Below are 144,179 nucleotides of genomic sequence, written 5' to 3' on the forward strand. Positions count from 1 at the left end.
GGACAGTATACTGTATATACACTCACCTAAAGAATTATTAGGAACACCATACTAATACGGTGTTGGACCCCCTTTTGCCTTCAGAACTGCCTTCATTCTACGTGGCATTGATTCCACAAGGTGCTGATAGCATTCTTTAGAAATGTTGGCCCATATTGATAGGATAGCATCTTGCAGTTGATGGAGATTTGAGGGATGCACATCCAGGGCACGAAGCTCCCGTTCCACCACATCCCAAAGATGCTCTATTGGGTTGAGATCTGGTGACTGTGGGGCCATTTTAGTACAGTGAACTCATTGTCATGTTCAAGAAACCAATGTGAAATGATTGGAGCTTTGTGACATGGTGCATTATCCTGCTGGAAGTAGCCATCAGAGGATGGATACATGTTCTCATTCTGTTTACCCCAAATTCGGACTCTACCATTTGAATGTCTCAACAGAAATCGAGACTCATCAGACCAGGCAACATTTTTCCAGTCTTCAACAGTCCAATTTTGGTGAGCTTGTGCAAATTGTAGCCTCTTTTTCCTATTTGTAGTGGAGATGAGTGGTACCCGGTGGGGTCTTCTGCGGTTGTAGCCCATCCGCCTCAAGGTTGTGCGTGTTGTGGCTTCACAAATGCTTTGCTGCATACCTCGGTTGTAACGAGTGGTTATTTCAGTCAACGTTGCTCTTCTATCAGCTTGAATCAGTCGGCCCATTCTCCTCTGACCTCTAGCATCCACAAGGCATTTTTGCCCACAGGACTGCCGCATACTGGATGTTTTTCCCTTTTCACACCATTCTTTGTAAACCTTAGAAATGGTTGTGCGTGAAAATCCCAGTAACTGAGCAGATTGTGAAATAATCAGACCGGCCCGTCTGGCACCAACAACCATGCCACGCTCAAAATTGCTTAAATCACCTTTCTTTCCCATTCTGACATTCAGTTTAGAGTTCAGGAGATTGTCTTGACCAGGAGCACCCCCCTAAATGCATCGAAGCAACTGCCATGTGATTGGTTGACTAGATAATTGCATTAATGAGAAATAGAACAGGTGTCCCTAATAATTCTTTAGGTGAGTGTATATCTACACACACACATATATATATACACACACACACACACACACACTACAGAGGACAGTATACTGTAAATATATACTACAAAGGACAGTATACTGTATATATATATCTACTACAGAGGGCAGTATCCTGTATGTACAGTATATACTACAGAGGACAGTATACTGTATATATATACAGTACAGACCAAAAGTTTGGACACACCTTCTCATTCAAAGAGTTTTCTTTATTTTCATGACTATGAAGGCATCAAAACTATGAATTAACACATGTGGAATTATATACATAACAAACAAGTGTGAAACAACTGAAAATATGTCATATTCTAGGTTCTTCAAAGTAGCCACCTTTTGCTTTGATTACTGCTTTGCACACTCTTGGCATTCTCTTGATGAGCTTCAAGAGGTAGTCCCCTAAAATGGTTTTCACTTCACAGGTGTGCCCTGTCAGGTTTAATAAGTGGGATTTCTTGCCTTATAAATGGGGTTGGGACAATCAGTTGCGTTGAGGAGAAGTCAGGTGGATACACAGCTGATAGTCCTACTGAATAGACTGTTAGCTGCTTTTTTCTTGCCATAATACAAATTCTAAGTAAAGAAAAACGAGTGGCCATCATTACTTTAAGAAATGAAGGTCAGTCAGTCAGCCGAAAAATTGGGAAAACTTTGAAAGTAAGGGCTATTTGACCATGAAGGAGAGTGATGGGGTGCTGCGCCAGATGACCTGGCCTCCACAGTCACCGGACCTGAACCCAATCGAGATGGTTTGGGGTGAGCTGGACCGCAGAGTGAAGGCAAAAGGGCCAACAAGTGCTAAGCATCTCTGGGAACTCCTTCAAGACTGTTGGAAGACCATTTCAGGGGATTACCACTTGAAGCTCATCAAGAGAATGCCAAGAGTGTGCAAAGCAGTAATCAAAGCAAAAGGTGGCTACTTTGAAGAACCTAGAATATGACATATTTTCAGTTGTTTCACACTTGTTTGTTATGTATATAATTCCACATGTGTTAATTCATAGTTTTGATGCCTTCATAGTCAGGAAAATAAAGAAAACGCTTTGAATGAGAAGGTGTGTCCAAACTTTTGGTCTGTACTGTATATACTACAGAGGACAGTATACGGCTGCAGATGGATCTGGATAGATTGGAGGCTTGGGCAGAGAAGTGGCAGATTAGGTTTAACATTGACAAATGTAAGGTTATGCACATGGGAAGGAATAATGCAAGTCACCCGTACATACTAAATGGTAAAACACTGGGTAACACTGACAATAAGATAATGGGTTGCATCAAAAGGGGCATAGATGCCCGTGATAAGAACATAGTCCTGCCACTTTACACATCACTAGTCAGACCACACATGGAGGACTGTGTACAGTTCTGGGCTCCTGTGAACAAGGCAGAAATAGCAGAGCTGGAGAGGGTTCAGAGGAGGGCAACTAAAGTAATAACTGGAATGGGTGAACTACAGTACCTGAAAGATTATCAAAATTAGGGTTATTCACTTCAGAAAAAAGACGACTGAGGGGAGATTTAATAACTATGCATAAATATATCAGGGGTCAGTACAGAGATCTCTCCCATCATCTATTTATCCCCAGGACTGTGACTGTGACGAGGGGACATCCTCTGCGTCTGGAGGAAAGAAGATTTGTACACAAACATAGAAGAGGATTCTTTACGATAAGAGCAGTGAGACTATGGAGCTCTCTGCCCGAGGAGGTGGTGATGGTGGAGTACAATAAAGGAGTTCAAGAGGGGCCTGGATGTATTTCTGGAGTGTAATAATATTACAGGCTATAGCTACTAGAGAGGGGTCGTTGATCCAGGAAGTTATTCTGATTGATTGGAGTCGGGAAAGAATTTTTTTCCCTAAAGTGGGGAAAATTGGCTATTTTTGCCTCCCTTTGGATCAACTTGCAGGATAACAGGGTGAACTGGATGGACGGAGGGATTTTTTCAGCCTTATATACTATGTTACTATGTTACTATACACAGAGCTTGTTAAGAGCTCATTTGCATCCCTTTCCTCCCAGAATTCCAGAGGGGCATGTATGGCCTATAAGTCTCCACATGCTGATTAAGGCTACTTTCACACTAGCGTTCGGGGCTCCGCTTGTAAGTTCCGTTTGAAGGCTCTCACAAGCGGCCCCGAACGGATCCGTCCAGCCCTAATGCATTCTGAGTGGATGCGGATCCGCTCAGAATGCATCAGTCTGGCGGCGTTCAGCCTCCGCTCCGCCCAGCAGGCGGACACCTGAACGCAGCTTGCAGCGTTCGGGTGTCCGCCTGGCCGTGCGGAGTCAAACGGATCCGTCCAGACTTACAATGTAAGTCAATGGGGACGGATCCGTTTGAAGATGACACAGTTATGGCTCAATTTTCAAACGGATCCGTCCCCCATTGACTTTCAATGTAAAGTCAAAACGGATCCGTTTGCATTATCACGAACAAAAAAAAACAAAAAAAAATTTTTCTTTTTTTTTGTTCATGGTTATGCAAACGGGTCCGTTCTGAACGGATGCAAGCGTTTGCATTATAGGAGCGGATCCGTCTGTGCAGACACCAGACGGATCCGCTCCTAACGCAAGTGTGAAAGTAGCCTAAGGCGTTCTCTCCTTAAGGAGAGATAGTACCCCCCTATACACAGTCAAGACACAGTGTAGCACAAGGTCTGGAAGAAGAACAGGGAGCGGTAAGTACAGCTAGTGCTACACTCACTGCTCTCTGCACCTACTGTACTGCATACCAATGAGAGTTTCCATAATGGAAGACCTTGTTAGTATTTGCTTTATAAGACACAATGCCTTTTTTTTCTTACTTTTGGGGGGAAAAGTGTCCTATAAATAGGGTACAATAATGACATTCAAATTTGGCATCACAATCCTGCTTAGGTTCCTATTTTGCTAAGCAACGTAGTATTATAGTAGTTATATTCTTATACATAGGAGCAGTATTATAGTAGTTATATACTTGTACATAGGAGGCAGTATTATAGTAGTTATATTCCTGTACATAGGAGCAGTATTATAGTAGTTATATTCTTATACATAGGAGCAGTATTATAGTAGTTATATTCTTGTACATAGGAGGCAGTATTATAGTAGTTATATTCTTGTACATAGGAGCAGTATTATAGTAGTTATATTCTTGTACCTAGGAGCAGTATTATAGTAGTTATATTCTTGTACATAGGAGGCAGTATTATAGTAGTTATATTCTTGTACATAGGATGCAGTATTATAGTAGTTATATTCTTGTACATAGGAGGCAGTATTATAGTAGTTATATTCTTGTACATAGGAGCAGTATTATAGTAGTTATATTCTTGTACATAGGAGGCAGTATTATAGTAGTTATATTCTTGTACATAGGATGCAGTATTATAGTAGTTATATTCTTGTACATAGGAGGCAGTATTATAGTAGTTATATTCTTGTACATAGGAGACAGTATTATAGTAGTTATATTCTTGTACATAGGAGGCAGTATTATAGTAGTTATATTCTTGTCCATAGGAGCAGTATTATAGTAGTTATATTCCTGTACATAGGAGGCAGTATTATAGTAGTTATATTCTTGTAGGTAGGAGCAGTATTATAGTAGTTATATTCTTGTACATAGGAGCAGTATTATAGTAGTTATATTCTTTGTCAATTGTCTTTTTATTGAAACGCATATCAAAAGAGATGTTTACATACATTGATGCACAAATCAGAGTTATTACAGACAAGTCTAAAGCGTACTTTGACAGTATAGTGCATAGTATACATATGACATATATAAAGTGCATGTCTTCAGAGCAAGGTCATCTAGAACCAACTAATTGACATTTGGTGTGTGACCTGATGTAGGTAGATCAAACAAACATATAAAAAGGGGGGGGGGAGGATGGGGGACGGGGGGGGGGGGGGGGGTGTCCTTAGAACTGGACAGATACGGTCTGAGGCTGTTAAGATAACCTTTGATGATTCCAAAGGGAGGAAGAAGGTTTAGCACCCTCTATTCTCACTAATGTGTCGTTCCTATCTGGGGGGACATTTTCAAAGTTGTTTGTCTGTTGAAAATTGTTTAAGATGTTGGTGTACCATTCGCATATCTATATGTAATCCATGGGGCCCATAGCTTTTTGTGCTTCTCATGTGCCCTAAGTTCCCAGCCCGCTAGCTCTTCCATACGATGAACGTGATCTAGTTTGCTTAACCACTGAGAGGTGGTGGGGGGTTCTTTACTCAGCCACTTTTGGGGGATAAGTAGACGGGCAGCTTGAATCAAGTGTATAACAAGTTTGTTCCTTGATGGCGATAGTTCTTTTGTTGGAAGCCATAAAAGAACCAACTCTGGGGTTAATGTCAGGTTAGTGTTTAGAATTTCATTAATGGTCCGAGAGACGTCATCCCAGTATCCTCTTATTTTAGAACAGGACCAAAAAATGTGTAGAAGAGTGCCACTCTCTTCCCCACACCTCCAACACCTGTCGTGATCACTCAGACCACTAAGAAATAGTTGTTTAGGGGTGAGGTACCACTGTGTGAGGACCTTATATGAGTGCTCTTGGATCTTCACGCAGCGGGAGAAGCCATGCGAGTGTGCGTGCATACGGAGAATATCTGTCTCCGAAAAGGTAACCTTAAGGTCATTAGCCCAGGTGTGGACATATTGTGGAGTAATGCGACGTTGTGGTGAGATCAAGGCCAAATATATAGTGGATATCAATTTGCGTTGAGGGGAAGGGGGGGTTGCTAATTTTTCCAACCATGTCGGGGTCATTACACATGACTTCTGAGTAGTTAGTTGTTTCCCAGCAGATTTTATAGTTATTAGGTCTAGAAAGTTAAATGTACTCCAGGCTAAGCTAAGGGGATGTTGATCCGGTAAAGTGCCGTTTACCTTTCCTATAAAGTCAGCTGTGGAGAAATCTCTTAATCTGTGCCAAATCTGCGAGACCTGAGATCCTGGAGGCTGAATCGAGTGTGGTATGAGATCTGCTGGCATTATACTAGGGGGGTTCTGTAGGAGCCCATGTGTCTTGTTGAGCTGTTTAATGACCAGGCTAGTGCCCTTTAAGAGGACATGTGAATGGAGTGATGCATTTGCCTGACCCCATAGTGCTGCTTTCTGTGGTTGGGTGAGCTGCATTAGTTCCAGTTCCGTGCCCAATGTGCGGTAGACAGGGGAATAAAGCTGCAACCACCTCCTCAGGTGTATGGCCCTGTAATATGTCTGGACATCCGGCAGTGCTATACCTCCATGACCACGCCCCAGTATCAGCCTCTGGTGAGGAGCCCTAGCCTTCTTGCCGCCCCATAGGTAAGTCATAAAAAGCCTGCGAATCCTTGTAAAATATGAGTTAGGTAAAAATATTGGCAACATCTGTAGTACGTACATAATTTTTGGGAGGACAAACGCTTTTAGTATATTCTTCCTTCCCATCCAAGAGGAATAAGGGAGGCGTAGCGATTGGAGCAGGTTTTGGACCTCTGATATTAGGGGAGTATAATTAAGCCGGAATAAATCTTCCGTGCAGGCGGAAATCTTAACTCCTAGGTAGGAAACACAGGAGGACTGCCATTTAAATGGTGTATTTGATTTCAAAATGGCTATGGAGCTCGCCGGAGCATTAACGTTTAAAGCTTCTGACTTGGTATAATTCATTTTGTAGTTTGATAGCCTACCATACTCTTCAAACAGTGTCAAAAGATGCGGGAAGGCCTCGACCGGGTTAGAAACCATGATCAGTAGATCGTCAGCATATGCCACGTTAATGTATTCTATGGCGTCATTTTCTGTTTTCACACCACGTATATTTACATGGTCTCTAATGGCCTGAAGAAGGGTCTCCATGACCAATATATATAAGGCAGGAGATAGGGGGCAGCCCTGACGTGTCCCGTTGCGAATAGGGAAGGATGGGGACAATGTGCCATTGACCCTGATTCTAGCACTCGGATCCTTGTACAACGACATGACTGCCTCCTGAAATCTCGTCGGGATTCCAAACCTCAGTAGAGTCCTCCTCATAAAGTCCCAGCTCACCCGGTCGAAGGCCTTCTCCGCATCCACACTGAGCAGCGCCAAGGGGAGGTTTTTCTTTTTGGCCCACTGTATTGCTGTGATTAACCTACAGGAATTATGATTCCCTTCCCTCCCTGGAACAAAGCCAGATTGGTCAGGGTGGATAAGTTTAGGAAGTAGATTTCCCAGACGTGTCGCCAGAAGTTTGGCCCATATTTTTATATCTACGTTAAGTAACGAGATTGGCCTAAAACTACCGCAGAGAAGGGGATCTTTCCCCGGTTTGGGGAGGATGGTTACCGTGGCCTCCAGTGATTGTTTATGAAGGGTTTCACCATTTAGGAGTGCATTGCACCACGTTACCAGGTGGGGTATTAATATATCTGAGAATTTTTTATAATAGCCCACTGGAAAGCCATCTGGGCCAGGACTTTTACCCATGGGCATAGAGGCTAGTAACTTTTTCACTTCTAGTTCGGTGACTGGCTCTAATAATGTGTCACTTTCTTGGGAGGTTATCTGGGGTAGATTGAGGCCTTTCAAAAACAAGTCTGTTGCTTCTGGTATTGATGGATCTGGGTGATTAGGGTCTGACAGGCCGTATAGTTGCTTATAGAATTTTTGAAATTCTTCTGCAATGTCAGCTGTTTTATGCAGCATATTTCCAGTACTGGATTTGATATTGGGTATGAACATGGACTCTTTCCTTTGTTTAATAAGGGAGGACGTCAGTTTAGAACCTTTATCCCCGTGTGAGTAGTGTTTAAATTGGGCATATTGATAAGCCTTTGCGTTTTGAATGTTTAAATGGTCTTTTAGTTGTGATCTTAGCTGGGTCAGTTCAGTCTGGACTTTTATTGCTCTAGACCGTTTATGGACCGCTTCTTTATCTGCTATCTGAACCAAGAGATCGTGTAGGATCTTTTGTTTCTCTTTTTTAACCCTACTACCTAAGGCTATTAACTCTCCCCGGATAACCACCTTGTGCGTCTCCCACAGTGTCGTCTGGGGCATACCTGGTGTCGCATTATCTATAAAGAAGTCCTTTAGTTTCTGCTCCAGGATTGAGGTATCTGCTTGTCTATCTAGCAGCGTCTCGTTTAAGCGCCACTGTCTAACTGAGGCAGGCAAGCTGGAAAATCTGAGGGCAGCAGAGACTGGGGCGTGGTCAGAGACGGACACAACACCTATGTCAGCCGAGTCCACCATATCCACGGCATTGCTTGACAGTAGGATATAGTCTAATCTTTTATATGATTTGTGTGGGGCCGAGAAGAAGGTGAAGTCCCTAGTATCTGGGTGGGCTAGTCGCCAGACGTCCAGCAGATTCATGTCTGATATGTACCTATTGATGCACCCCAGTGCTGATTGGGTCAATTGGGAGGAGCCGTCAGAAGAATCAATCAAAGGATTCAGTGTGACATTGAGGTCTCCCCCAATCAATCTAATCCCCTCTGCAAACAGATCTAGTTTACTTAGTGTGATCTTGATCCATTGTTTCTGGCCACGGTTAGGGCTGTACAAACTAGCGAGTGTGACTTTTTGTGTACCTATGAGGCCTTTCACGAAAATGAAGCGGCCCTCAGGGTCCGTCAGGGTAGATATCAATGTAAATGGTACTTTTCTAGAAATTGCAATACCCACTCCTCTTTTTGCTTTCTCAAAGGCACTGAAATACCAGTGTTGGAAGTATGGGTTCTGAATTTTAGGTACATTTGTTTCTCTAAAATGCAGCTCCTGAAAGAAGCAAATATCTGTATTGTTCTTTTTTAGCAGACGGATGACCTGAGAGCGCTTTTGTGGGGTGTTAAAGCCCCTTACATTATACGTTGTACATTTAATTGACGACATCATTGAGAAAATGGGGTGACTTTGGAGCCGGAGAACTCCAGTTATTCACATCGACCGTATCTAGGGAGTGAACAAGTAACATCACAACTAAAGTTTCTGTCAACATGACAAGTATAACAGTGCAATGGCTCCCATGCCAGCAACACCGCAGCAGGTCACTTAGCTGCAGTGAAGCGGGCATGAACAGCCATTTAATCAGGCACATGTACCAGGTCTGTGCCAAGATAACCCTGGTAGGTAGGGGGGGTACACAGTGGAACCATATCTTCATAATGGTGTCCACATTGCGCCACCTGCTGAACTGGTGCGGGATAGCACCTTACATATTATGGTCTAGGTTGAATGCAGTAAAATAACATTGCAAAGCAGAATGTCTGCTCTGCAGATTACAACAAGAACGGGAACAATTCAGGACTCATGACAGACAGGTATACTTGCAGACTTAAGATGTGATATAATCAAGTAAGAACCTGTCCCTCTATGATGTCTGTGGAGAACTTCATCTGAGGTAAGATAACTCCTCTGTATAGTCTCTAGGACTTCAAGTGTCTCTAGATCTGTGCTGGTTCCTCTTCTTCTGTGGAGCTTTAAGCCATCCTGAGGCCTCTGGGAGATCTGGCAGCTGTGTTCCCATCTCAGCAGACGGCAGCCATGATGGTACATCTAGTGGATCTGTTTGCAGCAGCTCCCAGGCCGCCTGGAGATCTTGTGGCAGGCGAATGGTGCAGCGCTTCCCATCTACAGCAAATGTGAGGCCGAAGGGGAATAGCCATTTATATGGCACCTTGTGATGGCGCAGATGGTCAGTGAGGGGCCGCAGCGCCCTCCTTTTATTCAATGTGGAGGATGCCAGGTCCTGGTAGATAGAGATTTTAGCCCCCTCATATATGATCTCCTTCATATTTCTGGCAGCTTGCATTAGGGCAGCGGTGTCCACATACCTCAGGAGACCGCATACCACGTCTCTGGGGTTCTCTCTCTCTTTTGGCTTCGGCCTGAGCGCTCTATGGATTCTTTCTATTTGAATCTCGGCCGCTCTGGAGCTTCCCAGGAGCAGGGAGAAGATGGCGCCGGCAGCTTCTGGTAAGCCTTCATGTGGGGTGCTTTCAGGCAGGCCGCGGATCCGGAGGTTTTTCCTCCTATTCCGATTCTCCTGGTCTTCTATGAGGGAGTATGCAGTGTCCAGTGAGGCTGCCAGAGCCATGGTGTGATTGCTTGCAGCTCTGATGTAATTCGAGATGGACGCCTGGTTACTTTCCAGTGTTTCCACCCTCGTGCCGATATGCTTCAGGTCAGCTTTAATCTCCTGCAGATCCTGAATCACTGGGGCCAGGGCTGCTGATAGAGCTTGCTGCAGGAACTGCCTGGATATCGGGGCAGCACTTTGTGATGTGGGGCCTGCTGTGTGCTCTGCAGCAGCTTCATCTTCTCCCTCCGAATCCCTGCCCCAGACATCTAGTTCCGGCAGCACCATCTTAGGACCGGCCGGCACAGGAGCTGTAGTTTTCTTGTTGAGATATTTATCCATATCTGAGGCACCGCGCTCCGGTTTGCTGACTTCAGGTTTCTCTCTGGGTATATATCTACCGACTTTTCCCATTCTTGAGCAAATTAGACCGCTGAATTTACCAGTTAGCAGAGTGGTAAGGAGGAGAGCTCTCCTACATGTGTCCTGCTAGGTCTGCAGTCAGGCTCCGCCATAGTAGTTATATTCTTGTACATAGGAGCAGTATTATAGTAGTTATATTCTTGTACATAGGAGCAGTATTATAGTAGTTATATTCTTGTACATAGGAGCAGTATTATAGTAGTTATATTCTTGTACATAGGATGCAGTATTATAGTAGTTATATCCATTGACATAGGAGGCAGTATTATAGTAGTTATATCATTGTATATAGGAGCAGTATTATAGTAGTTATATTCTTGTACATAGGAGGCAGTATTATAGTAGTTATATTCTTGTACATAGGAGCAGTATTATAGTAGTTATATTCTTGTACATAGAAGCAGTATTATAGTAGTTATATTCTTGTACATAGGAGCAGTATTATAGTAGTTATATTCTTGTACATAGGAGCAGTATTATAGTAGTTATATTCTTGTACATAGGAGCAGTATTATAGTAGTTATATTCTTGTACATAGGAGCAGTATTATAGTAGTTATATTCTTGTACATAGGAGGAGTATTATTGTAGTTATATTCTTGTACATAGGAGGCAGTTTTATAGTAGTTATATTCTTGTACATAGGAGGCAGTATTATAGTAGTTATATTCTTGTACATAGGAGCAGTATTATAGTAGTTATATTCTTGTACATAGGAGCAGTATTATAGTAGTTATATTCTTGTACATAGGAGCAGTATTATAGTAGTTATATTCTTGTACATAGGAGCAGTATTATAGTAGTTATATTCTTGTACATAGGATGCAGTATTATAGTAGTTATATCCATTGACATAGGAGGCAGTATTATAGTAGTTATATCATTGTATATAGGAGCAGTATTATAGTAGTTATATTCTTGTACATAGGAGGCAGTATTATAGTAGTTATATTCTTGTACATAGGAGCAGTATTATAGTAGTTATATTCTTGTACATAGAAGCAGTATTATAGTAGTTATATTCTTGTACATAGGAGCAGTATTATAGTAGTTATATTCTTGTACATAGGAGCAGTATTATAGTAGTTATATTCTTGTACATAGGAGCAGTATTATAGTAGTTATATTCTTGTACATAGGAGCAGTATTATAGTAGTTATATTCTTGTACATAGGAGGAGTATTATTGTAGTTATATTCTTGTACATAGGAGGCAGTTTTATAGTAGTTATATTCTTGTACATAGGAGGCAGTATTATAGTAGTTATATTCTTGTACATAGGAGCAGTATTATAGTAGTTATATTCTTGTACATAGGAGCAGTATTATAGTAGTTATATTCTTGTACATAGGAGCAGTATTATAGTAGTTATATTCTTGTACATAGGAGCAGTATTATAGTAGTTATATTCTTGTACATAGGATGCAGTATTATAGTAGTTATATCCATTGACATAGGAGGCAGTATTATAGTAGTTATATCATTGTATATAGGAGCAGTATTATAGTAGTTATATTCTTGTACATAGGAGGCAGTATTATAGTAGTTATATTCTTGTACATAGGAGCAGTATTATAGTAGTTATATTCTTGTACATAGAAGCAGTATTATAGTAGTTATATTCTTGTACATAGGAGCAGTATTATAGTAGTTATATTCTTGTACATAGGAGCAGTATTATAGTAGTTATATTCTTGTACATAGGAGCAGTATTATAGTAGTTATATTCTTGTACATAGGAGCAGTATTATAGTAGTTATATTCTTGTACATAGGAGGAGTATTATTGTAGTTATATTCTTGTACATAGGAGGCAGTTTTATAGTAGTTATATTCTTGTACATAGGAGGCAGTATTATAGTAGTTATATTCTTGTACATAGGAGCAGTATTATAGTAGTTATATTCTTGTACATAGGAGCAGTATTATAGTAGTTATATTCTTGTACATTGGAGCAGTATTATAGTAGTTATATTCTTGTACATAGTAGTATTATAGTAGTTATATTCTTGTACATAGGAGCAGTATTATAGTAGTTATATTCTTGTACATAGGAGCAGTATTATAGTAGTTATATTCTTGTACGTAGGAGGCAGTATTATAGTAGTTATATTCTTGTACATAGGAGCAGTATTATAGTAGTTATATTCTTGTACACAGAGGGCAGTATTATATTATTTTATACAGAAGTATGATAGTAGTTATAATCTAGTACATAAAATGTATTATTGATAGTCAGTAATAGTTGTTACATTTATTACAATCTTTTTATAACATTTTTATCTGAGTTATTATATTATGATTCCTGGCACCACTGGCACACATTGCAGTACATTCTGGCCTTGTACCATCCTATTTTTTGCCATAGATGTTATCCTGCAGGTTCAGCTATAGTTTCTGATATCCCGCTTTCCCTTGTGTACAATAAATCAGTATTATTGAAAAGTTCTCAAGTCCAGAGAGGATAAACAGTGTTTCAGCCATTATTATATAAGTGTGCCGCAAATCTCGGCAAAGAGCTCACAGTCGGGTTCGCAGCCAATATAAACAAATAGAATGAGATTGTTCATACCTAGGAAGTTTTCCTGCAGCCCCCGCTGTGAGAGGCGACCTCAGCTTACACAACTCACTCCACAATGGAGTTCGAAAAAAGTCAATTATAGCTCTTATTTTTCACTACAGGACAGAAAACAAAGCAGATCAGGCGATAAATAAACATAACTGAACTGATAAGGTGCAAGACCCACAGTGCAGCAGCCGGGCATCGTGCCAGGCCCGACCACATGTTACTGTTACACAGATTTCATGTAATAACTGAGAACACCTCTCAAAAATATAGAAAATATTCACACGTGTAATATCACCACAGCCCCTTTACTGCCGGAGCGCCACATGTGGCTGTATTCGGTACTGCAGCTAAGCCCTATTGACATGAATGGGCTGTACTGCAGAACCTGACACAAATGCCCAACCCGCGGCCCTCCAGCTGTTGTAAAACTACAACTCCCAGTATGCCTGGAGAGCCTTCAGCTATTAGGGCATGCTGGGCCAGCGCTGAACTCAATCCTGCTTGCTCCCACTGCTAATTTCTAGAAGTCGGACCCTGCAACCAAGGGTGATGTTCCTTTTTGAGAGGGATCTTAAAGCAGTATTCCCATCTCAGATATTTAAAGGGGTTATTCTGTCTCCACATTTATGGTATATCGATAGGATAGGTTATAAATGTCTGACAGATACAGGTCCAACCTCAAGAATGGGAACCCAACGTGAATGGAGAGTAAGGAGTCCATGCTCAGTGCTGTGTTGAGAACATTGGTTCCTTTATCTCTATCGATTAGATAGATGACGCCTCCGATCACAGAATGGATAGAGAGGTAGAACCTGTCATTTCATTTTCAATATTGTGTAGTGTCGAGGATGATAAACATTTTTGTAATATACTTTATTACAAAAAGTTTCTTTGCACTAGAAAACAGAGTGTTAACAGTCTCCTCTAACTGAGAGTTACTGAGGGGAGTCCATCGTCAGTCTTCAGCGTTCTACTGAGCGCTGAAGACGACTGTGGGCAGATTTACTACCACAATTTAGCAAGGTGGCGTAAACCTGGACTGGGCAGTTTTTGTTTTGGTACATGGACAGAGTTTTTGGTGCATGGACAGAATTCTAGCAGAAATCTGGAGCAGGATTTAGGATACTCCAAATTTATAAAGCTTCATGGACCAGAACAGCAAATGTGTCTAATATTAAGATTGTGATTTGTATTCTTAGACACCATTAGTAAATCTGCCCCTGTGTGAAACAAGTCAGATAGGCAGGGCAGTGACAGGTAGGGCACATGAACGTAGTCAGGGGCTGGGGTAGGGATAAGAGGCAGGATGGAAGCCTCTGTACATTACTCACAGGAGTCTTCAGCGCTCAGTAGAACTGAAGACAGACTCCCCTCAGCGGTGCTCGGGTACAGAGCTGCTAAGGAGACTCTTTACACTGTTTTCTAGTAGAAAGAAACATCTTTCCCTAATAAACTATATTACAAAAATGTTTAAAGGAAATCCGTCACCACATCAAACCAGCCGACATGGGAGATGTGCGCTCGTCAGCGGAATCAAATGCTGTTGGTCCCATATCGATCGGTGGCTGCAAAGTGGAGAAATCAAGGTTTTTAAAATATGTACATTAGGCGCTCAGTCACTTCTGGTCCGTGCCGCCACCACATTCCACCATGTGATCAGCACAGGCGCAGTACAGTACGGATCATGAAAGCACGGGTTCTGCACTGCGTATGTGGCGGCGATCTTCTCTACTGTACTCCACCAATCACATAGTGGGAATGCGTAGGCGCAAGACTTGGGGGGGGGCCAGGTGTGATTACATCTTCAGTGCTCGGCCCTGCCAGTGAAAGTGGTGGGGGTGCGGATTAGAAGCGACTGACCCCTGATGAAGCTGCACGACATTTAGGGCAGCACTGGATGGGAGGTCCCCTGGATATTAATCCTTTTCACAGGTCACTTATCCTTATATGCACCGGCCATTTATCTTGCACATGCGACGTTATATTCTTAATTACTTTTTTTACTTCTTACAATCACGTTGTTGCTTTATCTTTATTATTTTTGAATCTATCCTGGACCTCCTCTCATTGGTCTCAGTGGAGACTTCCTCTACCTTTATGAAGTCTACAATAGCTTTTTGTGGCGTTTTTAATGTAGATCCAATAAAGTTGGTATTTATCTTATCTCTTGTTCTTTTGCGTGCACTTTGACTATGATACTTTGGCTAGCACCCTGTCTTTTGTTGTATTGCTTATGTTGGTGCCCATCATATTGTCCTAATCGCCTCTGGGTGCCACAGCCACCAACCTTGTTGCACCAAGGGCTAATTTGCATATTCTCCACGTCGCGGCCACCAATTCTAAGGCCTCTTTCACACTTGCGTTGTCCGGATCCGGCGTGCACTCCACTTGCCGGAGGTTCCCGCCGGATCCGTAACACCGCAAGTGAACTGAAAGCATTTGAAGACGGATCCGTCTTCAAAATGCGTTCAGTGTTACTATGGCAGCCAGGACGCTATTAAAGTCCTGGCTGCCATAGTAGTAGTGGGGAGCGGTATACTTACCGTCCGTGCGGCTCCCGGGGCGCTCCAGAATGACGTCAGAGCGCCCCATGCGCATGGATGACGTGATCCATGTGATCACATGATCCATGCGCTTGGGGCGCCCTGACGTCACTCTGGAGCGCCCCGGGAGCCGCACGGACGGTAAGTATACTGCTCCCCCGCTCCCCGCTACACTTTACCATGGCAAACAGGACTTTAGCGTCCTGGCAGCCATGGTAACCATTCAGAAAAAGCTAAACGTCGGATTCGGTAATGCGCCGAAACGACGTTTAGCTTAAGGCCGGATCTGGATCAATGCCTTTCAATGGGCATTAATTCCGGATCCGGCCTTGCGGGAAGTGTTCAGGATTTTTGGCCGGAGCAAAAAGCGCAGCATGCTGCGGTATTTTCTCCAGCCCAAAAACGTTCCGGTCCGGAACTGAAGACATCCTGGTGCATCCTGAACGGATTTCTCCGATAAAACTGATCAGGATTCTTCCGGCATAGAGCCCCGACGACGGAACTCTATGCCGGAAGACAAGAACGCAGGTGTGAAAGAGCCCTTACACGGTTTCTTTATTTGTGTTACATTTTGCAGCCCTCGTTCTGTGGAATAAATAACTTGTTACATTTAATGATTATGTTGACAAATTTATATCAGTTTTTATGTTTTACTACTTTTGAACAATTAATACTAAGACAAAAAAAATTACGTTCTGCCATATTCCGAGAGCAATAACATTTTCACTTTTCCCACATACAAAGCTGTCCTCACTCAGGAGCCTTTGCTTCCTCTGCGCGTCCGGTTTCCATGCTGCACGAGCGCAGGACCCCGCCTGATTCTTGAGGTAATCTTGCCTCCCTGCCGCTGACCATAGTTTACTCCTTTGGACTTGCTACTACGGCAATGCTGCTTCAACTCTGCCCCTTTACTGCACATGCCCAGCCCAGCCCAGCACAACACTACTACTATAGGCGGGCTTCAGCTCTGCAAGCCCACATTGCACAACACTACTTCTGCTCTGCAGAATGCTGCTCCGGATCAACTCTCTCTCTAGATCTACTAGGTCTTCTTCGTCTCTGCTGCACCAGCGCCACCTGTCTGCGCAGCTCTGCTCACCCAGACGTGAGCCTTAGTGGATCCACCTCAGGTGAGACATAACACAAAATTTCTAGTTATGTTTTACCAGTTTTGTACAAAAAAATATGTGCTTTCTTTTATTTTCTGTGGATCAAATTTTCCAGATCTGACAGAAATCTGGGACATGTGGAGGATGATCGCAGCCGGAGACTGCAGACCACAAACCACCGAGATGTGTAAAGCCTGTAAACTCAATGATATCTCCCCATTGCCTCCCACTGGCCCATTTCCTGACATGTTTCCCTTGATGGCCATGAGTTATTCCTAATATCCCCCTTATCTAAGGGGTTAAACGGCCAGGATCGGAGCTAGTTCCAATCTGGACCTTTGCAGTCTGAAGCCGGCTCCTGCTGTCAATGGGGTGGCCCCGGCTGCTGTGCTTGATCCAGCCCCACCACGTAACGGTACATCGAGGTGCAGGAAGTTAGTCATCACCGCGACCTAGTTAAGTCACGGTGCGTGAGGGGTTAATTCTGCTTTACCATGTTTTTCCTGTGTCGATTCCGGTGGGATATTATCCAGTATAGAAGTGTCTAAAGTCTACTGTGAAAATGATGCACGGCTGCTTTCTTCCCTGTCCACAGGTTGTACACGGCATCATTCGCTTCCAAGCTGCAATACCGGACACGGCCTTTGGCCAGGAGTGGTGCTGTTTCTGGAGATAAACGGCCATGTTTTTCTAGTCCCGGACAACGACTCGAGTGACTGACACAATAAAAGCACCTTTTTCATCACATATCAAAAATTTTATTTAAAAAAAAAGTCAATTGCAGTTTTTCGACACAAACACAACAAACCGTTCCATGATAAATGAATACATTAAATACCGCGCTATAAATGTCCTCCACCGTAACGCGGAGGAGAACAGCTTCGTCTGAGCGCCGCCCAGTCTCCTTACCCCTAAGACTGATGCCAGTTATGCCTTGGTCCAAGTAATCGGAGACGTGCTGGTTGCTAGGGACTCGCTGCCTGACAACCACTCTAAGTGTTCAGTATCCATAGCAACAGGACTGTCAGACAGACAGGTGCAAGGAACTGGTATGGATGGGGGTTGGACCTTGTCCTTGAAAAGTAGAATATGGAGACTGTTGGTCAAGAGATCTGTACGATCACCAGTAGGGGGCAGGAAATTCATTTTGATCTAAGCCGCTTAATGGGTATGTAAACTTTTGCAACCATTTTAATTGCACCTAAATGCATCACAAATTTAAAATAAATAAAAAAAATTAAAAAAAATTCAAGTCTTCATTTAAAAAAAAAAATCCTAGGTTTTGTGTCTACAGCTGCTCCGCAGACCTATGCGTCTCCATGGTTACAAACCTATCCTGTAAAGTCTGACTCTTCTACTGTCTGTGGGTTATCAAGTAGAAGGGGCTGAGGATCAGACTGCACACAGGGAGTTGTCTGTAACCATGGCAACTCATAAGAGCTGGATACACAAAACGGCAAGAGATTATTCGTTCAAAACTCTCTGTAAAGCTGCATTATTTTTTTTATTTTAAATACATTAGGCCAATGAAAAACAGATGCAAATGTATACACGCCCTTAAGTTTTTTTTTTTAAACCTACTTCTGGTTGACCTCAGTGCGGTTTTGTTCTTCTGCACCTACAATGTCAGATTCTTGTAAAAATGGGTGAGGAGTCAAGTTGGAGATGATGAAATGTAATATCGGCTCCTGAAGGGGCTTGTGTTTTACAATCCTTCTTATGTGCATAATACAGCGTTTTCAAAAAGTATTCATACCCCTTGAACTTTTCCACAAACTTAAATGTATTTTATTGGGATTTTATGTGATCGACCAACACAAAGCACAAGTATGTCTGGAGTGGAAAGAAAATGATACATGGTTTTCTACATTTTTAATAAATACAAATCTGAAACGTGCGTTGTGCATTTGTATTCGGCCCCCTGAACTCTGACACCCCTAAATAACATCCAATGTGACCCATTGCCTTTAGAAGTCACCTAATGAGCCCTCCTGTGTGTAATGTACTCTCAGTCTAACTCCAGCTGTTCTGTGAAGGCCTCAGATGTTTGTTAGAGAACATTAGTGATCAAACAGCATCATGCAAACCAAGGAACACACCAGACAGGTCAGGGATAAAGTTGTAAAGAAGTGTAAAGCAGGATTAGGTTATAAAAAAAAAAAATATCCCATGCTCTGAACATCTCAAGGAGCAATGTTCAATACATCTTCTAAAAATGGAAGGAGTATGGCACAACTGCAAACCTACCAAGACATGGCAGTACATCTAAACTGACAGCCCAGGCAAGGAGAGCACTGATTAGAGAAGCAGCCAAGAGGCTCATGGTCACACTGGAGGAGCTGCAGAGATCAACAGCTCAGGTGGGAGAATCTGTCCAGAGGAAAACTATTAGTCGTCTACTACACAAATCTGGCCTTTATGGAAGAGTGACAAGAAGACTGGAAGAGTGACAAGAAGTTTGCAGTTTGCCACAAGCCACGTAGGGGACACAGCAAACGTGTGGACGAAGGGGCTCTGATCAGATGAGACCAAAGGTGAACCTTTTGGCCTAAATGCAAAATGTTGCAGAAAACTAACCCTGCACATCGACCTGAACACATCACCCCCTATGTGACACATGGTGGTGGCAGCATCATGATGGGGGGAGGCTTTTCTTCAGCTGAGACAGGGAAGTTGGTCAGAGGTGATGGGAAGATGGATGGAGCTAAATACAGGGCAACCCTGGAGGAAAACCTGGTAGAGGCTGCAAAAGACTTGAGACTGGGGCGGAGGTTCTCCTTCCAGCAGGACAACGACCCTCAACATCCAGTCAGAGCTCCAATGGAAGGGTTTAGATCGAAGTATCTTCATGTGTTAGAACGGCCCAGTCACAGTCCAGACCTAAATCCCATTGAGAATCTGTGGAAAGACTTGAGAATTGCTGCTCACAGACGCTCTCCGTCCAATCTGACTGCACATCTAGAGGCTGAAATTTGTGCCCATTCTTTTTTGCAGAAGAGCTCGCGCTCAAAGCTGTAGAGACGCCCCCCAAAAGACTGCAGCTGTAGGTGGTCCTACAAAGGGCTGAATACAAATGCACGACACACTGTCCAGATATTTATTAAACATTTTCTTCTCGCTTCTCACAGACTTGTGCTTTGTGTTGGTCGATCACATAAAATCCCAATAAAATACATTTCAATGTGTGGAGACAACGTGAAAAAATATTGGAAAAGTTCAAAGGGTATGAATACATTTTCAAGACAACTTGGGGATAATTTGGTGTTATAAACACTTTCCAAGTCACACCTGCAATGTATAACGTATAGATGAAGCAGGGTTGAGTTTGTCAGATGTTGCAGAGGTCAGGGGTCAACGCGTGCAGTAGTATCTATCCTCGTCTCTGCTTTTACACAGGACTGCAGGTTAACCTTCTGAATTATTTTAAGTTCTCAAGAAGCACAGGCAGCCCCAAGGAGCTGAAGACAAAGTCAGCTCTGCTACATCGGTAGACGCTTTCCAATATCCTGACCTTTTCTCTACAGATGGTCACAGGCCCTGACTATTATCTGGGGGTGTTTTACAGCCTCACGGACTCGCGCCTTTACTTGCAAGACAATCGCCAAGCGCGTCAGCGTCCCCTGAGGAAAGGCCACGCGAGCGTCTGCTTGGCCCCGGGAGTCATCTCATGGTGTAGCGGACGATGCAGATTTATAGGATGGGGTCTGTGCCATTCCAGTCCACAACTGCGCCCCTCCACCTGCAAGAGAGATCAGTACACGAATTATAATCCACTGTATTCATGCGGGTTTGCTCCATTGGTTTCGTTTTGTGGTTCTTGTTTTTCTCTATTCACACCCAGAGCTGCTAATTTGAAAATAGAACCGGTTACCCCTGGAGACAGACAGCGGTTTAGCTCCTCCCTGTTGTCAGACACGTGACCTAACAGCCGAATTGCAACTTTGTAACTGATGTCTGTGCTCCCACAATGCACTGCTCTCTGGTTTCAAGAAAGCAGCCGAACTGTGGATTTAGCTTTGGATGTGAATGGAGAAGAAAGAGAAGCAGAAGAAAAGAGAATTTACAGAGTGAGCGAACTTTATATAACGGTGGGATGGTCTTTACATACAGCATTAAAGAGGTGATCGGTGGACTGCAATACTGGGGGCCATGACTCTCCAGAAAGTGCTGCCTCCCCTTCCTTGTTTACCAGGCACAGCGCCGTACTATTGGTAGTGGCCGTGCCCAGTACTGCAGCTCAGTCCTATACCAGTGAATGGAACAGAGTTACAATACCAGGCATCACCACTACTAAAAGTGTGGCACTGCTCCTGGTAAACCACGAAAGGGAGGCAACACTGGTGACCCCTTCAGTCAGATCACCATGGGGGGGGGGGGGGGGGGGGGGGATGGGGAAGTTGTCAGATGCCCACGACCCGATATTTATAGCCTAACCCTACAGAAGGGATTTTATAGTCCCAGAAAACCCCATGCACACAAACTTATTTTTTGTCCGTGTCAGTTTTTTTTTTGCATCCCGTATGCGGAATCATTCACTTCAATGGGGCCACACAAAACGTAAACGACTGTGCATTCCATTTCCGTGCGTCCGCATAGCTGTTCCGTAAAAAAATAGAACATGTCCTATTATCGTCAGCATTACGGACAAGGACAGGACTGTTCTGTTAGGGTCTGGCCGTTCCACATAATGCACACGGGCGGTATCCGTGTTTTGCGGATTTGCGGACCTGCAAAACATCTAACAGTCGTATATATGGAGAACTACGTTTTAAGAGAAGAGGATTCCTTTAGCTAAATGGGAAAAAACAAAAGACAAGTTCCCCATTATATGGAGTTACACGTATGTCCCTCAGAAAAGGAAATACTACTCCCCAAAAGTGCGGTTACGCTGAGCCTTGTAGTTCTCTGGACTGAGAGGCTACCGGACTGACATGACTAATAGGGAGCAGGCGGCTGCAGGGAACACATGGCTGGCTCATCTGGGTGGGAGTGCACAGCGTCTGCGGAGCCCCCGATCACCTGGATGTCCTCAGCTATAGGCTGCTCTTCTGACCTCGACTTTACATGGAGGCCAAGTAGGCGATGGACGGTTAACATGGGAAAAGTGGAAATCTCCAGATCTTTCTACATCCATCCGCCGCACCCAACTGGCGACTCTCCACACCGACTCCTTCCAGTTACTCACGTGTAATGGTCCAGTCATCAGAGACGGGAGGAAATAGCTGCAGATTTAGGAACATGGCAGCATCGTATCTTCACTGCTGCAGCTTCCGGAGCCAGATCCCCATTAGATGTGCCCCAGGTAGGTACATCAGTACCAATGAACCTACCTAACCTGTCCGCTTAAAGGGGTATTCCCAATTCAGACATAGTAATAGATTCAGGTACCGCCCTCTAAGACCCACACCTAGGTGAAGGACAGGGGTCCCCCTTCAGTCAGAAGCTGGGCCCCTACTGATCTATTAAAGATGTCCTCAGAATGGGCCACCGCATCTGGGTGGAGGATGAATGGAGAGGGGTTTCCACAAACCCCATAGCAGTAAATGGAGAGAGTCACATGCAGGGACTGGCGGCCACCTAGAGAGTAAGGGAACCCTGTTCTCCACCAATGCCGGTCCCAGAGTTCGGAATACCCCTTTAAAGGGGTGTGTATACATTTGCTGTATTGCACCTAATATTTGAAAATAATGCAACTTTTTGCAAATAGTTTTGATTAAAAATCTCCTAGCATTTTGTGCATACGACTGCTAAAAAAGAACTATCTGTCATACAAGAAAGGTCATATGTAGGTTATGAAGTATAGGAAGCAAAAGGGATCAGACTACACAGAGTTTGTAGTCTGTAACCATGGAGACACATAGCTCTGCACAATGATTCACAACATGGCTTCATTTTATGATGCACTGGAAGAGAGGACTGCCCGCGGCCTTGTAGACCTGCATCTGGAATGGCTCTAACGTGGAAGTCCTGTGCATCCTTGACAGCTGGAGCTAAATTTAGTCTTTCGGGAATGAACCCATTGTTTTGTCTGCACCCCTCATTACACTTCATGACTTGTGTTTCCATGGTAAACGTTAACCTTTTAAGTCTTACTTAACCCTTTAAATTAGTAGCCACGACTGCGCACTATTACAGCACGGTGATGGCGCACGCTCAGGAGCTTGGCCCACCACACCACTTGCAGGTGCCAGCTGTATTACACTGCCGGCATCCTGCTCTCAGTCCCAGGATCTCTCACCCCACTGGCCCCCCCAAGAGGTGACTGTAGGGTGCTGAGGGGTTCCTAACAATGACCCCTAGGCCTGCCATGTACGAATGACTCTTTGGCCTAACAATCTCAATCTTAATTCTTAGAGAAACTAATATAATACAGTGTGATGCATAAGCACTGTCATGCATTATATCAGAGGTCAGGCTCACAGATTGAAGTCCTCAACTGGGAGGGAGCAAAAAAAAAAAAAGTAAACAAAGTTAAAAAAAAAAAAATATATATATATATATTTTTTTTAAATCACAAACCTTTTGCTTACGAACTTGTTTTATTTTGGAAAATAAAAATAAAAATATATAAGTGGTTTTATCCCGTCCATAACGACCCGCAATTAAAATTATCTTTTTTTGTCCAGAAAGGTGAACAGCCTTAAAAATAAAAATAACATTTTTGTTCATTTTACCTCCCGGAAAAGGTAAATAAAACTGTTCAAAATGAGTGGATGTATATATCTGAATGCAGTAATCTATGAGCTCCCTCTAGTGGTGGCTGTATATATCTGTATGTAGTAATCTCCTGAGCTCCCTCTAGTGGTGGCTGTATATATCTGTATGTAGTAATCTCCTGAGCTCCCTCAAGTGGTGGCTGTATATATCTGTATGTAGTAATCTCCTGAGCTCCCTCTAGTGGTGGCTGTATATATCTGTATGTAGTAATCTCCTGAGCTCCCTCTAGTGGTGGCTGTATATATCTGTATGCAGTAATCTCCTGAGCTCCCTCTAGTGGTGGCTGTATATATCTGTATGTAGTAATCTCCTGAACTCCCTCTAGTGCTGGCTGTATATATCTGTATGCAGTAATCTGCTGAGCTCCCTCTAGTGCTGGCTGTATATATCTGTATGTAGTAATCTCCTGAGCTCCCTCTAGTGGTGGCTGTATATATCTGTATGTAGTAATCTCCTGAGCTCCCTCTAGTGGTGGCTGTATATATCTGTATGTAGTAATCTCCTGAACTCCCTCTAGTGCTGGCTGTATATATCTGTATGCAGTAATCTCCTGAGCTCCCTCTAGTGGTGGATGTATATATATGTATGTAGTAATCTCCTAAACTCCCTCTAGTGGTGGCTGTATATATCTGAATGCAGTAATCTCCTGAGCTCCCTCTAGTGGTGGCTGTATATATCTGTATGTAGTAATCCCCTGAGCTCCCTCTAGTGGTGGATGTATATATCTGTATGTAGTAATCTCCTGAGCTCCCTCTAGTGGTGGCTGTATATATCTGTTTGTAGTAATCTCCTGCGCTCCCTCTAGTGGTGGCTGTATATATCTGTATGCAGTAATCTGCTGAGCTCCTTCTAGTGGTGGCTGTATATATCTGTTTGTAGTAATCTCCTGCGCTCCCTCTAGTGGTGGCTGTATATATCTGTATGCAGTAATCTGCTGAGCTCCCTCTAGTGGTGGCTGTATATATCTGTATGCAGTAATCTCCTGAGCTCCCTCTAGTGGTGGCTGTATATATCTGTTTGTAGTAATCTCCTGCGCTCCCTCTAGTGGTGGCTGTATATATCTGTATGCAGTAATCTCCTGAGCTCCCTCTAGTGGTGGCTGTATATATCTGTATGTAGTAATCTCCTGAGCTCCCTCTAGTGGTGGCTGTATATATCTATATGCAGTAATCTCCTGAGCTCCCTCTAGTGGTGGCTGTATATATCTGTATGTAGTAATCTCCTGAGCTCCCTCTAGTGGTGACTGTATATATCTGTATGTAGTAATCTCCTGAGCTCCCTCTAGTGGTGACTGTATATATCTGTATGTAGTAATCTCCTGAGCTCCCTCTAGTGGTGACTGTATATATCTGTATGTAGTAATCTCCTGAGCTCCTTCTAGTGCTGGCTGTATATATCTGTATGCAGTAATCTCCGTAGCTCCCTCTAGTGGTGGCTGTATATATCTGAATGCAGTAATCTCCTGAGCTCCCTCTAGTGCTGGCTGTATATATCTGTATGTAGTAATCTCCTGAGCTCCCTCTAGTGGTGGCTGTATATATCTGTATGTAGTAATCTCCTGAACTCCCTCTAGTGGTGGCTGTATATATCTGTATGTAGTAATCTCCTGAGCTCCCTCTAGTGGTGGCTGTATATATCTGTATGTAGTAATCTCCGTAGCTCCCCCTAGTGGTGGCTGTATATATCTGTATGCAGTAATCTCCTGAGCTCCCTCTAGTGGTAGCTGTATATATCTGTATGCAGTAATCTCCTGAGCTCCCTCTAGTGGTGGATGTATATATCTGTATGTAGTAATCTCCTGAGCTCCCTCTAGTGGTGGCTGTATATATCTGAATGCAGTAATCTCCTGAGCTCCCTCTAGTGGTGGCTGTATATATCTGTTTGTAGTAATCTCCTGCGCTCCCTCTAGTGGTGGCTGTATATATCTGTATGTAGTAATCTCCTGAGCTCCCTCTAGTGGTGGATGTATATATCTGTATGTAGTAATCTCCTGAGCTCCCTCTAGTGGTGGCTGTATATATCTGTATGTAGTAATTTCATGAGCTCTCTCTAGTGGTGGATGTATATATATATATATATGTATGTATGTAGTAATCTCCTAAACTCCCTCTAGTGGTGACTGTATATATCTGTATGTAGTAATCTCCTGAGCTCCCTCTAGTGGTGGCTGTATATATCTGTATGTAGTAATCTATGAGCTCCCTCTAGTGGTGACTGTATATATCTGTATGCAGTAAGTTCATGAGCTCTCTCTAGTGGTGGATGTATATAGTAATCTCCTGAGCTCCCCCTAGCAGTGGCTGTATATATCTGTATGTAGTAATCTCCTAAACTCCCTCTAGTGGTGACTGTATATATCTGTATGTAGTAATCTCCTGAGCTCCCTCTAGTGGTGACTGTATATATCTGTATGTAGTAATCTCCTGAGCTCCCTCTAGTGGTGGCTGTATATATCTGTATATAGTAATCTCCTGAGCTCCCTCTAGTGGTGGCTGTATATATCTGTATGTAGTAATCTCCTGAGCTCCCTCTAGTGGTGGATGTATATATCTGTATGTAGTAATCTCCTGAGCTCCCTCTAGTGGTGGATGTATATTTATGTATGTAGTAATCTCCTAAACTCCCTCTAGTGGTGACTGTATATATCTGTATGCATTAATTTCATGAGCTCCCTCTAGTGGTGGATGTATATATCTGTATGTAGTAATCTCCTGAGCTCCCTCTAGTGGTGGCTGCATATATCTATATGTAGTAATTTCATGAGCTCCCTCTAGTGGTGGCTGTATATATCTGTATGTAGTAATCTCCTGAGCTCCCTCTAGTGCTGGCTGTATATATCTGTATGTAGTAATCTCCTGAGCTCCCTCTAGTGGTGGCTGCATATATCTGTATGTAGTAATCTCCTGAGCTCCCTCTAGTGGTGGCTGCATATATCTGTATGCAGTAATCACCTGAGCTCCCTCTAGTGAGTGGTGGCTGTATATATCTGTATGTAGTAATCTCCTTAATGCCCTCTAGTGGTGGCTGTATCTATCTGTATGTAGTAATCTCCTGAGCTCCGGCTAGTGGTGGATGTATATATCTGTATGTAGTAATTTCATGAGCTCCCTCTAGTGGTGGCTGTATATAATAATCTCCTGAGCTCCCTCTAGTGGTGGCTGTATATAATAATCTCCTGAGCTCCCTCTAGCGGTGGCTGTATGTAGTAATCTCCTGAGCTCCGGCTAGTGGTGGCTGTATATATCTGTATGTAGTAATCTGCTGAGCTCCCTCTAGTGGTGGCTGTATGTAGTAATCTCCTGAGCTCCCTCTAGTGGTGGCTGTATATATCTGCATGTAGTAATCTCCTGAGCTCCCTCTAGTGCTGGCTGTATATATCTGTATGTAGTAATCTCCTGAGCTCCCTCTAGTGGTGGATGTATATATCTGTATGTAGTAATCTGCTGAGCTCCCTCTAGTGGTGGCTGTATGTAGTAATCTCCTGAGCTCCCTCTAGTGGTGGCTGTATATATCTGCATGTAGTAATCTCCTGAGCTCCCTCTAGTGCTGGCTGTATATATCTGTATATAGTAATCTCCTAAGCTCCCTCTAGTGGTGGCTGTATATAACTGTATGCAGTAATCTCCTGAGCTCCCTCTAGTGGTGGCTGTATATAACTGTATGCAGTAATCTCCTAAGCTCCCTCTAGTGGTGGCTGTATATATCCATATGTAGTAATCTCCTGAGCCTCCTCTTGTGGTGGCTGTATATATCTGTATGCAGTAATTTAAAGAGTTCCCTCTAGTGGTGGATGTATATATCTGTATGTAGTAATCTCCTGAGCTCCGGCTAGGGGTGGATGTATATATCTGTATGTAGTAATTTCATGAGCTCCCTCTAGTGGTGGCTGTATATAATAATCTCCTGAGCTCCCTCTAGTGGTGGCTGTATATAATAATCTCCTGAGCTCCCTCTAGCGGTGGCTGTATGTAGTAATCTCCTGAGCTCCCTCTAGTGGTGGCTGTATATATCTGTAAGTAGTAATCTCCTGAGCTCCCTCTAGTGGTGGCTGTATATATCTGTATGTAGTAATCTCCTGAGCTCCCTCTAGTGGTGGCTGTATGCAGTAATCTCCTGAGCCTCTTGTGGTGGCTGCAGGCCTTTATTACCCACACATGAAGTGCTATTGGGGACACCTTGGGGGCACTGTTGTGAGAAGCAGTAAAAGGCACTCTGGTGAAATGGGGCACAATGGTGATAAGGAAAATGGAGGCACAAAGGTAAAAGGCCAGATGGTGGCTCTCTAATTATGAGAACAGCACTTACTTGGTTCTGATACAATATTCGAGGGGTGGAATGAGATCGTTGTCTTTATCTTCTATGTAGGTACCAGATGTGTCTGAAAAGAACAAGAAAATAACCAGATTTAAGGATTATAATCCTTAGATATAACACGGAGGGGAAACGGTCTGTTAAATTCTAGTAGTGCCCAAGGCTGAGGACTAGAGGAGTAAATCTACCAAATGCAGCCCTATGGTGTTTACATACTTCACATTTCAGCAGTCAGACTGCCAGGGACAGGGAGGATTAATGGCAGCTGGAGCCGCAGAGCCGCAGACACAGCCAGAGGAGAGGAAAAATACTGCGCCTCAAGATATTAGTCTTGGCAGCTTTTATAACTTGCTTCACTACACCCCCAGCATGCCAGGGGCAACCATGCACTACAACAGGTTAAATAGAGCCCAGGTCTGTAAGGGTCACCAGCCAGCAGCTAACACTAAAACAAGGATGTGCAAGGGCAGAAGAGGACAACTCCAGATATACAGGACGACTGGGCACAAACCGGATCTGCTGCCAACATCACAGTGTCCAAAAATCTAATACAGACACAGGATAATACAGTCCAGGCATAGTAATACCCAGACCCAATCTTCTACATAGGAGCAGTATTATAGCAGTTATGTCCCTGTATATAGAGGGCAGTATTATAGTAGTTATATTCTTGTACATAGGAGGAGTATTATAGTAGTTATATTCTTGTACATAGGAGCAGTATTATAGTAGTTATATTCTTGTACATAGGGGCAGTATTATAGTAGTTATATTCTTGTACATAGGAGCAGTATTATAGTAGTTATATTCTTGTACATAGGAGCAGTATTATAGTAGTTATATTCCTGTACATAGGAGGTAGTATTATAGTAGTTATATTCTTGTACATAGGAGCAGTATTATAGTAGTTATATTCTTGTACATAGGAGCAGTATTATAGTAGTTATATTCTTGTACATAGGAGCAGTATTATAGTAGTTATATTCTTGTACATAGGAGCAGTATTATAGTAGTTATATTCTTGTACATAGGAGCAGTATTATAGTAGTTATATTCTTGTACATAGGAACAGTATTATAGTAGTTATATTCTTGTACATAGGAGCAGTATTATAGTAGTTATATTCTTGTACATAGGAGCAGTATTATAGTAGTTATATTCTTGTACATAGGAGCAGTATTATAGTAGTTATATTCTTGTACATAGGAGGTAGTATTATAGCAGTTATATTCTTGTACATAGGAGGCAGTATTATAGTAGTTATATTCTTGTACATAGGAGGCAGTATTATAGTAGTTATATTCTTGTACATAGGAGCAGTATTATAGTAGTTATATTCTTGTATATAGGAGCAGTATTATAGTAGTTATATTCTTGTACATAGGAGGCAGTATTATAGTAGTTATATTCTTGTACATAAGAGCAGTATTATAGTAGTTATATTCTTGTACATAGGAGGCAGTATTATAGTAGTTATATTCTTGTACATAAGAGCAGTATTATAGTAGTTATATTCTTGTACATAGGAGGCAGTATTATAGTAGTTATATTCTTGTACATAGGAGCAGTATTATAGTAGTTATATTCTTGTACATAGGAGAAGTATTATAGTAGTTATATTCTTGTACATAGGAGCAGTATTATAGTAGAAATATTCTTGTACATAGGAGGTAGTATTATAGTAGTTATATTCTTGTACATAGGAGCAGTATTATAGTAGTTATATTCTTGTACATAGGAGAAGTATTATAGTAGTTATATTCTTGTACATAGGAGCAGTATTATAGTAGTTATATTCTTGTACATAGGAGCAGTATTATAGTAGTTATATTCTTGTACATAGGAGAAGTATTATAGTAGTTATATTCTTGTACATAGGAGAAGTATTATAGTAGTTATATTCTTGTACATAGGAGCAGTATTATAGTAGAAATATTCTTGTACATAGGAGGTAGTATTATAGTAGTTATATTCTTGTACATAGAAGCAGTATTATAGTAGTTATATTCTTGTACATAGGAGCAGTAGTATAGTAGTTATATTCTTGTACATAGGAGAAGTAGTATAGTAGTTATATTCTTGTACATAGGAGAAGTATTATAGTAGTTATATTCTTGTACATAGGAGCAGTATTATAGTAGTTATATTCTTGTACATAGGAGAAGTATTATAGTAGTTATATTCTTGTACATAGGAGCAGTATTATAGTAGAAATATTCTTGTACATAGGAGGTAGTATTATAGTAGTTATATTCTTGTACATAGGAGCAGTATTATAGTAGTTATATTCTTGTACATAGGAGAAGTATTATAGTAGTTATATTCTTGTACATAGGAGCAGTATTATAGTAGTTATATTCTTGTACATAGGAGCAGTATAATAGTAGTTATATTCTTGTACATAGGAGCAGTATTATAGTAGTTATATTCTTGTACATAGGAGCAGTATTATAGTAGTTATATTCTTGTACATAGGAGCAGTATTATAGTAGTTATATTCTTATACATAGGAGCAGTATTATAGTACTTATATTCTTGTACATAGGAGGCAGTATTATAGTAGTTATATTCTTGTACATAGGAGCAGTATTATAGCAGTTATATTCTTGTACATAGGAGCAGTATTATAGCAGTTATATTCTTGTACATAGGAACAGTATTATAGTAGTTATATTCCTGTACATTAGGAGCAGTATTATAGTAGTTATATTCTTGTACATAGGAGCAGTATTATAGTAGTTATATCCTTGTACATAGGAGGCAGTATTATAGTAGTTATATTCTTCTACATAGAAGCAGTATTATAGTAGTTATATTCTTGTACATAGGAGCAGTATTATAGTAGTTATATTCCTGTACATTAGGAGCAGTATTATAGTAGTTATATTCTTGTACATAGGAGGCAGTATTATAGTAGTTATATTCTTGTACATAGGAGGCAGTATTATAGTAGTTATATTCTTGTACATAGGAGGCAGTATTATAGTAGTTATATTCTTGTACATAGGAGCAGTATTATAGTAGTTATATTCCTGTACATTAGGAGCAGTATTATAGTAGTTATATTCTTGTACATAGGAGCAGTATTATAGTAGTTATATTCTTGTACATAGGAGCAGTATTATAGTAGTTATACTCTTGTACATAGGAGCAGTATTATAGTAGTTATATTCCTGTACATAGGAGCAGTATTATAGTAGTTATATTATTGTACATAGGAGCAGTATTATAGTAGTTCTATTCTTGTATATGGCGGCAGTATAGACTATATTCCCATCCAAAAGAGGTAGTGTTATTATAGTACTGAACTCTATGAAGAAGAATATAACTACTAATAAAATTGTATGCCGCTGCGCCAGTTTTTTTCCGTTAGGTGTCCATTTGGCTTTTTCATGATGGGAACCTGTACAATGCTGCACAATTTTATCCAGTTAAAATGAATGAAAAAATGATGTTTTTATAATAATAGGGAAAAGACCTGGATCTGTTACAGGTTCAGAGACTTGCAGGCCAGGACTAGTGTGAACACAGTAACATCAATTTAAAAATTATCTTTAGATAAAGATAAGGAAACAATATAAACATTTAGTAGAGGAGATACTGAGAAGAAGATAAACCTGACTCCAGACTGCAGGGGTGTAGCCCGATAATGGCTGGGCTCAAGATCAACTATTTTACACTGCGCTTCAATCCTCCAACCTCCATTAGGCTGGGTACACATCTGCGATTTTGTCTCCGGCGGAGGAACAGACGGCCAGAGTTTACCGTGTCCGGCACAACCGGATACCACCAAAACACTGCCGGATCCCCATTCACTGTAACAGGATCCGGTGGCGATTAGGCCGTTATCCGGCGTATGTGTCGGCTTTCAGACGGACAAAAAATTATGCATGTAGCATTTTTTGTCCGGCCGAGAACCAGAATGTACGCCGAATTCCAGCAGTCTGCTCCCTCGACGAAACAGACTGCCGGATTAAAGAAGCAGATGCCTGACTTAGGCTAAAAAGACAACTTGCAGCAGAGTCACTTGTTCCTGTATGTGAATAGTATAGGTGCATGAATAATACCGTGTAATACAGTACAACCATACCAGGAAAAAGAAGAAAACAGGACGGCCAGTGTTCAGTATAGTAACAGGGGAGCATAGTACAGCATGGCTAGTGGTCAGTATAGTAACAGGGGAGCATAGTACAGCATGGCTAGTGTTCAGTATATTAACAGGGGAGCATAGTACAGCATGGCTAGTGTTCAGTATAGTAACAGGAGAGAATAGTACAGCATGGCTAGTGTTCAGTATAGTAACAGGGGAGCATAGTACAGCATGGCTAGTGTTCAGTATAGTAACAGGAGAGAATAGTACAGCATGGCTAGTGTTCAGTATAGTAATAGGGGAGCATAGTACAGCATGGCTAGTGTTCAGTATAGTAATAGGGGAGCATAGTACAGCATGGCTAGTGTTCAGTATAGTAATAGGGGAGCATAGTACAGCATGGCTAGTGGTCAGTATAGTAACAGGAGAGAATAGTACAGCATGGCTAGTGTTCAGTATAGTAATAGGGGAGCATAGTACAGCATGGCTAGTGTTCAGTATAGTAATAGGGGAGCATAGTACAGCATGGCTAGTGTTCAGTATAGTAACAGGGGAGCATAGTACAGCATGGCTAGTGGTCAGTATAGTAACAGGGGAGCATAGTACAGCATGGCTAGTGTCCAGTATAGTAATAGGGGAGCATAGTACAGCATGGCTAGTGTTCAGTATAGTAACAGGGGAGCATAGTACAGCATGGCTAGTGTTCAGTATAGTAACAGGGGAGCATAGTACAGCATGGCTAGTGTTCAGTATAGTATCAGGGGAGCATAGTACAGCATGGCTAGTGGTCAGTATAGTAACAGGGGAGCATAGTACAGCATGGCTAGTGTTCAGTATAGTAACAGGGGAGCATAGTACAGCATGGCTAGTGTTCAGTATAGTAATAGGGGAGCATAGTACAGCATGGCTAGTGGTCAGTATAGTAACAGGGGAGCATAGTACAGCATGGCTAGTGTCCAGTATAGTAATAGGGGAGCATAGTACAGCATGGCTAGTGTTCAGTATAGTATCAGGGGAGCATAGTACAGCATGGCTAGTGGTCAGTATAGTAACAGGGGAGCATAGTACAGCATGGCTAGTGTTCAGTATAGTAATAGGGGAGCATAGTACAGCATGGCTAGTGTTCAGTATAGTAACAGGGGAGCATAGTACAGCATGGCTAGTGTTCAGTATAGTATCAGGGGAGCATAGTACAGCATGGCTAGTGGTCAGTATAGTAACAGGGGAGCATAGTACAGCATGGCTAGTGTTCAGTATAGTAACAGGGGAGCATAGTACAGCATGGCTAGTGTTCAGTATAGTAATAGGGGAGCATAGTACAGCATGGCTAGTGGTCAGTATAGTAACAGGGGAGCATAGTACAGCATGGCTAGTGTCCAGTATAGTAATAGGGGAGCATAGTACAGCATGGCTAGTGTTCAGTATAGTAACAGGGGAGCATAGTACAGCATGGCTAGTGTTCAGTATAGTAACAGGGGAGCATAGTACAGCATGGCTAGTGTTCAGTATAGTAACAGGGGAGCATAGTACAGCAAGGCTAGTGTTCAGTATAGTAACAGGGGAGCATAGTACAGCATGGCTAGTGTTCAGTATAGTAATAGGGGAGCATAGTACAGCATGGCTAGTGTCCATTATAGTAATAGGGGAGCATAGTACAGCATGGCTAGTGTCCAGTATAGTAATAGGGGAGCATAGTACAGCATGGCTAGTGTTCAGTATAGTAACAGGGGAGCATAGTACAGCATGGCTAGTGGTCAGTATAGTAACAGGGGAGCATAGTACAGCATGGCTAGTGGTCAGTATAGTAACAGGGGAGCATAGTACAGCATGGCTAGTGGTCAGTATAGTAACAGGGGAGCATAGTACAGCATGGCTAGTGGTCAGTATAGTAATAGGGGAGCATAGTACAGCATGGCTAGTGTTCAGTATAGTAACAGGGGAGCATAGTACAGCATGGCTAGTGTTCAGTATAGTAACAGGGGAGCATAGTACAGCATGGCTAGTGGTCAGTATAGTAACAGGGGAGCATAGTACAGCATGGCTAGTGGTCAGTATAGTAATAGGGGAGCATAGTACAGCATGGCTAGTGGTCAGTATAGTAACAGGGGAGCATAGTACAGCATGGCTAGTGGTCAGTATAGTAACAGGGGAGCATAGTACAGCATGGCTAGTGTTCAGTATAGTAACAGGGGAGCATAGTACAGCATGGCTAGTGGTCAGTATAGTAACAGGGGAGCATAGTACAGCATGGCTAGTGGTCAGTATAGTAACAGGGGAGCATAGTACAGCATGGCTAGTGGTCAGTATAGTAATAGGGGAGCATAGTACAGCATGGCTAGTGGTCAGTATAGTAACAGGGGAGCATAGTACAGCATGGCTAGTGGTCAGTATAGTAACAGGGGAGCATAGTACAGCATGGCTAGTGTTCAGTATAGTAATAGGGGAGCATAGTACAGCATGGCTAGTGTTCAGTATAGTAACAGGGGAGCATAGTACAGCATGGCTAGTGTTCAGTATAGTAATAGGGGAGCATAGTACAGCATGGCTAGTGGTCAGTATAGTAATAGGGGAGCATAGTACAGCATGGCTAGTGTTCAGTATAGTAATAGGGGAGCATAGTACAGCATGGCTAGTGGTCAGTATAGTAACAGGGGAGCATAGTACAGCATGGCTAGTGTTCAGTATAGTAACAGGGGAGCATAGTACAGCATGGCCAGTGTTCAGTATAGTAACAGGACAGAATAGTACAGCATGGCTAGTGTTCAGTATAGTAACAGGGGAGCATAGTACAGCATGGCTAGTGTCCAGTATAGTAACAGGGGAGCATAGTACAGCATGGCTAGTGGTCAGTATAGTAACAGGGGAGCATAGTACAGCATGGCTAGTGGTCAGTATAGTAACAGGGGAGCATAGTACAGCATGGCTAGTGGTCAGTATAGTAACAGGGGAGCATAGTACAGCATGGCTAGTGGTCAGTATAGTAACAGGGGAGCATAGTACAGCATGGCTAGTGTTCAGTATAGTAACAGGGGAGCATAGTACAGCATGGCTAGTGTTCACAGAGAGAGATAACAGGTGAATAAAGCCCATGCAATGTGCCGAACGGCGAGACGTACATCTAGAATCCACCTTCTCCCTTGTGTGAGACGGGTTAAATGCCAGTACATAAATACTCTGGGCACATCCTCCACCCCGGGACGGAGCGCGGTGTAAACATCGCAGGAGATAAGATAAGAGGAAAAGTACAAGAACCTATTAAAAGCGAAAACAATTAAAGAATACCGTACGTCATGTGTCTGGCGACGTGCCCGCCGCACATATTACACCCATCCATCAAGGCAATGGCAGGAGCGGAGTGCGCCGAGCCCGGCCTCACCCTGCGCTGGGGGACACAGAGCAGAGGGTGGCGTACAGGCGGGTGACAGCGGGCACAGCACCCATGGTCAACCCACAGTTGCTCCTAACCATCATTTATGGCACATCTTGTGGACTGGCAGAACCCTTTTATTTAGTGATGCATTATGTGAACAGAACTAGTGTTTGCAATCACTGACAGCAAACAGAGATCTTGGAAACTGGGAAGGAATGGAAACCTGGAGGGGGAGATTTATCAAAACCGATGCAAAGAGAGCCTGGCTTAGTTGCCCATAGCAACCAATGAGATTCCACCGTTCATTTTTCAAAACTCCTTTGGAAAATGAAAGGCTCGATCTGATTGGTTGTTGTGGGCACCTAATCCAGTTTTAGGTTTTTTTTGCACCAGTTTTGATGAATCTCCCCCTGGAGCCTATGAGAAGGCTACAGAAGGAGGCCTGTCCAAGATCAAGGGCTGCTTTATTCCAGAAACGGGCGCCACGCTTGTCCATAAGGTTGTATCTGGTATTGCAGCTCAGCTCCATTGAACTGAACGAGGCGGGCAGACATGGCCCTGATTTTCTGGAGAAAAGCAGCATGTTTTTCTAATCCTGTACAATCCCTTTAAGGATCAGACCCGTCACTTGAGGTCAGGCGCTAATTGCAGTAAAATCACAGGATTCCCCACAATTAACCGTTTAGACACCAACTATGGTGACGGCGTCTGTAAATAATCACATGAATAGAGAGCACATGGCAGGACGGGATGTTCTGTACACTATACTGACATCCCGCGGTCACGTGACCACTCACGAGAACCGGCCGCGCTTACCGACGGTGAGGCGAATCTCCTCCTGCTGATTGGCCAGCCCGTCGTAACAGAAAAGGTCGAATCTTCGCTCGGCTTTCCAGTCGCTCGTCAACTCTTTTTTCAAGCAGAACAGGACGCTGAAGTGACTTTCGCTGCAGACCACCCAGATGGGATACTTGGGGGTCTTCAGGTAAGAGCCCACCTGCAAGAGAGAGAGTGGAGGCGTTTAATTCACAGCAGCACACCTCGTTTGTTACTTTGTGTCAGCGCCGGAGTCTGGAGTCCAGAGGATTGTCAACAATGGATACAATGTAACAAAGCCTCAAAAGTGAGACGTGTGCAGTCAGAAGCAGCCAATCAGGTTTCCATTTACTGACAGCAAGCAGAAAAAAAAAAAGTCATTGTAAACACAAACATATGAGGCCCTCCTGTCTTCTGACTCCTTATGTCCGAATATGGCACATGGAAAAGGGGCTTTCAAAAAAGGACATTTAAAGGGGTTGTCCAGAATTTAAAAAACAGAACAGCGCCAGCCACGTCTACAGGTTGTGTGTGGTATTGCTGCACCCTACCGCATTCGGGCTGCATTCTCACTTTGCGGTTAAATCAAAGGTTTTTGCTGAATTGTGACAATACTGCAATGTGTGAACACCCCCCCCCCCCCCCCCCAACATGACCATGAATCTCTAAGGGATGCAGCAGAGTCGGGCGACGTCGCTGTGCCGTTTTCTGTACAGTCATGTGATCAAACCACATGACCAGAGCATTCAGGTGGTGCAGATCATGAAGGGGGCTCCAGTGGAGGAGAAGAGATGGACCGGGCGATGCTGGATCGGTGGTTGTTTATAAGGAAACGGCTCAAAATGCAATTCCCTAACATACTTCTAAGATCATGGGTGTTCTGAGGATAGCGACGAGGGAAGACCATTTCTGGGTGTTGCATCCAATGCCACGGACAGAGAAGAGGCTGCCTAGGGAGTGTGGAGGTAATGGACTCCACGTGACCTCTGAGGAGTCCTGTGGTATCTGGCAGCAGACCCTGGCCTCCGTGGATCCCACAGATGACGATCAGATTGAGATCTGGGAATTCAGAGACAAGTCATCACCCGGATCTCTGTCATGAACCACATTGTGGAGCAGTTTTGCGGTGTAGCCCCGGCATTATCCTGCTGAGAGAGGGCACTGCCATTAGGGGGCACCACTGCCATGAAAGGGGGACTTGTCTGTACAGTGGTTGGGTAGGTGGTACATGTCACATCCACAAGGTTTCCAGCGGAACATTGCCCAGAGCTTTACACTGCCTCCACCGCCTTGTCTTCTTCCCATAGTGCACCTGGTGCCATCTCTTCCCCAGGTAAGTGACGTGCACACAGCTGCCCACATCAGGTAACCTGATTCATTAGACTAGGATATGTTCTTCCCATTGTCCACCTGGTGCTATCTCTGTCCCCAGGTACGTGGTGCACATATCCACATGATGTAACACAATTCATCAGACCAGGCAGTCTTCTTCCCATAGTGCACCTGGTGCCATCTCTTCCCCAGGTAAGTGACGTGCACACAGCTGTCCACATCAGGTAACCTGATTCATTAGACTAGGATATGTTCTTCTCATTGTGCACCTGTTGCCATCTCTTTCTCAGGTAAGTGACACACACACACACCAGGCTGTCCATGTTATGTAACCTGATTCATCAGACTAGTCTGCCCTCTCCCCATAGTGCATCTGGTGCCATCTCTTCCCCAGGTAGGAGATGCACATACATCTGGCCATTCACATGATGTAATGTGATCCCTCAGACCAGGCTGCCTTCTTCCCATAGGGCACCTGGTGCCATCTCTTCCCCAGGTAGGAGATGCACATACACCCTTTCGTCCACATCATGTAACATGATTCATCAGACGAGTGTGCCCTCTTCCCATACGGCACCTGGTGCCATCTCTTCCCTAGGTAGGAGATGCACATACACCCTTTCGTCCACATCATGTAACATGATTCATCAGACGAGTGTGCCCTCTTCCCATACGGCACCTGGTGCCATCTCTTCCCCATGTAAGTGATGCACATACACCCTTTCGTCCACATCATGTAACATGATTCATCAGACTAGTGTGCCCTCTTCCCATAGTGCATCTGGTGCCATCTCTTCCCCAGGTAGGAGATGCACATACATCCGGCCACCCTATCAGACGAGTGTGCCCTCTTCCCATAGGGCACCTGGTGCCATCTCTTCCCTAGGTAGGAGATGCACATACATCCTGTCGTCCACATCATGTAACATGATTCATCAGACCAGGCTGCCCTCTTCCCATAGGGCACCTGGTGCCATCTCTTCCCTAGGTAGGAGATGCACATACATCCTGTCGTCCACATCATGTAACATGATTCATCAGACGAGTGTGCCCTCTTCCCATAGGGCACCTGGTGCCATCTCTTCCCCAGGTAGGAGATGCACATACATCCGGCCATCCTATCAGACGAGTGTGCCCTCTTCCCATACGGCACCTGGTGCCATCTCTTTCTCGGGTAAGTGACACACACGCACCAGGCTGTCCACGTGATGTAACCTCATTCATCAGCCGCCTTCACTACTCCATTTCTCTCAAAGTCTCTCATTTGCCCATTTTTTCCAACTTCAGGAACGGACTGTCCACTTGCTGCCCGATATCATCCCCCCCCCTTCCCGACAGGAGCCCTCGTCCGAGATAATGTTATTCCCTTCCCCTGCCAGTGGTTTTAATGGTCCGGTGGATGGGTGTTCATGATGCGTTTGCCATTTAAGCAGTTGTCTACAAGTTCTGGATCCGATTATATAAATGAAATAAATATAATTCTCGGATGTAAGTGGCGGTTTCGCCAAACATCCAGGTTGTCGTACATGTAGATCAGAAGAATTTTCCGCCGTGTATTAGAAAATAACCCTGCGCTGGTATGAGCCGGGTAAATCCCTCTCCTTCTCCTCTAAGCTCGCGGAGGCTTTGATAGGGGCGGCAGATGTTTTAGACATATTGCTTTTGTTCTAGGCGTACATTCCTGCATTGGCCAGAATTTCCTTTCGGAGGATTTCAGATACCGCTCTGCGACCTCCGGGCTCGTAGGGGGGGGGGGTCAATCCTAGTTTACCGGATCTGAACGAGGACATTTTATCCGATGTGACCTGTCAATGTGAGGGGATGGGGGCCATATGAGCTGCTCCTGACGGACAGGAGATGGTGGGACACCTAAACGTAGATGAAAATCCTAAACCTGCAAACTCTCAAGTACCATATTGAGTCCTGGTGCCCCTTTATGACAGAGGGACTCTCTGCACAGACGTCGGCAGCCATCATCTGGAAGAGAACTGGGCAGAAGGAGGAACCTAGCGGACACCTCCTGAGTGATAATGAGGTCTGTCAGGCTCCGTCTTGGTGTCCGTCAGTTTGGTGGACTGCAGTGCTATTCTTCCATCCAACAGAGGCACCAATGAAAGTGCGATCAGGGTGAGGCACAGTGCTCTTAACTATTCCACCATTTTACATCTGCATAGACCAGGCATGCTCAACCTGCGGCCCTCCAGCTGTTGCAAAACTACAACTCCCAGCATGCCCGAACAGCCTACAGCAGGGCATTGTGGGAGTTGTAGTTTTACAACAGCTGGAGGGCCGCAGGTTGAGCATGCCTGGCATAGACGCTTAGATCATAACATTCTGTCATCCTTCAGCCACCACTAGGGGGAGCTCACTGCATACAGATGTCTACAGCTCCCTATAATGAGCTCCCTCTAGTGGTGGCTTCATAAAGCCAGAATTTTATTGTACACTTCTGAGTGTTCCCCCGGAGAAGCACCGATGGTGGATACTATGGCTGCGATTACACCTAAACCTGCACTGAGACATTGCATCCAAGCATCCAGAGAAACGATTTCTGCCGCTTATATACCTCACACACTGGGTACATCTGTAACAAACCCTCAGCCGTGAGACGTATTTGTTCTGTGCAGGTTTACAGCCTCTGCCTATAACCAAGAAAGTTCCCATTCACTGAGGACAAGCAGAGATCTTGAAAACACTGAACATTATATTGCACATTTTTTTATAGTTCAGGATTTTGGAGCAACATACGGGGAAAGAGATCTTTTGCTCTTGGCCGCTTCTTAAAAAAGTCATCAAATATGAATTTGGAGCCTGGCGCGCAGCCTTGAACGGACCTCGCCCCGCCGGAAAATAACCCCGGGGTGCTTCCTTATAGCTCCTCTGCCACTGCATCGATGTGTGACCCAGGAGGATGGTCCTCCGCTGCCGTCTAGAGTGGAAACCATAACGCTGCAATACTGAAGCTGTTCAAGTTACACTCTTCACACAGCTGAGGGGAAAAAAAACAAATTCAAGGGGCCATTAAAAACCTCTGGGGGACTTGACACATCCTCATGTGGGGGCTCTGTACAAGGTGCTGCTGACCCTGCAGCTCTGCCCGAGACCCCCGGCGATGTCAAGTAGAGGAGGCGGCACAGCCACTGGGCATTATCTACAGAAGAGGTAATAAACCTCGGGGACGAGGTTTTTTTTGGCGGCCCCATAGAAAATGAATGGAGGGTGGCAGCGCATGCACAGTGCACCCTCCACCACCTTGCGGGGCTCCGTTCTCGATATAGGTGTGGGTGCCAGCGGTGGGACCCGCACCTATAAGACGATGGGGGCACATCCTAGCGATATGCCCCACTGTCTGTGATGAGACAACCCCTTTAAAGGCTATAAGATAATACAAGCTCACCACTCGCCTCCCCTACTCCCCGTGGATCCAGCGCAGTCGCCCTGATGCTCCTCCACTGCTCATTGCTTACAGTGACTGCACATTGAGCCCGCAGCCAATCAGTGGCCTCACCGCCAGGTTCCACTGAGGGCGCCGCTTGTCATCACTAACAGGGGCAGGGGACCACCAGAGAACCTGCGCTGGATCGGTGAAGAACGAAAGAGGCGTCGTTTTCATTTTAGAACTGTGCAGATTTCTTTTTTTCCAAAAACTGGAGAACGCCTTTAATATTAACTGCAGAGCTGTGTTATACAGACCTTGTACAGCACTGCTCCTGGACTACTACATGGAAGGAGCGGTTATTGGAGCACTGTATGGTGGCATTAAAGGAGCACTGTATGGTGGCATTACTGGAGCACTGTATGGTGGCATTACTGGAGCACTGTATGGTGGCATTACTGGAGCACTGTATGGTGGCATTACTGGAGCACTGTATGGTGGCATTAAAGGAGCACTGTATGGTGGCATTACTGGAGCACTGTATGGTGGCATTACTGGAGCACTGTATGGTGGCATTACTGGAGCACTGTATGGTGGCGTTACTGGAGCACTGTATGGTGGCGTTACTGGAGCACTGTATGGTGGCATTACTGGAGCACTCTATGGTAGTGTTATTGGAATACTGTATGGTGGGGTTATAAGAGCACTTTATGGTGGTGGTATTGAGCACTTATAGCAGTAAATTCTTCACTCTGCAAGTATCATGTGAGCACTGCATGGTGGTATTATTGGAGCACTGCATGGTGGTATTATTGGAGCACTGTGTAGTGGTATTATTGGAGCACTGCATGACCATATTATTTGAGAATTATAGTAGGGTATTATTTCATAACTATATGGCGACGTTGTTAATACACTGTATGTGGGTACTAACTGAGTACTGTATAGTGGTATTATTTGAGCACTCGATGGTGGTATTATTTGAGTACGGTGACAATATTTGAGCACTGCATTATCATTATACTAGTACTGTATGGTGGTATTTCAGCACTGTAATGTGGTATTATTTGACCATTTTCATAGTGTATGGTGGTGGCACTGTATAGCGCTTTTCTTTATGTAACTGTATGGAAGGATTACTTTACACTGCACAGGGTGTTACCCCACATGATTCCGGCCTTGATAACAATACAATTAGAAAATAGGGAAATCCAGCTCAGCCGCTTTAAACTCCAGGTAATCCACCCTTCGTGCCCGGAGATGTACAGTACAGACCAAAAGTTTGGACACACCATCTCATTCAAAGAGTTTTCTTTATTTTCATGACTATGAAGGCATCAAAACTATGAATTAACACATGTGGAATTATATACATAACAAACAAGTGTGAAACAACTGAAAATATGTCATATTCTAGGTTCTTCAAAGTAGCCACCTTTTGCTTTGATTACTGCTTTGCACACTCTTGGCATTCTCTTGATGAGCTTCAAGAGGTAGTCCCTTGAAATGGTCTTCACTTCACAGGTGTGCCCTGTCAGGTTTAATAAGTGGCATTTCTTGCCTTATAAATGGGGTTGGGACCATCAGTGGCGTTGAGGAGAAGTCAGGTGGATACACAGCTGATAGTCCTACTGAATAGACTGTTAGAATTTGTATTATGGCAAGAAAAAAGCAGCTAAGTAAAGAAAAACGAGTGGCCATCATTACTTTAAGAAATGAAGGTCAGTCAGTCAGCCGAAAAATTGGGAAAACATTGAAAGTAAGGGCTATTTGACCATGAAGGAGAGTGATGGGGTGCTGCGCCAGATGACCTGGCCTCCACAGTCACCGGACCTGAACCCAATCGAGATGGTTTGGGGTGAGCTGGACCGCAGAGTGAAGGCAAAAGGGCCAACAAGTGCTAAGCATCTCTGGGAACTCCTTTAAGACTGTTGGAAGACCATTTCAGGGGACTACCTCTTGAAGCTCATCAAGAGAATGCCAAGAGTGTGCAAAGCAGTAATCAAAGCAAAAGGTGGCTACTTTGAAGAACCTAGAATATGACATATTTTCAGTTGTTTCACACTTGTTTGTTATGTATATAATTCCACATGTGTTAATTCATAGTTTTGATGCCTTCATAGTCATGAAAATAAAGAAAACTCTTTGAATGAGAAGGTGTGTCCAAACTTTTGGTCTGTACTGTAGGTGAGACCTCAGTAATGGTAAAGATGAAAGAATTCCAGCCCCTGTGATCTTCGAGTGACGATTTCTTTATTCCAGCAGCTGATAATAAAGGTCACGAGTAAGAAACGCGTCGACTGTAACCGGATGTGTGAAGATTTTGTCATCAAAGTTTTATCATCCACTGCTGGAATAAAGAAATGGTCACTCAGAGATCAACAATACAATTACTGTCACCAATCAGAAGCTCCATCAGGGCAAGGTGCCACCGACTGCAGATCATGATGTGACTGGCGAGGGGCGGGCAGCGATCAGGGCGGAGGGCGCTGTGCTCCTGCCCTCAGGTATTATCTGCACTGTGAGAGTCTTATTAGAAGGCAGTGAACTGCTGTGACCCCAATAACAGCTTCTCACAGTCCGAGGAGCCAACGTTTCTCTTCCTCCCTGCATTGTGTTTGTGTAGCGCGGCCATCGGATAATGGTAAATTGTTCTCCGGGTCCAGTAAAGGTCTCGCTCCCGATCTGCTCGATTCAGCCCCATTATAATAATCAGGGAGCAGAGGGAAGAATGCCGGGAATGCCGGCCGATTGTACAAGTATTCCACGAAGCCTCGCTGCATCTGAATAGAACAATGATGCGTTTCTATAAAGCCGATGAGCTCAGCCCGATCCTGCGCCGACACCTAGGACCGTCACATAACGCTCCCGCCCTACCGCCAGCTTCACGGTGCACACACCAAACCACCATCTGTCCTGTGTCCTCATGGCCTTCTTTTCTGCCCTTTCCCTTTACTTTTACCAGTGCGGATAACTGGAAACCATCAGCAAGTAGGCCCCGGTGCTGCTGACTGATCTCATCAACGTGAACGTTTCTGTTCAAAGACTCCAAGCAGAGATCGGAAAAACATTAAAAAAGCTTGGCTTTGGACAATTCCTTCAACCCATTATGGCCTCAATCCCATTTTTCTGTTTTTCACGGACGAAGTGCTATACGCATTTTCCACAGACAGCACGTGTACTGGTTTTCAGTGGAAAAATCACGGAGACATACTCCATTGAAGTCTATGGGTCCGTGAAAAACCACCGACAACATGGAAGGCACCGGTGACTGACCATTAGCAGGAAATGCTCTCAGCTGAGCGGTGTCCGTGGACACACAGACCAAACAAGCATTCTCCACGGATGAAACACGGACAGATTTTCCGAGGGCATCAAACGGACACGAAAATGTGAATGAGGCCCAAAGATCGAGCCAGTTTCCTCCTCCTTGATTTCCAGCAGCCAGGAGGTCCCATTTTTCCATCAGCGTAGCCGTATACGGACTTGTTTTTGCAGAATGAGTTGAATTTTTTTTAATAGCGCCGTGTAACTTCAGTCACACAAGGCGCAGTGTCTTGTGAGGCCCACCGAGCCGAACGTCGCGATACCTTTCACTTAGCGATCTGTAGATTCATTCAGGAGAAAAAGTGCTTTGCAAATGAGCAGTTAAGTGCACCGAGGGCGGGCCCAAATCACAAGGTGCACCCTGGCCCCTCCTGCTTCCTCTTCTAAGCCCCTCCCTCTCCTTAAAGATTGACAGGGTCAGAGAAGACTTTGGGGGTCATTTACTATCAGATATACGCCAGTTTACTGGTGTATATCTGGCGCATATCTGCCGCCTGTCTAAATCGACACCGGCGTCCTCGCTGCCTAAAACAAGCATAGAAAATGGTGATTGAAACAGGCCTGCCGCGTTCAGCAAGCAGAGGATTGTCTGGATACAAGTGTACCAGACCCTCAGCTGGGAGAAGAATAAGGTCAGAACAGAATTTAGATGTAAACAAGAGTTTTTTCATTCACTGACAGGAAGCAGAGTTCCTGAAACGACTGCAAGGCTTGTCTTTGGAGAACACCGTAAACCCCGGGAAGCACCCTTTATTTGCCAGGAAGGAGGAACGCACAAAGGCACTGCTGGCAGCTGTACGCGGCCCCGATGCCCACTGGGGACACTTACCTGACACACATTGTAGTGTTCAAAGAGAGACAGCAGCCCGATGTCACTGCGGCAGGGGATCCCTCTCAGGAGCGTCACGTGCCCGTCGCCGGAGTCCAGCTCCATCACGTCATTGAAGACATTAGACACGGCTCTGCCGCCCAATATAAGGTTCACCAGCTCCTGTGAAGGACAGCAACACATCGACAGGTCACTGCCCCGCCCACTCGAGGGTGACAACCTCTATGTCACCCACTGCAGCTCCCACACGGCTTTCATCGGCAGGAGAACATTTTAGATCAGATATTAGGCAGAAGAAGACGACTCAACGATGGATTAAGAGGAAAAGGCCAAACCTGCCATTCATGGTCAAAAATAACCCCCCCAGCAGCACAGAGGATTTGCAGCATTTTCCTAGCATACACCATGAGGTCTATTCGGCTAATCCTTCTACATACTTGTCACCTCTAGGGAAAAATGTGTACATAATTGTATACAGCTCCTATTGACCTGCATCTGTCAGCAGTTCTGTCCCTATGACACCGGCTGACCTGTTACATGTGGGGGGGGAGATGATGAGAATGGTAGGTGCCCTTTAAATCCTAATTTCCTTTACGTCCTACTGCGCGCCCTCATAATCGGGATAAATAAAGGCCCCCTCCCTGTCTGGCTGATTTAATCTGTACACTATGACAGTCTTGTGATTGTCTTCTACCTCGTGGTGCGGTGGGGAAGGGGGGGCTGTTTATTCTGATTCGTGATGGAGTGAGGGGACCGCACGGTATGGCAGCCTCGGGCGTGACGCTACAATAAACCCCTTCTACCTTATCACAGTCAGGCAGCCATTGGTTATGAAATTCTGCGTGACGTGCAAATCTTAGTTATCCTTTCATTTGGGACACACAGGGTCAATGCCGGCACAGAAAGACGCCGGCGAAGAATAAGATGGCAGACGTTGCGCAATTTGTATCCGCTATCACAGTGTAGCAACTAGTGGCTCAACAATATAGGCGTCAGACTCCTCCAGCTTGTGTGCGTTTGTCCTTGTGATTAGTGTTGAGCAAACTTGTGTTTTAAGTTCGGCGTCCAAAGTTCGGGTTCGGGCTATCGCAGAATCCTGTTATGGATTCCAACTTCCGTTATGATCCGTGGTAGCGGAATCCATAACGGGATTCTTCAATAGCCCGAACCCGAACTTTTGACGCAGAACTTAAAACACAAGTTCGTTCAACACTACTTGTGATATTTATTTTCCCCCCCGGAGCCATATGACCTCTAATCTCCACAAGGGGGCGCCAGATTTAGTTAATGGCATTTGGAAATGATGCATCATGGGAGCTAATACGTATAGGTTAAATACATTTTGCAGGCCTGGTGATTACATGGCCTGGGGGGTATTTAAGGTAACAATGAGCGATGCAGTATTAAGGCTTTTTCCTTCCTGGGGTGAAGGGGTTAATCACGCACACACATGTTGACCCTGAGAAACAGATTTGTCATGGCGGACAAGTGTGCAGGGAAACAAGCGTCCTGCCAAAGTTCTTTTGTTTGCACTGGGTGGACTGTGGAGGTTTCACAATTGTTCAATGATAATGTAAATGACATGTGATATTAACACCCTGCCAAACCCCATAGCACAGAGGCAGCGCAGCACGTTACACAGAGCATACAGCTGCGAAGTATCGCGATGTTCTGCAGCAGCTGAGGTACTGACGCCGCCTCTGGAATGTATATGGGATGCTCTCCGTCACTTACCTGGGTGCAGTAGGCGTGAGCACCAATTAGGCAGTTTGTTGGGACGTCAAAATCTTTCTGAACCCTGTGAAGAGAGGAGAAAAACCAGTGAGATGCTGCAGTACACAGAACAGGAACCAGTGAGATGCTGCAGTACACAGAACAGGAACCAGTGAGATGCTGCAGTACACAGAACAGGAACCAGTGAGATGCTGCAGTACACAGATCAGGAACCAGTGAGGTGCTGCAGTACACAGAACAGGAACCAGTGAGATGCTGCAGTACACAGAACAGGAACCAGTGAGATGCTGCAGTACACAGAACAGGAACCAGTGAGATGCTGCAGTACACAGATCAGAAACCAGTGAGATGCTGCTGTACACAGAACAGGAACCAGTGAGATGCTGCAGTACACAGAACAGGAACCAGTGCGATGCTGCAGTACACAGAACAGGAACCAGTGAGATGCTGCAGTACACAGAACAGGAACCAGTGAGATGCTGCAGTACACAGATCAGAAACCAGTAAGATGCTGCAGTACACAGAACAGGAACCAGTGAGATGCTGCAGTACACAGATCAGAAAACAGTGAGATGCTGCAGTACACAGATCAGAAACCAGTGAGATGCTGCAGTACACAGAACAGAAACCAGTGAGATGCTGCAGTACACAGAACAGAAACCAGTGCGATGCTGCAGTACACAGAACAGAAACCAGTGAGATGCTGCAGTACACAGAACAGGAACCAGTGAGATGCTGCAGTACACAGATCAGAAACCAGTGAGATGCTGCAGTACACAGATCAGAAACCAGTGAGATGCTGCAGTACACAGAACAGGAACCAGTGAGATGCTGCAGTACACAGAACAGGAACCAGTGAGATGCTGCAGTACACAGATCAGAAACCAGTAAGATGCTGCAGTACACAGAACAGGAACCAGTGAGATGCTGCAGTACACAGAACAGGAACCAGTGAGATGCTGCAGTACACAGAACAGGAACCAGTGAGATGCTGCAGTACACAGATCAGAAACCAGTAAGATGCTGCAGTACACAGAACAGGAACCAGTGAGATGCTGCAGTACACAGAACAGGAACCAGTGAGGTGCTGCAGTACACAGATCAGAAAACAGTGAGATGCTGCAGTACACAGATCAGAAACCAGTGAGATGCTGCAGTACACAGAACAGAAACCAGTGAGATGCTGCAGTACACAGAACAGAAACCAGTGAGATGCTGCAGTACACAGATCAGAAACCAGTGAGGTGCTGCAGTACACAGAACAGAAACCAGTGAGATGCTGCAGTACACAGAACAGAAACCAGTGAGATGCTGCAGTACACAGAACAGAAACCAGTGAGATGCTGCAGTACACAGAACAGGAACCAGTGAGATGCTGCAGTACACAGAACAGGAACCAGTAAGATGCTGCAGTACACAGAACAGAAACCAGTGAGATGCTGCAGTACACAGATCAGAAACCAGTGAGATGCTGCAGTACACAGAACAGGAACCAGTGAGATGCTGCAGTACACAGAACAGGAACCAGTGAGATGCTGCAGTACACAGATCAGAAACCAGTGAGATGCTGCAGTACACAGATCAGAAACCAGTGAGGTGCTGCAGTACACAGAGCAGGAACCAGTGAGATGCTGCAGTACACAGATCAGAAACCAGTGAGATGCTGCAGTACACAGATCAGAAACCAGTGAGATGCTGCAGTACACAGAACAGGAACCAGTGTGGTGCTGCAGTACACAGATCAGAAACCAGTGAGATGCTGCAGTACACAGAACAGGAACCAGTGAGATGCTGCAGTACACAGATCAGAAACCAGTGAGATGCTGCAGTACACAGATCAGAAACCAGTGAGATGCTGCAGTACACAGAACAGAAACCAGTGAGATGCTGCAGTACACAGAACAGAAACCAGTGAGATGCTGCAGTACACAGAACAGAAACCAGTGAGATGCTGCAGTACACAGAACAGAAACCAGTGAGATGCTGCAGTACACAGAACAGAAACCAGTGAGATGCTGCAGTACACAGAACAGAAACCAGTGAGATGCTGCAGTACACAGAACAGGAACCAGTGAGATGCTGCAGTACACAGAACAGGAACCAGTAAGATGCTGCAGTACACAGAACAGAAACCAGTGAGATGCTGCAGTACACAGATCAGAAACCAGTGAGATGCTGCAGTACACAGAACAGGACCAGTGTGATGCTGCAGTACACAGATCAGAAAACAGTTAGATGCTGCAGTACACAGATCAGAAACCAGTGAGATGCTGCAGTACACAGAACAGAAACCAGTGAGATGCTGCAGTACACAGATCAGAAACCAGTGAGATGCTGCAGTACACAGAACAGAAACCAGTGAGATGCTGCAGTACACAGAACAGAAACCAGTGAGATGCTGCAGTACACAGATCAGAAACCAGTGAGATGCTGCAGTACACAGAACAGAAACCAGTGAGATGCTGCAGTACACAGAACAGGAACCAGTAAGATGCTGCAGTACACAGAACAGAAACCAGTGAGATGCTGCAGTACACAGATCAGAAACCAGTGAGATGCTGCAGTACACAGATCAGAAACCAGTGAGGTGCTGCAGTACACAGAGCAGGAACCAGTGAGATGCTGCAGTACACAGATCAGAAACCAGTGAGATGCTGCAGTACACAGAACAGAAACCAGTGAGATGCTGCAGTACACAGAACAGGAACCAGTGTGGTGCTGCAGTACACAGATCAGAAACCAGTGAGATGCTGCAGTACACAGAACAGGAACCAGTGAGATGCTGCAGTACACAGAACAGGAACCAGTGAGATGCTGCAGTACACAGAACAGGAACCAGTGAGATGCTGCAGTACACAGATCAGAAACCAGTGAGATGCTGCAGTACACAGAACAGAAACCAGTGCGATGCTGCAGTACACAGATCAGAAACCAGTGAGATGCTGCAGTACACAGATCAGAAACCAGTGAGATGCTGCAGTACACAGAACAGGAACCAGTGCGGTGCTGCAGTACACAGATCAGAAACCAGTGCGATGCTGCAGTACACAGAACAGAAACCAGTGCGATGCTGCAGTACACAGAACAGAAACCAGTGCGATGCTGCAGTACACAGAACATAAACCAGTGAGATGCTGCAGTACACAGAACAGAAACCAGTGAGATGCTGCAGTACACAGAACAGGAACCAGTGAGATGCTGCAGTACACAGATCAGAAACCAGTGAGATGCTGCAGTACACAGAACAGGAACCAGTGAGATGCTGCAGTACACAGAACAGGAACCAGTGCGATGCTGCAGTACACAGAACAGGACCAGTGAGATGCTGCAGTACACAGAACAGGACCAGTGCGATGCTGCAGTACACAGAACAGGAACCAGTGAGATGCTGCAGTACACAGAACAGGAACCAGTGCGATGCTGCAGTACACAGAACAGGAACCAGTGAGATGCTGCAGTACACAGAACAGGAACCAGTGCGATGCTGCAGTACACAGAACAGGACCAGTGAGATGCTGCAGTACACAGAACAGGAACCAGTGAGATGCTGCAGTACACAGAACAGGAACCAGTGCGATGCTGCAGTACACAGAACAGGAACCAGTGAGATGCTGCAGTACACACAACAGGAACCAGTGCGATGCTGCAGTACACAGAACAGGAACCAGTGAGATGCTGCAGTACACAGAACAGGAACCAGTGCGATGCTGCAGTACACAGAACAGGAACCAGTGAGATGCTGCAGTACACAGAACAGGAACCAGTGCGATGCTGCAGTACACAGAACAGGAACCAGTGCGATGCTGCAGTACACAGAACAGGAACCAGTGAGATGCTGCAGTACACAGAACAGGAACCAGTGAGATGCTGCAGTACACAGAACAGGACCAGTGAGGTGCTGCAGTACACAGAACAGGAACCAGTGCGATGCTGCAGTACACAGAACAGGACCAGTGAGATGCTGCAGTACACAGAACAGGACCAGTGCGATGCTGCATGCTCTAATATTGCTGTCGATTTAGTAGGATTTTTCCTTAGAAGTATGGGGAAGCTGTGAAGGATTAAATATTTGCGGACATCCGACTTTTCTAGATTTCTTAATGGTAACTATTCCTAAAAGGCTGAGAAAGCTGCCTGACAACCTCTCTGAGAACACAATGATGGCCATATTGGTTGTCACTCAACTTTCCCATAAACTAATAAAACCAAGAAGCCTCTTGACCGGATAGACTGGCGATCTGGCGATTCCCGCCATCTTACCCGCTGACGACTGCGGCTCGGCGTACAAGGCTACGTCTATTTCCACTGACCCTGGCCTCGCTAATGGGGCCCCACAATCATTTCCCCTTTAAGGCAGCGGGCAGTAAGATAAATCAGACCCGTCACACAGATTAATATCTGCCTGATCTGCGCCTGTGACAAAAGGAGGATGTCCTAATGATATGTTTAGCTGTAAACAACCTGGGAACGGAGCGTCAGGCATCTGCCTATTAGATCACCCGCCATAGAGGAAACTGCAATCAGGAGAGTTCATGAGTTTACGCAGACAAAACAACGCCCGCGCCCCACTCTGATGTTAGGAGCCCCCCCGAAATGTATGTGCTCTCCATGTCCCCTATGTGTCCCCCTCCCCATACAAGTACTACTTGGCATCTGCGGCTGCACCGGGGCCTGCAGACCGTAGTTTACAGCTTTTTTCTGGCATGAATTATTATAATTCTGTTCCAGTCTGATACATTGTTGCACATTGCTATATTACTGCATTAGACCCAGCGCAGGACTCCAGTGACCGGAGGTGGTGAACAGCAGCATTCACTGCATCTTCACTGCAGATTATGAGGCCAAACATCTACTAAGAACAAATGTAACCCCTGGTGGAGTGTGAACACGGCACCAGCAGAAGGAGCCGGACCAGCGCAACTGGGGAAGACTGGACGTCACCATCAGACCCAGGACTTTATATTTCCAGTCATCTGTGGAGATATCAGGACTAATCACTATGTTAGGGGTCACTCAGACGGCCATATGCGGATCCGTTTTTTTGCGGACAGTTCAGCATGTCCGCAAAAAAAAAACTGATTGCATGACGTTTTTTTGCTGCTCCATAGACTTCAATAGGGCCATGTCCTGATAAGTAATGTAATGTATGTACACAGTGACTGCACCAGCAGAATAGTGAGTGCAGCTCTGGAGTAGGATATCAGTAATATACACTGCTCAAAAAAATAAAGGGAACACTTAAACAACACAATGTAACTCCAAGTCAATCACACGTCTGTGAAATCAAATTGTCCACTTAGGAAGCAACACTGAGTGACAATCAATTTCACATGCTGTTGTGCAAATGGGATAGACAACAGGTGGAAATTATAGGCAATTAGCAAGACACCCCCAATAAAGGAGTGGTTCTGCAGGTGGTGACCCCCAGACCACTTCTCAGTTCCTATGCTTCCTGGCTGATGTTTTGGTCACTTTTGAATGCTGGCGGTGCTTTCACTCTAGTGGTAGCATGAGACGGAGTCTACAACCCACACAAGTGGCTCAGGTAGTGCAGCTTATCCAGGATGGCACATCAATGCGAGCTGTGGCAAGAAGGTTTGCTGTGTCTGTCAGCGTAGTGTCCAGAGCATGGAGGCGCTACCAAGAGACAGGCCAGTACATCAGGAGACGTGGAGGAGGCCGTAGGAGGGCAACAACCCAGCAGCAGGACTGCTACCTCCGCCTTTGTGCAAGGAGGAACAGGAGGAGCACTGCCAGAGACCTGCAAAATGATCTCCAGCAGGACACAAATGTGCATGTGTCTGCTCAAACGGTCAGAAACAGACTCCATGAGGGTGATATGAGGGCCCGACGTCCACAGGTGGGGGTTGTGCTTACAGCCCAACACCGTGCAGGACGTTTGGCATTTGCCAGAGAACACCAAGATTGGCAAATTCGCCACTGGCACCCTGTGCTCTTCACAGATGAAAGCAGGTTCACACTGAGCACATGTGACAGACGTGACAGAGTCTTGAGACACCGTGGAGAACGTTCTGCTGCCTGCAACATCCTCCAGCATGACCGGTTTGGCATTGGGTCAGTAATGGTGTGGGGTGGCATTTCTTTGGAGGGCCACACAGCCCTCCATGTGCTCGCCAGAGGTAGCCTGACTGCCATTAGGTACCGAGATGAGATCCTCAGACCCCTTGAGACCATATGCCGGTGCGGTTGGCCCTGGGTTCCTCCTAATGCAAGACAATGCTAGACCTCATGTGGCTGGAGTGTGTCAGCAGTTCCTGCAAGACGAAGGCATTGATGCTATGGACTGGCCCGTCCGTTCCCCAGACCTGAATCCAATTGAGCACATCTGGGACATCATGTCTCGCTCTATCCACCAACGTCACGTTGCACCACAGACTGTCCAGGAGTTGGCAGATGCTTTAGTCCAGGTCTGGGAGGAGATCCCTCAGGAGACCGTCCGCCACCTCATCAGGAGCATGCACAGGCGTTGTAGGGAGGTCATACAGGCACGTGGAGGCCACACACACTACTGAGCCTCATTTTGACTTGTTTTAGGACATTACATCAAAGTTGGATCAGCCTGTAGTGTGTTTTTCCACTTTAATTTTGAGTGTGACTCCAAATCCAGACCTCCATGGGCTGAAAAATTTGATTTCCATTTTTTTATTTTTGTGTGATTTTGTTGTCAGCACATTCAACTATGTAAAGAACAAAGTATTTCAGAAGAATATTTCATTAACTCAGATCTAGGATGTGTTATTTTTGTGTTCCCTTTATTTTTTTGAGCAGTGTAGGAAAGCTTGATTTTCTATTGGCCCTGGAGGGGCAGTGTAACTCCAGGAGTCAGGGTTCCACAGCTGATTTCCACTTTGTGCGGCTGAGCAGTAACTGATATCAGCTACTTTCCCATCGTCCGCAGGATTGCAGTGGGATCTTAAAAGTCAATTGTGAAAGCCTAATACTGCTGATTAGATGCTGGCAGGCGAAGCGATAAACAGCCGAGACCTCCCTGACAAGTGGAAAAATGATAAATCCAGGCAAAATCCAAATGTCCTGCCCTGACTTTTCATGTGATGCCAGAAGTATGTCAGTTATGTAAACTCTTCCCGCCGCACAATAGTCGTACCAGAAACTCCCCGGGTACATAGTTCTGCACAGGTCAAACACTCCTGCGTAGGATCGGGGTTATCTGCTACACTGAGGCCCAACAGACCAGGTATCCGCACATCCGGAGGCCCCATGGCTGATCTGTAGGTACAGGGGCATGCCCATGCCGAGGGATGCCATATGGCTAGGGTATGCCACCACTTCATGCTTGCGGGGGTGTGACCTCTGATTTAGTGAAGTGTCCCCTTCACCATTTTCGCTCATGTAGGAAATTGCAGTGCGGCTGAGGGGGTCGGGGGCGCCACTGTGCAGGAGGAACAGTGCTATAGCCCCTTAACTGTCAGAACTGGACCCCCACAATCGCAAAGTGCCATCACTTTATATAGTAGGAGTACTTCTTTAAAGAGCTGCTCCCATTTTATAAATCTTCTACATTTTACAATGGAAAGTGAACGGATTCCTTACATCCAAAGCGGAAAACCCGTACACACCTAATACTTCTCACAGCTGAGGGTTTGCTACAACTGACTTCAACCAGTCTGATCTTAATTTTACCAGACCCGACACATGGTAGCAAACCCTCAGGACAGGAGAGCGATACCTGCAGCTCACAGAGAATTGTGAATGCAGCTCTGGAAGTGACTGGAGTATAAAACATTAGATCAGTAGCAGATGAGTAATGCTGACTCGTACCAGAATGAATCAACACTAAATGTAGATGAAATCTAGATTTAAGAAGAAGTATAGAAGCGCGTACAGTACCTGTATACATTATATATACTCACAGTTCAACTGCTCTGGAGAAGACGACGGAGACGGTGAACAAGATGCATCCGAAGGGACCGCGCTCAAACTGGAAAAGGGAAGGTATGAACACAGTCGCATTAAAGGGGTGGGTCACACGGGACAATAGTGCCGTATCTATAGGATATTCCAGCAATCTCAGATAGGCCACCTCTCCATTCTACTCTATGGGACTGCTGGACATACACCAGCCGTTGCTCGCCTATTTTCAGAACCCCCATAGAAGTGAATGACGAGCACACTGCACATGCACGGCCACCTCGCCGGGACTGCTGAACATAGGCGAGCAGTTGCTCAGCTATTTTCAGAACTCCCATAAAAGTGAAAAGCAAGCACACTGCGCATGCGCAGCCACCTCTCCATTCACCTCTATGGACATAGACGAGCCAGCGCTCAGCTATTTTCAGAACTCCCATAGAAGTGAATGGTCAGCACACTGCGCATGCGCGGCCACCTCTCCATTCACCTCTATGGACATAGACGAGCCAGCGCTCAGCTATTTTCAGAACTCCCATCAAAGTGATTGGTCAGCACACTGCGCATGCGCGGCCACCTCTCAATTCACCTCTATCGGACTGCTGGACATAGACAAGCCGGCGCTCGGCTATTTTCAGAACTCCCATAGAAGTGAATGGAGGATGGCCACGCTTGTGTAGTTTGCTCTCGTTCACTTTGGGGTCCCCTTTCTAGAGACATGTGCAGGGCCCACAGGTCGGACTCGTCTGTCTGACATTAGTGGCAAGATAAAACAATCCATTTAAAGGGATCTTTCATGAGCACAACTCATCCCTTGTCCTATGGAGGGTTCCCCATCATTTGCGTTCCCTCTCTATGAGGCAAAGAGCCGCTATGTAACTAGGCAGAACTATATGTCTCCATAGTAACAGACTACAAACAAAACCTGCAGTCCTGCAGGTTTGTTGGCAGCCATTCTTTGCAACCCCCATATAGATGCATGCATGGCTCGGCCGAGTATACATGTGTTGTCAGTGCCGAGAGGGAAAAAGTTATTGCCAGGTATCTCTAGCAGCAACTTCTCTTCTGCAGGAACCATGGATGAGGCATACTGAAATAAAACCAGTCCGATCTACTTTGTTACCTGCTCACACATCTGCCCTTGAGCCGGACACCCCCCTATACATAAGGACTGATGCACACGACCGTTGTTGTGGTCCGCATCCGAGCCGCATTTTTTGCAGCTCGGGTGCGGACCCATTCACTTCAATGGGTCCACAAAAGATGCGGACAGCTCTCCGTGTGCTGTCCGCATCCGTTGCTCCGTTCCGTGGCCCCGCAAAAAAATATAGCATGTCCTATTCTTGTCCGTTTTGCGGACAAGAATGTGCATTTCTACAACGGGCCGCCCGTTCCGCAAATTGCGGGAAGGCACACGGGCAGCTTCCGTTTTTTGCGGATCCGCGGTTTGCGGACCGCAAAAAACGGAACGGTCGTGTGCATGAGGCCTTATAGGTAATCAGACGTTCCTGCAGAAATCACTCCGGCGTGTATGGGCACTAACACATGAACACACGACATGGGGTTAGTTTCTAGACTGTAACCACAGAGACCCATTCATCTGCACGGGCGCTGTATACGCTATTACAGGCATCTTCAAACTGCGGCCCTCCAGCTGTTGTAAAACTACAACTCCCACAATGCCCTGCTGTAGGCTGATACCTGTAGGCTGTTTGTGCATGCTGGGAGTTGTAGTTTTGCAACAGCTGGAGGGCCGCAGTTTGAGGATTGGTTCAATGCGAATTGAAACTATTTGCAAAAAATGTTTAATTTTTTTTTTTGCACAAAACCTTTAAAAACCTCTCAAATAAATCCTCCCACCCTGCGGTGCTATGAGCTGCTCATTCCTGAGTGGTCGGCAGTCTCCTATGGAGCGGCACAGATACGGAGAAGGCTCTCGGCTATTAGCGGCTGGAGACTAGAATGGCGGCATTAACATACATTGATACAGAATCTGCTTTCCTCCTCACATTCACGCCGCACTCTCCGGTGACCCGTGGACCAAGTCACTTCTGATTAATTCTATTTCATTTACGGGACGCTAATTGCCTGACACAGTGTAACGCGGCGCAGGTCTTCACCTGATTAATGTTCTGCTGCAGGAAGGTCACCAGGTCTTCGGATTTTCTGAATCTGTACAGGATGAGCTGGAAGGTGATAAGAATTCCCATTAGTACAGGGCGCACACGGCGGCGAGCTCACCGACCCCTCCAGTCCGCACAGACCAGGAATGAATGGGATCATGGCTCTCGTTTAGTAAGTGCGCCACAGTTATGAGATCTGCATTGGCTCCTCTGCGCGCTGATCACATTGATCTGTGTGAACAGGGAGGAAAGAGGAGGACCGCATAATAGTATCACAACACGACATGACCAGAGAGTACCGCCACCTGCACACAGTGAGGATTACATGCGCTGTTTACGCGTGGATTTTCGTGCAGAAAAACTGCTGCGCAATAAAGTAACACCAGTACTCCGAAATGGGATTAGACAAATCTAAACTACACTTAGCTTTTTGCTTCTGTGCAGATACTGACCCGTCGTGTGGATATTGAAATCTGCAGCATGTTAAAGGGGTTGTCCGGGTTCAGCCCCCCTGAGGCTAGCATTGGAGAATCTCATGCTCCGATGCTCTCCGCTGCCCTGCGCTGGATCGCGCAGGCGCACGGGCTCTTTTGTTTGCAATCACACACTGCCGGGCAGAAGCTTTCGGCTGGCAGTGTGTTCGGTGACGTCACCGGCTCTGATGGGCTGGCTTTAGTGCTGCCCTAGCCGTTTTACTGGCTAGGGCAGCGCTAAATCCTGCCCATCAGTGCCGGTGACGTCACCGGGCTTCCAAGCAGCCCCATGGAGAGCCCGGTACGTCACCGGATCTCTAAAAAATTCCTTTGCCCTGCGCGATTTAGCGCAGGGCAAAGGAGAGCATCGGAGCATGAACTGCTCCCATGCTCAAGTCAGGGGGGCTGCCTGGGTTAAAATGGAGGTATGTCCGGGTTCAGCTCTGGGACCCGCACCTATCAGACAATGGGGACTTATCCTTGCAAACTGCCCCCATTGTCTCAGATGGGAATACCCCTTTAAAGAGGACCTTTTATGGATCCAGACATTATGAAATAAGTAGAGGGTTGTGTAGGGCATAATTCATGGATGTAATATCGCTTACTAGTGTGTCTGTCCGGCGCTCCGTTCCCCCGCTGTGGCCCCCGTTCACTTTGCCCGCCTGATATGCCCGACTGTAGTGCGGTCAAATCGCAGCGGAGAGCGTCACAGTGAGGGAGAAACATGGCCGCCTCCTCCTCCCTGTACCGATGCTATTCATTAGCGTATCAGGCAAGCAAAGTGAACGGGGGCCACAGCGGGGGAACGGAGAAGACACGCTAGTAAGCGATATTACATCTATGAATTATGCCCTACACAACCCCCTACTTATTTCATAATGTCTGGACCCATGAAAGGTCCTCTTTAAGTTTGAGCAGAAGACATGCTGATCAATCCTGAATGGGAACCATGGGCGGCCATGCTGTCTCCCTGTTATCTCGCCTCTCCCTCACATTAGGTGTCTGATGCCAACAACCTAACCCCCAGGCTACCTGTCCATCCACACCTTGGGGCAGCCTCTGGCAGCAATTTATCAACTGTCTTCCTCATGGTTTTCACATATTCACCATCATCACTGCACACTGAACGCTGCAGGATCTAATCAATGACATTGTAGGTATCCCTCTAAATTCCTGCGAGACTTAGACTGCCCCGTCCTAATAGATTATCTCAGACAGTGAACAACGTTAGAGGAGCAATAGTGTAACCTCACTGCATCTACATCCAACCTCACTGCATCTACATCCAAATAGTAGTGTAACCTCACTGCATCTACATCCAATTAGTGTAACCTCACTGCATCTACATCCAATTAGTGTAACCTCACTGCATCCACATCCAACCTCACTGCATCTACATCCAAATAGTGTAACCTCACTGCATCTACATCCAATTACTGTAACATCACTGCATCTACAAATAGTGTAACATCACTGCATCTACATCCAATTAGTGTAACCTCACTGCATCTACATCCAATTACTGTAACCTCACTGCATCTACATCCAATTACTGTAACCTCACTGCATCTACATCCAATTAGTGTAACCTCACTGCATCTACATCCAATTACTGTAACCTCACTGCATCTACATCCAATTAGTGTAACCTCACTGCATCTACATCCAAATAGTGTAACCTCACTGCATCTACAAATAGTGTAACCTCACTGCATCTACATCCAATTAGTGTAACCTCACTGCATCTACATCCAATTAGTGTAACCTCACTGCATCTACATCCAATTAGTGTAACCTCACTGCATCTACATCCAAATAGTGTAACCTCACTGCATCTACATCCAATTAGTGTAACTTCACTGCATCTACATCCAATTACTGTAACCTCACTGCATCTACATCCAATTAGTGTAACCTCACTGCATCTACATCCAATTACTGTAACCTCACTGCATCTACATCCAATTAGTGTAACCTCACTGCATCTACATCCAATTAGTGTAACCTCACTGCATCTACATCCAATTAGTGTAACCTCACTGCATCTACATCCAAATAGTGTAACCTCACTGCATCTACATCCAATTAGTGTAACTTCACTGCATCTACATCCAATTACTGTAACCTCACTGCATCTACATCCAATTAGTGTAACCTCACTGCATCTACATCCAATTACTGTAACCTCACTGCATCTACATCCAATTAGTGTAACCTCACTGCATCTACATCCAAATAGTGTAACCTCACTGCATCTACATCCAATTACTGTAACCTCACTGCATCTACAAATAGTGTAACCTCACTGCATCTACATCCAATTAGTGTAACCTCACTGCATCTACATCCAAATAGTGTAACCTCACTGCATCTACATCCAATTAGTGTAACCTCACTGCATCTACATCCAATTACTGTAACCTCACTGCATCTACATCCAATTAGTGTAACCTCACTGCATCTACATCCAATTAGTGTAACCTCACTGCATCTACATCCAATTAGTGTAACCTCACTGCATCTACATCCAAATAGTGTAACCTCACTGCATCTACATCCAATTAGTGTAACTTCACTGCATCTACATCCAATTACTGTAACCTCACTGCATCTACATCCAATTAGTGTAACTTCACTGCATCTACATCCAATTACTGTAACCTCACTGCATCTACATCCAATTAGTGTAACCTCACTGCATCTACATCCAATTACTGTAACCTCACTGCATCTACATCCAATTAGTGTAACCTCACTGCATCTACATCCAAATAGTGTAACCTCACTGCATCTACATCCAATTACTGTAACCTCACTGCATCTACAAATAGTGTAACCTCACTGCATCTACATCCAATTAGTGTAACCTCACTGCATCTACATCCAAATAGTGTAACCTCACTGCATCTACATCCAAATAGTGTAACCTCACTGCATCTACATCCAAATAGTGTAACCTCACTGCATCTACATCCAATTAGTGTAACCTCACTGCATCCATATCCAACCTCACTGCATCTACATCCAATTACTGTAACCTCCACTGCATCTACATCCAATTAGTGTAACCTCACTGCATCTACATCCAATTAGTGTAACCTCACTGCATCTACATCCAATTAGTGTAACCTCACTGCATCTACATCCAATTAGTGTAACCTCACTGCATCTACATCCAATTAGTGTAACCTCACTGCATCTACATCCAATTAGTGTAACCTCACTGCATCTACATCCAATTAGTGTAACCTCACTGCATCTACATCCAAATAGTGTAACCTCACTGCATCTACATCCAATTAGTGTAACTTCACTGCATCTACATCCAATTACTGTAACCTCACTGCATCTACATCCAATTAGTGTAACCTCACTGCATCTACATCCAATTACTGTAACCTCACTGCATCTACATCCAATTACTGTAACCTCACTGCATCTACATCCAATTAGTGTAACCTCACTGCATCTACATCCAAATAGTGTAACCTCACTGCATCTACATCCAATTACTGTAACCTCACTGCATCTACAAATAGTGTAACCTCACTGCATCTACATCCAATTAGTGTAACCTCACTGCATCTACATCCAATTAGTGTAACCTCACTGCATCTACATCCAAATAGTGTAACCTCACTGCATCTACATCCAAATAGTGTAACCTCACTGCATCTACATCCAATTAGTGTAACCTCACTGCATCCATATCCAACCTCACTGCATCTACATCCAATTACTGTAACCTCCACTGCATCTACATCCAATTACTGTAACCTCACTGCATCTACATCCAATTAGTGTAACCTCACTGCATCTACATCCAATTAGTGTAACCTCACTGCATCTACATCCAATTAGTGTAACCTCACTGCATCTACATCCAATTAGTGTAACCTCACTGCATCTACATACAAATAGTGTAACCTCACTGCATCTACATACAAATAGTGTAACCTCACTGCATCTACATCCAATTACTGTAACCTCCACTGCATCTACATCCAAATAGTGTAACCTCACTGCATCTACAAATAGTGTAACCTCCACTGCATCTACAAATAGTGTAACCTCCACTGCATCTACATCCAATTACTGTAACCTCACTGCATCTACATCCAATTACTGTAACCTCACTGCATCTACATCCAATTACTGTAACCTCACTGCATCTACATCCAATTACTGTAACCTCACTGCATCTAGGTTTCACCTTATCTTACCCCAGATGGTCATTCATGCCTTTTCTATACCAGAATATTGTTATGACCTCCGAAGGTGATTTTTTAGTCCATGGAGCAGTTATTCATATTTTACGGATAAAGCCAATATTGTGCAGAATGTACCCACGATGTTGCAGCATTATTTTCTACTATTGGCATATACTGTGCGGTTTACATATTCATCGCCCCCCAGCGTTGTGTAGTGACCGAGGCTCTGCCTCCATAGGATGTGTTATCCTTCTGACTAGCAGATCCCGACACTGGAGGTGTCAGCGGCCTGACTGATGACGTGCTCCAGATGTACTGCATACCGTATAGACTTACACTTTCTAGGATTCCATCGGCTTTATATCTTCCAGCTGGACTGAACTGCTGCCTCCCAGACGACCTGCAAGGTGTAAACAGGACAGAGACTTCTAAGAACAGTCCTCTAATCCAGCATCCAATAATCTAGATCATCTCCTGCACAGATTTACCCAACACTGTGATGGAAACCTGAAGGAACCCATTATAGTCCATGAGGTCCATCGGGTGCTGTGTCTGATATTCCTATGATGGAGGGGACATAAATCCGACCAGAGACTTAGTGGAGTAAGTGGAGAAGGGGGACTTAGAGCAACAGCCAAAATGGTGTCAACTCCAAATGCTGCTGCATACCCCTGGACGGAGGGTAATTTCTATTAAAGAAGAAGTAAAAAAATTTGCAGAATAGAATGGGCGGCCCATTATAGAAATACCTATTCTTGTCCGACAAGTATAGGACATGCCCTATATTTTTTGCACAAGCCACGGAACGGATGCAAACAGCACATGAAGGGCTGTTCGTATATTTTGCGGCTCCATTGGAATAAATGGGTCCGCGCCCATTCTGCAAAATTGCGGAACGGATGCGGACCCATTCATATACGGTAGCGTGAATGAGCCCTTTCACAGACACTATGGTTTGCAATAGTTGGGTTCACCTTCAGCATCAAGGAGATTTCATGCACATCCATAAAGGCGACACACACCTTCGGCGGAAATTTTTATTTAGGATTGTGTTTTGGCTAAAAATCATATTTTCAATTGGCCTTTATTAAAAATATTGAGCCACTCTGTCAAAAAGGGTTAACAGTTTTTCTTAATGTGTGACTGGTCCTCTCACTTTGTGCCGGTCATCTAATAAACCTCATCTCTAAACTACTGAAGGGTCATAAACACTGAGCAATAATGAATGTTTAGGAGTTCAGAGAGCAGAGATAAGGAGTCCGTCAGCTCCTGGTCTGTCGGACAAGACAGAAAACCCACAGACAGCATCTCAGCTCTGTACAGAAAAAAGGATTTCATATTTTTAATAGAGACCAATTGAAAACATGATTTTTAGCTCAAAATAAGTGCAATGCAATAAAAAAATAAAATTGCCCCCAAAGGTGTCCATAGCCTTTAAGGAAGTGTCTGTCTTTTTCTGCTCTCATGAAAGATAAGACTGATCTAAATCTGTCTCATCATATACTTACAATGTGACGACCGCCTCCTTTCCATCTCCCGCCCGCCACAAGACATCGGCGAGGGCCTTATAGAGACAGCTAGTCCTGAGAGCGTCCGAAGGCTGCAGAGGCCGGCTGAAAGGAGAGACATGATAAAAATCATAATGGGTTAGTTCGTGCCTTGTACCAACTTCCTCCACTTGCCGAAGTGAGACAAAACCTTTGAGGATATTGGCTGGATGTTTGGGGTTGTTGTCCTGCTACAGAATACATTTGGAGCCATTTAGGAGCCTCCGTCATGGCTGTATTTCTCAGCGCTGACTAAATCCCCAACACCGTTTGCTGAAACCTTAGTGCAGAAGATGAAAGTCACATCAGGGTAACTTCTCTTTGAAATTCAGAAGAAGTCTTAAGAAAATCCCACGCAGCACTAAATGTTTGTGATATAATGGGGGACAGTTATCAATGTTTCTACGCCACAATTGTGGCGCAAAAAAGTCGCACTTTGTGCATATTTGAGGTTCTCAGCACATTTACGTAGTGCTGAGAAAAAGGGGCGTGGCTTCGAGCCGCCTGCCACATTTACTATGACTTTCGCCAGAAAGTGGCGGAAGTTATAGCTGAAGTCTACGCCGGCTTCAGTTTCTGGCGCACAGCAGGGCAGAGAGGCGTCTGATTTGTTAAGAGGCTTTTTCCTCTAAATAAATTAGGCGCCTCTTACGTAAGTGCAGGGAGATGAAGCCTGAATAATGAGGGTCTGCAGGCAGCAGTGAAGAGGGTGGAGAGCGGTACAATAATGGGGGTCTGCAGGCAGCAGTGAAGCGGGTGGAGAGCGGTACAATAATGGGGGTCTGCAGGCAGCAGTGAAGAGGGTGGAGAGCGGTACAATAATGGGGGTCTGCAGGCAGCAGTGAGGAGGGTGGAGAGCGGTACAATAATGAGGGTCTGCAGGCAGCAGTGAAGAGAGTGGAGAGCAGTACAATAATGAGGGTCTGCAGGCAGCAGTGAAGAGGGTGGAGAGCGGTACAATAATGGGGGTCTGCAGGCAGCAGTGAAGCGGGTGGAGAGCGGTACAATAATGGGGGTCTGCAGGCAGCAGTGAAGAGGGTGGAGAGCGGTACAATAATGGGGGTCTGCAGGCAGCAGTGAGGAGGGTGGAGAGCGGTACAATAATGAGGGTCTGCAGGCAGCAGTGAAGATGGTGGAGAGCGGTACAATAATGGGGGTCTGCAGGCAGCAGTGAAGAGAGTGGAGAGCAGTACAATAATGAGGGTCTGCAGGCAGCAGTGAAGAGGGTGGAGAGCGGTACAATAATGGGGGTCTGCAGGCAGCAGTGAAGATGGTGGAGAGCAGTACAATAATGAGGGTCTGCAGGCAGCAGTGAAGCGGGTGGAGAGCGGTACAATAATGGGGGTCTGCAGGCAGCAGTGAAGCGGGTGGAGAGCGGTACAATAATGAGGGTCTGCAGGCAGCAGTGAAGATGGTGGAGAGCGGTACAATAATGGGGGTCTGCAGGCAGCAGTGAAGATGGTGGAGAGCGGTACAATAATGGGGGTCTGCAGGCAGCAGTGAAGAGAGTGGAGAGCAGTACAATAATGAGGGTCTGCAGGCAGCAGTGAAGATGGTGGAGAGCGGTACAATAATGAGGGTCTGCAGGCAGCTGTGAAGATGGTGGAGAGCGGTACAATAATGAGGGTCTGCAGGCAGCAGTGAAGATGGTGGAGAGCGGTACAATAATGAGGGTCTGCAGGCAGCAGTGAGGAGGGTGGAGAGCGGTACAATAATGAGGGTCTGCAGGCAGCAGTGAAGATGGAGGAGAGCGGTACAATAATGAGGGTCTGCAGGCAGCAGTGAAGATGGTGGAGAGCGGTACAATAATGGGGGTCTGCAGGCAGCTGTGAAGATGGTGGAGAGCGGTACAATAATGAGGGTCTGCAGGCAGCAGTGAAGATGGTGGAGAGCGGTACAATAATGGGGGTCTGCAGGCAGCAGTGAAGATGGTGGAGAGCGGTACAATAATGGGGGTCTGCAGGCAGCAGTGTAGATTGTGGAGAGCGGTACAATAATGGGGGTCTGCAGGCAGCAGTGAAGATGGTGGAGAGCAGTACAATAATGAGGGTCTGCAGGCAGCAGTGAAGATGGTGGAGAGCGGTACAATAATGAGGGTCTGCAGGCAGCAGTGAAGAGGGTGGAGAGCGGTACAATAATGAGGGTCTGCAGGCAGCAGTGAAGAGGGTGGAGAGCGGTACAATAATGAGGGTCTGCAGGCAGCAGTGTAGATGGTGGAGAGCGGTACAATAATGAGGGTCTGCAGGCAGCAGTGTAGATGGTGGAGAGCGGTACAATAATGAGGGTCTGCAGGCAGCAGTGAAGATGGTGGAGAGCAGTACAATAATGAGGGTCTGCAGGCAGCAGTGTAGATGGTGGAGAGCGGTACAATAATGAGGGTCTGCAGGCAGCAGTGAAGAGGGTGGAGAGCAGTACAATAATGAGGGTCTGCAGGCAGCAGTGAAGATGGTGGAGAGCAGTACAATAATGAGGGTCTGCAGGCAGCAGTGAAGATGGTGGAGAGCAGTACAATAATGAGGGTCTGCAGGCAGCAGTGTAGATGGTGGAGAGCGGTACAATAATGAGGGTCTGCAGGCAGCAGTGAAGATGGTGGAGAGCGGTACAATAATGGGGGTCTGCAGGCAGCAGTGAAGATGGTGGAGAGCGGTACAATAATGAGGGTCTGCAGGCAGCAGTGAAGATGGTGGAGAGCGGTACAATAATGAGGGTCTGCAGGCAGCAGTGAAGATTGTGGAGAGCAGTACAATAATGAGGATCTGCAGGCAGCAGTGAAGATGGTGGAGAGCGGTACAATAATGAGGGTCTGCAGGCAGCAGTGAAGATGGTGGAGAGCGGTACAATAATGAGGGTCTGCAGGCAGCAGTGAAGATGGTGGAGACCGGTACAATAATGAGGGTCTGCAGGCAGCAGAGAAGATGGTGGAGAGCAGTACAATAATGGGGGTCTGCAGGCAGCAGAGAAGATGGTGGAGAGCAGTACAATAATGAGGGTCTGCAGGCAGCAGTGAAGATGGTGGAGAGCGGTACAATAATGAGGGTCTGCAGGCAGCAGTGAAGATGGTGGAGAGCGGTACAATAATGAGGGTCTGCAGGCAGCAGTGAAGATGGTGGAGAGCAGTACAATAATGAGGGTCTGCAGGCAGCAGTGAAGATGGTGGAGAGCGGTACAATAATGAGGGTCTGCAGGCAGCAGTGAAGATGGTGGAGAGCGGTACAATAATGGGGGTCTGCAGGCAGCAGTGAAGATGGTGGAGAGCAGTACAATAATGAGGGTCTGCAGGCAGCAGTGAAGATGGTGGAGAGCGGTACAATAATGAGGGTCTGCAGGCAGCAGTGAAGATGGTGGAGAGCGGTACAATAATGAGGGTCTGCAGGCAGCAGTGAAGATGGTGGAGAGCGGTACAATAATGAGGGTCTGCAGGCAGCAGTGAGGAGGGTGGAGAGCGGTACAATAATGAGGGTCTGCAGGCAGCAGTGAGGATGGTGGAGAGCGGTACAATAATGAGGGTCTGCAGGCAGCAGTGAAGATGGTGGAGAGCGGTACAATAATGGGGGTCTGCAGGCAGCAGTGAAGATGGTGGAGAGCGGTACAATAATGAGGGTCTGCAGGCAGCAGTGAGGAGGGTGGAGAGCGGTACAATAATGAGGGTCTGCAGGCAGCAGTGAGGATGGTGGAGAGCGGTACAATAATGAGGGTCTGCAGGCAGCAGTGAAGATGGTGGAGAGCGGTACAATAATGAGGGTCTGCAGGCAGCAGTGAGGAGGGTGGAGAGCGGTACAATAATGAGGGTCTGCAGGCAGCAGTGAAGATGGTGGAGAGCGGTACAATAATGAGGGTCTGCAGGCAGCAGTGTAGAGGGTGGAGAGCGGTACAATAATGGGGGTCTGCAGGCAGCAGTGAAGATGGTGGAGAGCGGTACAATAATGAGGGTCTGCAGGCAGCAGTGAGGAGGGTGGAGAGCGGTACAATAATGAGGGTCTGCAGGCAGCTGTGAAGATGGTGGAGAGCGGTACAATAATGAGGGTCTGCAGGCAGCTGTGAAGATGGTGGAGAGCGGTACAATAATGAGGGTCTGCAGGCAGCAGTGAAGATGGTGGAGAGCGGTACAATAATGAGGGTCTGCAGGCAGCAGTGAAGATGGTGGAGAGCGGTACAATAATGAGGGTCTGCAGGCAGCAGTGAAGATGGTGGAGAGCGGTACAATAATGAGGGTCTGCAGGCAGCAGTGAAGATGGTGGAGAGCGGTACAATAATGGGGGTCTGCAGGCAGCAGTGAAGAGGGTGGAGAGCAGTACAATAATGAGGGTCTGCAGGCAGCAGCTAAGATGGTGGAGAGCGGTACAATAATGAGGGTCTGCAGGCAGCAGTGAAGATGGTGGAGAGCGGTACAATAATGAGGGTCTGCAGGCAGCAGTGTAGATGGTGGAGAGCGGTACAATAATGAGGGTCTGCAGGCAGCGGTGAAGATGGTGGAGAGCGGTACAATAATGAGGGTCTGCAGGCAGCAGTGAAGATGGTGGAGAGCGGTACAATAATGAGGGTCTGCAGGCAGCAGTGAAGATGGTGGAGAGCGGTACAATAATGAGGGTCTGCAGGCAGCAGTGAAGATGGTGGAGAGCGGTACAATAATGAGGGTCTGCAGGCAGCAGTGAAGATGGTGGAGAGCGGTACAATAATGAGGGTCTGCAGGCAGCAGTGAAGAGGGTGGAGAGCAGTACAATAATGAGGGTCTGCAGGCAGCAGTGAAGATGGTGGAGAGCGGTACAATAATGAGGGTCTGCAGGCAGCAGTGAAGATGGTGGAGAGCGGTACAATAATGAGGGTCTGCAGGCAGCAGTGAGGAGGGTGGAGAGCGGTACAATAATGAGGGTCTGCAGGCAGCAGTGAGGAGGGTGGAGAGCGGTACAATAATGGGGGTCTACAGGCAGCAGTGAAGAGAGTGGAGAGCAGTACAATAATGAGGGTCTGCAGGCAGCAGTGAAGATGGTGGAGAGCGGTACAATAATGGGGGTCTGCAGGCAGCAGTGAAGAGAGTGGAGAGCGGTACAATAATGAGGGTCTGCAGGCAGCAGTGAAGATGGTGGAGAGCAGTACAATAATGAAGGTCTGCAGGCAGCAGTGAAGAGGGTGGAGAGCGGTACAATAATGAGGGTCTGCAGACAGCTGTGAAGATGGTGGAGAGCGGTACAATAATGAGGGTCTGCAGGCAGCAGTGAAGATGGTGGAGAGCGGTACAATAATGAGGGTCTGCAGACAGCTGTGAAGATGGTGGAGAGTGGTACAATAATGAGGGTCTGCAGGCAGCAGTGAAGAGGGTGGAGAGCGGTACAATAATGAGGGTCTGCAGGCAGCAGTGAAGATGGTGGAGAGCGGTACAATAATGAGGGTCTGCAGGCAGCAGTGAAGATGGTGGAGAGCAGTACAATAATGGGGGTCTGCAGGCAGCAGTGAAGATGGTGGAGAGCAGTACAATAATGAGGGTCTGCAGGCAGCAGTGAAGATGGTGGAGAGCGGTATAATAATGAGGGTCTGCAGGCAGCAGTGAAGATGGTGGAGAGCGGTACAATAATGAGGGTCTGCAGGCAGCAGTGAAGATGGTGGAGAGCGGTACAATAATGAGGGTCTGCAGGCAGCAGTGAAGAGGGTGGAGAGCGGTACAATAATGGGGGTCTGCAGGCAGCAGTGAAGATGGTGGAGAGCAGTACAATAATGAGGGTCTGCAGGCAGCAGTGAAGAGGGTGGAGAGCGGTACAATAATGAGGGTCTGCAGGCAGCAGTGAAGAGGGTGGAGAGCGGTACAATAATGGGGGTCTGCAGGCAGCAGTGAAGATGGTGGAGAGCGGTACAATAATGAGGGTCTGCAGGCAGCAGTGAAGATGGTGGAGAGCGGTACAATAATGAGGGTCTGCAGGCAGCAGTGAAGATGGTGGAGAGCGGTACAATAATGAGGGTCTGCAGGCAGCAGTGAAGATGGTGGAGAGCGGTACAATAATGAGGGTCTGCAGGCAGCAGTGAAGATGGTGGAGAGCGGTACAATAATGAGGGTCTGCAGGCAGCAGTGAAGATGGTGGAGAGCGGTACAATAATGAGGGTCTGCAGGCAGCAGTGAAGATGGTGGAGAGCGGTACAATAATGAGGGTCTGAAGGCAGCAGTGAAGATGGTGGAGATCCCTTGCAAGTTTGGGGCTGCATTTCAGTAACTGGATTTGGTCAGGATTAATGGCGTCCACAGTGCTGAGAAATACAAGCAGATACTTATCCATCATGTGATACCATCAGGGAGGCATCTGATTCTGCAGCAGGAACACGACTCCAAACATCCGGCCAATGTCATTAAGAACTATCTTCAGGGTAGAGGTCTCCTGGAAGTGATAATATGGCCTCCTCAGAGCCCTGATCTCCACACCATCCAGTCTGTCTGGGATTACATGATGAGACAGAAGGATCTGAGCAAGCCTACATCCATCTGTGGTTACTTCTCCAAGACGCCTGGAAAAACCTCCCTGCAGAGCTCCTTCATATACTGGGTGGAAGTATCTAGAAGATCTGAGGCTGAAGGTAAAGGGCGGTCACCGAATACGGATTGGATTTAGGTTTCTCTTTTCTTCCTTCGCGTTACATTTTGCTCATTGATAAAATAAACCATTAACACTTCGATTTCTGGAGACATTCTTGCTCGGCAGCACCTTTTCCACACCGGTCTAAAACTTTTGCACAGTACAGTGTGTGTCAGGGATAATCCCCAGAGCCTTAAATGTACTTTGATCCACGCAGTTATCACACGCTCTCAGTAGTGCAGCCTCACGCTTTGGGTCTGTAATGTTCAGCAATTAGCTTGACCTTAGAGGCCCTTGTTTTCTGGGGCAGCACCCTATGACCAGGTCGACATGGCACCTCAGGGTGAGCGGCGGCACCAGACACGGAGCCAACACCCATATAGGGTGTGACGGACGATGCCGGACCTGGAGACGCGGGGCGCGTGTTGTACATCTCACCTGACATCAGACTGCTTCCCAAATAGCAGATGCTTCAGCACACAGGCCTGAACGGCAGCCAGGACCCCGCAGGGGCCACCCTACAAGAGACATTCATGTTGAAAATCACAACCCACCCTAGAAAAGAAGGCATAATGCACATGCTCTCAAAGTGCACCTAGTCATGCCTCATGAGGGTTGTAGTACCCGCTTTGGTATCACTATGATGAATTTAACAGGGGTGAATGCAGAAATATAAAAGGGGATTTCCAATCGGGTCGGTGCCCACAATGAATACAGCAAAATGACCCCCTCGGCCTTACACAGACTGTCCCTGTATCATGGACACGGGTCACAAGGGTTTACACCTATTCTGGCTAGGGGTTAACGCAGGTGGTTAAAGGGGTTGTCCGGGTTCAGCGCTGAAGCCGGACATACCCAGAAATTCACCCAGGAAGCCCCCCTGACAAGAGCAGGCAAAGGCATTTTCTGGAGTTCCAATGACAAACCGGGCTCTCCTTGGGGCTGCCGGGGGGAGGCTTCCGCCCAGCACTGAGCCCGGTGACGTCACCAGCACTGATGGGCAGGCTTTAGTGCTGCCCTAGCCTGTAAAACGATCTGGTGAAAACCTCCGCCCGGCAGTGTGTTAGGCCTCACGCACACAGAACATGTTGTTCTGCTCCGAATCCGAGCCGCAGTTTTTGCGGCTCGGGTGCGGACCCATTCACTTCAATGGGGACGCAAAAGATGCGGACAGCTCTCCGTGTGCTGTCCGCATCCGTTGCTCCGTTCCTTGGCCCCGCAAAAAAAATATAACCTGTCCTATTCTTGTCCGTTTTGCGGACAAGAATAGGCATTTCTACGATGGGCCGCCTGTTCCGTTCCGCAAATTGCGGAAGGCACACGGGCAGCTTCCGTGTTTTGCGGATCCGCAATTTGTGAGGTGCAAAAAACGGAACGGTCGTGTGCATGAGGCCTTATAGTAAATAAAAGAGCCCTTGCCCTGCGCAGATCAAGGGAGAGCATCGGGGGGGGGGGCTGCCGGGGGGAGGCTTCCGCCCAGCAGTGAGCCCGGTGACGTCACCAGCACTGATGGGCGGCCTTTAGCACTGCGCGATCCTGCGCAGGACAAAGGAGAACTTTGGAGCATGAACTGCCCCGATGCTCATGTCGGGGGGGGGGGGGGGCTGCCTGCGTGACATTATGGGTATGTCCAGGTTCAGCTCTGACCCCCGACAACCCCTTTAAGGACCGCTCTACCTTTTTCCGTCTGCGCTGCCCCCCCACAAGGACAGTACTGGAGCCCTCTACTGCCTATATAAAGACATGCAGAGCTCAAACTGGAGATGGGGGTGACAGGGTCCCCCCCGCATGTGAATAGCGTGTGACTGGGGGGTACACAGGGGCACACGGACAGCATTACCTTTTTCTGTACAATGCCGTACTTCAGGTTCTTGGTGTTACTGAAAGTAAAACTCTGAACTTTCCATTCCTCACTGAAGCAGCGAAGAGCCGAACCGAAGAGCAGCTTCTTTAGTTCCTGCAGCAGAGAGAATGAGCATTCAGAGCAGGTGTCAGTCCACACTACAGTTCTGGCATTTTATTCATAAACCAGGAGGCGGGCTGTAAAGCAGGGAATCGTGGGACCGGTGATTATACTAGGAGTCCTGCCAGTAATAATGAGGCTGTGGGGTCCCCTGGGGGACATCTTTAAGATAGCGCCCCCTCCACACTTACATACATTACTACGTCTTCCGCTTACCGTCGCTTGCTGCAAATCTATCGGTTTTCCTTCGACCTGAGATTTACTTCTCGTGAGGAGAGACGGGATCTTGGCTGAATCATCCGAGAGCAAATCTTCCTCCACGTCATCTGAAGGTGGAAGCGAAAAACAGCGGGTGAGAGGAGAGGTATTATACAGAGAGGTAGAGCAGGACCTGCTACAATGTGTCAGCATCATCACTCCTGAAATACTCAGACTGGGAAGAGCCTCCAGCAGCACAGAGTATGTCAGGAGAGGATTGTGCTGCTCCTGTGGTAAGTCACAGACTGGGAAGAGCGGGGCCTCCAGCAGAACAGAGTATTTCAGGAGAGGACTGTGCTGGGTCTCAGCTCTCTAGGACGTACCGTTCCTGAGATATTCCCTAAAAATGCATTAGCCAATATAAGCTTGGTCACATGACCCTTATCAGCCAATAGAAGCTCGCAGGTCCTCCAGCCTCCACATACACCGTTTTACTCCAGGTTCCCATAACAACCCAGCCATTTATCTTCACTGCTGTAGGAGAGCTTTAAAGGAAATCTGTCACCAGGATAATCGCTATTGCAGTAAAGCCGTGGCCTAATAGCACTTAGTACCTTATTTCAAGATGTGCCTTTGTTCCAGCAATAGATCTTTTTATCCTCTGAAAATACAGTTTATTTGGTATGCAAATGAGCCAGTAAGGTGCCCAGAGGGGCGTCGCTCTTGCAGGAAGGAGCCCAGACACGCCCCCTGCCACAATGTGTCCACCCTCAAAAGATGAACTTAAAACCCAGCCCCCAGGTCCCACTAAGCGACGCCCCGAGGGAGGGCGACTTTCTCCCTGCAGCTCACATTCAGACAGCACGGTGCTGCTGTCTGAGAGTGAGGTGTTAAAAAGTACACACCCCCTCCCACTCCTCAGCCGACACGGATTGAAAAAATGAAGTTAAAAATCAACTTCTGCCAGCTGCAGGGGAGGGAGGGAGGGTGACTTTCTCCTGCAGCTCACGCTTAGACAGCACGGTGCCGCTGTCTGAGAGTGAGCTGTTCAAAAGGACATCCTTGTGTCCGTCCAGGCCCTGCGCCAGACTGAGGACAGGGAGTCTGAAAGCCGCACTGTCCGGCCTAAAACCGGACCTCTGGCCACCCTAGGGGCAGGCTGCTGTGGAGGTCACAGTTGAGGGGATGGTCCGCTATGGAGGTCAGTGTTAAGGGGCAGATTGCTGTAAAGGCCACTGTTAAGGGGGCGGGCCCCTGTGGAGGTCACTGTCAAGGGCGTGGTGTGGAGTGAAACTCACTGTTAAAGGGGAAGGCTGCTGTAAAGGTCAAAGATAAGGGGGTGGGCTGCTGTGGAGGTCCAATTTTAAGGGAGGGGGCACTGTGGGGAGGATGTCAGTGTTAAGGGGTGAGGAGGTCACTGTTAAGGGGGCGGGGTGCTGTAGATGTCACTGTTATAGTGGATAGTGTTGATATCTTTTAACGACACACAAACACTAAATGAAATAGATTAAATATACCCGGCTCCTTCTGCTAGAATTTCATATCTCTCCCGTGAGATCAGCAATTCCCCACCTGACTGTAAGGCAACTGGCTGCAGCAGAAGCCCTCCCCTACTGCTCGCTCAAAGGCAAGCACGTTTCAGGAGCTGAAGAAAACCGTGCGGCTCTTCAGGACTGGATAACCCCTGCCCTGCTTTACATGTTCACACATTGCATATCCTCAGGACAGGTCATCAATATCTGATCAGCGGGGGTCTGACTCCTGGGATAGCCGCCGATCAGCTGCTGGAAGAGTTAGGGGCGCTCGGGCAAGTGCTACTTTCTCTTTAAAATGACCTGCGCGTGGTCACACTTGTAGACGCCGCGCAGCGCAAGTACACCTTCTGCTAACATTCAAGTGAATGGGACGAGCCGCTGTGCACCCGCTGCAAAGTAGAGGGCGCACAGGTAATTTTGAAGTAGTAGCAGCACCCCTACCTCTTCAACCAGTTGATCGTCAGGGGGTGCCGGGTGTCAGACCCCCGCCGATCTGATATTGATGATCTATCCTGAGGATATTCTGCACAACCCCTTTAAAAACTGAGGACCCCTGAGCTGCAACACAACAATGCTAACCACTGAGCCACCATGCCATATCCCAAAAACAGTGCCACACCTGCCCACAGGCTGTGCACGCCATTACAGGTCAGCCCTATTCACTTCAATGGGGCCCAAGCTGTAATACCAGACGCAACCTATGAACTGGTGCGGCGCTGTTTGTGAAAGAATACCCCTGGAATAATCCTGAACACCCCTTCAACAATTCTGCCTCATGTGGACCCCGACTAGCGGTACAGCAGATGTGGCCCTATAGTGCTCTGCCGTACCGTATTATAATGACTTATCCGGGCCCCCACCCCCCGCACGTTGTGGACCCCTCTAGTAACCGTACGAGGCGCTCACCCAGCCGCAGGTCGTCTTCGCCATCTTCCCGTGTAATAGATGTGTATGACTTCCTGCAGGAAACAGACGGGTTATAGGTTATCATATAGAAGTAATAACATCGTGTATGTGGCGGCCGCTCGCAGAACGTCTCGCTGCCACAGGAAAAGTGTCTGCAGCTCCAAGGTCACCTATTGTCACGACGGCTATTTGTGCCGTTCCCACCAACACCCTGTACTGAACACACTTTCTCCACAGCACATGGGTCTCATGGGCGAATACAGACCCTACCTGCTACAGAAATAAGGTGTATGCGCCTTTAAAGGGATTGTCCAGTATAGAAACCCCTTTCTGAGCCATCATCAGGGGGGTCCTCTGCTCTAGATGCCCACCTCTGGAGGACCTGCATTACACAGACAACACATTGATGTGAAGGGACATTGTGTAATACTTCATTCCTCCTGCGGAGGCGTTGCAGGGAAAACACTTACTGCTAGGTTCCTCCACAGGTTTAGCAGGAGGACACTCGGTGATCAGTCTATTGTCCAAAGTGTCGACCCCCTTTAAAGGGCTTCTGTCACCACAATTTGTGCTATTAAACAGGCTAACACTATACACGAGCAAATGTCACCTGAATTTAACTCTGCTATTCTTTTTTTCAGTTTTCCCCTGTTTTTGTGCATTTATAACTTTTATTATATGCAAATTAGCCTCTGGGAGCGGTTGCACCTGCTCCTATAGGCTCCGTTCTCCCACCTCATGTCACGCCCTTCTACTCTTGATTGGCAGGGCCGGGCCAATGTTGGTCTCTGTCTGCCAGGGAAATCGCGCGCCTGCGCCGTCCGGTGCAGTATTCGCCGCAGGCCAAGTGAACGGGATGGCGCAGGCGCGAGATTTCCCCGGCATACATTTGCACATGTATAATGTCAGCCTGTTTAATAGCAAACATTGTGGTGACAGAAACCCTTTGAAGGTGACCGAGGAGGAGACCACCATCAAGAAGACGCAGAACGAGACTGACCAATGCAATAGTGCCAGCTTCCGGGATTACTATGATGGTACATATGGATGTCAGCGTGGGGAGGGGGGCCTCTATGAGCCAGAGACGTTCCCACTACGAGTCCACCATTCTCTACTATACCAGGGGTACTTAACTGGCGGACCGCAGATGCCAGCTGTCCGGACCCCTGCATGTTCTGCCTTCAACTGTATCTGCATCCTCGGGACGCAGATACAGTAGAATAGTGAGGCAAAGCCGTCAGCTCCCTGCTCACCGTTCCACTGCCGTCAGTGGTTCACCGCAATCGCTGCGGAACAGACCTGCTCTGCTCTGTCGGGGGAACATCGGGTAGGCGAGTATTCAAAAGAGAGGCAATACGGGGCATCATACCGTGTGGGGGCCACTCAAGGGTACATCATAACACGTGGGGGCCACTCAAGTGTACATCATAACACGTGGGGGCCACTCAAGGGTACATCATAACACGTGGGGGCCACTCAAGGGTACATCATAACACGTGGGGGCCACTTAAGACCTGTTTTACATCTGCGTTTTGTAGATCCAGCAGGCTGTTCCGGGCAGGAATAACCAGCCAGATCCATTACTGCCGTAACCTGGCAAATGTCAAGAATTGGCCGGATGAAAAGCGCTGCGCACATCAGTTTTCATCCGGCCAATTCTTGGCACGTTCGTCGGGTTGCGGCTGGATCTCCGCCGGTCCCCATTATAGTGAAAGGGAGCGGCGAGTGGCAGTGCCGGATCCTGACATCTCATCATCAATAGCCTGCCGGTGTGAAACTAGCCATTGGGGGTGCCATCCTGTGTGGAGGGGCACCAAGGGATCATCTTGCTGTGAGGGGGGCACTTAGGCGACATTCTACTAAGGGGCATCACATGGGGTGGGGGGGGGAGACAACATAATGTGTCAGGGTCACTAAAGGGGCATCACTCTCGTGAGGTGGCACTACTGTTTGGGGGGCATAAGAGAGAATTGGGTGGAATTATTGAAAAAATAAATAGCTGCAGCGCCCGAGGTTAGATCCAAAGGGATGAGGGTGGTCCCCGTCCCCCCTCCACCAGCACATTCAGGAGGTCTTCTGAGGAGCTGCTGACATTTCTCTGACACTTCCTATTGTCCGAGACGTCCTCTCTTTGAAGACGTCTCACAGACGACACTAAGTGTAATGATCCGACTGGGGACGTCTGCTCCGGGCGCTGATCTTCTTCTGCAGCTGGTGCGAGGGGCCCTCTGCTAGAGAAGGGGCCCCGCCACAGAAGTAGATGGTAACATGATTCACTGGTAGCTGTGAATGCACCCTTATAGATGATGGAATATGCCGGTACCTTGTGATTGGTGAGGGGGCCGACCTCTAGAATAAATGGGCGGCTGCGCTGATTTGGTGCTGTGGCCCCTTCACTGGTTTTCCAAGAATATTGGGGCCCCGACTGAAGGTTCTCTTACACGCCCAGAGGCCTGAGGTGCAATGAAGGAGCTGAAATCAAATCAACCCTGCAGCTCCTTCAGACGCGGGACTAGTGGGGGTCCCAAAAGTTAGATCCCTTGATATCCTAGCAATATCATCACTTTACAAGATGAACCTATCCCAGGCAGGAACGCCAAAAGGTGGAAGCCCCAAGCAATGTGATGAGCATTAGACACTTGTAGACCCTCCCCCGAGGGCTTATTAAGCACATGCTGCAGCCCTACCAGGGCCTGGGGGCCCCTATATGTGTATATAAAAGGTAGAAATCAATGTCCATGAGCCGCGCAGCTCACAATCTAATTTCCACTTGCATCAGACAGGACGGGCACGGCCTCAGATCTGCACTTTGCCCACAGTGTGACCGCCGGCTTGTGAAAATCGCATTCACGCGCATTGTACTGTACAAATATAGGACGACTAAGTGTGGCCTTATAGTCCAGAGCTGCATTCACAATTCTGCTGGCTGCTACTTGGCAACAGGACACAACACCGCCAACTTAGCTGAGCCTCTAAAATGCAGAAGGAAAGGGGGAGACAATTACTTTACAGGGTCACGTCCCAGAATAAAGTCACCAGCCGTGGTTCACTGCGTCTTCAGGATAGGTCCTCAGTATCTGGGTCCGACAGAAATGGACGGGCGCTGTGGCCTCCTCACACTATGCCAAGCACAGCGCCGTCAGCTGTATAGTGGCTGTGCTTGGTATTGCAGTTCAGACCCATTCACTTGACTGGGACTGAACTGCAGAACAGCCACGTGACCAATGGACAGGACATTGCCCAGGCACTGCTACCACGGATGGTCATGGGTGCCGCCGGAAGTCAGAGCCCCCCCCCCCCAACGATCCGGTCATCACAAAGCCATGCAGACGACTGTATGTTTGGTCCGCAGTTTTTAGAGATCGGATGAAAAGAACCACGCACTTCAACGGGGCCGCAGAAAAGGCAGACTGCACATCATGCGCTGTCCACATCCGCACGTCTGTTCCGTGGCCCCGCAAAAAAGATAGAACATGTCCTATTCTAGTGGAAAAGAAAATGTGGCATAAACGCACCCGGAATCCGTGATTTGCAGTTGTGTGCACGAGCCCATTTCGGAGCCGTACCGCTCGTCACCCAGCTTTCCCAGATGACGGAGAGATCGCTGTGTGCGGAGCCCGCTGCCTTACTGTCCCTCATATATATCGCTTACATCCTCAGGAACTTCCCAAGACACAGAAAAGGAAATCATAAACTCCATCCAGACCAATGAGTTGTGTCCTCCGCTCCGGCCTCTCCTTCCCTATATGTCCCATGAATGCTTCCTGTCCCAGAGAACAGAACGTTCCCCGCAGCAGCGCCGCTCTCCAGAGATGGCGGACCCTCGCCGTACTATTTTAGGAGGTCCTGTGCAGAGCAGCGATCTGTCTTTGCTGCAGCCGCAACGCCACTCTTCTGATGCAAAGCTCCAAATCTCCTGCATGATCAGAATTTCATTATTTAAAGGGAACCTGTCAGCAGGTGGCGCTATAAACCGCTCCCGCGCCGAAGATTAATCATTTTTAGCGCTGCGGACTTGCCACATGAAAACGAAGGCTCGAGTGTCCACTGGGCGTATTCAGACCGTCTAGGAGCCCTGGTCAATATATTAAGCCCACGCCTGGACTGTCAATTGGCATGTGCGTGCTCAGGTGTAGGTAGAGCCGCTGATTTTGGGGATGGCCCCATAAGTGAAATCAGGACTGGTGCATGTGCAGATGAAGACGAGGGCCAACACTCTGCGCATGCGCACATTTTCAGTTCTACGTCAATCAATGCACCAGGTCTGACTAGGACAGATTGACCGGGACACTTAAAACTTCAAAAAGGTTCCTTTTGAAGGGATTCCTCCAGGATGTAAACCTATCACCTGTCCACAGGATGGAGGATAGACGTCTAATCTATGGGGGTCCTCCAGCCACATGAGAAGCAGGGTCCTGCCTCGCCCTATATGAAACGAGCAAAGGTCACCCGTGCGTGCAGCCACTCCACTCATCCAGAAGGGTACAGAACGGACACGACTGCCCCAGAGAATGCAGCGGTGGTTGTGCGCCCCCGTGTCCGCAGCTTCTACGCACGTGTGCACCACCACTCCATTCTCATAGGCAGTATCACTTTTGTGCCCCCGTTCTCGTGATTGCTGGGGATCTAAGCAGTCGGACCCCCAGAGATCAAACACTTATGGACTTAAGTGCTAGCACAGGTGAATAGTCGCATGAGGGGGGGGGGGGTCAGTCCGGAAGGAACACCTCGCGCGATCAGCATTTGGCAGTATGGGGGGCTGCGTCCAGTCCTTGGCCCCCTATTCCCAGGACGGGCCGGCTGTAGAGGTGCTGGAGGAGGCCGCACTATTCTTCCTTGGCTTCCTGTCTGCCAACACACGGGTACTGGCGTCAGCACAGGCTGGAAACACATGCTTGGCTTTACGAGGGGTCCGCGGCCCGCAGGATGTCAGGCTGGCACAGAGCGAGGAAGTAGTAAATGTGCCGGGTTATTTCAGGACTGGATGTCATTCCCACACCACATGTGCACACAGATCATCTGTACGGCCCCGAGTGCACCCGGCGTCTGATATTCCGGTTACCGATGCTCTGCAGCGCCCCCTATCTGACGCTCCTGCCAACCTGCACTACATCTACATAGAAGCAGCGGTGCAGAGTATTGCAGCTTCATCCCTGCACCACCACCACTATATAAGATAAGGGGGAGGAGAGGGCGAGCCCTGCGGACCCTTTAACCACTTCAGCCCCCAGTGCTTAAACACCCTGAAAGACCAGGCCACTTTTTACACTTCTGACCTACACTACTATTACCGTTTATTGCTCGGTCATGCAACTTACCACCCAAATGAATTTTACCTCCTTTTCTTCTCACTAATAGAGCTTTCATTTGGTGGTATTTCATTGCTGCTGACATTTTTACTTTTTTTGTTATTAATCGAAATTTAACGATTTTTTTGCAAAAAAATGACATTTTTCACTTTCAGTAGTAAAATTTTGCAAAAAAAACGACATCCATATAGAACTTTTGCTCTAAATTTATAGTTCTACATGTCTTTGATAAAAAAAAAAGGTTTGGGTAAAAGTTATAGCGTTTACAAACTATGGTACAAAAATGTGAATTTCCGCTTTTTGAAGCAGCTCTGACTTTCTGAGCACCTGTCATGTTTCCTGAGGTTCTACAATGGCCAGACAGTACAAACACCCCACAAATGACCCCATTTCTGAAAGTAGACACCCTAAGGTATTCGCTGATGGGCATAGTGAGTTCATAGAACTTTTTATTTTTTGTCACAAGTTAGCGGAAAATGATGATTTTTTTTTTTTTTTTTTTTTTTCTTACAAAGTCTCATATTCCACTAACTTGTGACAAAAAATAAAAAGTTCTATGAACTCACTATGCCCATCAGCGAATACCTTGGGGTCTCTTCTTTCCAAAATGGGGTCACTTGTGGGGTAGTTATACTGCCCTGGCATTCTAGGGGCCCAAATGTGTGGTAAGGAGTTTGAAATCAAATTCTGTAAAAAATGACCTGTGAAATCCGAAAGGTGCTCTTTGGAATATGGGCCCCTTTGCCCACCTAGGCTGCAAAAAAGTGTCACACATCTGGTATCTCCGTACTCAGGAGAAGGTGGGGAATGTGTTTTGGGGTGTCATTTTATATATACCCATGCTGGGTGAGAGAAATATCTTGGCAAAAGACAACTTTTCCCATTTTTTTATACAAAGTTGTCATTTGACCAAGATATTTATCTCACCCAGCATGGGTATATGTTAAAAGACACCCCAAAACACATTCCTCAACTTCTCCTGAGTACGGGGATACCAGATGTGTGACACTTTTTTGCAGCCTAGGTGGGCAAAGGGGCCCATATTCCAAAGAGCACCTTTCGGATTTCACTCCTCATTTTTTCCTGAATTTGATTTCAAACTCCTTACCACACATTTGGGCCCCTAGAATACCAGGGCAGTATAACTACCCCACAAGTGACCCCATTTTGGAAAGAAGACACCCCAAGGTATTCCGTGAGGGGCATGGCGAGTTCCTAGAATTTTTTATTTTTTGTCACAAGTTAGTGGAAAATGATGATTTTTTTTTTTATTTTTTTTTTCATACAAAGTCTCATATTCCACAAACTTGTGACAAAAAATAAAAACTTCCATGAACTCACTATGCCCATCAGCGAATACCTTGGGGTCTCTTCTTTCCAAAATGGGGTCACTTGTGGGGTAGTTATACTGCCCTGGCATTCTAGGGGCCCAAATGTGTGGTAAGTAGGTAAATGACCTGTGAAATCCGAAAGGTGCTCTTTGGAATGTGGGCCCCTTTGCCCACCTAGGCTGCAAAAAAGTGTCACACATCTGGTATCTCTGTATTCAGGAGAAGTTGAGGAATGTGTTTTGGGGTGTCTTTTTACATATACCCATGCTGGGTGAGATAAATATCTTGGTCAAATGCCAACTTTGTATAAAAAAATGGGAAAAGTTGTCTTTTGCCAAGATATTTCTCTCACCCAGCATGGGTATATGTAAAATGACACCCCAAAACACATTCCCCAACTTCTCCCGATTACGGAGATACCAGATGTGTGACACTTTTTTGCAGCCTAGGTGGGCAAAGGGGCCCATATTCAAAAGAGCACCTTTCGGATTTCACAGGTCATTTTTTACAGAATTTGATTTCAAACTCCTTACCACACATTTGGGCCCCTAGAATGCCAGGGCAGTATAACTACCCCACAAGTGACCCCATTTTGGAAAGAAGAGACCCCAAGGTATTCGCTGATGGGCATAGTGAGTTCATGGAACTTTTTATTTTTTGTCACAAGTTAGTGGAATATGAGACTTTGTATGAAAAAAAAAATAAAAAAAAAATAAGCATTTTCCACTAACTTGTGACAAAAAAGAAAAAATTCTAGGAACTCGCCATGCCCCTCACGGAATACCTTGGGGTGTCTTCTTTCCAAAATGGGGTCACTTGTGGGGTAGTTATACTGCCCTGGCATTTTCCAGGGGCCCTAATGTGTGGTAAGTAGGTAAATGACCTGTGAAATCCTAAAGGTGCTCTTTGGAATATGGGCCCCTTTGCCCACCTAGGCTGCAAAAAAGTGTCACACATGTGGTATCGCCGTATTCAGGAGAAGTTGGGGAATGTGTTTTGGGGTGTCATTTTACATATACCCATGCTGGGTGAGAGAAATATCTTGGCAAAAGACAACTTTTCCCATTTTTTTATACAAAGTTGGCATTTGACCAAGATATTTCTCTCACCCAGCATGGGTATATGTAAAATGACACCCCAAAACACATTCCCCAACTTCTCCTGAGTACGGCGATACCAGATGTGTGACACTTTTTTGCAGCCTAGATGCGCAAAGGTGCCCAAATTCCTTTTAGGAGGGCATTTTTAGACATTTGGATCCCAGACTTCTTCTCACGCTTTGGGGCCCCTAGAATGCCAGAGCAGTATAAATACCCCACATGTGACCCCATTTTGGAAAGAAGACACCCCAAGGTATTCAATGAGGGGCATGGCGAGTTCATAGAAATTTTTTTTTTTGGCACAAGTTAGCGGAAATTGATATTTTTAATTTTTTTCTCACAAAGTCTCCCGTTCCGCTAACTTGGGACAAAAAATTCAATCTTTCATGGACTCAATATGCCCCTCACGGAATACCTGGGGGTGTCTTCTTTCCGAAATGGGGTCACATGTGGGGTATTTATACTGCCCTGGCATTCTAGGGGCCCTAAAGCGTGAGAAGAAGTCTGGAATATAAATGTCTAAAAAATTTTACGCATTTGGATTCCGTGAGGGGTATGGTGAGTTCATGTGAGATTTTATTTTTTGACACAAGTTAGTGGAATATGAGACTTTGTAAGAAAAAAAATAAATAATTCCGCTAACTTGGGCCAAAAAAATGTCTGAATGGAGCCTTACAGGTGATCAATGACAGGGGGGTGATCAATGACAGGGGGGTGATCAATGACAGGGGGGTGATCAATGACAGGGGGGTGATCAATGACAGGGGGGTTGATCAATGACAGGGGGGTTGATCAATGACAGGGGGGTTGATCAATGACAGGGGGGTTGATCAGGGAGTCTATATGGGGTGATCACCACAGTCATTGATCACGCCCCTGTAAGGCTTCATTCAGACGTCCGGATGCGTTTTGCGGATCCGATCCATCTATCAGTGCATCCGTAAAAATCATGCGGACATCTGAATGGAGCTTTACAGGGGGGTAATCAATGACAGGGGGGTGATCAGGGAGTCTATATGGGGTGATCACCACAGTCATTGATCACTCCCCTGTAAGGCTTCATTCAGACGTCCGGATGCGTTTTGCGGATCCGATCCATCTATCAGTGCATCCGTAAAAATCATGCGGACATCTGAATGGAGCTTTACAGGGGGGTAATCAATGACAGGGGGGTGATCAGGGAGTCTATATGGGGTGATCACCACAGTCATTGATCACGCCCCTGTAAGGCTTCATTCAGACGTCCGGATGCGTTTTGCGGATCCGATCTATCTATCAGTGGATCCGTAAAAATCATGCGGACGTCTGAATGGAGCTTTACAGGGGGTTGATCAATGACAGGGGTGTAATCAATGACAGGGGGGGTGATCAGGGAGTCTATATGGGGTGATAACCACAGTCATTGATCACGCCCCTGTAAGGCTTCATTCAGACGTCCGGATGCGTTTTGCGGATCCGATCCATCTATCAGTGGATCCGTAAAAATCATGCGGACATCTGAATGGAGCTTTACAGGGGGGTAATCAATGACAGGGGGGTGATCAATGACAGGGGGGTGATCAGGGAGTCTATATGGGGTAATCAGGGGTGATCAGGGGCTAATAAGGGGTTAATAAGTGACGGGGGGGGGGGTGTAGTGTAGTGTAGTGGTGCTTGGTGGGACTTTACTGAGCTACCTGTGTCCTCTGGTGGTCGATCCAAACAAATGGGACCACCAGAGGACCAGGTAGCAGGTATATTAGACGCTGTTATCAAAACAGCGTCTAATATACCTGTTAGGGGTTAAAAAAAACACATCTCCAGCCTGCCAGCGAACGATCGCCGCTGGCAGGCTGGAGATCAACTCTCTTACCTTCCGTTCCTGTGAGCGCGCGCGCCTGTGTGCGCGCGTTCACAGGAAATCTCGCCCATCGCGAGATGACGCATATATGCGTGACTCTGCGCAGGGCTGCCACCTCCGGAACGCGATCCTGCGTTAGGCGGTCCGGAGGTGGTTAAACAGCTGACCGGCGGGAGTGGCGAGAATCGGACCCCCACAGAACCTAGGCCTCAGTCACATGTTGTTTGGTGGTTTTTGGGGTGCATTTGTTGCATTTTTATGGCACTTTTTACAAATAGAGTTTTATGTTTTTTTTCTGCAACCCATGAGTTTTTAAACAGGAAAGTATGTGCCCCCCCCCCCCCACTCTGATGTCACTTCATCTGTGAATCTATATAAAGAAAATATAAAGACACCATAAAAAACTAACACACATAAAAAATGCTTTCTTTCAAGCAAAAAAATAAAATAAACAATGGATGGCTACGGATTAAAAACACCAGTAAATGAACTGAAAAAAAATAAAAAATAAATAAATGCATGATGGAATATTAAAAAAACGCCCCGGACCCAAAATGGTCAATGGAGACAAAACTGAACTGAACGAAACGGAGTCACCAAAATGCATTCCGTTCCGTTTGGTTGCGTCCCCATCGCGCACAGAAAAACGCTGACACAATAGAAAACGGATCCGTCCCCCATTGACTTTCAGTGGCGTTCAAGACGGATCAGTCATGGCTATAGAAGACATAATACAACCGGATCCGTTCATGGCGGTTGTATTATGGTAACGGAAGCGTTTTTGGAGATCCATGACGGATCCGCAAAAAACGCTAATGTGAAAGTAGCCTTAAGTTGCGCCACATTCATCACAAGGTGTGCGCTCCCCAATATATGAGGTGTATCTGTGGACTGGCCTAATCCACTCCGGTTACCCGCGAGCACGGATCTGCGCCATTTTAAGGCATCAGTAATAATAAAGGTCAGAAAGTTGCTGGCCACGCCCCCTACCGCTTAGCCCCACCTACTTTCAGCGCTCCTTTTCAAAACTGCAAATTTTTGTGCAAATATGGTTGTGAAATAAAACTGCTGCAAATCAATGTATCTATTCCCTATAGCTCTGCTCATCCAGAGCTTCCTAGTTCATGAAATAAATTCCAGGAGAAGTAAAGAAGACCCAAGTGAGATAGCGGATGCCATTCACGTTGTGTGTGGAAAGCCCAGGGCGCACGGGGTTTTAAAGGGGTATTCCAACTCTCACACTGCATCAATGCCTTCCAAGATCTCCGCTTGCTGTCATTCAATGAAAGCCTTCATTGGTTACTTCCAGCCGATGGGAACCCGCCCTGGTCACCAGTAGTGGCGCCGCTTATCAGGCAGCAGACAGGACGTGCTAGGGAAACGCTGCTCATTCAGAACCCAGAGGAGAAGTCCTCTACTTATCCGTTTCTGGGAAAGCTGTGTGACCACTCACAAGTCACCCCCTCCGCTCCCACAGGGGGGGGGGGGGGGGGGCGGCACCCACGTTCTCCAGGCTAATAAGCAGGAGACAATACAGGGCTTTGTAAGCCTCATATCTACACATGCCATTCAGGGATCTGGGAAAGCTGGGTGACCTGCACTATGGCCACGGGTATAGCTCATCCGACAACTGATGAAAGTGCCATTGTGGGGTTACGTAAAGCTGGGTGACTACCAATGAGACCTGCAGGACATAGCACAATACAAGCGGGCGAGTCACGGCAGAACTGCCGCCATGTGCGAGTCAGGACCCCAGGAAAGCTGGGTGACTACAGATAGAAGGACAGAATTTGGAATCCATCTTCCCTTGCCAGCGGGTGGCCATGCAGCGATACACCTGCACACACTAGGGGGCTATGTTACTGTATTACACGTCATTCAGACCTCCAGAAAAGCTGGGTGAGAAGCAGCAGGGCCCCACAGGTCGGCACCCAACACTTCTGAAGTCCTGAATGTTGGGTATTGATCTCTCCCTCTTATGATTAGAGGCGCTGAGTTGGCGGCCATGTTGGTCGTCACCCAGCTTTCCCAGCAAGAACCAGTCCTCCATCACACAGGAACAGCTTTCCATTTATTACACAGCAAAGACCAGGGGCGCAGCTGCACCTTAAAGGCTCCTCGGGGGCGCGGCTGCACCTTAAGGACGCCTCCCCCTCTAGGACGGCCCATGAGGGACTATAATCGGCCAAATACACTCCTCCTCCCAGCCTTTTAAAAGCAGATATGGGTCACATGACGCCCTCCATGACACCTAAGAAACTGAAAGTGTCCTGGGTCCATATGGGTGGGGAAGAGCTACTTACTGGGATTTTTAAGGGATGAAAGTGTAAAATGTTGGTATCGGACCGTCTGCCACTCCACCAGAGGGGGCGCAACTCGAGGGAGAAAGGGGAGGGTCAATGTTTGTTACGATAATTGTGTGGGCGGGGGTTAGGAATGGGAAGTGGGTGTGGTATATCTGCCACTTTACCTGAAGTAGGCGGTCAGGCGACTGACACCGACCCGCTACTACTGATGGAATACCGTAATGAACGTAGGGGCATTGGTCAGCAATCTCTGTACCACGCTGCAGGATACGATGGCGCTATATAAATGAATAATCCTAATTCTGGCTGCCTGCAGTCACCACCAGGGGGAGCTCACACATACAGATGTATACAGCTCCCAGGGAACTCAACGATAAACCAGCCTATCGAAAGCTGGACCCTCAGGATTCCCTGGAAAAGCTGGGTGACAACCAATAAGCCCGCAGCTGAGGTTGTCACCCCTTTTTTCGAGCAGCATAAGATCCTCAGATGTGTAATTGTAGCCCCCACACACAGACGGGCATAATGATGTCCCAGTGATCACAGCTTATACCAGTGGAGACCCTACAGCAGGATCCCCCCCCCCCCCCGCCATGTAGTGATCCGCAATATTCACAATGTGCCCCCACAATCCTCAGAAGACAGGCCAAGATCCGAAGAAGAAACCACACATTGTATATAAACTCCTCAATAACTGAAAACCGGGTAAGAGCTGCCCCCTGGTGTCTGCACAGAAAACTGCAACTCTGTAATTAGACTCAGAAAATGTGGAGGTCATATTTAAAGGGACTTTCCAGGACTTTAACATTTGGGGGGGGGGGGGGGGCACTATCTGCTGGAGAGAAAGGCTTTTAACATAACTGTTCTATTAAACGCTGTGGCCGAGCTGCGGCAGCCGAACTTCCCGGCTTCAGCTGCACTTGGGGCAGTTTTGCGGCAAGAACTTGTAAACCGCGGCCATTAGTATCATACCACGCGCAGTTTCCATGGGGACGCTGCATTGTGCAACAGCGTCCTAAAGAGCAAGTGCAAATAGGGCTGAAACGATTACTTGATTTAATCAAGTAATTCGACGCAAAAAAAAAAAATTGCATCGAGGATTCGTTTGTGTCATGTGACCACGGAGCGGGAGTGAAGCGCTTGCTATTACTTACCGCTCCGTGGTCACCCGCCGGCCCGCACTGGATCCTGACACATCGTCAGGTCAAAGTGCACGTAAGCGCGCACTATGACCCGTCAGTGCAGCGCGCGCAGAAGAAGATGGAGGAGCTGTGGAGCGGCGCCCCTACAGGAAAGGACTGTCACTGGGGACATGGCTTGGAGAGGGAGATGGTGGCACTGGGGGGGCAAGCTGGAGGCAGTTGGCACTAGGAGGCAAGCTGGTGGCACTGGGGTGGCAGCTGAAGGCAGGGGATCTGATAGGTTTTTATAAAGGAAAACAGTTTATTCATGTTTTCTTATTAGAATACTCGATTAATCGTAAAAAAATCATGGATAGAATATTCGATTTCTAAAATAATTGTTTACTGCAGCCCTAAGTGCAAAACACACAAAACCAGGGATCTCATCTATGAGCAAGTGGTGACACCTAGTGGCCAATTACGATACATACCAGCCCTGGAATATGCAAAGAAGTATGTCCTAGAACAGTGGTGGCAAACCTATGGCACTCCGAGCCCTCTCTGTGGGCACCCGCGGACTGGAAAAAGTCTATGGTGTACCAATATGCATTAGACTTTTCCTGCCATTCATCAGCGCAGGGCGCACTATGAACAGCACAGGCAGCGCACTGAATGTAGGCGGCTATTATAGGTAAAGGACATGGAAGATATACTATACTGCACTGTAGTGCTCAGATTACATTGCTGTGTTGGCACTTTGCGATACATAAGTGGGTTTTGGGTTACAGTTTGGGCACTCGGTCTGTAAAAGGTTCGCCATCACTGTCCTAGAACCAGCTCACCGGCGCCACCCAAAGGAAGTGGATCCCTACGAGTCAAGACCCAACCTACCAACAAGACTTGGGATTTGACAAGGGAATATAACCAGGCCAAATATTCATCCGCAGACAGCTGTTTCGGGGGAGCCTGCCCCTCGTCAGTACGGAGTAGGATTCTGGCCTGGATATATTCTCTCGTCAAATCCCATGGCTTGTTCGAAAGACGGATCTTAACTCTTCGATAGGTGGCGCTGGTGAGATAGTACTTTCTTGGAAGATACCTCTTTGCATATTCATTTCCCATGGAGCATTGCAGATAAGTCTCCATACAGGACTGGTCCACCAGCAGAATAGTGAGCGCAGCTCTGGAGTCTAATACAGGATGTAACTCAGGATCAGTATTGTATGTACACAGTGACTGCACCAGCAGAATAGTGAGTGCAGCTCTGGAGTATAATACAGGATGTAACTCAGGATCAGTACAGGATAAGTAATGTATGTACACAGTGACTGCACCAGCAGAATAGTGAGTGCAGCTCTGGAGTATAATACAGGATGTAACTCAGGGTCAGTACAGGATAAGTAATGTATGTACACAGTGACTCCACCAGCAGAATAGTGAGTGCAGCTCTGGAGTATAATACAGGATGTAACTCAGGATCAGTACAGGATAAGTAATGTATGTACACAGTGACTGCACCAGCAGAATAGTGAGTGCAGCTCTGGAGTATAATACAGGATGTAACTCAGGATCAGTGCAGGATAAGTAATGTATGTACACAGTCACTGCACCAGCAGAATAGTGAGTGCAGCTCTAGAGTATAATACAGGATGTAACTCAGGATCAGTACATGATAAGTAATGCAATGTATGTACACAGTGACTGCACCAGCAGAATAGTGAGCGCAGCTCTGGAGTGTAATACAGGATGTAACTCAGGATCAGTACAGGATAAGTATTGTATGTACACAGTGACTGCACCAGCAGAATAGTGAGTGCAGCTCTGGAGTATAATACAGGGTGTAACTCAGGATCAGTACAGGATAAGTAATGTATGTGCACAGTGACTGCACCAGCAGAATAGTGAGTGCAGCTCTGGAGTATAATACAGGATGTAACTCAGGATCAGTACAGGATAAGTAATGTATGTACACAGTGACTGCACCAGCAGAATAGTGAGTGCAGCTCTGGAGTATAATACAGGATGTAACTCAGGATCAGTGCAGGATAAGTAATGTATGTACACAGTCACTGCACCAGCAGAATAGTGAGTGCAGCTCTAGAGTATAATACAGGATGTAACTCAGGATCAGTACATGATAAGTAATGCAATGTATGTACACAGTGACTGCACCAGCAGAATAGTGAGCGCAGCTCTGGAGTGTAATACAGGATGTAACTCAGGATCAGTACAGGATAAGTATTGTATGTACACAGTGACTGCACCAGCAGAATAGTGAGTGCAGCTCTGGAGTATAATACAGGGTGTAACTCAGGATCAGTACAGGATAAGTAATGTATGTGCACAGTGACTGCACCAGCAGAATAGTGAGTGCAGCTCTGGAGTATAATACAGGATGTAACTCAGGATCAGTACAGGATAAGTAATGTATGTACACAGTGACTGCACCAGCAGAATAGTGAGTGCAGCTCTGGAGTATAATACAGGATGTAACTCAGGGTCAATACAGGATAAGTAATGTATGTACACAGTGACTCCACCAGCAGAATAGTGAGTGCAGCTCTGGAGTATAATACAGGATGTAACTCAGGATCAGTACAGGATAAGTAATGTATGTACACAGTGACTGCACCAGCAGAATAGTGAGTGCAGCTCTGCAGTATAATACAGGATGTAACTCAGGATCAGTGCAGGATAAGTAATGTATGTACACAGTCACTGCACCAGCAGAATAGGGAGTGCAGCTCTGGAGTATAATACAGGATGTAACTCAGGATCAGTACAGGATAAGTAATGTATGTACACAGTGACTGCACCAGCAGAATAGTGAGTGCAGCTCTGGAGTATAATACAGGATGTAACTCGGGATCAGGATAAGTAATGTATGTGCACAGTGACTGCACCAGCAGAATAGGGAGTGCGGCTCTGGAGTATAATACAGGATGTAACTCAGGATCAGTACAGGATAAGTAATGTAATGTATGTACACAGTGACTGCACCAGCAGAATAGTGAGTGCAGCTCTGGGGTATAATACAGGATGTAACTCAGGATCAGTACAGGATAAGTAATGTAATGTATGTACACAGAGACTCCGCAAGCAGAATATTGAGTGCAGCTCTGGGGTATAATACAGTGTGAACAAGTGTACTGAGTGTGTAAACCTAACCATTATTGTAGCACCTAAGGTAAGACATTTTCCTCACTAAGCCCGACTGTACCGACTCCTGTATTCTTATCACACATCAGCGTGGTATACAGCGGGTGGTACATAGTATACAGCGGGTGGTACATAGTATACAGCCGATGCACCCACCTTCTGGAACCGTCTACACCTTCACTCTTCGATGGCTTTTGACGTTTTTCTTGTTCTGCTCCTGCGGAAAGTCTCATCTTGAAGTCCCTGTAGGCGTCCGCCGCGCTCTCTGTTCCCTCCCCCGCAGAGCTGTGGGGCTGTTGCTTAGTAACAGAAGTGACGGACGGGTTCCTGGGCACTGAATTAGTGGAAGAGGCGATCAATAATTTGGCAGAAAATTCTTTGCCTAGTTGCAATGCAGGATTTGGGGGGCTGCTCGTCGTCCCTACTCGACCATTAATCAGGGGATCGTCTTTGGCCAGGACGGTCTGATAAGATGCAGAGGAGCGTCTCTGCCCCCTCTTCTTCAGGGGCTCCTGAGGAAGAAATGACAGTGTGAAGGTTTTACATAAAGCAATTGACTGCGGACCCCCAAACTCACGAACAGCAAATCTGCTTAAGGGCTCATTCATACGAGCGCGTGCTCCCCGTGCTGTGGACTATAAATAGCAGTCCGCAATGCACCGGCGGCGTGAACCCTATATTACGGTGACTTGAATGGGTCTGCGATCCGCAATATACAGCAAAAGATAGGACGTGGCTTATCTTTTACGGTGTGGAGGAAAGAACCCGAAAGCCCACGTAAGCGCTTCGTAGTGATTCAGTGGGCTTCTGATCCGTGCCTCCGTTACGCAACACGCCATATCTTGCAGATTGTGGACTCATTCAAGTCATTATAGGATTCACGCAGCCGGTGCCCGTATATATTGCGCACACGTGCTGACTGCGGTCCGCAATACGGGCACGGACCGCATATGGTCGTGTGAATGGGTCCTAACGGTCCCATTTTCTGGACCGCACATTGAGCAATAAACTCGCCATTCAGAAATAACAGCTAGGGAGATGGGACACTTGGTGTCTGCGAGCTCTTATGGCGGCCATATTGGTTGTCACCCATCTTTCCCAAATACAGATAAATACAGACGCTGTGTCCGGTGTCACTCACCTCCTGGACACTGGCAATCGGACCAGACATCATCCCTCGTACAATCCTGCTAGATTTTGGCCTCGGACCCTCGGCCGGACCTTCCGCAACCCTGGACGTCTCCCTTTTCACCTCTCTTGTTAGATTTGCTTCGTCTTTGTACGTTCTGCTGCTTTCTGTGCTGTTCTCGGATTTCGGGTAGTCTTCACGTGTAGCTTTGGGTCGATCCTTATGATAACACGATGGCTTATCGTTGCGGCTCCTGTAAAACGTATGGGGTTAAAGGGCTTGTCCGGAGCGAAAGGAAATAAAGCTTAGAGGGGTTGTCGTGGCGGGTGTTTCAGATCACTGTAGGTTGTGTGTCCTATTAGCAGAGTGGAGAGAACACTCCTTGGGACAGTGGTAGTACTTACTCCAAAATTCCTGGCTCATTAAAGGGGTTTTCTGGGATTTACATAGTGATGACCTATCCTCAGATTAGGTCATCAATATCAGATCGGCGGGGGTTCGGCACCCGGCACCCCAGCCGATCAGCTGTATGAAGGGACGGCACGCGCCATGAGCGTGTGCCGTCTCCCTTCCCTCATCCAGCTCGGTGAGCACTGCCGTTTCATGGTGAACATGAAGTCACAGGCCGAGGAAGAGACGGCAGCCTTTACTGTGGCCTCTTGGGGGTGCAGGGGGTCTGACCACCGCGACCTGAGGATAGGTCACTAATATATAACTCCAGAAAAGAAAAAGAAAAATCAAAATCCCCTGCTTCTCTTCACACACCAATAGGGGTAACTTCTCAATCGAAATTTTTCAATGGATCATATTACACATGTCAATGCAAGTCTATGGAGAGGGGGGAGCTGAGCAGAAACAGACACACACAGACAAATGGAGGCTGCACAGGTTGGAGCTCAGCACAAGTGATTCATTCACAAAAATACAGGTTGGTACGTCTACGTAATGTCCTGCTTCTAAGTGATGGTGAGACGGTTAAGAAGGAGATTCTCCTCTACTTTCTCTGGCAGCTGGTCTCCAAAGACCAGGTCTGAGAGAGCTGCAAAGCAGATATTCAGCAAACCCAGGGGAAAACTGCTTAAAAAAAAAAAAAAAAATATCACACTTTAACCACCTCAGCCCCCAGTGCTTAAACACCCTTAATGACCAGACCACTTTTTACACTTCTGACCTACACTACTTTCACGGTTTATTGCTCGGTCATGCAACTTACCACCCAAATGAATTTTACCTCCTTTTCTTCTCACTAATAGAGCTTTCATTTGGTGGTATTTCATTGCTGCTGACATTTTTCCTTTTTTTGTTATTAATCGAAATTTAACTATTTTTTTGCAAAAAAATGTCATTTTTCACTTTCAGTTGTAAAATTTAGCAAACAAATGACATCCATATATAAATTTTTCTCTAAATTTATTGTTCTACATGTTTTTGATAAAAAAGTTATAGCATTTACAAACTATGGTACAAAAATGTGAATTTCCGCTTTTTGAAGCAGCTCTGACTTTCTGAGCACCTGTCATGTTTCCTGAGGTTCTACAATGCCCAGACAGTACAAACACCCCACAAATGACCCCATTTCGGAAAGTAGACACCCTAAGGTATTCGCTGATGGGCATAGTGAGTTCATAGAACTTTTTATTTTTTGTCACAAGTTAGCGGAAAATTATGATTTATTTATTTTTTCTTACAAAGTCTCATATTCCACTAACTTGTGACAAAAAATAAAAACCGCCATGAACTCGCCATGCCCATCACAAAATACCTTGGGGTCTCTTCTTTCTAAAATGGGGTCACTTGTGGGGTAGTTATACTGCCCTGGCATTTTAGGGGCCCTAATGTGTGGTAAGTAGTTTGCAATCAAAATCTGTAAAAAATGGCCAGTGAAATCCGAAAGGTGCTCTTTGGAATATGGGCCCCTTTGCCCACCTAGGCTGCAAAAAAGTGTCACACATGTGGTATCACCGTACTCAGGAGAAGTTGGGCAATGTGTTTTGGGGTGTCATTTTACATATACCCATGCTGGGTGAGATAAATATCTCGGTCAAATGCCAACTTTGTATAAAAGAAATGGGAAAAGTTGTCTTTTGCCAAGATATTTCTCTCACCCAGCATGGGTATATGTAAAATGACACCCCAAAACACATTCCCCAACTTCTCCTGAATACGGCGATACCACATGTGTGACTTTTTGCAGCCTAGATGCGCAAAGGGGCCCATATTCCTTTTAGGAGGGCATTTTTAGACATTTGGATCCCAGACTTCTTCTCACGCTTTAGGGCCCCTAAAATGCCAGGGCAGTATAAATACCCCACATGTGACCCCATTTTGGAAAGACGACACCCCAAGGTATTCAATAAGGGGCATGGCGAGTTCATCGAAATTTTTTTTTTTTGGCACAAGTTAGCGGAAATTGATATATTTTTTTTCCTCACAAAGTCTCCCGTTCCGCTAACTTGGGACAAAAATTTCAATCTTTCATGGACTCAATATGCTCCTCACGGAATACCTTGGGGTGTCTTCTTTCCGAAATGGGGTCACATGTGGGGTATTTATACTGCCCTGGCATTCTAGGGGCCCTAAAGCGTGAGAAGAAGTCTGGAATATAAATGTCTAAAAAATTTTACGCATTTGGATTCCGTGAGGGGTATGGTGAGTTCATGTGAGATTTCATTTTTTGACACAAGTTAGTGGAATATGTGGAAAAATAATTTCCGCTAACTTGGGCCAAAAAAATGTCTGAATGGAGCCTTACAGGGGAGTGATCAATGACAGGGGGGTGATCAATGACAGGGGGGGTGATCAATGACAGGGGGGGTGATCAGGGAGTCTATATGGGGTGATCAGGGGTGAATAAGGGGTTAATAAGTGACGGGGGGGGGGGGGGGGGTGTAGTGTAGTGGTGTTTGGTGCTACTTTACTGAGCTACCTGTGTCCTCTGGTGGTCGATCCAAACAAAGGGGACCACCAGAGGACCAGGTAGCAGGTATATTAGACGCTGTTATCAAAACAGCGTCTAATATACCTGTTAGGGGTTAAAAAAAAAAAAAATCGCATCTCCAGCCTGCCAGCGAACGATCGCCGCTGGCAGGCTGGAGATCCACTCGCTTACCTTCCGATCCTGTGAGCGCGCGCACCTGTGTGAGCGCGTTCACAGGAAATCTCGCCTCTCGCGAGAGGACGCGTATATGCGTCCACCCAGAAGAGCAGGGCCGCCGCCAGGACGCAATCCTGCGTACGGCGGTGCTGAGGCGGTTAAATATAAAAATAAAAAAAAAGGAAGAAAAACTATATAAAATGTGGAATTGCTGTAACCATACCGATCCTCAAAATGTAGGGAACAGGTAAGTTTTACCACATATGGAACGTAAAAGAGTAAGCCATAAAATTGTGTTTTTTTTTTTGTTTTTTTTTCAATTCCACCACACTGGAATTTTTTTTCCAGCTTACCACTATATCAAACGCTATATTAAATAGCGCCCTTAGGAACGAGCCCTCACCCGGCTACATGAATGGAAAAATAAAAAAGTTAGGGCTCCGGGAAGGCAGGGAGTAAAAAAACGAAATATCACTTGGACAGGGATTAATGGCGAGCTCCTCTCTTGCACACTCCAGAAGCGGCCACTAGGTGTCAGTAGAGGTGAGGCCGGCTGTACCTGTGGGTCACGCTGGAGTCGGACACGGCGGAGCTCTCGCCGGCGTCTTCATCGGAGAGGTCGTACACGTCCAGGGGGGAGGCCTCCGGCTCCTTCCGCTGATTTCCTCGGATGAATATCTTCGTGGCCTCCGTGTTTCGGTCTCCCGTCATTTTCAACATTTGATTTTTCCCAAAACTTTCGAGAAAATACTTTGTGATGAGCTCGAGGAGGGTCTTCAGGGGTCTGTCAGCCAACTGCGGAGAAATGAAAGCTCATTAACCTGTCGTTTACCGGTCCGTGGGAGTGCGTCTGATAATCCACAAACTCTGATAATCCGACACGTAGACCAAAACACAAAGGGTTAATATAAAGCAAGGCCCCGGATCATCGGAATTTCGGAACTATCCAAGATCCTGGAGGGAAAGCGGACACAATGAGAGAGATCGGGGCCCTCAAAGCAACGTCCAGACCGACTGTAACAAACCCTCAGCTGTGAGAATTATTAGCTCTGGATGGGATTTCAGCCTCTGGATGTAACTAAGAATATTTGCATTCAATGACAACAAGCAGAGCTTCTATGGCTAGGATTATATAGGGGTCACCGACCTCTCTGCCCCCCCAATCACTTACCTTATTCTCTTTATATAAAGACTCCAGGTGCAGGACGCTCCTCAGCTCATTCCTATTGTTGATGCTTTGTGAGGAGCGAGGAAACTCCACCTCCAGAGCTGCGCTCGTCTTCTTTAACCCCTTAGGGGGAGATGATAAGAAAGTGGATCAGACCCGGTCATAACCAAACTCGCCTCAAACATCAAGACTCAGGGGGGCGCTGACACTTTCGGGGGGGCAGGGGGAGCCGGCCCTCGGGAGGGGGCAGGGGGAGCCGACCCTCGGGAGGGGGCAGGGGGAGCCGACCCTCGGGAGGGGGCAGGGGGAGCCGACCCTCGGGGGGGGGCAGGGGGCGCCGACCCTCGGGAGGGGGCAGGGGGAGCCGACCCTCGGGAGGGGGCAGGGGGAGCCGACCCTCGGGAGGGGGCAGGGGGAGCCGACCCTCGGGAGGGGGCAGGGGGAGCCGACCCTCGGGAGGGGGCAGGGGGAGCCGACCCTCGGGAGGGGGCAGGGGGAGCCGACCCTCGGGAGGGGGCAGGGGGAGCCGACCCTCGGGAGGGGGCAGGGGGCGCCGACCCTCGGGAGGGGGCAGGGGGAGCCGACCCTCGGGAGGGGGCAGGGGGAGCCGACCCTCGGGAGGGGGCAGGGGGAGCCGACCCTCGGGAGGGGGCAGGGGGAGCCGACCCTCGGGAGGGGGCAGGGGGAGCCGACCCTCGGGAGGGGGCAGGGGGAGCCGACCCTCGGGAGGGGGCAGGGGGCGCCGACCCTCGGGAGGGGGCAGGGGGCGCCGACCCTCGGGAGGGGGCAGGGGGCGCCGACCCTCGGGAGGGGGCAGGGGGCGCCGACCCTCGGGAGGGGGCAGGGGGAGCCGGCCCTCGGGAGGGGGCAGGGGGAGCCGGCCCTCGGGAGGGGGCAGGGGGAGCCGACCCTCGGGAGGGGGCAGGGGGAGCCGACCCTCGGGAGGGGGCAGGGGGAGCCGACCCTCGGGAGGGGGCAGGGGGAGCCGACCCTCGGGAGGGGGCAGGGGGAGCCGACCCTCGGGAGGGGGCAGGGGGAGCCGACCCCCGGGAGGGGGCAGGGGGAGCCGACCCCCGGGAGGGGGCAGGGGGAGCCGACTCTCGGGAGGGGGCAGGGGGAGCCGACCCTCGGGAGGATCTGCGAGGATCTGGCGACATTGGCGGCCATGACAGGTACCCAAGAGCTAGCACTCTAGGGTGACACCTAATACACATATACATCTATATGGAGCAGTGCTCTGCAGATGCCCAGTTTGAGTAAAACTACAACTCCCAGCATATCCTCAGATGCTAAAGCTTCAGAAGATGCTGGGAGCTGCAGTCATCTCTACAGATCAGCCGTACCTTCCTGCTCAGAAACTCCCTGACCAGGGACGACGCCGCGGCCTCCACGAAGCTCTGCTCCATGCCGGCTCCTCAGGCACGGCTCCGGCTCCCTGAGGCACGGCTCCGGCTCCCTGAGGCACGGCTCCGGCTCCCCATCCCCAGGCTCCGGTACCGCAGGCCGCACAGCCTGTTTAGCCGCGGTTACCATGGAGACCGAGCGGACACTTCCTGTCTGCGCTCGGCGCTCGCCATCTAGTGGCCGAATCTGGAAATGCGCAGTAATGTAGAGGCGGCTGCTACAATGGGAGGCGGCATATACAGAAGAATCCAGGATATTATCCAGAAATAGAAAATCTTATCAGTGTATTGACCCTAATTCAAAAGTATGTAATTCACAGGGAGGTCTGGGGGCTGTGTATGTAATATGGGGCCACAAAGCCACAGGTGAGGGGATAAAGGCCATGACAGCAATTTTATCAATACAACTCAGGTGAGTATTATGAGGTTCTGCAGCAGCTGAGGTGTGTATTAGAAGGTTCTGCAGCGGCTGGGGTATTTATTATGAGGTTTTTCAGCAGCTGAGGTGTATTAGGAGGTTCAGCAGTGACTGGGGTCTTTATTAGGAGGTTCTGCAGCAGATGTGATGTGCATTATGAGGTTTTGCAGCGGATGAGCTGTGTATTAGGAGGTTCTCCAGCAGCTGAGGTGTGTATTATGATGTTCTCCAGCAGCTGAGGTGTATTAGGAGGTTCTCCAGCAGCTGAGGTGTGTATTAGGAGGTTCTCCAGCAGCTGAGGTGTGTATTAGGAGGTTCTCCAGCAGCTGAGGTGTGTATTAGGAGGTTCTGCAGCAGCTGAGGTGTGTATTAGGAGGTTCTCCAGCAGCTGAGGTGTGTATTAGGAGGTTCTGAAGCAGTTGAGATGTATTAGGAGGTTCTGAAGCAGCTGAGATGTATTAGGAGGTTCTGCAGCAGCTGAGATGTATTATGAGGTTCTGCAGCAGATGAGGTGTTTATTAGGTTTTGCAGCAGCTGAGGTGTATTAGGAGGTTCTGCAGCAGCTGAGGTGTGTATTAGGAGGTTCTCCCGCAGCTGAGGTGTGTATTAGGAGGTTCTGCAGCAGCTGAGGTGTGTATTAGGAGGTTCTGCAGCAGCTGAGGTGTATTGGAGGTTCTGCAGCAGATGAGGTGTGTATTGGAGGTTCTGCAGCAGCTGAGGTGTATTGGAGGTTCTGCAGCAGCTGAGGTGTGTATTAGAAGGTTCTGCAGCGGCTGGGGTATTTATTATGAGGTTCTGCAGCAGCTGAGGTGTGTATTAGAAGGTTCTGCAGCGGCTGGGGTATTTATTATGAGGTTCTTCAGCAGCTGAGGTGTATTAGGAGGTTCAGCAGTGACTGGGGTCTTTATTAGGAGGTTCTGCAGCAGATGTGATGTGCATTATGAGGTTCTGCAGCGGATGAGATGTGTATTAGGAGGTTCTGCAGCAGCTGAGGTGTGTATTGGAGGTTCTGCAGCAGCTGAGATGTATTATGAGGTTCTGCAGCAGCTGAGGTGTGTATTAGGAGGTTCTGCAGCAGATGAGGTGGATCTCGGACGGTTGGCAGGTATCCATACACACACATCTCCATCATCTATGCACACATATTACATATCCATCATCCATACATCATCCGACATTTCTAACCCTCAAAATATAAGGCTCTGTGTAAGGTGCTGCTCTACTACATGCTGTAAAAAGTCAGAAACTTCAGTGGACACCACCCGATGGGGGCTAATAGAGTGCTCTTCTGTCCATCAGTATCACGGGGCCTATGAGTCATCATACATACATCACACAATCAGGGTAGATTATGTTAGGACGGGCGTACGATGCGCCAAGATTAGAGGTTCAAGCCTTGAAGTTATTTTGGCCATGCTAGGAGGTTCATGTGCCAGGAAATTACATTTCTGGTGCCAGATTTGAGAGTTTCCTAAGCCAAATACACACATCATACAAACACATCCATTCTTGATCAATGACTTTTCAAATACTTTCTTCCCAGGTCCCATCCCTATTTGATAGGGCATAACACCCCTTTTTGAGACACATCATCCCTAGGGTTGCCACCTGGCTGGTAAACCACCAACCTATTGAGTATTACCAGCAGGAGAACGGTGCTAGTATTTAATTTTTCAGATGAAACCTTCTGAGAAGAGCTTGTGCATTGATGTTCTCAGCAGGCTGTCAAGATCTATCCTCAGAACCAAATCTCTTTCAACACACCAATATTTTCCTCCCAACCTTGACATCAAGGAGGCTCTTAATCTCGAACTCATCCTCAGGACCAGCTGGCATAGGAGCAGAGACTAGAAACTGGAAACCTGGAATAGTGGTTGAGCACCAGAGGTTTAGGATGTGCAATGTGGAAGAAATTAAGAAGACGCAGAGAAGGTGATGGCCTAAGAGTTGAGGAGCAAACTTGTAGCATGGCATCTGAAACAGATGTCTCTAGAAAATAGTCAGATTTTGTCTCCTTGAGGGTAAAATCAGCAGCCGGCACCTGGAACAGGAAGTGGAATCCGCAGATGTTGTCCAGATACCAAGTAGAATGGAGAATTATTGGTAGAGTTTCCCAAGTGGTTATTATAATTTGGCCAAGGGAAGCAAAAGTACCCATTCATCATGGTGAGAAGAGATGAAATGGCACAGATAATTCTCCAACTCTTAGTAAATACTTTCTACCTGCCATTGGACTGATGATGAAATGCTAAAGATAAATCTAACTTGACATTCAGAAGTCTACTGTAACAGTCCTACAGGCTCACCTGAGTCAGAGGACCGCTGGCTGGAGGTAGGAGTGGAGCCCAGTGGCAAGGACCGCAGGCAGGTAGTAGGTGCAGGAAGTCTGGCAGAGGCGTAGTCAGTAGGCAGGCGGTGGGTCAGGGCAGGCGGCAGTAAGTGTAGTCAGACAATCCGGATGGCAACGGTGGTAGCAGTTCAGTAGGTAGGGACAAGCAGAAGAGTAGTCGGTAGGCAATTCCTGGTCAGCAGTGGACTTTCAATAGTAACAAGAGCAGCAGATGAGGAGAAGCTTGATCAAGGCTCAGGAGCTTAATAATCAGCAACCTGGAGTGCAAGGGGCTGGACTTATATAGGGAAGTACCAGGTGTGGGGAATCAAGGGTAATGAGCAAGGCTTGGCAAGACTGAGGTTAACTAATAGGCTTCAGGGAGGAATGTCCAGAGAGGACGGTAGCCTAGTAAGCAGGGCTACCGCCTGGGATGTGGCTGGTCACGGGTTTGAATCCCGACAGTACTCCCCCCCTTCCAAGGTGACCTCCAGGCACCGCAGGGGCAGGCTTACCGGGGTGCCGTTGGTGGAACTCTTTTACCAGTCTGGGGGCGTGGACATTTTCTTCTCGCTCCCAGGAGTTATCCTCAGGAGGGTAACCCTCCCACCCAATTAGGTATTGTAGTCTTCCCCGGGGGATCATGGAGTCGAGAATCTTTGCGACAACATATTCTTCTTCACCCTGTACCCTTACGGGTGGTGGAGGGGGAGAGTGGCGGCCTGTGAAGGTGTTCTCCACGTATGGCTTGAGGAGAGAGCAATGGAAGACAGGGTGCACCCTAATGGAGTCCGGAAGGTCGAAACGGAAAGTGACCTCGTTGATTTGTGCGGTGATCCGGAACGGACCCATGTATCTTTGGGCAAATTTTTGGGAGGGGACCTTCAATCTGAGGTTCCTGGTGGACAGCCACACCTTGTCTCCCACATGGAAGCCCGGGGTGGGTTTGCGACGTCTGTCTTCTCCCTGTTTAAAGCGCCTCTGGGCAAGCTGGAGGTTGTCTATAATGTTCTTTTGTGCCTCCTGTAGGGTTGTTAGGCGTTCGGCCACTGCTGGGAGGGTGGAGGCGACGGGTAGGTGGGGAATGAACACCGGGTGCGAGCCTGTGTTAGCAAAGAAGGGGCTGTGCTTGGTTGAGCTGTGCTCAGCATTGTTGTAGGCGAACTCGGCCGTGGGGAGATGATCCAGCCAGTCATCCTGCAGGTGGGAGCTGAAACAGCATAGGTATTGCTCTAGGGTCTGATTAGTTCTCTCCGTCTGCCCGTTTGACTGAGGGTGGAAAGCAGAGGACAGGTTCACTTTAACCCCGAGCGCCAGGCAGAAGTTCTTCCAGAACTTTGAGGCAAATTGTACGCCTCGGTCGGAGACCACGTCGTCCGGGATCCCATGCAGCCTGAAGACCTCTCTGAGAATAAGATCGGCCGTCTGTTTGGCTGTGGGTAGGCCTTTGTAGGGGATGAAATGGGCCATCTTGGTGAGACGGTCGACCACGACCAGGATGGTGTTCATCCCTTTTGAAGGAGGAAGGTCTACCACAAAGTCCATGGAGATCGAGCCCCAGGGGCGGGAGGGAATCGGGAGGGGTTGTAACAGACCCACGGGAGAGGAACGAGGAGTCTTATTGCGGGCACAGACAGTGCACGAGGAGATGTACCTCTTGATGTCCTCCTTGTATGTTGGCCACCAGAAGGAGCGGGAGAGAAGCTCCTGGGTCTTTCTTGTGCCAAAATGACCGGCCACCTTGGAGTCATGGTTGAGTTTGAGCACTTCGAGCCGTGCGATTTCTGGTACATATAGTTGTAGGTCCTGATGAAACCAATGACCGTTCTTAAACGTAAGGCTGACATTGCCTGTGGGGTGGGAGAGGAAGGGGTCATTTTCATATCCTTCTTTGATTGTGCCCAGGAGTTCTTTAGAGTAGGTGGCCCCTACGACCCTTCTCTCGGGTAAGATGTTATTTTGGCCCTTGTTACTCTGTGAGGGCTCGGAAAACATTCTGGAGAGGGCGTCAGCCTTGCCGTTTTTTGATCCAGGGCGATAGGTGATGAGATAGTTGAAGCGGGAAAAGAATAGGCTCCATCTGGCCTGTCTGGCTGAGAGTCTCTTAGCGCTGCGGATGAACTCGAGGTTCTTGTAGTCAGTTAGTACGATTATGGGGTTGGTGGCTCCCTCCAGCAGGTGTCTCCACTCGGAGAAGGCATCCTTGATCGCCAGTAGTTCTTTGTTCCCGATGTCATAGTTCTTCTCGGAGGGGGACATCTGGCGGGAGAAATATGCGCACGGGTGTAATAGCATCCTCTCCCCTGTCCGTTGTGACAAAACTGCCCCCACCGCAGAGTCGGATGCATCCACTTCGACTGTAAATGGGAGCTCGGGGTTCGGGTGGATTAGGATTGGGGCAGAAGTGAAGAGGAGTTTCAACTTGGTGAAGGCCTCCTGGGCCTCGGGTGTCCAGGAGAAGGGGACTGCCTTCTTGGTGAGTTGGGTGATTGGTGCTATGACCTTGGAGAAGTTCCGGATAAACTTCCGATAGAAGTTGGCGAAGCCAATAAATCTTTGTATCTCCTTCTCGTTTTTCGGAACGGGCCAGTTCATCACAGCTTGGACCTTCCCTGGGTCCATACTTAGGCCCTCTGGGGAGATGATGTATCCGAGGAACTGAGTGGTGGTTCGCTCAAACTCGCATTTCTCTAGCTTGATATAGAGAGAGTTCTGTCTGAGTCTCTGCAGTACCCTGCGGACGTGTTCGCGGTGCTGCTCGAGGTCTTCAGAGAAGATCAAGATGTCGTCCAGGTAAACGACTACAAACAGATCCAGCATGTCCCTGAGGACGTCGTTAATGAAGTGCTGGAAGGTGGCGGGAGCATTGCAGAGTCCGAAAGGCATGACCAGGTACTCGAAATGACCATAACGTGTCCGGAAGGTGGTCTTCCATTCGTCCCCAGGGCGGATTCGGACGAGGTTGTAGGCCCCTCGAAGGTCGAGTTTGGTGAAGATCTTCGCTTCCCGGAGTCTCTCAAGGAGTTCGGAAATCAGTGGGAGCGGGTACCGGTTTTTTACGGTTATGTCATTAAGCTTTCTGTAGTCTATGCAGGGACGCAGGGAGGAGTCTTTTTTCTCTACGAAGAAAAAGGGGGCTCCCGCGGGGGAGGTGGAGGGCCGGATGAACCCCTTCCTCAGGTCCTCGTCCAGGTACTCTTTCAGAGCCTTGAGTTCAGGCTCTGAGAGGGAGTAGATACTGCCAAAGGGTATTTCGGCCCCGGGCAACAGTTCTATAGGGCAGTCGTAGGGTCGGTGTGGTGGCAGCTTGTCTGCGTTTTTCTTGTCGCAGACATCCTGGAACTCGCGGTATTGAAGGGGTAGCAGATCCTTGACGGATAGTTTAGAGATGGTGGTGTCTTCGGGTGGAAGGACGGGTTTGTGGGAGCAATTTAGCGTGCAGAACTCGGATGGGAATCGTATGCAGCGGGTTTCCCAGTCCACCAAGGGGTTGTGGGTGGCCAACCATGGGATGCCCAAGATCACTGGGAACTTCGGGGAAGCGATCAGAGAGAAGTGGATCTTTTCACGGTGATCTGGTTCTATGAGGAGTTGTAGTTCGGTGGTCTCGTGAGTGGCTGGCCCCGAGGAGAGTGGGGATCCGTCGACGGTTTCCAGGTCAACGGGGGTTGCCTTGATTGTCCGTGGAATGTTCTTTTCGCGGGCGAAGGTTAGGTCCATGAAGTTGCCTCCCGCCCCGGAGTCTAACATCGCTGAACAGGGGAGTTGTCGCCCCTCAATGTCGATGAGGATCGGGATGATGAAGTGGGATCCATGAGCCGCCGTGTTGTTATTTTCAGGGGCTGCTGGCGGGGTTGGAGTTTGTGGTTGCTCCTTTAGCTCCGTGACGGCAATAGTCTTTCGGATCTTATGAGGACATTTGGCAAAATGACCCGGCTCCCCACAGTAGAGGCAGAGGTTTTCGGCCAGCCTTCTCTCCTTCTCAGCTGTGGATAGAGACCTACGTAGAGCGTCGACCTGCATAGGTTCAGTTACTGACTGGGGGTCGCGCTGGGCGGTGGAAGAGAAGGAGTAAGTGGGTCTGTGGTCCGAGGACCAGAGTCTTTCTTTCTTCCTCTCGGAGAGTCTTTGATCTATCCGGATGCATAACTGAATGAAGTCATCCAGATCGTCCGGGGCCTCAACTCTGGCGAGTTCGTCCTTTATTAATTCTGACAGGCCTTGCCGGAATTGGCTTCTCTGTGCCGCTGGGTTCCAGGTGGTGTCCGTGACCCAACGGCGAAACTCGGCGGTGTATTCGGCGACGGAGCGTCTCCCTTGCCGCAGACCATGTAGTCGCGCCTCGGCTGTCGCACAGCGGTTGGGGTCATCGAAGACTTGGCTCATGGCGGTGATGAAGTTGTTTAGGTTGTCCAGGAGCTGACTGTTAGTCTCCACGTATGGTGATGCCCATTCTAATGCTTCATCCGTCAGGAGATTGACCACGAATAGCACCTTCTTTTTCTCGGTGGTGAAGGGGGCCGGGTACATCTGAAAATAGATGCGGCATTGGTTTAGAAACCCCCGATACTGGCGTCTTTCGCCGCTGAATCTTGATGGGAGTGGCATGCGGGTGTCTGCGGGCGCGCCGCGGATGTCCAGGAGTTGCCTCTGTAGTTCAATAATCTCCCTCTGTTGGCTTTGGACTACGCCTTGGAGCTGGGCAAATTTCTCCTGATATGTAGTACCAAATTCTTGAAGTTCGGAGACCTGCTTACGCAGAGTGGCCATTGCGGACTCCATAGTTTTTGGCTGATTATTCTGTAACAGTCCTACAGGCTCACCTGAGTCAGAGGACCGCTGGCTGGAGGTAGGAGTGGAGCCCAGTGGCAAGGACCGCAGGCAGGTAGTAGGTGCAGGAAGTCTGGCAGAGGCGTAGTCGGTAGGCAGGCGGTGGGTCAGGGCAGGCGGCAGTAAGTGTAGTCAGACAATCCGGATGGCAACGGTGGTAGCAGTTCAGTAGGTAGGGACAAGCAGAAGAGTAGTCGGTAGGCAATTCCTGGTCAGCAGTGGACTTTCAATAGTAACAAGAGCAGCAGATGAGGAGAAGCTTGATCAAGGCTCAGGAGCTCAATAATCAGCAAACTGGAGTGCAAGGGGCTGGACTTATATAGGGAAGTACCAGGTGTGGGGAATCAAGGGTAATGAGCAAGGCTTGGCAAGACTGAGGTTAACTAATAGGCTTCAGGGAGGAATGTCCAGAGAGGACGGTAGCCTAGTAAGCAGGGCTACCGCCTGGGATGTGGCTGGTCACGGGTTCGAATCCCGACATCTACAGAGAAACCTCTAGAACCTGGACTTGAATTGAACTCTCCGATCAGAGACTGGAACAAACCATGCAGAGGAGAAATGTAGTTGATAGATAGGTTAGTGAGGTAGAGATCAGTAGAAAGGCCAGTCAGAGGCAAAAACGGTCCACAACTACCCAGACCACAGAACATATGGAGGATGGAGACAAATCTGTGATGAAGAAAATTGTGATATGTTGTCATAGAGAATCCGGAATAGGCAAAAGAGAGAAGACCCGCAAGGGGTGTTCTTATGTGGTCATGTGGCACAAGAGGCTACATATGACAGACATCTCAGAAAAGGGTAGGTCACCAATATCCTTTGGAAATCAGGTCCAACGTCTTGCAGTACCCAGGATGGCCTGTAATTTGAGATTCACGTCCCCAAGCAAGTATTTTTTTTGACTGTTGACTGCAGGAATTAATGTTTTTCCTGAAGGGAAAAAGGGTTGTCCCTACTGTCCGCACTTCTCCCCAGATAAAGACACCCTACAAACATATACTAACAGTTAGATCTCGCGATCCATATATATACACTAAGTCACACGCTGGAAGCCCTAAAGTAAAGCCCCAGTGAGTGGGTGCTAGGTCTAGCTGGACACCAAAATTGAAAACAGAGATAAAACCTAGCGCGTGTGTACAATCAAAATCACGCAAACGGTAAAAAGCAGATGTCAGTGTCTCATGTATCCATACCCTGTCAAATAATAAAGTACCTTATGAACAAAAACATGGCAAGGTCTTACCGGTAAAATACAGGGTCAGTTCTGTTCACCCGGCCTAGATTTCTTTGTTGAGAGGAGGATGGATACCAGGTCGGACATAAAAGTAGTCAGGGAATTCCATTTTTATATCAGCCACCTCACCAACCAACTTAGGTATCCATTCTCTGCCTCTAGATCAAACTGTGTGCATGGCTGTGTAGGGACCGAAGCTTAGGGTGAGGTTCCGGACGGGGCCACGGACCCCGTGTTAGGAGGTCATTAGGGTCCACCAGGTCAAGTAGGGCATGACAAGGACAGTCTATTTCCTTGAGGCTTCCCTGACTACGTTTATGTCCGACCTGGTATCCATCCTCCTCTCAACAAAGAAATCTGGCTTAACATCTGCGGCCGGGTGAACAGAACTGACCCTGTATTTTACGGGTAAGACCTTGCCATGTTTTTGTTCGTAAGGTACTTTATTATTTGACAGGGTATGGATACATGAGACACTGACATCTGCTTTTTACCGCGTGCGTGATTTTGATTGAGTACGATTATACACACGCGCTAGGTTTTGTCTCTGTTTTCAATTTTGGTGTCCAGCTAGACCTAGCACCCACTCACTGGGGCTTTACTCTAGGGCTTCCAGCGTGTGACTTAGTGTATATATGTGGATCGCGAGATCTAACTGTTAGTATATCTTTGTAGGGGGTCTTTATCTCAGTTTGAGATTTTATTTGATATTATTAAAGGTTATGTTTTAGTACGTTACTGCCCCTCTTTGAGTTTCCTGAAGGGATCTTCTCAACTAGAACAGGAACGACAGACATAATTCGGGCTAGGTCAATAATATATTGAGACTGACCAACTTGGTCTGCTGTATTAAAAGAATGCCTGCCTTGATGAAAGTGAAAAATGAAACTGAAGTGAGCAAAGAAGACAGACTGCCTGGCTTGGAGAGGATTTAGCCACTGAGCAGTTTAGTAGTAGGTAAAATTTTTGTGGTCAGTATAAACAATCACTGGGTGACAAGCACCCCCCAGAAGATGTCTCCATTCCTCCAGAGATAATTTAATGGCGAGAAGTTCATGATGTCCAATAGAATAGGTCATCTCAGCAGAAGCGAAAGCCTTGTGGAAGAAACCGCATGTCTGAGTCGTGTCATCTCCTCCAGCTCCTCCAAGAACAACTGCCCAATGTTAAAGGCTGTCTTCCATTCGTCTCCCTATCAAATGCACATCAGGTTATAGGCACTCCTGAGATCCAATTTAGTGAAGATCTTTGCCCTTGCAGATTCTATGTAAGAAATCAATGACAGGGGACGTTTCCTCAGGCCTCTTTCACACGGGCGTCATGTTTTTGGCCCGGAGAAGAAGCGGGTGCGTCGCGATTTTTCCGCGCGACTGCAAAACATTGTAATGCGTTTTGCACGCGAGTGAGAAAAATCGGCATGTTTGGTACCCAAACCCGAACTTCTTCACAGAAGTTCGGGTTTGGGTTAGGTGTTGTGTAGATTGTATTATTTTCCCTTATAACATGGTTATAAGGGAAAATAATAGCATTCTGAATACAGAAAGCATAGTACAATAGGGCTGGAGGGGTTAAAAAGCCTGACTTCTCTTTTGTCTTCTTTGAGGAATAGGACCTTTGATGACGTCACTGCGCTCATCACATGGTCCATCACATGATCTTTTACCATGGTGATGGATCATGTGACGGACCATGTGATGAGCGTAGTGAGGTCATCAAAGGTCCTTTTCCTACTGCACAGCAAAGATGAAGACAGAAGAGATGCCGGCTGCGCGAACAAGTGGATTAAGGTGAGTTATATTATTATTTTTTTTAACCCCTCCAGCCCTATTGTACTATGCAGTCTGTATTCAGAATGCTATTATTTTCCCTTATAACCATGTTATAAGGGAAAATAATAATGATCGGGTCCCCATCCCGATCGTCTCCTAGCAACCGTGCGTGAAAATCGCACCGCATCCGCACTTGTTTGCGGATGCTTGCGATTTTCACGCAGCCCCATTCACTTCTATGGGGCCTGCATTGCGTGGAAAACGCACAAAGAGGAGCATGCTGCGATTTTCACGCAACGCACAAGTGATGCGTGAAAATCACCGCTCATGTGCACAGCCCCATAGAAATGAATGGGTCCGGATTCAGTGCAGGTGCAATGCGTTCACCTCACGCATCGCACCTGTGCGGAAATCTCGCCCGTGTGAAAGGGGCCTAAGGATGGTGATTATGTTCAAACCATGGTAGTTTGTACAGGGTCATGGAGAGACCACGTTCTTCTTAAGAAGCCACCTCCAGAAAGAAAGGATGACTTGTGAATGAATCCTCTCTCCAGGTTTTCCTATATATAGTCTGATATGGCATTATTCTCAGGAAGGGAAAGTGGATAAATGCCACCATGTGGAGAAGTGGTGCCAGACAATAGGTGGATGGGCCAGTCAAGTGGCCTATGGGCACCGGAGTTTCAGCCTCCTGCTTATCAAAAACATCCACATAACTGGAGCAGTACTTAACAAAGGGCTTGCCCAGTGTCCCAAAAAATGACAGGAGCGTGGAGATGTACCAAGGTAACCCAAGCAATAATGGGCTGATGGATTAAGTTAGAACATAGCAGATCTTCTCCTTATTCAGAACCCTAAAATGGAGACTCATGGACATATCAGATTACAAGATACGTTCAGGGAGAGGTACCCCATTGACTAAGACCACAGCCAAGGGCTTCTCCAGATAGACGCTGATGCAGGAAGTTGCTAGCAGAACCAACATTTACAAAGGCCTGATCAGAGAAACAGACATTACCACAGTACAGAACCACCACAATAGTCAGTTTTGGAAAGAAGTAATTTTCACCTAAGGCTATCTCTCCTACTAGCCCTAGGCACTGGAGTTTCTTGACTTGTGAGGGCAATCCCGTACATAATACGCCCTATCACTGCAGTACAGACAAAAATTGTTGTTGCATCTGCACAGACGTTCCTCCTCTAACAACCTGTCTCGTTCAAGTTACTTGGGTTCCTCTTGAGAGGCAGATGGGGAAAAAAAGAGCATGGCCTCTGAGACGATGGTGCCAGGCATAGAGTTCTTTTTTGAAAGTAGACTCTCTGAGGGATTCCCTGAAGTCTATGCCAGTGGCCAGAGTAATTCACTCATACAGAGTAGCTGGCAAATCTCTGCCTGCAAGCTCATGTTTGATTCAACCTGCCATATCCTCCCAGAAGGCTGCTACCAGAGCCCTGTTATTCCACGATAACTCCAAAGACAGGGAGCATGATTACTACTACTACTATATTACTTATGGGGCTGTCATGCCACGCTTTGACGATGTGCGGAGGTTGGCCAGGATAGCAGCACGAGTTTAGTATTTGTTTTGGAGCCGTGCTGGATCCGCCTCTCATCAGGTGCACTGGGTGGGGTCATTAGTTTAAATAGCATACCAGCGCAGTGCTCTGAGCGGATTATAGGAATCATTGTGGTCTTGGAAGCTAGGAAGGAAGGTTGTCTGTTCCAGCTCAAAAAGATAAGTGTGATTTCTAGTTTGGTTGTTTTGTGTCATCTCTTCCATCCAGGTTCTGTGCGAGCAGGCTGCCCTATTTCCCCTCTTCACCATCTCAGGGAATTTAGGGTGAATTCAGCCCAGGCACGGGGACACATCATACCTACCATTAAGGTCTGCATGTGGGCTGAGCAGTGCAGGGAAAGAGGTCAGGGATTAGCTAGGAGGTGACCCTTCCCCTGTCTCTCGCCCAGAGCCTGGTTGGCGGGTTATCTGTGAGTCTGAGGGCACGCCCGCCGTGACATTATAATCCGCCCTACTGTGACTGCCATTACTCAGTGGTTTTTGATGGCGTCAATTGAAGCACTGGTTAACCGCTTGCAGGGGCTATCCCTGGAGGTTGTGGAGCTACGTGGTTCGGTCACACGGTGTCAGAATGCTCTGGCAGCTGGTGCAGGTCAAATTTGTATGGAGCCTAAAGTGGCTCTTCCTGATCGATTTTCAGGAGGTACGGATGACTTTATCCGTTTTAGAGAATCCTGCAAATTGTACTTTCGGCTGCGTCCATCGTCGTCAGGTGATGAGAGTCAGAGGATAGGTATAGTTATTTCTCTGCTTAAAGGGGACGCGCAATCCTGGGCCTTTTCTCTGCCACCTGGTTCTCGGGCCCTCCGGTCGGTGGAGGAATTTTTTAAGGCTCTGGGATTAATCTACGATGACCCAGATCGGGTCTCAATGGCAGAGTCAAGATTACGTCATTTGTTTCAGGGGGAACATACTGCAGATGCTTACTGTGTTGAGTTTAGGAGGTGGGCTACTGAATCAGAGTGGAATGATCCCGCGTTACGTAGTCAGTTTTGTCAGGGGTTATCTGAAAGATTGAAGGATGCCCTTGCTTTTCACGAATACCCAGACTCTTTGTAGAACGCCATGTTTTTGGCAGTACGGCTGGATAGACTTATCAAAGAGAGGTATAGGGCTCCCTCCGTGCAAGGTACCCCTTCTGTGAGTGGTTTCGTCTCTACTGCCATCCCAGGTGATGTTACAGGTAACTCTGGGGTAGCGGAGGAGCCCATGCAGTTGGGTCAGGTTTCTTGCCATTCTGATAGTAGAGACTTTAGGAAAGTGCACAAACTATGTTACTATTGTGGAAAGAGGGGTCATTTTATTTTTGCTTGTCCTTATGTTAAACCCCAGGTGGAAGAGAAAAAGAAAAAAAAACTTCCCTGACACTTGGTAGTATGAATGGTGTGGTGGAGCAGGCAGGTATGCAAGCTCCCTGCAGTTCCCGTTTTCTCCTTCCAGCCATGGTGGCGCTAGAGTCAAAAAAAAAATTTGTTGATGTATTCCTTGATTGTGGTGCTGGGGTAAACCTAATTGACTTTCTTTTCCTTCAAAACTTAGGACTAAGTACTTGCACTTTAGAGAACGAGATTCGTGTTTTTGCAATTGATTCTTCCCCTGTTTCTCAAAGGAGCCTTACTCACATTATACATGGTATTCACTTAAGGGTGGGTGATTCACATTCGTCAATGACATTTTTCATCACTTGGTGAGGAGGTTCGTAGTAGTTTACCTGGATGATATTTTAATTTATTCTTCTGATCTGAAGACCCATCAGGATCATGTTTTGACGATCCTTCAGGAGAATAATCTATACGCCAAATTGGAGAAATGTTTGTTTGCGGTGCAAAAGCTTCCGTTCTTGGGATACATGCTTTCTGATTTTGGTTTTCGTATGGACCCCGAAAAGGTCCGGGCGGTTCTGGAGTGGGACCGACCAGAGAATCAGAAAGCTTTGATGCGGTTCTTGGGGTTTACGAATTATTATAGAAAATGTATTTCAAACTATTCTACCATAGTAAAACCTCTCACTGATATGACCAAGAAGGGCGCCGACGTTTCTGTCTGGTCGGATGAGGCATTGCAGGCCTTTTCGGCTATTAAGGAGCGTTTTGCGTCTGCTCCCATTCTGGTGCAGCCGGATGTGTCTCAGCCATTCGTAGTGGAGGTTGATGCATCAGAGGTGGGGGTTGGAGTGGTGCTGTCACAGGGTTCATCCCCTGGCAAGTGGGTCCCGTGTGCCTTTTTCTCCAAGAAGCTCTCGGTCGCCGAGAGGAATTATGATGTTGGAGATAGAGAGTTGTTGGCTATCAAGTTGGCCTTTGAGGAATGGCGTCACTGGTTAGAGGGGGCGTCTCACCCTGTTACGGTGTATACAGACCATAAGAATTTGGCTTACCTGCAATCTGCCAAAAGTCTGAACCCTAGGCAGGCCAGATGGTCACTGTTTTTTACCAGGTTCAATTTTGTGGTTACCTTTCGCCCAGTGGTCAAGAACGTCAAGGCAGATGCCTTGTCTCGCAGCTTTCCTGGGGGAGGTGATTCAGAGGATCCTGCGCCGATTTTAGCGGATGGGGTGGTGGTCTCCACTCTGTACCCTGAATTAGAGATGGAGGTGTTCGGAGCCCAGGAGGGGGCTCCTGGTTCTTGTCCCCCAGGGAGGTTGTTTGTTCCTGAGGGCCTGCGATACAATGTGTTCAAGGAACATCACGATACTGTCCTCGCTGGACATCCTGGTGGTAAGTCCACCTGTGATCTAGTATCCCGGAGGTTCTGGTGGCCAGGTTTACATAAGAGCATTGAGAATTACGTGACAGCTTGTGAAACCTGCGCTCGGTCAAAGGTTGCTCATACTCGACCGGCTGGTTCACTTCTTCCATTGTCTATTCCGTCTCGTCCTTGGACGCATTTGTCGATGGACTTTATTACGGATCTGCCGAGTTCCTCCGGGAGAACAGTGATTTTGGTGGTAGTTGACCGTTTCAGTAAAATGGCTCACTTTATACCACTAACTAGTCTGCCTAACGCTAAGACTCTTGCACAGATTTTTGTGGATAATATTGTGAAATTGCATGGTATTCCTTCGGATGTGGTCTCTGATAGGGGCACGCAGTTTGTCTCCAGGTTTTGGAGGGCGTTCTGCTCTCGGCTTGGTATTCAACTTTCATTCTCTTCGGCTTTTCATCCGCAGTCGAATTGTCAGACGGAGCGTACTAATCAAAACCTGGAGACCAACTTGAGGTGCTTTGTGGCTGAGAATCAGGAGGACTGGTCCTCATTCTTGTCCTTAGCAGAATTTGCGTTGAATAACCGTAGGCAGGAGTCCACGGGTAAGTCGCCATTTTTTGGAGCATACGGTTTCCATCCTCAGTTTACCTTTTCTGGGACTGGTTCCTCTGGGATGCCAGTGGAGGAGAGATTCTCTTCTGCCTTATCCTCCATCTGGCGGAGGATTCAAGGGAATTTGGAGAAGATGGGTGAGAGGTATAAACGAATGGCTGACAAGAGACGTGTGACTGGTCCGGACCTGTGTGTGGGTGATCTGGTGTGGTTGTCCACTAAGAATATCAAGTTGAGAGTGCCATCTTGGAAACTGGGTCCAAGATTTATTGGTCCGTATAAAATTTCTACGATGATCAATCCTGTGGCGTTTCGGCTGGATCTTCCGCAGACTTGGAGGATCCATGATGTGTTCCACAGGTCTTTACTAAAAAAATACGTGAGACCGGTGGAACCATCGCCATTGCCTCCTCCTCCTGTTCTAGTCGAGGGAAACTTGGAGTTTGAGATCTCCAGGATTCTCGACTCTAGAGTTCATCGAGGTTCCCTTCAGTACCTGGTGCACTGGAGGGGATACGGCCCTGAGGAGAGGATGTGGGTTCCGGCGTTGGATGTCAACGCCAGCCGACTGGTGAGGGCTTTTCATAGGTCCCATCCGGATAAGGTTGGTCCGGGGTGTCCGGCGGTCACCCGTAGAAGGGGGGTACTGTCATGCCACGCTCTGACGATGTGCGGAGGTCGGCCAGGATAGCAGCACGAGTTTAGTATTTGTTTTGGAGCCGTGCTGGATCCGCCTCTCATCAGGTGCACTGGGTGGGGTCATTAGTTTAAATAGCATACCAGCCCAGTGCTCTGAGCAGATTATAGGAATTATTGTGGTCTTGGAAGCTAGGAAGGAAGGTTGTCTGTTCCAGCTCAGAAAGATAAGTGTGATTTCTAGTTTGGTTGTTTTGTGTCATCTCTTCCATCCAGGTTCTGTGCGAGCAGGCTGCTCCTATTTCCCCTCTTCACCATCTCAGGTAATTTAGGGTGAATTCAGCCCAGGCACGGGGACACATCATACCTACCATTAAGGTCTGCATGTGGGCTGAGCAGTGCAGGGAAAGAGGTCAGGGATTAGCTAGGAGGTGACCCTTCCCCTGTCTCTCGCCCAGAGCCTGGTTGGTGGGTTATCTGTGAGTCTGAGTGCACGCCCGCCGTGACAGGGGCCCAATGGGGGCATTATTACTACTGGGGGCACTGTTAAGACTAAGTGCACTCTGGCAGAGAATATTACTATTGAGGGAACTGTAGGAGCGCTATTACTACTAAGTGCACTCTGGCAAAGAATATTACTATTGGTGGGACTTTGGGAGCACTATTACTGTGGGGGACAATCGGCACAGTATTAGCTTAGCACAATTATTTTTGGGGGACAATATGTTTACACTATTAGCATCAGGGGCACTATTTGATGGGTGCAGTTATCTTTTTAGGGCACTGTGTGCCAATAATTATTGCAAGGGGTACTATCTGTGTGGTACTAGTATTTTCAGGGGGACTTTCTGCAGTATAGTATTGGGGAGCACAGCAGGCACAGTATTGGGGGGGCAGGATGAGGTGTTCAGAAGGTGGGAGGATAATGGAAAAGTAGGAATCTAGAGATGGTTGAAAGAAATCATCATGGTGGTCTGGTTCAAATGGAGAAGATGAGGAAAGAGAATATCTACATCAGAGGAGACATCACTGGATGTAAGAGGTATGTGGTGCTGTATTACTCTATATGTTTTGTAGCGCTGTATGTAATGTTTTCCATGTACGTCTTTACCAATTAGGCTGGAGGGAAAGGGTTAGGTTCAGAATTTGGCAAGGGGATAGGGGGAGTTCTGTTCAGATTTTAGCCTCCTGCAGCAGAAAGGCTAGGTGCCCCCCTACAAAGACCCTACGATAGATAGACTGATTAAGAAAGCCGTGGTAGATCTTGGATTTCCTTCAACACAGCATAAATGGCAGGTGCGATCCAGCACTGCCAGAATGAGAGGTATAGACCGTGGCTGAAGGGCAGGAGGTATAGCTTCAGGAGGCAGAGTTAGACAGAGGCAGCCATGGTGCCAGACGTGCAGAGACGGTGTTCATATATTGGAGTAACTGTTCTTAGCGACTTTGCTGAGTAGTCAGCTCTTTGAACAGCTTGTGTATCCCAGGATTGGAGTGCGAGCAGGGTCCATGGCCTGAGCAAACTGAATTGCGGCAGCTGTGAACCCACTGTGCCACCGAACAGATTTGGCTTGGGGCCACTTACTGAGGGCATTGTCAAGGTGGTCCCCCCATACATGGATTTGAAGTTCACTTTAGGGGCCACTAAGGAATAGGTTCAGAGGCTGCTTACCCAGTCGTGCTAAGAGACACCAATACTTGGCACCAAATGGACAAGAAGTCAGGACAGGCAGAGTCTGTGCAATATGGTTTACAGAAAACAGGTCAGGGCAGGCGGCACAGGGTCAATATGGTGATCAGGTAGAGTTCAGGTACAGAAGATCAGAACATTCAATAGCACGCCGTAGCAAGACTAGACATGCAAGGAACCTTTTGCTCAGGCACCTTCCAATAGGGGTTAGCCTCTCCCTATTAAATGCTGACTTAGGCAGGAGACAGGTGAACCTGTGCACGCACTGGCCTTTTAAGAGTTGGGAAGAGCGTGCACGTGTGCACCCTATGGCACCAGCCAAAGCAGGAAGGAAGTGGTGGAGAAAGCAGCATGCAGGGTGGAGCAACAGGACGTGTTTGTACTCCAGCAGCTCAGATCAACGGCCAGTCTTGTGGGGTGTTCCCAGTAGACAGTGATTAGTTCCTACCATAAGTGGTCCAAAGAAGGAGAACCGGCGGGGCGGATTGGCCATAGACCTTACCAGGAAAACTCCTGGTGGGCTGATGCCCAAGCCCTCCTTTCTGACACTGGCCTGGTACCTAATGAACTCTAAGCGGTGAGAATCAGGTACTCATGTACCCGGACAGTGATCGTGCTCCTGAATTCAACGGCTCTGACTGCATCTCACCTCCAAAGACCCCGTATCTTAATCAGAGACAACTGGAGGAGGACAGAAAATTGCAGCTATTGATGGCCACAACAGAGGGGCAGCTTTTGGGGCAATATCGTGTGCTGCCCTGTGGTTTATGGTTGTGCTGAGATGGGATTTTGCGGTGTGGCATTGCTAACCCCACCTACTTCTGTTGCCCCAACTTCTGTCAATTTAGACTCGCCTACAACATGGGGCCACTCTTAGAGGTTTTTTTTTCCAGGGTGTTGTGGTAAATAATAATAGTTGTAATCAGCTCGCATCAAAGTTTGTGTAAGGAAAAAGGTGAGTCCCCCTTCCCTCAGCCCCAGTCAGAGAGAGACACCAATGTTACCATCTTGGTTGAAAATTCTGAGAGACTCCTCCCGCCCTTCTCAGTCCGCTCACCTTTATTTACTAACAAAAGGTGTAAAAGGGGCTGGCCCAAGACAAGGATACAGGAAGTTATAACATGCAGGAAGTGATGTCAAAGGACAGGGAGGGGCAATCAATGTGGCTAGGCAGACAATGCACACGCCCCATCCCTGTATAAGGAAGGATGAGTCATGTCCATTGTCCGATCAGCCAGGTGGCCGCCCACCCCCCATCACTGTCAGCATGGACCTCATTCAATACTGCTCAAAGGTGATCAGTATCTAATAAAGATCATTCTACTGGTTCCTATAGGTTTGAAATTATCTGCGAGGCATTGCTACGGCTATTGTCAGTATACGGTACTAGTATACCGACAAGGCAGATATGCATGTCTTAAAGGCAGATATGTCTCCAAGCCAATGAGAAGGTTTTCATACTGACGGTTTTGCCACTGGTCCCGATTCAGCCAAAGTACCCTCTGCTAGAGCGCTCTTTGGCTAAATCAGACACAGGGAGACAGATGACAAACTATAAAAACACACACACATCCTAAAGTAAAATGTCCGCATAATACAATTTCCACAACAAGGGCCACTTTAAGTTCCCAATCTGCCCTTAAGAACTGGTGAACCAGTGACAGGACAGTGGGTGCCCAAGGCACACTGATGTGTGGGGAATGAAGGCTAGCGAGATACTATAGAACACATTACTGACAACATTGCTGCTGGCTATGATAGAGCGGTATCAGGACACAAAGGGCATTGCCACTTGCTGTGTATGGGGTGGTGTAGCTGCAGACTCGTCAGAGCGCCCATGATGACCCGTCTACTACCAAAAGTGCCTACAAAGGGCAAGCGAGCCTCAGAACTGGAAGAACGTGGCTTTTCCGATGAATCATGTTATATCATGTGGACGTCCAGACACACTGGCATCACGTACCTTGTGAAGAGATGGCAACAGGTGCACTATGGGAAGAGGCAGCGTGGTCTGATTAATCACGTTACATCATGTGGATGGCCGAGTACGTGTGTTACTTACCTGGGGAAGAGATGATACCAGAAGGTGGTCTGGTCTGATAAATCACATTACATCGTGTGCATGGCTGGGTGTGCATACGTCACCTACCTGAGGAAGAGATGGCACCAGGTGCACTATGGAGGAGGGTGGTCTGGTCTGATGAATCAAGTTACATCATGTGGACGTCCAGGCACATTTGCGTCACTTACCTGGGGAAGAGATGGCACCAGGTGCACTATGGAAGGAGGCAGCCTGGTCTGATGAATCACATTACATCATGTAGATGGGCGGTTGTGTGTGTCAGTTACTTGGGGAAGAGATGGCACCAGGTGCACTATGGAAGGAGGCAGCCTGGTCTGATGAATCACATTACATCATGTAGATGGGCGGTTGTGTGTGTCAGTTACTTGGGGAAGAGATGGCACCAGGTGCACTATGGAAGAAGGCAGCCTGGTCTGAGGAATCACGTTACATCATGTGCATGGCTGGGTGTTCGTACGTCACTTACCTGGAGAAGAGACGGCACCAGGTGCACTATGGGAAGAAGACAAGCCGGTGGAGGCATTGTGAGGCTCTGGGAAATATTCTGCTGAAAGCCTTGGGTCCTGGCTAGAGATGGCCTTGCGGTTTGCCAGGCGGTCATTTCGCGGTGAACTTTGCTCGTTCGCGTTTCTTTAAACAGGCGAACATATGGCGATGTCCGCCGGTGCCATATTTTTTTACATTGTGCAGAACTTTGACCCATGACACATCCATCAGGTGGTACAGGACAGCCAATTGAGACGTTTCAGCACATGGACACACCCCCTACCTTATAAATAAACCTGATCTGGCCGCCATTTTACATTCTGTGTGTGTGATATACTGAGGGGTGTAATATACTTATAATATACTTTCTAACATAGAAATATTATAGTGCATTTGAATTGTGCAGCAGTTGTGTGCGGTTCTGCTGAGATACTGCAGCTATATAGAGGGACAAACGCTATTGGAACAACTATGTGCAACTGGTGTGATATACCTGTTGCCCCCCAAAAAAACTGATTGAGGCAAGTGTGTGATATACCTATAATATAATTTCTATATAGTGCATTTGTACTGTGCAGCAGTTGTGTGCGGTTCTGCAGCGATACCGCAGCTATACAGAGGGGCAAACGCTATTGGAACAACTATCCAATCCAATGACCGTCTAATATACCTCCAGCCACATAATCACTTGATCTTTTATGTACGGTAAATGCCTAATTGTTGGAGATTCGGAGGAATTCAACACCTGTGACGACCACGTGTTATAGAATTTCACCTTTTATCATTTGGGGTTTATTCAAGAGGGGGGATTTCGTTAGCCATGTTTTTAATCCAATTTTATATTTTTAGTTCTTTTAAACATATGTATTTGACCTGTATTTGTACTGGCCTGCAGTAAAATTGATATCCATTGACCGTCTAATATACCTCCAGCCACATATTCACTTGATCTTTTATGTACGGTGAAAGCATAATTTTTGGGGCCTGTAATCTAACTGGCCAACAGTAAAATTGTTATACGGTGACCGCCTAATGTACCTCCACCCACATTATCAATTGTTCTTTTCTGTACGGTGAATGAATAATTTTTGGGGCCTGTAGTCCACTGGCCTGCAGTAAAATTGATATCCAATGACCGTCTAATATACCTCCAGCCACATAATCACTTTATGTTTTCTGTCTGGTGAATGCCTAATGTTTGGGGCCTGCACTCCACTGGCCTGCAGTAAAATTGATATACAATGACCGTCTAATATACTTCCAGCCACATAATGACTTGATCTTTTCTATACGGTGAATGCATAATTTTTGGGGCCTGTAATCTAACTGGCCAACAGTAAAATTGTTATACGGTGATCGCCTAATGTACCTCCAGTCATATTATCAATTGTTCTTTTATGTCCGGTGAATGAATAATATTTGGGGCCTGTAGTCCACTGGCCTGCAGTAAAATTGATATCCATTGACCGTCTAATATACCTCCAGCCACATAATCACTTGATCTTTTCTGTCTGGTGAATGCCTAATGTTTGGGGCCTGTACTCCACTGGCCTAAAATAAAAAACTTCTAGGCTCCAGCAGGGCACATTTTTGAGAGTTTCCCTTTAAGACGCATAAAAATGGCCCCTGATTAAAATACATCTTTTTTGTGGGAATTTTTTCCATTGATCCCCCTCTGGTATGTCACTGTCCATGTTGTGTGACGATTTGTGCACTTCTAGTATTTGGTGGCTGCAAATATGACCTGAAGGTTTTTCAGGTTCGCATGCCATTAAAGTAAATGGGGCCCGCCGCAAATTTATGGTTCGCAAACATTTGGGGACCTGGGTGCAGGAGGCTCAGTCCATGGTCTGGGGGACCTGGGTGCAGGAGGCTCAGTTCTTGGTCTGGGGGACCTGGGTGCAGGAGGCTCAGTTCTTGGTCTGGTGGACCTGGGTGCAGGAGGCTCAGTTCTTGGTCTGGGGGACCTGGGTGCATAGGGGCCCAGTCCATGGTCTGGGGGACCTGGGTGCAGGGGCTCAGTTAATGGTCTGGGGGACCTGGGTGCAGGAGGCTCAGTTCATGGTCTGGGGGACCTGGGTGCATAGGGGCTCAGTTAATGGTCTGGGGGACCTGGGTGCAGGAGACTCAGTTCTTGGTCTGGGGGACCTGGGTGCATAGGGGCCCAGTCCACGGTCTGGGGGACCTGGGTGCAGGAGGCTCAGTCCATGGTCTGGGGGACCTGGGTGCAGGAGGCTCAGTTCTTGGTCTGGGGGACCTGGGTGCAAAGGGGCCCAGTCCATGGTTTGGGGGACCTGGGTGCAGGAGGCTCAGTCCATGGTCTGGGGGACCTGGGTGCAGGAGGCTCAGTCCATGGTCTGGGGGTGCAGGGGGCTCAGTTCATGGTCTGGGGGTGCAAGGGGCTCAGTCCATGGTCTGGGGGTGCAGGGGGCTCAGTTCATGGTCTGGGGGACCTGGGTGCAGGAGGCTCAGTTCATGGTCTGGGGGACCTGGGTGCATAGGGGCCCAGTCCATGGTCTGGGGGACCTGGGTGCAGGGGCTCAGTTAATGGTCTGGGGGACCTGGGTGCAGGAGGCTCAGTTCATGGTCTGGGGGACCTGGGTGCATAGGGGCTCAGTTAATGGTCTGGGGGACCTGGGTGCAGGAGGCTCAGTTCTTGGTCCGGGGGACCTGGGTGCATAGGGGCCCAGTCCACGGTCTGGGGGACCTGGGTGCAGGAGGCTCAGTCCACGGTCTGGGGGACCTGGGTGCAGGAGGCTCAGTTCATGGTCTGGGGACCTGGGTGCAGGAGGCTCAGTTCATGGTCTGGGAGACCTGGATGCAGGAGGCTCAGTTCATGGTCTGGGAGACCTGGATGCAGGAGGCTCAGTTCATGGTCTGGGGGACCTGGGTTCAGGAGGCTCAGTTAGGGGCCCAGTCCACGGTCTGGGGGACCTGGGTGCAGGAGGCTCAGTTCTTGGTCTGGGGGACCTGGGTGCAGGAGGTTCAGTTCTTGGTCTGGGGGACCTGGGTGCAGGAGGCTCAGTTCTTGGTCTGGGGGACCTGGGTGCATAGGGGCCCAGTCCATGGTTTGGGGGACCTGGGTGCAGGAGGCTCAGTGCAGGAGGCTCAGTTCATGGTCTGGGGGACCTGGGTGCAGGAGGCTCAGTTCTTGGTCTGGGGGACCTGGGTGCAGGAGGCTCAGTTCTTGGTCTGGGGGACCTGGGTGCAGGAGGCTCAGTTCTTGGTCTGGGGGACCTGGGTGCAGGAGGCTCAGTTCTTGGTCTGGGGGACCTGGGTGCATAGGGGCCCAGTCCATGGTCTGGGGGACCTGGGTGCAGGAGGCTCAGTCCATGGTCTGGGGGACCTGGGTGCAGGAGGCTCAGTCCATGGTCTGGGGTACCTGGGTGCAGGAGGCTCAGTTCTTGGTCTGGGGGACCTGGGTGCATAGGGGCCCAGTCCACGGTCTGGGGGACCTGGGTGCAGGAGGCTCAGTAAACGGTCAGGGGGACCTGGGTGCAGTAGGCTTAGTTCTTGGTCTGGGGGACCTGGGTGCAGGAGGCTCAGTTCTTGGTCTGGGGGACCTGGGTGCATAGGGGCCCAGTCCATGGTTTGGGGGACCTGGGTGCAGGAGGCTCAGTTCTTGGTCTGGGGGACCTGGGTGCAGGAGGCTCAGTCCATGGTCTGGGGGACCTGGGTGCAGGAGGCTCAGTCCATGGTCTGGGGGACCTGGGTGCAGGAGGCTCAGTCCATGGTCTGGGGGACCTGGGTGCAGGAGGCTCAGTCCATGGTCTGGGGGACCTGGGTGCAGGAGGCTCAGTCCATGGTCTGGGGGACCTGGGTGCAGGAGGCTCAGTCCATGGTCTGGGGGACCTGGGTGCAGGAGGCTCAGTCCATGGTCTGGGGGACCTGGGTGCAGGAGGCTCAGTCCATGGTCTGGGGGTGCAGGGGGCTCAGTCCATGGTCTGGGGGTGCAAGGGGCTCAGTCCATGGTCTGGGGGTGCAGGGGGCTCAGTTCATGGTCTGGGGGACCTGGGTGCAGGAGGCTCAGTTCATGGTCTGGGGGACCTGGGTGCATAGGGGCCCAGTCCATGGTCTGGGGGACCTGGGTGCAGGGGCTCAGTTAATGGTCTGGGGGACCTGGGTGCAGGAGGCTCAGTTCATGGTCTGGGGGACCTGGGTGCATAGGGGCTCAGTTAATGGTCTGGGGGACCTGGGTGCAGGAGGCTCAGTTCTTGGTCCGGGGGACCTGGGTGCATAGGGGCCCAGTCCACGGTCTGGGGGACCTGGGTGCAAGAGGCTCAGTCCACGGTCTGGGGGACCTGGGTGCAGGAGGCTCAGTTCATGGTCTGGGGACCTGGGTGCAGGAGGCTCAGTTCATGGTCTGGGAGACCTGGATGCAGGAGGCTCAGTTCATGGTCTGGGAGACCTGGATGCAGGAGGCTCAGTTCATGGTCTGGGGGACCTGGGTTCAGGAGGCTCAGTTAGGGGCCCAGTCCACGGTCTGGGGGACCTGGGTGCAGGAGGCTCAGTTCTTGGTCTGGGGGACCTGGGTGCAGGAGGTTCAGTTCTTGGTCTGGGGGACCTGGGTGCAGGAGGCTCAGTTCTTGGTCTGGGGGACCTGGGTGCATAGGGGCCCAGTCCATGGTTTGGGGGACCTGGGTGCAGGAGGCTCAGTGCAGGAGGCTCAGTTCATGGTCTGGGGGACCTGGGTGCAGGAGGCTCAGTTCTTGGTCTGGGGGACCTGGGTGCAGGAGGCTCAGTTCTTGGTCTGGGGGACCTGGGTGCAGGAGGCTCAGTTCTTGGTCTGGGGGACCTGGGTGCAGGAGGCTCAGTTCTTGGTCTGGGGGACCTGGGTGCATAGGGGCCCAGTCCATGGTCTGGGGGACCTGGGTGCAGGAGGCTCAGTCCATGGTCTGGGGGACCTGGGTGCAGGAGGCTCAGTCCATGGTCTGGGGTACCTGGGTGCAGGAGGCTCAGTTCTTGGTCTGGGGGACCTGGGTGCATAGGGGCCCAGTCCACGGTCTGGGGGACCTGGGTGCAGGAGGCTCAGTAAACGGTCAGGGGGACCTGGGTGCAGTAGGCTTAGTTCTTGGTCTGGGGGACCTGGGTGCAGGAGGCTCAGTTCTTGGTCTGGGGGACCTGGGTGCATAGGGGCCCAGTCCATGGTTTGGGGGACCTGGGTGCAGGAGGCTCAGTTCTTGGTCTGGGGGACCTGGGTGCAGGAGGCTCAGTCCATGGTCTGGGGGACCTGGGTGCAGGAGGCTCAGTCCATGGTCTGGGGGACCTGGGTGCAGGAGGCTCAGTCCATGGTCTGGGGGACCTGGGTGCAGGAGGCTCAGTCCATGGTCTGGGGGACCTGGGTGCAGGAGGCTCAGTCCATGGTCTGGGGGACCTGGGTGCAGGAGGCTCAGTCCATGGTCTGGGGGACCTGGGTGCAGGAGGCTCAGTCCATGGTCTGGGGGACCTGGGTGCAGGAGGCTCAGTCCATGGTCTGGGGGACCTGGGTGCAGGAGGCTCAGTCCATGGTCTGGGGGACCTGGGTGCAGGAGGCTCAGTCCATGGTCTGGGGGACCTGGGTGCAGGAGGCTCAGTCCATGGTCTGGGGGACCTGGGTGCAGGAGGCTCAGTCCATGGTCTGGGGGACCTGGGTGCAGGAGGCTCAGTCCATGGTCTTGGGGACCTCGGTGCAGGAGGCTCAGTCCATGGTCTGGGGGACCTGGGTGCAGGAGGCTCGTCCATGGTCTGGGGGTGCAGGGGGCTCAGTCTATGGTCTGGGGGACCTGGGTGCAGGAGGCTCAGTTCTTGGTCTGGGGGACCTGGGTGCAGGAGGCTCAGTCCATGGTCTGGGGGATCTGGGTGCAGGAGGCTCGTCCATGGTCTAGGGGTGCAGGGGGCTCATGTCCGCACACACTAGACTCGAAGGCCCACTGCAGTCGGGGCGACAATCTTCAAAGTCACGTGACCACGCACAAGCGTCACACCAGCTTGGCGTCACGAGACCTTGCATACCGGCCGCCATGGTAACGGTCCTGTCGGCAGCCGCTTCCCTCCTGTACAGCGCCGACGTCACTGCCCCCCGGGCTCTGCCTGAGGTGTCGGCGGGGGCGCTGCGGCCGCCGTGCAGTGTACACTGACACATCCACACGTTATGCGGCCGTTATCTTCACACCCGCACCCCTCGAGCTGCTGCCGCCGCCGGCACTGCTCCCACCGCTCCTCCCACTTTTCCTTCGGGTCACGTGTCCAGTGACGTCACCAGCCGACGTCTTTGGACGGAATTGCCGACATTCGTGAGCCCGGGAGAATGTGGAGCCCAGGGGTGAGTGTCGGCTTGGGGTATCCTCCAGGTTATGCTGATGCTGCAGAGTATTGCTTTGTGTGTACAGTCTTTGCAGAGCATTGCACTATATTTACCCTCCTCACAGACTTGTGCAACATATCCCTGCAGAGCATTGCACTATATGTACAGTCTTTACAGACTTGTACCTCTGCAGAACATTGCAGTATATTTTCTATAGAAGAATCTGCAGAGCATTACACTTGTCCACTGTAATGTGGCCTCCCGCAGAGTATTGCATTAGGTATACTGGGCATTTGCAGAGCATTACACTGACCTTGGGTGTCATGCACATGTTGTCCATACTGTCTGCAGACAATTGCACTGTGTGTAGTGATACTCTGCAGAGTTTACCAATGTAGATAGTGTTTCATTCCATGCATTGCCTGGCTGGAGCTCTGCAGAGCATTACACTTACTGACCCCCCCCCCCCCCCCCCCCCCAGCACAATATTGCACTGTGCGTTTATATGTCCTTCTGCAAATGTTGCACTTAAAGGAGTTGTCCAGGCTAAGCGCTGACAGCCAATGAAAAGATGACCGGTAGCGGCTTTGTCCCGTGACCGCTGCAGATCATTGCACTGTTTATTGCACCATCATGGCGATAAGGGTGCAATCACACGGTGCGGTCTTGTGGCGCTTGCGCTGTGTTCGCCATCTACCCCCTGCTACCCCAGTGTTTGGTCTTGCAGGCGACGTTTGACGAGGTGGCGGTGTATTTCTCTGCGGAGGAGTGGGCGACCCTGGAAAAATGGCAGAAGGAGCTGTACAAGGAGGTGGTGGTGGAGCAGTACCAGACGCTGCTCTCTGTCGGTGAGTCCAATATGGCCGCCTCTGCACATCTCACTCAGCTTTCCTAGAGTCCGGAGATTCTGCAGCGATGAGGAGTGCGGATGGGACGACCACCGAGGAAGGACACGCCCGGAGCAGGTGAGATACACCTGAGGGGGGACCTCTGCTCAGATATTCTCTTCTTCATTTGCGGACAGGTCTGATGAAGGTGATTCCGGAGATTATCCTGAGGATCATGATGGGAGAAGAACCGGTTGTGAACCACAAGAGGGCGGCCTGCGCGACCCCCGCACCAGGTGACGTCACATTCCTGCGCTTCCTAGGGCCTACGTTTTTCAGCTGTCCTATTTTTGGCAGTTTAGACAAAAGTGAGCCCGTCTTATGGCGATTCAAAAGGTTAAATATGTGAAAAAATGATACATATATTATATATGTACTCAGCGCGGGCAGTTCCGGGAACACTCGCTCCACACCGGCGGTAGCAGGACCTGACGTCATGTGATCACGCTGGGGCTGCCAGGTCCTGCTTCCTCCGGTGTGGAGCGAGTGTTCCCTGTCGTACCTATGGTGTTTGTTTTTTTTTTTTTTTATATATTTTTGGGCAGTATCAAAGGTAGTTGGAAGGGAAGTCCTTTAAAGATATGGCGCCAACAATTAAAATACTGGTGGCGCTATGGGGGCATTATACGTAATGTATACCGAGGTCACTGGTTTAAAAAAACACGCCAATGAAATTCATCCTTTTTAAAATGAATGCAAAACGGACATTAAAAACGGATAGACTGGGAGAAAAGGGCCGTAAAAAAACTGACCATTTAACTGTTTTTAACCCCTTAAGGACTCGGCCCTATTTCACCTTCTGGACTTGGCCATTTTTTGTAAATTTGACCAGTGTCACTTTAAGTGGTGATAACTTTAAAACGCTTACACTTAGGGTCCATTCACACGTCCGTTTTTTCTTTCCTGATCTGTTCCGTTTTTTCAGGAACAGATCTGGACCAGATCTGGACCCATTCATTTTCAATGGGTCCTGGAAAAAATCTGACATTGAGCTGTCCGTTTTTTTCCAGGACCCATTGAAAATGAATGGGTCCAGATCTGTTCCTGAAAAGACGGAACAGATCAGGAAAGGAAAAACGGACGTGTGAATAGACCCTTACCCAGGCCGTTCTGAGACAGTCTTTTCGTCACATATTGTACTTCATGACACTGGTAAAATGAAGTAAAAAAAATCATTTTTATTTATAAAAAAATACCAAATTGACCAAAAATTTGTAAAACATTGTAAATTTCCAAGTTTAAATTTCTCTACTTCTATAATACATAGTAATACCTCCAAAAATAGTTATTACTTTACATTTCCCATGTGTCTACTTCATGTTTGGATCATTTTGGGAATGATATTTTATTTTTTGGGGATGTTACAAGGCTTAGAAGTTTAGAAGCAAATCTTGAAATTTTCCAGAAATTTTCAAAAACCCAATTTCTAAGGACCAGTTCAGGTCTGAAGTCACTTTGTGAGGCTTACATAATAGAAAGCGGAGAGAGATAAAAAAGATAAAAAATCACCAAATGGCGCCTACCGCTATTCAAATGTAGTAGATGCTACAGTGTAAAATATCCTAAAATGAATATATATAGATGTATGTATAGAAGCTGCTATGTATATTAGTTAAAAGCCCCTATGGAGCTACAGAGAGCAGCTAGTATATATTTGGTAAAATACATAAAAACATGAAGTAAAAGGTGAATTAACACCGAAACTCACTTCACCAGGGAGGGGTGTTAATCAGGGTGGATTTGATTTAAATCATAGTTTTCTACATAAAGACTAATTCTTGCTGGTATAACTTATAATATGCAAGTAGATGAAGATTTAAACAACTTTTCATATTAGTTTGATTAGGTTGATTCTGCATTCATAGGTTTGTAGAAGTTAGGATTAAAGGGTTTCTATCACTTCATATCACATATTTAGGTGTCAGACACTAGCGATCCGCTAGTGTCTGCTCTAACAAACCATCCTAATATGATAGGTTTTGGGGCAGCCGTTTTGCTAAAATAACAACTTATATCTATATGCTAATGAGCCTCTAGGTGCTATGGGGGCGTCATTAGCACCTAGAGGCTCCGTCTACCTTCCTAAACTGCCGCCGCCCAGCGCGTCCCTCCAGCCCGCCCATCTCCTGCTGAAGCGATCCTCTCCGTGCGCGTCTCTGTTCTGCGCATGCGCAGTGAATGTCTGACCGCTTCCCTGCTCAGACATCTCCACTGCGCCTGTTCCTCGGAGCACTATGATGTCATCGGCGCAGGCGCAGTGGAGATGTCTGAGCAGGGAAGCGGTCAGACATTCACTGCGCATGCGCAGAACAGAGACGCGCACGGAGAGGATCGCTTCAGCAGGAGATGGGCGGGCTGGAGGGACGCGCTGGGCGGCGGCAGTTTAGGAAGGTAGACGGAGCCTCTAGGTGCTAATGACGCCCCCATAGCACCTAGAGGCTCATTAGCATATAGATATAAGTTGTTATTTTAGCAAAACGGCTGCCCCAAAACCTATCATATTAGGATGGTTTGTTAGAGCAGACACTAGCGGATCGCTAGTGTCTGACACCTAAATATGTGATATGAAGTGATAGAAACGCTTTAAGGTCTTTTTCTCAACTCTGTTCATGTTATAACATTTTTGCTGTGAAGAAGAGGCATGTGATCTCTGCTGAGTCAAATTCAGTTTTGAGAACTGCAAAAGTAAACCAAGCATCTGTGATAATATCTTGTAGGCAGAGAAACTGCCCAATAATCTTACAAAAACCTCTGGAAGAGCATGACATTGTGAATGGATTAATGGAATTTATTTACCAAAAAAATTACACATCTAGAAACATAGAATGTGTCGGCAGATAAGAACCATTTGGCCCATCTAGTCTGCCCAATATACTGAATACTATGGATAGCCCCCGGCCCTATCTTATATGAAGGATGGCCTTATGCCTATCCCATGCATGCTTAAACTCCTGCACTGTATTTGCAGCTGCCACTTCTGCAGGAAGGCTATTCCATGCATCCACTACTCTCTCAGTAAAGTAATACTTCCTGATATTACTTTTAAACCTTTGCCCCTCTAATTTAAAACTATGTCCTCTTGTAGCAGTTTTTCTTCTTGTAAATATTCTCTCCTCTTTTACCTTGTTGATTCCCTTTATGTATTTAGCAGTTTCTATCATATCCCCTCTGTCCCGTCTTTCTTCCAAGCTATACATGTTAACCACTTCCCATCTGGGCCCTTTGCCCCCTTCCTGACCAGGCCAAATTTTGCAAAACTGACATATCTCACTTTATGTGGTAATAACTTTGGAACGCCTTTATTTATCCAAGTCATTCAGAGATTGTTTTCTCGTGACACATTGTACTTCATGATAGTCATAAATTTGAGTCAAAATATTTCACCTTTTATTTATGAAAAAATCCCAAATTTACCCAAAAATTGGAAAAATTCGCAATTTTCTAAATTTCAATTTCTCTGCTTTTAAAACAGAAAGTGATACCTCATAAAATATTTATTACTTAACATTCCCCATATGTCTACTTTATGTTGGCATCATTTTGGAAATGTCATTTTATTTTTTTAGGACGTTAGAAGGCTTAGAAGTTTAGAAGCAATTCTTCAAATTTTTAAGAAAATTGCCAAAACCCACTTTTTAAGGACCAGTTCAGGTATGAAGTCACTTTGTGGGGCCTACATAGTGGATACCCCCATAAATGACCCCATTGTAGAAACTACACCCCTCAAGGTATTCAAAACCGATTTTACAAACTTTGTTAACCCTTTAGGCGTTCCACAAGAATTAAAGGAAAATGGAGTTTAAATTTTTAAATTTCACTTTTTTGGCAGATTTTCCATTTTAATCAATTTTTTTCTTTAACACATCGATGGTTAACAGCCAAACAAAACTCAATATTTATTACCCAGATTCTGCGGTTTACAGAAACACCCCACATGTGGTCATAAACTGCTGTATGGGCACACGGCAGGGCGCAGAAGGAAAGGAACTCCACATGGTTTTTAGATGCCATGTCCCATTTGAAGCCCCCTGATGCACCCTTACAGTAGAAACTCCCAAGAAGTGACCCCATTTTGGAAACTAGGGGATAAGGTGCCAGTTTTATTAGTACTATTTTTGGGTACATATGATTTTTTGATCATTCATTATAACACTTTATGGGGCAAGGTGACCAAAAAATTGGTTGTTTTAGCACAGTTTCTATTTATTTATTTTTACAGCGTTCACCTGAGGGGTTCAGTCAAGTGACATTTTTATAGAGCAGATTGTTACGGACGTGGCGATACCTAATATGTATACTTTTTCTCATTTATTAAAGTTTTACACAATAATAGCATTTTTGAAACCAAAAAATTATGTTTTAATGTGTCCATGTTCTGAAAGCTATAGTTTTTTTTATTTTTTGAGAGATTTTCTTATGTAGGGGCTCATTTTTTGCGGGATGAGGTGACGGTTTTATTGGTACCATTTTGTGGGACATACGCGTTTTTGATCACTTGGTGTTGCACCTTTTGTGATGCAAGGTGACAAAAATTGCTTGTTTTGACAGTTTTTTTTTTTATGGTGTTCACCCGAAGGGTTAGGTCATGTGATATTTTTATAGAGCTGGTTTTTACGGACGCGGCAATACCTAATATGTATACTTTTTTTTATTTGTTTCACTTTAACACAATAATAGCATTTTTGAAACCAAAAAAATGATGTTTTAGTGTCTCCATGTTCTAAGAGCTATAGTTTTTTTATTTTTTGAGAGATTTTCTTATGTAGGGGCTCATTTTTTGCGGGATGAGGTGACGGTTTTATTGGTACTATTTTGTGGGACATACGCATTTTTGATCACTTGGTGTTGCACCTTTTGTGATGCAAGGTGACAAAAATTGCTTGTTTTGACACAGTTTTTTTTTTAGTTTTTTTTACGGTGTTCACCCGAGGGGTTAGGTCATGTGATATTTTTATAGAGCTGGTTTTTACGGACGCGGCAATACTAAATATGTCTATTTTATTTTATTTTTCTATTTTTTTTTATTCCTTACTTGGGATTTTTTTTTTTTTTTTACATGTGAAACTTTTTTTTATTTTATTTTTTCAACCCTTTATTTTATTTTTATTTTACACTTTTCGTCCCCCATAAGGTCATACAAGACCTCTGGGGGACATTTGCTTCACTTTTTCATTTTTTTTTCACAGTTGATTTCTCCTGTAACTGGGGCTGACATAGTAGCCCCAGTTACAGGACAAATACACCCCTATAGAGGCTGTACAGCAGCAATCCTGCACTGTACAGCCTCAGAGCAGGGCTGATCGAGGTCTCTGAGAGACCTCACACAGCTCCTGCACACTCCGGTCACGCACAGCGCTTCCTGCTCTGCAGACACAGCGCTCGGTGAGCGCTGTGTCTGCAGCGATCGTGAAGGCAGGGACACCTGGGCACTGTCCCTGCCTTGTCTTAGGGTTGCCCTGCTGTCACTGACAGCGGGCAACCCGATCAGCAGCTGCACGATTAGCGTGCAGCTGCTGTTTTTGAAAAGACGTTTTAAAACGTGCATTAGGAGATAGACGTCCACCCATAGGACGTTTATATCCTATAGGCGGACGTGAAGCGGTTAAGGTCCTTTAATCTTTCCTGGTAAGTTTTATCCTGCAATCCATGTACCAGTTTAGTAGCTCTTCTCTGAACTCTCTCTAGAGTATCACTATCCTTCTGGAGATATGGTCTCCAGTACTGAGCACAATACTCCAAATGAGGTCTGACTAGTGCTCTGTACAGCGGCATGAGCGCCTCCCTCTGTCTACTGGTAATGCCTCTCCCTATACACCCCAGCATTCTGCTAGCATCTCCTGCTGCTCTATGACATTGTCTGCCTACCTTTAAGTCTTCTGAAATAATGACCCCTAAATCCCTTTCCTCAGATACTGAGGTTAGGACTGTGTCACTGATTGTATATTCTGCTCTTGGGTTTTTACGCCCCAGGTCCATTATCTTGTACTTATCAACATTAAATTTTAGTTGCCATATTTTTGACCATTCCTCTAGTTTTCCTAAGTCCTTTTCCATTCGGTGTATCCCTCCAGGAACATCAACCCTGTTACAAATCTTTGTGTCATCAGCAAAAAGACAAACCTTACCATCGAGGCCTTCTGCAATTTTGCTGATAAAGATATTAAACAATATGGGTCCCAGAACAGATCCCTGAGGTACCCCACTGGTAACAAGACCTTGGTCTGAATATACTCCATTGACTACAACCCTCTGTTGTCTGTCCCTCAGCCACTGCCTAATTCATTCAACAATATGGGAGTCTACGTACAGCCTTATTCTACATAATTAAAAAACTAATCTTTGTTTCATGATGGAATAACCTTTGGATGGTAATATATTTTCCTCAAAAAGAATTTTATATAAAAAAAATCAGATTTAAATCAAAAAAAATCAGATTTAAATCAAAAAAAATCAGATTTAAAAAAAAAAAAATCATTGATTTTTATCCTCCCTGGTGTTAATTCACCTTTTAAACCCCTCCCTGGTGAAGTGAGTTTCGGTGTTAATTCACCTTTTACTTCATGTTTTTATGTATTTTACCAAATATATACTAGCTGCTCTCTGTAGCTCCATAGGGGCTTTTAACTAATATACATAGCAGCTTCTATACATACATCTATATATATTCATTTTAGGATATTTTACACTGTAGCATCTACTACATTTGAATAGCGGTAGGCGCCATTTGGTGATTATTTTTTTTCTTTTTTATCTCTCTCTCCTGTTTGACTATACTGCTCTTCTGCAGATAGTTTATCACCAAGGCTGCCCTGCTTGTTGTACTTTTTTCCTCCCTGTTTAGCAGAACCTATACCTTACTATACATAAAAAAAAATTCCCCACTCCACTGTGTCCTCTATCTCTGGCGCCCTGTGTGTTCATCCCATATCTCCTAACATAGGAGTACAGGATTAACCCTCTCTTTTTTTCTCCCTACCTTGATAATAGAAAGCACCATAAATGACCCCATTCTATAAACTACACCCCTCAAGGTATTCAAAACTGATTTTACAAACTTTGTTAACCCTCTAGGTGTTCCACAAGAATTAATGGAAAATAGAGATACAATTTCAAAATTTCACTTTTTTGGCAGATGTTCCATTTTAATATTTTTTTTTCCAGTTACAAAGCAAGGATTAACAGCCAAACCAAACTCAATATTTATCGCCCTGATTCTGTAGTTTACAGAAACACCCCATATGTGGTCGTAAACCGCTGTACGGGCACACGGCAGGGCGTAGAGGGAAAGGTGCGCCATATGGTTTTTGGAAGGCAGATTTTTCTGGACTGGTTTTTTGGACACCATGTCCCATTTGAAGCCCCCCTGATGCACCCCTAGAGTAGAAACTCCAAAAAAGTGACCCCATTTTAGAAACTACGGGATAGGTTGGCAGTATTGTTGGTACTAGTTTAGGGTACATATGATTTTTGGTTGCTCTATATTACACTTTTTGTGCGGCAAGATAAGAAATAGCTGTTTTGGCACCGTTTTTATTTTTTGTTATTTACAACAGGTTGTCACGGATGCGGCGATACCTAATATGTATACTTTTTATTTTATTTATGTAAGTTTTACACAATGATTTCATTTTTGAAGCAAAAAAAAATCATGTTTTAGTGTTTCCATAGTCTGAGAGCCATAATTTTTTCAGTGTTTGGGCGATTACCTTGGGTAGGGTATGGTTTTCGCGGGATGAGATGATGGTTTTATTGGCACTATTTTGGGGTGCGTGTGACTTTTTGATAGCTTGCTATTACACTTTTTGTGATTTTAAGGTTACAAAAAATGGCGCTTTTTACACCGTTTTTATTTTTTTACAGTATTCACCTGAGTGGTTAGGTCATGTGATATTTTTATAGAGCAAGTTATTACGGACGCTGCGATACCTAATATGTATACTTTCTTTTTATTTATGTAAGTTTTACACAATGATTTCATTTTTGAAGCAAAAAAAAAATCATGTTTTAGGCGTCTTTCACACGGGCGTTGCGGGAAAAGGTGCGGGTGCGTTGCGGGAACATGTGCGATTTTTCCACGCGAGTGCAAAACATTGTAATGCGTTTTGCACTCACGTGAGAAAAATCGTGCATGTTTGGTACCCAAACCCGAACTTCTTCACAGAAGTTCGGGCTTGGGATCGGTGTTGTGTAGATTGTATTATTTTCCCTTATAACATGGTTATAAGGGAAAATAATAGCATTCTGAATACAGAATGCATAGTAAAACAGCGCTGGAGGGGTTAAAAAAAAAATAAAAAAAATTAAACTCGCCTCATCCACTTGCTCGCGCAGCCGGCTTCTCTTCTGTCTTCTTCTTTGCTGTGTGCAGGAAAAGGACCTGTGGTGACGTCACTCCAGTCATCACATGATCCATCACCACGGTAAAAGATCATGTGATGACCGGAGTGACGTCACCACAGGTCCTTTTCCTGCACACAGCAAAAAAGAAGACAGAAGAGATGGATGAGGTGAGTTTAATTATTTTTAATTTGTTTTAACCCCTCCAGCGCTATTCTACTATGCATTCTGTATTCAGAATGCTATTATTTTCCCTTATAACCATGTTATAAGGGAAAATAATAATGATCGGGTCTCCATCCCGATCGTCTCCTAGCAACCATGTGTGAAAATCGCACCGCATCCGCACTTGCTTGCGGATGCTTGCGATTTTCACGCAACCCCATTAATTTCTATGGGGCCTGCGTTACGTGAAAAACGCACAAATAGAACATGCTGCGATTTTCACGCAACGCACAAGTGATGCGTGAAAATCACCGCTCATGTGAACAGCCCCATAGAAATGAATGGGTCCGGATTCAGTGCAGGTGCAGTGCGTTCACCTCACGCATCGCATCCGCGCGGAATACTCGCCCGTGTGAAAGGGGCCTTAGTGTCTCCATAGTCTGAGAGCCATAATTTTTTTAGTTTTTGGGCGATTATCTCAGGTAGGGTCTCATTTTTTGCGGGATGAGGTGACTGTTAGATTGGTACTATTTTGGCGGACAAACGCCTTTTTGATCGCTTGCTGTTGTACTTTTTGTGATGTAAGGTGACAAAAAAATTGTTTATTTAGCACAGTTTTTATTTTTAATTTTTTACGGTGTTCATCTGAGGGGTTAGGTCACATGATCTGTTTATAGAGCCGGTCGATACGGACACGGCAATACCTAATATGTATACTTTTTTTTCCCCCTATTTTTTACCAATTTTTTTTTAACTTTATTTGGGGAAAATGACGTTTTTGTTTATTTTTACTTTAAACTTTTAATTTTTTGGGGGGGAAAACGTAATTTTTTAAACTTTTTTTTTCACTTAATTTTTTTGTCCCACTTTGGGACTTGAACTTTTGGGGGTCTGATCCCCTTTACAATGCATTCCAATACTTCTGTATTGGAATGCATTGGCTGTATGAGTAATACAGTGTGTATTACTCATACAGCTTCCGGCCTGTGAGATCCAGGGGGCTGGATCTCACCGGCTCGTCACCGGAAGGCAGCGCGATGCCTTCCTTAGACATCGCGCTGCCTTCCATGCCATCGGGTCCCCCCTACAGCTACACGGGGACCTGATGGCACCGCCGCTGCCGCAGCAGGTAAAAGCCGCAAACCGCAGGTCTGAATTGACCTGCGCTGTGACAGGATGCCCGCTGAATGATTTCAGCGGACATCCTGTTCCGATTAACCCCCGCCGCGCCGCAATCGCGTTTTAAAGTTAGGACGTATCGGTACGCCCTGGGTCCTTAAGGGGTTAAAGGATAACTGTCATATATTTTTTTATCTGCTAGTGTATACCTGAGTTAGTTTGTCAATGATTGGCAAAAGACCTGTAATTACCTTATAAGAACGGCTTTCATTAATGTCCCCTGTCCCTTAAAAGCCTGTTGCTATGGCGCATCTGTCTCCGGAGGGGCGGTCCTTCACTCTGCAGGCCTGCATTAGGCTTCAGAGTGAGGAGGCGTGTCTCTCAGTAATCCAATCTGATTGGCTGGCAGGAAGCTGCTGGCTACAGCAAGTTTGTATGTGACCTGAGGGAGAGCAGTTTTGGTCTCAGAGAACTGCGAGAGGAGCCATCTTGAGAAGATCCTCATTAGAGATGGCCTTGCGGTTCGCTGAACAGGCTAACATATGGCGATGTCCGCCGGCGCCATATTCATTGCATTGTGCAGAACTTTGACCCATGACACATCCATCAGGTGGTACAGGACAGCCAATTGAGACGTTTCAGCACATGGACACACCCCCTACCTTATAAATAGACCTGATGTGGCCGCCATTTTACATTCAGTCTTTTGCCAGTGTAGGGAGAGGTTGCTGTGTGGAGCAGGGACAGGCTGTTAGGGACACCAAACGCTAGCTAATAGGGCCACAAAAGTCCTTCTAAGGACTGGTATAGGTGTGCTATCGATAGGTGTGATACACTGAGGGGTGCGATATACTTATAATATACTTTCTAACATAGACAGTATATTATAGTGCATTTGTATTGTGCAGCAGTTGTGTGCGGTTCTGCTGCGATACCGCAGCTATATAGAGGGACAAACGTTATTGGAATAACTAATTGCAACTGGTGTGATATACCTGTTGCCCCCCCCAAAAAAAAATAACTGATTGAGGCAGGGGTGTATACCTATAATATACTTTCTATATAGTGCATTTGCATTGTGCAGCAGTTGTGTGCGGTTCTGCAGCGATACCGCAACTATATAGAGGGATAAACGTCATTGGAACAAATAATTGCAACTGGTGGGATATACCAGTTGCCCCCCCAAAAAAACTGATTAAGGGGTTCTGTATACCTGCTTCCACAAATACTGCTCTTCTATAGGGACTTTTTCACAGGGTCATTTTGAAAATGACAGGCAGAGGAAGAGGCAGGGCGTTCCGCAGGGGTGGTAGTGTTTTGGATCTGGTCAAACTACCAGTTCGGTTGATGTACTGCTCCAAATCAATGTTAAATGAATCCGTGCACGGAAAGATCAAACTGAGACGCACACAGCTGGGGGTCAAAGCAAGATCTCTAGTTTATTGCGGAACAGATGACATTATATAGGGCAGCAAATGTAGAACGGGAAGAAGCGGGGAAGGTAGGGTGTTACCGCCACGGATTGCATGCAGGCCTGCCTCTTCTTCTCCTCCTCCTACTCCATCCTCCGTCTCCTCCCTTTCCACTGCTACCACCCCTTCCGCTGCACCCCCCAAGCTTCCCAGAACCTATTTGACGTGCCAGGTGAGACGTTGCCATGCTGTGCTGTGTCTGTTGTGCCTGGAAGCCAAGAGCCACATCGGTCCTGCACTGCTTTCAGCTCTGCGGTCACAGGCCGATCAGTGGCTAACCCCGCTCAATTTGACAGTTGGTAAAGTGGTGTGCGACAACGGTGCCAATCTGCTGAGCGCGCTGAAACAGAGCAAAATGACAGCGTGCAGCGATTCGTTGCCAAATACCCCGGGGTCCAGGACTTCTTGCGGCAGGCCAGGAAAATCTTTTATATCTTACACGGCCATGGCTCGCCTTGCTGACGTTCAGCGGCGACACCACCTGCCCGTCAGACGTCTGATTTGTGACAGCCCGACGCGCTGGAACTCCACCTTGTATATGCTTGATAGGCTGCTCCAGCATAAACGTGCCGTTAACAACTACCTGTACGAACTCTGCAGCAGGACAGGTTCTGAGGAACTTGGTTTCTTTTCACTGCGCCAGTGGCTGCTCATGCGCGATGCATGCAGACTTCTGCGGCCATTTGATGAGATCACCAAACTGGTCAGTCGCAGCCAGGACGCCATCAGTGATATCGTACCTTACGCCTTCTTTCTGGAGTGTGCATTGCGTCGTGTCATTGATCAAGCCATCGAGGAGCAGGAGCAGGAAGATGAAGTCACAATACTAATAAACTCCCAGGAAAGGCTACTCCATCTGAGACAAGTCAGCAGGAGTCTGAAGAGGAGTCACAGGAGGATAGTGGCTGGGGGGAGAAGGAGGAGCAGGAAGAGCAGGCTTTAAACTTTTCTGGGATCCTTGGTTTTGTCCGTGGATGGGGGAGGAGACAGAGGACGACATTATCCTGGATGATGAGCAGGAGCCAGGCCACTCCACCACTTCCAATTTAGTGCAAATGGGGGCCTTCATGCTCCAGTGTTTGAAGAGGGACCCCCATATAAAAAGCATAAAGGGCAAGGACCAGTACTGGGTGGCAACGTACTTAGACCCCCGGTACAAACACAAAATGGCGGACATGTTACCAGCATCACAGAGGGCTGTCAGAATGCAGCATTTCCAGGTCTTGCTTCGAGAAATGCTGCATTCTGCTGTTGCGGGCGCTGCCAGAGGAATTTCCACCGACAGAGAAACAGTTGCGAGTACCAATCCTACAGCGCATGCAAGAAGAGGGCGGTTTGAAGATGTGTTGGTCACTTCGGATATGAGATCATTCTTGCAGGGAACCCATCAACAGCCGCCCTCCGGATCCAGCCTCAGGGAACGCCTAGACCGACAGGTGTCCGACTACATCGGGTTAACGGCCGATGTGGACGCTCTGAGAAGCTAGGGATCCCTTGACTACTGGGTGGGCAGGCTTGACCTGTGGCCAGACCTGGCACAATTTGCCATGGAACTCTCGGCTTGCCCCTCGTCGAGTGTCCTGTCCGAAAGGACGTTCAGCGCAGCAGGGGGGATCGTGACCGATAAGCGCACTCGCCTAGCTTACGACAGTGTGGACTACCTTACATTTCTAAAAGTAAATGAGTCATGGATCTCGGAGGAATTCAACAACTGTGATGACCACGTGTAATTGAATTTCCTCATGACAGCCCACAAATATCCGCCACCACCCAGAAAAAATAATGGTCCCTGTCTTAGGTAAATACAGCGGCATAAAAGGCCTTTTCTGTCCGGTGAATGCCTATTGTTTGGGAGCTCGGAGGAATTCAACACCTGTGACGACCACGTATTATCGAATTTCAATTATTATTATTTGTTTTTTTTTCAATAGGGGGGATTTCGTTAGCCATGTTTTTAATCCAATTTTATATTTTTTTGTTCTCTTAAGCGTATGTATTTGACATCTATTTGTACTGGTCTGCAGTAAAATTGATATCCAATGACCGTCTAATATACCTCCAGCCACATAATCACTTGATCATTTATGTATGTTGAATGCATAATTTTCGGGGCCTGTAATCTAACTGGCCAACAGTAAAATTGTTATACGGTGACCGCCTAATGTACCTCCATCCACATTATCAATTGTTCTTTTCTGTACGGTGAATGAATAATTTTTGGGGCTTGTAGTCCACTGGCCTGCTGTAAAATTGATATCCATTGACCGTCAAATATACTGTCACGGCCTTTGCTGAGTGCGCCGTGACACTTGTGCCATGCTTGCGGTTGCCGGTGGCAATGTGTTGCTGTTAAGGCATGTGGTGGCAGTGTCTCGCTTTGGCTGTGTGCCGGTGGAAACGTGTTGGCTGGTGTGTACACTTCCCCTTAAGTTGTAGCCTTCCCCTGTCTGGTGCTGTAAGGGTTAACTCCCTGACTGGGTGTGGTCACTTGGGTTTTATCTCCTGTGGCTTCCTGGCTGGAGGCAGTTGTACTTCAGCTGTTGTTGGTGCTGGAGCTTTGCTCCGGTCTAGGGTGATCTATCTGCCCAGTTCTTGAGGGCCACCTTGTAGAACATCGATGTCATTCCTTTGTCTCCCTTATCCTCTATGTACCCAACCTCACTTGTTGCAAAGAAAAGGGGGTCAGTCAGCACATCCCAATGCGCAGGGGCACGTTGCTATGGCTGAGAACAAGACTGTTAAACAAAATAAACAATGCAACAGCTCACTGCAAACCAAATAAAGTACAAAATTGCATCCTAATGAACTAATAAGTTAGAGATACTTAGCAAATCACTTTGTACAAAATTATTTGAGCCCGTCTGCCGAACGTCAAGGCAATCTCTAGTTAGACGAGTTCCTAACACTAAACAATACCTGTTATGTGCCATAGCGGCTATCATAAAATTCAGAAAGTGTAGGTTCCACTTACATGCTGGATCCGCCTGAATTTCCGTCATTTTCGGTGCCAAAATGGCCTCCATTACATCCAGGGAAAGCAGTTACCAGCATGCACGCCGGGCCCACTCCACCCCACCCCTGGCGCCACATGGTCACCAAGGACTGCAATGAGAGTCCACACACTATCTCTCTCCTGGTGCCAGATGGCCTCAGTGAGTGGGGGGGAGCAGGCCAAGCTAAATACTAACACTGATTAAAATCAACCTGTGGGACAACCTCACTTGTTGTATGTTTGGTGTGGGTTTATGTTCAGGGTGTGTTGTACGTCTTCATGGTTGTTACATGTCTGGCCTGTTGTTGGTGTTTGTCCCTACATGTATGTTTGACGTTTGCCCTGTATGTTGTGGCCTGTATGCAGCGCTGCTTGGGGCTGCCATGCACTGTGTGAGCATGGGGGGCTCTGGCAGAGTTGGTATGCCGGACACCTGTGTGGTTGTTTGTACTGTGACCTGCTGTGTGTTCGGGCTCCTGTACTGATGCACGGGTTCCAGTTGTGGAGGCTTCGGCAGGTAAGTGAGTTGTCTTCTTGTTGTTTTTACCTGCCCATCCTCTTGCTGTGAATGGTCTCTCCTTTTCCCTTTGTTGCTAGGCTTGTGGAGACTCTGGTTCATCCATGTCTTGGATGAACCTGGTTGTCTCTGGTCCCTTTCTCCTAACCTCAGGGAAATTCAGGTAGTTCAGGGTTCTGAGGTTCCAGCGTATGGGCCCTCCTACCTTATGGGTCGGCTCATACAGTTAGGAGAACAGGGCTAGATTTAGGGATGCTTTAGGAGGTGACCTGCTTCCCTTTTCCTTGCTTCCTGGCCTAGTTGCTAACCTTATCCTTCTTATATGTCACGGTGGGGAGTGGGGGAAACCCCCCACCGTACAATGTACCTCCAGTCACATAATCACTTGATCATTTATGTACGTTGAATGCATAATTTTTGGGGCCTATAATCTAACTGGCCAACAGTAAAATTGTTATACAGTGACCGCCTAATGTACCTCCGGCCACATTATCAATTGTTCTTTTCTGTCCGGTGAATGAATAATTTTTGGGGCCTGTAGTCCACTGGCCTGCAGTAAAATTGATATCTAATGACCGTCTAATATACCTCCAGCCACAACATAATTACTTGTTCTTTTCTGTCCGGTGAATGCCTAATGTTTGAGGCCTGTACTCCAGTGGGCTACATAAAAAAATTTATCCATTGACCGCATAATGTACCTCGAGCCACATAATCACAATATCTTTTATGTCAGGTGAATGCCTAATTTTTAAGGACCGTACTCCCATGACCTAAAATAAAATTTTTGTAGGCTCCAGCAGGGCACATTTCAGAGAATTTCCCTTTAAGACGCATAAAAATGGCTCCTGATTAAAATACATATTTTTTGGGGGAATTTTTGCCATTGATCCCCCTCCGGTATGTCTGGTTACTTCTTGTAAGTATTTGGTGGCTCCAAATATGACCTGAAGGTTTTTCAGGTTCGCCTGCCATTAAAGTGAATGGGGCCCGCCACGAACTCGCGGTTCGTGAACATTTGATCGCGTTCGCGAATCGTCCCGGCCGATGTCCGTCCATCACTAATCCTCCTAATGTAGGATTCAAAACAGCCGTAACTAACGAGAAAACTCAAGGAAAACAGTGGTAAGTGAAGAAACTAAAGATTGCTTTATGCATAATGCTGCCGCATCAGTAACATATGCTAAAATTGCTTTTTTTTTTTTATGAAAATATGACCGTTATCCTTTAAAGACCCTTCGAGTTTGATGACCATGTTGCAGCTAGGGACTTAGAGAATTACCGCATTTTTCGCCCCATAAGACCCCTTCCCCCCCCCCCCAAAGTGGGGGAAAAATGCCCCTTAGTTTATGGGGCGAATACTAATGAGCACTTCCATTATGGAAGCGCTCATTAGTACCGGAGGACCGGGAAGTGGTGAAGGCTCTCAGTACTCACCGCTTCCTGGTCCTCGGCTGTGCAGTGGCTGCACAGCGTGAGGGCGCTCTATGACCTCACGCTGTGCACGCCGGTTCACAGCACAGCCGACAGCAGGAGGAAGCAGATCGTGGTCGGAGAGGAGCGGCGGCGTCCAGGAGCAGGAGAAGTAAGTGTTTTCTTATTGTTTTCAATATGAAGCTGATGGGGGCTAATATAACATGGCTGGGGGCTGGTGAGAGGCAAGGAGGCTTATATAATACTGCTGGGGGCGCGTGACAGGCAATGGTGGCTTATATAAGGCTGCTGCGGGCTAATGAGAGGTAATGGGGGCTGAAGAGAGGCTGCTGGGGGCTGATATAAGGCTGGTGAGAGGTAACGGTGGCTGAAGAGAGGCTGCTGGGGGCTGGTAAGAGGCATTGGGGGCTGATATAAGGCTGCTTGGGGCTGGTGAGAGGCATATGGGGGCTGATGAGAGGCATGGGGCTCTTATCTGAGGTCTGATTGGGGTCTGATCTGAGGTCTTTAACATTGGGGGTCTTATTGGGGCTTTCAGCTGAGGTCTGATTAACATTGGGGGTATGATTGGTGGTAACCAGGGGTGTAATGAAAAATATTTTTTTTCTTATTGTCCTCCTCTAAAACCTAGGTGCGTCTTATAGGGTAAAAAATACGGTAAGACACTGCTGAGACACTGTACCAAAAAGCCTACACTGTGTCCCAAATTATCACTGCCATGAAGTGCTCAGAAATGTCACTGCTCCATACAGTCACACAGTACTGGGCACTACTATTCAGTGCCTTAATAATACTCATGTTGTGCTCTTACAGTTCCTTCATATACTAGTAGATAGTGCTGTCACTCAGTGATTATCGTAATTTTTCAGACTATAAGACGCACCTAGAATTTGGAGGAGGAAAATAAGAAAAAAATATTTTCCATCAGGCCTCGGATCAGAACCCCAAACCCCCACCAGCCTCTGATCAGACATCCCCACCAGTCTCTGATCAGACATCCCCAGCAGCCTCTGATCAGACATCCCCAGCAGCCTCTGATCAGACATTCCCCAGCAGCCTCTGATCAGACATTCCCCACCAGCCTCTGATCAGACATTCCCCACCAGCCTCTGATCAGACATTCCCCACCAGCCTCTGATCAGACATTCCCCACCAGCCTCTGATCAGACATTCCCCACCAGCCTCTGATCAGACATTCCCCACCAGCCTCTGATCAGACATTCCCCACCAGCCTCTGATCAGACATTCCCCACCAGCCTCTGATCAGACATTCCCCACCAGCCTCTGATCAGACATTCCCCACCAGCCTCTGATCAGACATTCCCCACCAGCCTCTGATCAGACATTCCCCCACCAGCCTCTGATCAGACATCCCCCACCAGCCTCTGATCAGACATCCCCATCCCATCAATCAGCCTTTGATCAAACCCCCCCCCATCAATCAGCCTCAGATCAGAGCCCCATCAGATTCAGATCAGACACCCCCCTCCCCCCCTGGTCAGCTTCAGATCAGACTGCCATCACCTCCCTTGCTTTGGATGGAGCTGCAGATCCAGGACTCACCACTCCTCGCAGCGCTTCTTCCGGTCCGAGCTGCAATGTGACCTGACGTTGCACAGCTTCAGGTCATAGTTTGTGCCTACGTGCAAAACGTGGCCCAGAAGAAGACCAGGGAAGGTGAGTACAGTAACCGCCTCCCTCATACTGATGACCACTTCCATAATAGAAGCGGTCTTTAGCAAGATGCACTAACACTTTTCCCCCACTTTTGGGGGGAAAAAAGTGTTTATTATATTCCAAAAAATATGATAAGTAATTTTATTATGTAGAAAACTTGTACAGAACCAAGAGGTGATTGACAGCTGTATCTTTTCACAGGGACACTTTTAATTGAAACTGTTTGTGGTCTTCTGTGTTTTCACGTGAGATCTCTCTTCTCCTCCACAGAGACGTCTTCAGCCAGACCCCAGGGTAACATCCTCTCAAGACCCCAGGGTAACATCATCTCAAGACCCCAGGGTAACATCATCATAAGACTGCAGAGTAACACCATCTCAAGACCTCAGGGTAACACCATCACATGTCTGCAGAGTAACACGATCACAAGCCCACAGAGTAACACCATCGAAAGACCGAAGGGTACCACCATGACAAGACCGGAGGGTACCACCATCACAAGACCAGAGGGTAACATAATCTCAAGACCCCAGGGTAACATCATCATAAGACTGCAGAGTAACACCATCTCAAGACCTCAGGGTAACACCATCACATGTCCGCAGAGTAACACGATCACAAGCCCACAGAGTAACACCATCGAAAGACCGAAGGGTACCACCATCACAAGACCGGAGGGTACCACCATCACAAGACCAGAGGGTAACATAATCTCAAGACCCCAGGGTAACATCATCATAAGACTGCAGAGTAACACCATCTCAAGACCTCAGGGTAACACCATCACATGTCCGCAGAGTAACACGATCACAAGCCCACAGAGTAACACCATCGAAAGACTGGAGGGTACCACCATCACAAGACCGGAGGGTACCACCATCACAAAACCAGAGGGTAACATCATCTCCAGACTGCAGAGTAACACCATCTCAAGACCTCAGGGTAACACCATCACATGTCCGCAGAGTAACACGATCACAAGCCCACAGAGTAACACCATCGAAAGACCGGAGGGTACCACCATCACAAGACCGGAGGGTACCACCATCACAAGACCGGAGGGTACCACCATCACAAGACCGGAGGGTACCACCATCACAAGACCAGAGGGTACCACCATCACAAGACCCCAGGGTAACACCATCACAAGACCCCAGGGTAACACCATCAGGATACTGGAAGACTCCTGGAATAACACTAGCAATACAAAAATGAATCTTCGACATAAAAAACTCAATATTCCCACCGGGATCTACCCCATATCTACCAGACAGAAGGAGAAGACAACTCACAAGAAGGGTGAAATCCATAAGAACTTCCTGGAGAACCATAGTGACCCAGATGAAGGTTTGATGCCCGCTATAGAGAAGCAGACCCGAGTGAAAAAGCATCACGTCTGTGTGGACTGTGGCAAGACCTTTACACTGCGTTCCTCCCTAATAACACATACTACCTCCAAATCCTGCATCAGAAAACACTCTCGCTCAGACTACGGAGCTTCATTTAATTACCAATCCCAACTTCTCATTCATCAGAAAACACATATCGGCTCCAAATTCCACAAATGTTCTACCTGCGGAAAATGTTTTGTGCGCAAATCATCTCTGGAGGTTCACATTCGATCCCACACTGGAGAAAAACCGTTCATTTGTAGCTTGTGTAATAAAAACTTTAACGAAGCCGGCAATCTACGCAGGCATGTCCGTATTCACACCGGTGAGAGGCCTTTTCGATGCGACTGCTGTGGCAAATGCTTCAATGACGCGTCTGTTTTGATTCGACATGGCAAATGGTATTGTCCTTTAAAGAAAGGCAAGTCGAGAAAACCGGTCAGAGAGGAGCCCAGAAATGGTGCTCTGGATGCTGAATCCCAGAGTAAACCATCAATCACATGCGTGGAAGG

The 144,179-nt window shown here is 47.3% G+C and overlaps 1 protein-coding gene across 1 annotated transcript; it reads right to left on the reverse strand.

Moving 5' to 3' along the window:
• Positions 1-19,881: 19,881 nt before the first annotated feature.
• On the reverse strand, positions 19,882-97,141 carry MINDY4 (MINDY lysine 48 deubiquitinase 4). The gene is made up of 19 exons (XM_040431359.1): positions 97,090-97,141; positions 96,964-97,041; positions 95,624-95,743; positions 95,012-95,247; positions 91,371-91,611; positions 90,386-90,741; positions 74,064-74,116; positions 71,641-71,750; positions 71,302-71,418; positions 69,900-69,979; positions 62,866-62,970; positions 61,694-61,757; positions 56,671-56,736; positions 54,556-54,623; positions 46,664-46,727; positions 44,930-45,091; positions 36,066-36,246; positions 27,784-27,856; positions 19,882-20,500 (listed from the first exon to the last, which is right to left on the reverse strand). The coding sequence occupies exons 2-19, from the start codon at positions 97,024-97,026 to the stop codon at positions 20,452-20,454; spliced, it is 2,208 nt and encodes a 735-aa protein (XP_040287293.1). The 5' UTR covers positions 97,027-97,041; positions 97,090-97,141; the 3' UTR covers positions 19,882-20,451.
• Between the last annotated feature and the right edge of the window lie 47,038 nt (positions 97,142-144,179).

The sequence above is a fragment of the Bufo bufo genome, chromosome 5, assembly GCF_905171765.1.
Source record: "Bufo bufo chromosome 5, aBufBuf1.1, whole genome shotgun sequence".
Taxonomy (NCBI): Eukaryota; Metazoa; Chordata; class Amphibia; order Anura; family Bufonidae; genus Bufo; species Bufo bufo.

Coding starts and splice junctions, on each gene's coding strand:
- MINDY4 (XM_040431359.1), bottom strand. CDS start 97,026: ATGGAGCAGAGCTTCGTGGAGGCCGCGGCGTCGTCCCTGGTCAGGGAG. Junction 95,248..95,623: donor CTTTATATAAAGAGAATAAG/GTAAGTGATTGG, acceptor ATTTCTCCGCAG/TTGGCTGACAGACCCCTGAA. Junction 71,419..71,640: donor TAGATTTGCAGCAAGCGACG/GTAAGCGGAAGA, acceptor TCTCTGCTGCAG/GAACTAAAGAAGCTGCTCTT.